Consider the following 144,179-nt stretch of genomic DNA (forward strand, 5'->3'; position numbering starts at 1 on the left):
AATAATAGAGGTGGGGGGTGGGAGCATGGGCAGCATGGAGTGTGCGATGTCCGAAACATAGCTGTGTGCACATACTATCCTTGGCTGAAAACACAATAATGGGTGGCTACAAACCTGCTCATAAAACACAATGTGTAGGGGTAATGTCCTGAATTATGACCCCTGCCTCTGGGTAACCTGTGTGAATCTGTACAGCTGCGAGGTATTGCCACAGCAAGATAAGGCCATAGTGTCACGTCGATGGATGTACAAGTATGGGATCTTCTGCCACCACTGTACCAAGATGCTGAGCCAGCAGCAAGTATCTGCAACTCCCCCTCCAGAATGGCATGAGTTTGCAAGACTATGTATGCATTTCACCACAATACTGGACACAGCTGCATTCATCCTGTGTTCCCCAGGACATCACTGCAAGCAAATATGTCTACCTGACAGTACTTGACATAAAACATCACAGTGTATAACAGTACACATGTCTGAATATCTCTGCTAACACCAGGACCATGTAGCAGAAGCAGCACAGACACAATTACCTACAGAAACCCACAATCCTTTGCCCATTTTGACCCAATATTGTCAACTGATCTACAGATATCCTGCAGAAGCAGTTTGCTTGCTGTAGGTGTAGGACACAAAAATCTGCACTGGAGTACAATCTACCTGGAATGGATTCACACGTTCAGTATAGAAGGTCATACTGGGCATGGTCCCACACTTAGAGAAATGAAGGCAATGCCAGACAACAAAATACCGAAAGGTCATACTGGGCATGCTCACACACAAAGAAATGAAGCCCATATCTGGCAACAACAGTGGACCATACATATTTGACAGTTGCAGATGTTAGTGCATACACTCCTCAGTATGCACCAGTCATGCTTTGCACACACATTGAATAGGAATACATACATATATCCAAGGACAACACTAACTATAATATGCCAAACATACACATACATAGATGTGTGGAAGAGAGTGAGAGAGACAAAAACCATTTCATCATGAGGCTTGTCCCACCCAGCACACAGCCAAATGGCTACAACTACACAATGTGTAAATGTCACTCACCATAGACAATTGCCTGTGGAATCCCTCAGCATTATAGACTCTGTGGTGCTAGTGCTAACTGTGCAACATAACTGTACAAGGCAGTAGTCATCTAGCAGTTGTATACACATACCTGCAGAATATAAACCTGTGTGTGCCTGAGTGTGGTGTGTCTGCCTCTAGATGAATGGGTTATGGCTCATGCACACACACTGCCCTCCCCATTGCCCTACGATGGCAAGCCTGCTGATGTCATTCACTTTGAAATACACCTTTGGGGAAGGAGTAGCCCAGTAATCTCCATGGCACGTCCTATAACTGTGTAATGCTGTAGTGTGATAAACTAGTTAGGTAGGAGTTCTAATCCCAGTTGGGGCAACTGTGTGTGTGTGTGTGTGTGTGTGTGTGTGTGTGTGTGTGTGTGTGTGTGTGTGTGTGTGTGTGTGTGTGTGTCTGTGTGTGTGTGTGTGTGTGTGTGTGTGTCTGTGTAGGGATCAATGCTTTTTAGGCTAGTCACACTCACTACACTTTCAAATGCCCTACTTTGGCATGCCGCCTGATGTCATTCACTTTGAAATACACCTTTGGGAAAGAGTAGCTCAGTAAACTCCATGGTGCACCCTATAACTGTGTAATGCTGTAATGTGATAAACTACTTAGGTAGTAGTTCTATTCCCAGACATGGCAAGTGTGGATGTTTGTATGTGTGTTTGCTTGTCTGTGTAGGGAGCAATGCTTTTGAGGCCATGCACATTCACTTCAACCTCCATTGCCCTAATCTGGCAAGCCTGCTGATGTCATTCATTTTGAAATACACTTGTGGGGAAAGAGTAGTCCAGTGATCTCTGTGGCATGTCCTATAACTGTGTAATGCTGTAGTGTGATAAACTAGTTAGGTAGGAGTTCTAATCCCAGACATAGCAACTGTGTGTGTGTGTGTGTGCATGTGTGTGTGTATGTTTGTATAGGGATCAATGCTTTTTAGGCTAGTCACACTCACTACAATTTCAAATGCCCTACTTTGGCATGCCTGCTGATGACATTCACTTTGAAATACACCTTTGGGGTAGAAGTAGCCCAGTGATCTCTATGGTCCATCCTATAACTGTGTAATGCTGTAGTTTGATAAACTAGTTAGGTAGGAGTTCTATTTCCGGACATGGAAAATGTGTGTGTTTGTTTGTCTATGTAAGGAGCAATTCTTTTGAGGCCATGCACATTCACTACAACCTCCATTGCCCTACTTTAGCAAGCCTGCTGATGTCATTCATTTTGAAATACCCTGTGGGGAAGGAGTAGTTCAGTAATCTCTTTGGTGTATCCTATAACAGCATAGGGTGATATACTAGTTTGGTAGGGGTCCTATTCCCAGACATGGCAAGTGTGGATGTTTGTGTGTGTGCTTGTTTGTCTGTGTAGGGAGCATTCACAGTCAATACAACCTCCATTGCCCTTCTTTGGCAAGCCTGCTGATGTCATTCACCTTGCAATACATCTTTGGGGAAAGAGTAGCCCAGTAATTTCTGTGGTGCGTGCTATAACTGTGTAATGCTGTAGTGTGATGTACTAGTTAGGTAGGAGTTCCAATATCAGACATGGCAACTGTGAGTCTTGGCATGTGTCTGTGTTTGTCATTCATATCCTGTGTGGCTGTGAGTGTGTAACAACTGGACTCATTGTGGAGTGGGTTTGGCAAATTTCTTATATGGTGGGCCTATTATATGTCACAATGTCCATCATACAAGGATAACAGATGTCAATCAGCAGAGAGGCTGGGGTTGCCACTCCATACCCCTACATGTGACATCAAGGCCTAGCAAACAAATTAGATAACCCTTGCATTACCCAGAGAACACTCTCAACCCATGTCTCATGCACAAACACACTCACCGAGGCAACAACCACTTTATTGGTAGTACCCTGCATATTGCCGACAGATAGTAACCATGGTATGATTGCAGCAGACTACAGAGGGCATGACACCCTATCCTATCACTACAATAGGCGCATAATTGCAGACAGTGCGCCTTCACTATGTTCCCCACTGGATGCCTACAACAACTGTAGTGCCATCAAATGTGACCCACAAAGGACATATGCCTTAAACACATGCCCTGTAAGGACAGATGCCACTGACACCAGGGAATACCTGTATCATGCTGTCAGTGTAGGTGCAGGGTCAACCTGGTGTCTGTTGGCAGTTCCCGCCACATGAGGTCAGGACTGGCACATCTGATGATAACAATCTGTGTACACAACATGGCCCAGACACCCGAGGTACAGTTCCACATGTCACAGAACATGCATGTGGGCTGTGTACACATCCCAGACACCGTCCATGTCATGGACTATAGAACACATCCATGGCAAGCATTGCACAGCACTGGCCACACAAAATAGTAACCCAGATGACTGAATGGTGAATACAATACCCACCTCTGTGGGCAAAGCCAGACACTACACCCCTGAGCCACACTGCAGGCCATTGTCATGTGTCCTGATGCCAAGGTATACCCTTCACCTACCCTTGTACAGCCTTCTGGCACAGTCAATCACAATACACCTGTGAAGCAATGTACCCATGCATGTCAGTACTGGCACCCTGTATCTGTGTGTGTGGAGTATAATGATTTCGACCCCATTCACACTCACTACAACCATCATTGGCATACTGAAGTATGCTGTCTGATGTCATACACCTTCACATACCCTTTGCTCATATATCATCCAGATGACCACTGTGGAGCATGTGATACCTGTGTATTACTGTATTGTGGCAAGCTAGCTAGTTAGGAAGTCTATTCCTGACCCTGCCAACTGTGTTAATGGGTATGAGTCCCTGAGAGAGTGTGGCTGTGTCAACATTGACACCTGTTGATGTGGGCAGGCATGTGTACCACACCTACCTTATTGCTGCTATATCACTCTTGCAGATGTCACTCACCATCAGATATACCTTTTGACAGCTCCCCAACATGTAAGCTATGTGGCACATGCAATAACTGCATAGACATGGGATAGCAAAACATAGACAGTCAGTGGTTTAAAACCCTATACTGGTAAGTGTGTGACACAAACATGCTTAGGTTTTACTCTCCCACCCCCTCCCTGACTTACTTTGTCTCTGTCTGTCTCACTCCCTCTCTGGTGGATGTGGAGAAGTACACCTGCTTTGCTTAGGCAGCAACTTCTGTTTTTTAAGTGATGCTCATGATCAGCTGATGGCCTGTGCACAAATTGCAGTTCCTCTCTAGCTGATTGCATGTGGAACAGCTGTGGTAACATTCCCATAGCTGATTGCATGGAAACACACTCCAATATCTAGGAACATCATGTGGGTGCTGGGGCTTTTCATTCACTGTGAGCAGGATCTCATGTTGGTGTTTGGCAAACAGCATCACAGATGGTATTGGATTTACCTTTAACAACATACACTGTGGAGACAGGCCAACAAACAGGAGGGGGATGTGCCAGACATGACTACAGAATGTAAGTGTTGCTCTTCTGCATTTGGAGTAATGTTGGTTTACATGATTTAATACCTGTCATGACAGTGTTATGTGTTTGAGGAAACTCCCATCTGTAGGGTTATCTGCAGACTGGGCAGTGTTTGGAGTTTTATGTTTCTTGTGTTACTCACAGATCACCTCTCTTAGAACTGCAAAAGCATAGTCTGAGGATTGCAGTCAGTGCATGGTGTCAGCCATGAGAGTTACTGACTTCATATCCCTCATAGGACATATGTCACAACAAACCCTGTTATGACAGTAAATGTATGAGAGTATCACAGCTACATGCCAATATTGGTCCAGTGTTTGTGGCTCCAGCCAAAAGTCTGTCAACCTTTGTACTTATGTCATGCAGTAAGAGGTACATATGTTCTGTACACCATTATTTATTGACATCATACCTGATAACAAGCCAGTCAGATATCAGATTGCTAGACATGTTATGTATAGTAGGGGTTATTTCTGAGGACATAACCTGGGCATTCTGTGATTGTGTGTACAGTACTGGGATCTGTGTACTTATGGTGATTGTCGACAGTATGTGTATTGCACATACGTACCTTGGCCTGTGCACAGACTGTGGTAGATGCCATTGTTCTTGGTCCTGTTCTATCTGATGTTACATGCTGCTCCAGTGTATGGTACCTTATCGGCTCACATGTCTGTAGGGCCAAACACACACATGTCCCATACCACAGACAGGCATCGGACCACACTGTGTCGTGACCCAGTTTATGTAGAGTTAGTGTGTGAGTGGCACATATGAGGATGGTGTTTATCAGACAGTCCATATAGTGTCATATTAAGCTTGTGTACCATATGTGGCTGTGGCTGTGTTAACATTGGTCGTGGTTATGCACTTTCTCACAGGTGTCTGTTACTCTGTGCTGTGACATGCATGTAGACCCTGCTATATTTGCAGGTACATGTGTATTCTCCCATACAAAATGTAGTCCAGTGTTGTGGCAGTCTGTCTGGACTTGGCACAGTGCTTTGTTACATGCCTAGAAGCTTAGTGCAATTACCCAATGTGCTGTTATGTCCAAATATTTGCAAGACATACTGGTGCCAGGCCATCATAACTGTTGTGTATTTCTGACAAAGCAGTAGGACTCTGTACAGATGTATGTCACTAACTTCTGGGTAGTATGTGGCCATTTGACCTCTGCACCACCAGGTATTATGTGTCAGGACAGACTGGAGTGTGTGAATGCATAAACTGTGTGGGCATATGTAGTCCAGTATTTACGTGATATACCCAAGTACATGGCTGTTAACATCCACATTGTCATGCTTGGTCCGCATGTCTCACATGAAGGGCATCTATGTGCACCTCTTGTGTGACCACAGAGTGCCAGACTGTCCACATATATTGGTCATATCTCTGCTGTAGTCCACAGGAACATTACTGTGCTATCAGTGGCACTGTACTATGATGTCCTTAGGATGTCTGTCAGTAATCGATGGCGTGGATGTCAACAGCAGATGCGACCTCCCACACACAACATGTCTGTTAAGGCAACCACTGTTACAGTAGCAACAGTCTATATATATACTTGCAAAACATACATGACATCCCCTTGCACTAAGAGGTTGGAACTATTGGTGCTGAGGTAGGACTCCACTCCATGTTCTGGACATATGGTAAACATATAGGTGTGTGCGTGTGCTTGTTTGTGTTTGTGTGTGTGTGTGTGTGTGTGTGTGTGTGTGTGTGTGTATATATATATATATATATATATATATATATATATACACACACACACACACACATATATATATATATATATATATATATATACATATATATATATATATATATATATATATGTATATATATATAATAGATATATAGACATATACATATCTACATATATATATATGGATATATATATATATATATATATATATATATATATATGTGTACACACACACATATATATATATATATATATATATATATATATATATATATATATATATATATACATATACAAACTCAAATATATACATATACACACAGCTATATATGTCTACACATATACAGATACATAGATATATATGCACCTATAGTTATAGATATCTTCATATATATCAACATAAATAGGTATATCTATACATCTATACATATAGGATGTGTGTATATATATATATATATATATATATATATATATATATATATATATATATATATATATATATATATATACACATATATATATATATATATATATATATACACACACACATATATATATATATATATATATATATATATATATATATATATATATATATACAGAGATCTATAAATGGCCATATATATGATGCACTATACAGATGTGTAGAAATACATATATATGAATATATATATATATATATATATATATATATATATATATATATATACACATGTACATGTAGACATATATCTACATATGTATATGTATATATCCATATCCTTGTCATGTGTAAACATTACTATTGTGTATACCTTCCCGGAAGTATCACACTGTATGTATCTGATATGTGTATATTTAGATATAACAACATATGTACTGCAACAATAATATCACTAACAAGTACTACATAATTGTGGAAGTCACATCAATTGTTTAATACTGTTCAATATGTGTGCTGACAGATATATTGGAAAAACAACTGTCATCACATCTGTCATGGTGTAGTGGTTAACTGTTGTGACTATAGTGTACAGAGTCCTGGGTTCAAGACCTGCAAGGATTGTTTACTTTGTTACTAGACAGAGCAAGGACTGTTGTATACACAGTGGTTAAGGAAGTTTTGAGAAGCTTTAAGCACATTTGCACAGGTTTGCGTGAAGCTAAGTGGTGCTAAAGTACAGTTAAACGTAAGGTGCTTACACCATGTAGGCTTTGCTTACAAGTGTGCAAATGTGCTCAGCTGTTATATTGCAGCGATGCTGACACCTGTGAAGCATGGCTCAGCCCTGGTAACCAGTGGTGACATCCCAGTCTTATAACATAACAAGGTAATGACATCTGTAATAAGTGTATTTAATGCCATGTAAAAAACATGTGTCTATGTGCCATCATTACAGTAGCAAGGGGTGTGAGTGTCATGTCGGGGACACTCAACTATATAAGACCTGTACATCACTCTTATCCATGTGAACGTGTTACATACAAGGGTAGTAACCCAGGTTACTTGCCATCACACTGGCATGTAGTGTATCATCAAGACAAAAGAACCTCCTGCACGGTGGCAACTGCACGGCTCAAAAAATTGACTGTCAGGAACAAAAAATGCAGAGCCAGCAGATACAGTGACAAAAATATTTTTATAAGAAATAAATCACAGCATATGGTATTTGCTACAAACCGGTTTCGGCTGGCATAGCACAGCCTTCCTCAGTGTACAAAAAGTAAATACAGAAAACAATGCTGAATATATAATGCTAGCAACAATCCCATTGGTTACTATTCACAAATGTTCATTGAGTCCTGGTGGGAACAATGCACCTAATCTGATTATCCATTTCCTTTCTTTTGCATTAAGAATAGAGTGCCACTGGGATTTATTGGCCCTATTGCCAAAAATCATGTCAATAATAATGAAATTGAACTTGCTGGTTGTATGCACCATAGTATGTTTGTACAAGGCATTATATATCTTTTTTTGTTTGATATTGCTTTGATGTTCAGAAACTCTAATTCTTAGAGGTCGGGATGTTTGTCCAACATAAAAAGCACCGCAACTGCATGAAGCTAAGTAAATTATCCAATCGCTGGAGCAGTTGGAAAAAAATTTTAAATCAAAGACCATGGAACAGTTGCGTGTAGAAAATTGTTTGGACTTATGCATGTATTTGCAATTGTTGCAATGTCCACAAGGAACACAACCCAGTAAGGGCTCCCCTGTCAATGTTGTTTGTATCAATTCCGATGATGGATTGTCTTTGTGTTTGTAATGATTAAAAAAAGCATTTAAATTCTTCCCTTTTCTGTAAGAAAAGAGACAACTATCTGGAATAATGATATTTAACTCCATGTCACATTGTAAAATGTTCCAATGACGCCTTACACTATGAATAAGACGACTGGAATTCCGTGCAAATGTAGTGGTAAATCTGATGGGTTGGCCACTAGAATTGGAACGTGTCTTGTATATTAACAGATCATTTCTGTCCAAACTGCTGACCTTATTGCTAGCCATAGCAATATTACCACTTGTGTACCCACGTGATCTAAATCTGTTAGTAATGTCTGCTTTATGTTTCAGGTAAATATTATCCTCAGAACAGATACGTTTCGCACGTATGAATTGTGACTTGGGTATATTGCGTGCAATGTGAGGTGGGTGGTAACTCGAAGCATGTAAGATTGTATTGTATTCTGGAAACTTTCTGTGTATCTCAGTGGATAGTGTATGATCAGGTGTCCTCTGTATGAGGACGTCCAGAAATGTGATGGTTTCTTTATCATAATTAATGGTGAAGTGCAGACCCCATTTGTTATTGTTAAGATATGTCACAAAGTCTAATAATGAGCCTTCATCACCTCTCCACACCAGCCACACATCATCAAGATACCTTCTCCATATATCGATTCCTTCCAAAAATATGTTCCTCTTATCATCATAAATTAGATGTTTCTCAACAAATGCCATGAAGAGATCAGCGTATATGGGGGCAAAGGATGCCCCCATCGCTGTCCCTTTAGTTTGCCAAAAGCATTGTTCCTTATAATAAAAGACATTGCTTGTCAGGAGATAACGTGCCAAATCCACCAAAAATGTGTTGAAGTCAGAACCGTATAAGTTTGAGACTTCTAGCCAATAGGCCAAGGCAACCAGCCCATCCTTGTGTGAAATGTTGGTATACAAGGCACTTACGTCTAGGGAACATAGAAACCAGTCTGGATCAAGTTGTGTGTTGGAAATAATCTGCAAAAAATTTGTGGTGTCTTGTAGCCGTGATCGGATGTTGGTAAGCAAAGGCTTTAAGTATTTAGTCAAGAATAAGGAGAGGGGTTCCGTAATATAACCCTTACCCAATACAATAGGTCTGCCAGGTGGATGTAAAAGATCCTTATGAACTTTAGGCAGAAAATATATGTATTGGTTGATGGGATCATGAACCATGAGTTGATTCATGATATCATCTGAAATAATGGCCTCATCCTTAGCCTTCCTAAGAAATGCCTCAATTTGTTTTTTAAACATCTGAGTGGGGTCAATCACCATATGTGAGTAATATCTAACATCATTAAGTTGTCTTAATGCTTCCTTATCATAGTCAGACCAGTTTAGTACCACCACCGCCCCACCTTTGTCAGCTGAAATTATCACAATTTCTCTGTTATTTTGAAGTTCAAAAATAGCTTGTCTTTCATCCAATGAAAGATTATTATGTTGTAGTGAAATATCTGAACTCAAAAAGTGCAAATCCTTAAGCACACTGTTCTGAAATTGTAACACCATCGGATGCATGGGTGGACAAAAATTCGATCTATGGTATGTAAACCTGTCATGATCATAATCCACATTACTATCACCAAAAAATAACTTCAAGTTTAACAAACGACAAAAATTCACTACATCCAATGCAAAAGATTCCTCTGACACAGTGAAACCTGGGATGAAAGAGAGACCTTTATTGAGTATGCTTAGTTGAATAGCAGATAATTCAAAGGATGATAAGTTAAGAACATTGTCACATGGATTAGTTATTTCGCCAATGCAAAGTTCAGAAGACCCTGAATGTTTTCTATTTCTACGGTGTTTCCGTCCTCCCCGCCTGGTTTTGGGCCTAAAGGGGCGGACCTAGGGGTCCTTTTGGGGGTCGGTGACTCTGAGACTGATGTAGCTTCATTTTCTGTGCCAGATGAAGTATCTTCACAAGAGGATATAGTCTCACTCTCGTGCCTTTTTAGTATAGATTTTGGTCGTTTCCTTTTGTTGCTAGTTTTAAAAGGAATAGGTGAAAACCTGACATGTTTGGTATTGGAAAGAAAAGGATTCCCCCTCCTATAATCTTCCTGGTCCCTAGAAAACTTCTTAGTCTTTCTGGATTTAAGTTCTGTGTCAAACTTCCGTAAATCGGAAGCCACTTTATTAAGTGAACCCTTAAAGAAAGGTTCTTTCTCATAAGTTACCAATTTGCTGACTAGAATATTGATGTCTTCTAATTACTTATCAATGGCCCTGTTGTGGAACTTGAGTAGTTCCACAACAAAGGCCATTGTAGCTTCCTGCTGTATTTTGTTCCAACTGGAATTAAGTTCCTCATCTGCATTATTAACATGGGGAACAGTACGAACACGTAAACCCCTTGGGGTGATACAAGCAGTTTCATAAGCTTTGAGTAATTTGCTGTGCCAAATATTGGATCTTAAAGATCTAAGATGTTTATTCAAATTACTAAAAAGTGATTCACAATTGGATACAGGATCAACCAAATCAGATCCATTAGTGTTCCCAGTGGATGCCCCAAGTCCAAAGACCTCAAGGTCTTCTCTATCAGAGACCAAACCACGTATAAAACTAGAAAAATCCATTCCACCAACAATAATGGCTTATTGACAACCACGTTGATGAATGTAGTAATATAAATGGACAATAACAGGAAAAATTATACTAAGAACCACCTGCGTCCAATATATTCAAAGTCAGAACACTAAGAGGAATCCTGGTTGGTTAAAAAATATGTCCAAATGTATGGATACCAATCATAAACTAGTCAGCAAACCAAGAGACAAAAAAGCTCAATATTAAATGGCACTGAACTAATCCAAAATAGTGACCAAATTGTAAGTTGTAAAAGTTATAAAAAGGGGATAGCGACCAAAGTGTGGGGTGAGAGATATAAATAAATATCTGTAGCCAGAAAACAAAAGTATCAAATATTATGTTAAGTTGTGATACAATTGTGGAGTTTTAGGAGTGATAACTCAATGTATCGGGTCCAAAAGACAATGCCCTTGCATTAAAGGCCTACTGCAATAATCTCAATAGGGTAACAAAATAGTATACATACAAAAATTGTAATACACCAAGTAACATATATAGCCCTGAATTAAATGAGCATGCAGCCAATACTGCCTAAATCAAAGAATGACAACTTTAACTGCAATAGCCAAAATTGTTGGTGTGTGTTCCATAACAAAATGTGTGTCATAGACCACCTACATAAGGTCTCCATATACTGTCCCTAGTCCAAAAAGAAAATGAGCCCCTCATAACAAATGAAAAATTACATTTGTACAGTCACTAATACCTAACTTAATATTTATAGAGAACACACATGCATAACATCTATTCCCTATACTAATTAAGTAAATAAAATTATTCTAATATAATTGTAAACATATAGGTATAAGAAATATGTTAACCCAATTGTGAGTGACCATACATGGATATGGCACTTAAACACATTTAAGATGTTACCAGTAAGTGTAGAAAAACGACCAAAAACCAAGAAAAAAATCCAAAACAGCCTAGTAGAAGGCAGGAAACACACCAGCAAAGGTTCCACTGTTTAATTCCACCAAGTAAGACACGAACATATAAAAACTGCAGATTAACGCTCTTGACAAAATTGCGTTTTCGTCTCCAATGACAAAGACTTCATCAGATAATGCTGGTAGCCCAAAAGGGATGGAGTAATTGTAAAATACACATTGGCCCAATAGACAGGATCATTGCAGCAGGTCTACGTTTCGCTGTCGTTGCGCTTTATTTTGGAGAACCAAAGAACATCGTAAGGCCTACAGTCCAGCTAGCTAGAACATTTCACACTTGTCATGGATGGAGTTGGTAGGAGTTACTACCGTACCGCGTGTTGATTCTACACCTAGTTAACCGCAGAAAGACAAATAGCTCATTTACTTTACCAAAGCTCGCTCGCGTTCTGACAATGATCGGGCGACAGCATCAACATTTAAGATGTTCAAACAGTATGTCGGCTTAGTGACAGACTAGTGAAAACAATCATGACTGAAAAATATGTTAAAGAAGTCATAATCATGACGATATTATGTATGACCCTTTTGACAATATAATGTATAAGTGCTACAACCACCAATAGATCAAACAAGATGTATAGATCAAATTTGGAAAATGAGCACACATATAAGGAATCAAAGACCATATATACAAACTAAACTTGATGTACAAAACAATATGCACAATACATTAGAATACACCTGATGTAAAAGAGAATAGTTAAGGTCCTTCTCAATTGTCCAATAATTGTTCCAAACCAAACTGTCCCATTCCCAGAAGCGATGCCATGAATAATCCGCACCATACGCTATCGAAGTTTGCAATTAAAATGTAGTAGTGTGGTGCATTCTCCGAGTACCCAATATGTTGTAAAACCAGGGAAAATTGGTTTCAGTTTGTCCCGCAGCTTCAAAAAGCAATGTGAAACACTCCTAACCAAGCGAAAAATGAAGATGTTAAAGTTAGTGTTTCAACAAGCACGCTGTCGGAATATTTTTGTCACTGTATCTGCTGGCTCTGCATTTTTTGTTCATGTAGTGTATCATGCCATTACTGCTGTTGACAGTGCTTTCCCAGGCAAGAGTAGATTACTAAATGTAGTACTGGCAACAAGCACCCCTGCAAGCATAGCTGGACTCTGAGGCCTCACTGCCATGTTCCTGGTGTGTGAGCTGTGTCACAGTATATATCCCCTACTGGATAATGATCTGACATGTGGAAAGTAACTTTAGACCGCTGCCTGTACAGCACATGTCAGTGAGGGCTTCCAACATGTAGTAATGGCATACATATTGGTGTCAGACATCTATCTGTCAAAACATTCATCCTACTGCATAGCTAGTTGCCAGGATGATGTCTGTCAGTCCCCGTACAGATGTGCAGATGGCAGGTATCCAGCTTAGATACATACAGGCAACCTATGCTTGACTGACACTGACATGTCTGCTCAGCTGTATTATAACTGGCACAGACAGGACACAACACCCTGTACACACCACATGGCACAGGTACCTCCACTACACTACCACAGTCAACAGAAAATGCTTGGGTACAGGTCTCCATCACAGACAATAACCATGTGTTGTAATACATGTTGCATACATGTCAACTGGATCACCTCAGTGGCTATTTGCAGGAGGCACCCAGAGGATTGGCTGATGCATGTCACTCTCAGCCTGAGGGTCAACACAGTGGTATATGTTGATAGATTGCCTGCTGGCACATGGCAGATGGCATGATACCACTGTACACACATCCCCTACACTTCCCATCTCTCCAATGACAATAGCCAGGTACACACCTATGACCATCTGCAGCGATGCACCCCAGTACTGACAAATGTGTATGTGTGCATAACTAAGGATATCAGTGTCTGTGTGTTAGTACAGCTGTAATTGGGAATACCATGAGGGCCTTCACACACATCACAAGACCCATTGCCATAGGTAGATGTATCTGCTGCTGTACCAGACATTACATGTTCCCTGTTACTCTCCTCTCCCTAATGGCTACATGAGCCTTGCCATACCAGCACAACCATGTTGTACAAATGGGTTGATAGACATGGGATACCCATTGAATTCTGGCAAGTGTGTGTATGTGTGCATGTCTGTATATCTGTAGGGTACAGCATTCTGAGGCCACATGCACCTATTACAATATTTATTGCCACATAGTATTACAGATAGTGATGTTGCTGCCCATAGGTGAGGCATGACAATGCACCACCCTACTATGCCTGTGTCATGTGCACTAGATGCATATTCCTGTAGTACCACTGTTGGGATGGACAATGGGTTGTATCACAGTAGTGGGCAATGTGTGATGGTGGGTATGTTAGAGTGTCATCATGGGTTCTAGTGTGTACAATATCCACTGTGGGGTGTGGGTGCTGTGTACACTGTCATTACACCATGGTACCCCTGGTACATGTCCCATGTACCACTGGATGGTGACCACTGTCACCATCAACCATATAGGTAACTGATACCACATGCCAGCCCAGTTATGCATGTGCTGTGTGCAGCCTACCTGTAACATATTGGACACACTGACAAGTTAGCAACAATAGGCCCAAGTCTCTCGGATGTGTGTCTGCCTGTTATGTGTCTGTTAGTGTGTATATGATGGTATGTCACACTATATGTTGTCCATGTACAACCATTACATCCCCCATTACCATACTGTACATGTCTGGGGATGTTCTGCATATAACATGTAACCTGGAACACACCTCATCCTAAACATTGTGTGGTGTGTGCAATGAAAGCCACACACATCAGTAGCACTACATACCTAAGTAGGGGACTAGTCCCAGAGTTGCCAAGTAAAAGTGTGTATGTATGTAGATGGATCTACATTAGGTTGCTGATTATACATGTCCCGGCAGGTCACCTGTCCATGTGTCACAGGCAGTAACTGTTATACAGACTTGTGACATGTTTTAAACTGTACCCAGGATATGTCACAGCCATGGTGTCACCATAGTGCCATACCCCTTGTGGAATATGACTGCAGACCATCCTGCTGCTGACAAATGTACACCTACAACACAAATGATAACATTATGGAGACCACAGTCACTCAGTGTTACTAACAGCTATAATGCATCATGGCTGAACAGCTACACTAACTGACATGTATGCATTAAACATTACTGCTGACAACATGTTCCACAGCAGTACATTGGTACACTGTAGTACAGTCACTGTGTGCATCAGAACCATATTAGCCTGTCCTTGCATCAATGTTATGGATGACAGGGATGTGGTACAGATATCATATGCACAGGGTGTATTGTTGGTTTGCCAGAGACCGAGGGTTGGCCATATGTTTGACACCATGTGTGTGGGTGAGGGGTGTAATTAGCTGAAATGGGTGTGATTATGTGGTGTGTGTAGGTATGGGGTTGCCCTAGGTGTGTTTGTATAGAGTGTGGGTATGCATGCACACAGTTCTGCCATGTGGCTGCCCTATACAGGTGTTTCTTGGACAGCTGAAGACCATACCTGGCAGGGTGTGCAGTTCACTGCCTCCGGCCACGGACACATGGACTGTGCCTGCCAGGGGTTCCATGGGCATGTCCAGGTACAGGTCTCAATGTGTTACTCTCTCCAGATGTCCGCTGGAACCAGGTCCCTCCAGGGACTGGCCAGGGCCACGTGCACATGGCCTGCTGTGGTGTGGTGTTGGCAGTACCCCCCCCTGCAGTGCTGGGGCTGGTACTGCCACTACAGGAGTGCCTTGGTGTCATAGCACATCCATGCCAACCACCAGCTGTTGGTGTAGCTGGCCTACATCCACACGGCCATTGCCCCACTCCCACCACATGTTTGAGCATGAACAAACTAGGGTTTATGAGGCCCACCATCTCACCCAACCATCTATCCATAACCTCGGTATAATCATGGCCCCTATGTGTTTGCCTGACACATACCTGGGATGATATGTGGACAGATGTCATTTTTGAATGCCTGATATTTGGTTTACAGATCTTAACATCAGCGGTGTATGTATGACCAATATGATACTAATACACTGACAACCGTCAAACCTTACTGTGGCTATGGGGAGTGTACACACCCTTATTTATATGACGCACTCTTCCTTGATATGCCATGGGACCACATCACTGCATATATTAACATTACATGAGCCTGATATGTGACATATGTCCTGTACATTCACATGCAATGTCTAACAAATGTTTTAGGTGTGCAGATGCTGACTGTGATGCATACACTCCATGGGTGCACTCCCTTAGAATGACGGTTTGTTGCACCTATTGTTATGTGTACTACAGCAGTCGCTATTCCTGGCAGGGGTATACTAGCATGTGCCATCTGAATTTGCCAGTATATGGTCAGTCTGTCCTACACATGTCCCCCAACTCTGCATAATAGCAAGGTCTACTCATGTGCACATCTCTTTGAGTTTACACACTGCCGTCACTATTGCTGTGGAGTCAGGGTTATGTCTGCCACAGTTTCTGAACCTGAATGTGTGCAGATACAGCCATTTATAGCATCCTTAGGATACCTGCTGCACTGCACTGGTGTGTCATGTTGACACACCCTCCCCACCTTCAGCCTTTTTGCAGATGTTTGACAACTATGGCCTATACATGTGTGTCAGTTTGCAGTGACCAAAACACTGAACACCACATGTAACAGCCTAGTCCCAGCTAATGACTGGCAAACATGCAGATGTACACTGGCACCAGTGCAATACAGATAGGGATGGTGGGCCTGAGATGTGGTGAAGCATTGGTTGTGCAGCACCTGTATCTTACATGATACTGTCTATAGGTTTCCAACGTGGTCATGGTACACCAGTACACACTGCAATGCATGACTGTTGGGGACCTCTTCTGTTATGCATACACTACCTGTAGAGAGGCCTGACTGATGTTTCATGTGGTACAACTGTCACATCTGATTACTCTAACCCATAGGCCATGCATTTGCAGAGTCCAGGCAATTGCTGACACAGGTACCGCACAGCCAGCACTTGCTGGACATTCCTGCTACCCCCTCAGTGTTGTGGCATGTTAGTGGGAGGCCACATGACCAGTTTGCTACATGTGACATAATTTGTCTTGGGTGGCCATCTGTTTATTTCCTACATCATTCCTCTCCCATACATCCTTGCCACATACATGACTGTCTGCACTGTTTGCCATGGCATATGCAATGGTGAAGTATGGCTACATGTGCAGCTTATGGGTGCTACCTGTTGGATATGGGGCCCACACCATGTCATGTAAGATGTGTGCAAGCCACGCCTGCCTCTGTTGCAGGTAAGTGTGCACATTTGATGGCCAAACATCTTGGACAGCAGACCAATACATAGTGTGACACTGGGGATGTGTACTTGCTGAAAGGTGCATTTCCATGACAAATGCATCTAGGCAATACCTCAACAGCTGCCTTTACTGTATGATTCTCACTATAAACTTAAACAACAGATATATCGTACTCTTCTCCACTTACTACAAGATGGTGATATTCACCCCAATCCAGGCCCACATCATATTATAACCAACATAGAACAAAACCAAACTAAACCATTATCTCTCTCATACTCGAAACCTTCCAATTCCCTGTACATTGCCCATCTTAATATATGTAGTATCTGTAACAAAATTAGTCAACTCCATGCCCTGCTGGAAACTCAAAAGTTTGACATTTTATGCCTATCCGAAACTTGGTTAAAACCTTCAATTAAAGACATCGAAATTACCCCACTTGGTTATAGCATTATTAGACTTGATCGCACTACCAGGAAAGGAGGTGGAGTAGCCATTCTGCACAAAGCAAAACTAAAACTTATTCCTCTAGACCTGACTCTTACCCAAAATACAAATGCAGAAGTAATTAGCTCCAAAATACAAATCAATACCACTAAATCAATAAACATCATTTGTGCATATCTCCCCCCTGGAAATAACATTAACACCCTTGAAGATATACTCTACCAACTTTCTATCAAACTTCCACAAGAAACACTAGTCCTAGGGGACTTTAACATAGATTGGAATTCCTGTAACAATGCTAACCCTACTTCCCATGTCAACCTCTATGGCTTCAAACAACTTATCAATAGTCCCACTAGAATCAATAAAACAAACAATAAGGTTACCACCCTAGACTGGATTCTCACTAATACCCCCTTGCAAACCTACCAAATAGGTATCCTTCCAGATGACCTTAGTGACCATGCACTAACCTATATCATTAGAAGCAAAACCAACCTAACCTTACCCACCACTTTCAGAACTCTACATTCAAAAAAACAATTTAACCCCGATCAATTTCAAGCTGAACTTTTACAATGTCATTGGGCCCCACTAAAATATCTTCCACTCAACAAAGCAGTAGAACACTTCAACTCTACATTCCTAGCTATTCTCAATCAACACGCCCCAAGTCGCACCATTAGAACCAAAACTAAAACTGCTCCTTGGCTAACCACAAATACTAAGCATAAAATAACCCTCAGAAATAAATCTTGGCATAAATCGCGTACCACCAAACGTCTAACTGACCACCAAAACTTTAGAGAACTTAGAAACAGTACTAAAAAAGCCATTCTATCAGACAAAAAGAACTATTACTTTCAACTTCAAAAAACTACCAAAAAGGAACCAAAAACATTCTGGTCATGTATTAATAATCTGCTGACCCCAGGCAAAATAATTACACCCAACCCTCAGGATTCTGACCCTGATAATCCCACACTAACAGCCAATAACTTTAATTCCTTCTTCACCAATTCTATACAAACTCTAGCCAACCAACTATCTCCTGATACTTCTCAACTACCTCCACATACCTTAATAAACACTATCCCTCCCCTTCACCTACAACCTGTATCTACCTCCTTTATACAATCTCTTATCCAAAAACTAAACCCTACCACCCCTTCCGCAGACAAGCTTCCTGCGGAATTACTGCAACTATCAGCAAAAGCCATTGCTTACCCTGTCTCTATCCTAATAAACAGATCAATAAAAGAAGGTATTTTTCCAACAATCTGGAAGATATCACATATCATACCCCTACATAAAGGAGGCAAATCTTATGATTTCTCCAACTATCGTCCCATAGCACTTTTATCCCCCTTAGCTAAAATCATGGAAAAATGTATACATAAACAACTACTCAACCATCTCCTCTATAATAACTTTCTAGCTGACACTCAACATGGTTTCAGACCTGCTCACAGTACTACCACAGCTCTACTCTCCTTTACCAACACCATAAACTTCAACCGCAACAATAACAAACTTACATCTTCTCTTTTCATAGACCTATCAAAAGCCTTTGATATGGTTAATCATACACTTCTTCTGTACACACTAAAATCTCTGGCCCTGGATCCCTCTTCCTTAACCTGGTTTTCTTCCTATCTTGAAAACCATCAGCAAGCGTACTCTGGAAAAACTCCCTATCTGCTCTCCTCCCTATCTCTTTAGGAGTATCTCAAGAGTCTATCCTAGGCCCACTTCTATTTTCCATCTTTATTAACGACCTCCAATCATCTATCCCTAACACTACCTGCATACAATATGCAGATGATTCCACTATAATTTGCACTGCTTCTTCTCAAACAGAACTCCAGTTTCAAACTCAATCAGCCTTCTCAACTGTAGAACAGTGGTTCTCCAATCGCTGTCTACTCCTTAACCCTAAGAAAACTAAATTATTACTCTTTTCACCTACCCGTAAATCTACTTTGTTAAACTTCTGTATTACTGCAACTGACAACATCATAATTTCTCCTGATTCCACAACTAAACTTCTTGGTGTTATTATCGATAATAATCTTAACTATGATTGTCAAATCAACAACACAATAAAAGCAGTTAATAAAAAAATTGGATCCCTGTACAGAATAAAGCCCTTCCTCACACCTGAAGCTAGGACAACCTTAGCCCAAACACACCTTATCTCTATCCTTCTGTATGCTTCCTCTATTTACACTAATCTATCTAAAAGTAACCTTAAGAAACTTACTACATCTTACCACAATATTGCCCGCATTGCCACCACATCCCAGTTTAGATCTCACCACTGTCTAAACCTAAAACAACTACACTGGCTGGAAATCCCTAACAAGCTCATTTTTCAACAACTCTTAATTGCACATAAAATTCTATACCAACCTTCTAAAACACCAGCTCTTTCTAACCTCTTGACTCCCTATATTAACCTGAAACAACTACGTTCCTCTGATAAACTACTTGTTAATATTACCAAAATTATTAATTCTGCAGGCAACTGTCTTTTTTCTAACTCAGTAGGTAAAATATGGAATAATCTTCCATCTGATATCTCCTCTTTGCCCACTCTTCCACTCTTTAAGAAACAACTTTTAATACATCTTAATAAATTCTGGCTTTGCTCTTGTACCAACCCAGACTAACCTGTTTTCACCTTACTCTATCATAAACCTTTCTTACCCACTTGGATTTCCACATCTACTTCAACTCTTCAACTGACAAATTATCCCTTTTCTTTGTAAATATTACTTTATACACTTTAATATTTCTTACCTTCTTATTTTGTATTGCTAGTAGTTAACCTCTAACTTAATTACTTTCTAATTTAGGATTTTTTGGTTAGTTAAGATCTATAATATATGTAATAACATTTTATTTTTCCCGATGTATAACACATTTGTACCATGTCTTTTGTGTATTTCTAAAATTGATTTAACCTCTGGAGCTTTTCTCCCCGGGCCTCCACTGAAAATGGACATAAATCCAGCTGGACTAGCCCGGTCAACAAATGTAAAATAAAAAATAAAAAATAAATAAAATAAAAAAATTCTCTGGAGTGTGTGCACACATATGCTTCCAGTGTTTGTGAAGGTAAGTATTCCCCATATTTGCTGCCCTAACCTACAATTCTGTATTACACACTCAGTGCTTATGTTGGGACCACATTGCAGGTGTTAAGGGTTTTGGACCACAGTATTATGATATGCCGTAGTGTAGATCTGTAACAGTTGCCATTGTTATACTGGTATATACACTGTTGTAGCACTGTATAAGGGTGATGTTTCACACGTCCCTACTGTAGGCCATGTGTCCCACCATTATGTTCATCCCTGTGGACACATTTTGCAATGACAGGATGTTAGTTATCTTGCAGGTGTCTGACATACCCTTCAGATACCCCATCATGGTCACCATTGTGATGCAGTACAGTTAACAGCAACAATACGTGAACATGTACGGCATACATTATGGATAAGTGTGTTCATGTAATATACCATAGCCATTACATGACCAGTGTATTGGCAAGCATGAACATAAACCATACCCACCAGCTACAGGCTGCTGCCTTGGTGGTATACCAGATGGACCTACATAAGAGTGTGAGAGATGTGATGTCAGTGGCCACAGCTGTGGCATTGGTACAGGGTGGGTGCAGCATTACAGTACATCAACAGTACAAGTCCACAATACTACAGCTTATGCACATCTGTTTATTACTACTATGCAGCAACAGACTCTCTCTCTCTCTCTCTCTCTATATATATATATATATATATATATATATATATATATATATATATATATATACACATATGCATAATCTAGCTATACAGATGCAGATGCATACGCAACATTGGTCTACTGATGTGCCATGTGGCCTTACCTGCAGTCTCCTCAGCCGGTGTGTGGGTAGCACCCACCATCACTATGGTCTCCACCAGTTGCATGTACGGGCGGGCAGGTGCCACGAGGCAGGCGAGGATTTCCTCTGGAGTGTGTGCCGGGGAGATGGATGGCATAACACCCCCCCCATTGTGAGGTGATCCCCCTGGACTGCAGCAACACGCCGATGGGCGTTGCGAAGCAGGTCGCTACAATGATGCCGGATCTGCTCATAACTGTGGTTATGCAGGTCAACATCATTGACCCTGTGGACTAGATCGTTCCACAGGGCGGTCTGCTCCTGCTGCTCATGGGCTATCCTGCTGAAGAGAACCTGGTAGTGCTGTATCAGGTGGTTAAGAATGACATCATTTTCTGCCACTGAATATATTAACCAGCCGTGGGACATCTTGCCTGAAAGACAAAAAGATGGAAAGAGGTCTGAGCAACTCATACGGCAAGGTTACCATAGTTCTTAATACACATCTCTGTCAACCCCCACCATATCTGCAACAACAAACTGTTCACACAACTCAATAGGTATGGCTACAGCTTACCTACCATTGGGACATATATTGTATTGTACCACGCTTTGTGCTATGTGTTTGTAGCCATGTTCCTTGTGGGGACACTATCATTGCTGGCCTATTATGGACTATTGCACCTGCATGCCATTGTCAGGGCCACTATGGTTCCATATATGCATGTGGTATTCTTGCTATGTGATTGTTGCACATCTGTCGTTATGTGTTATTGGGGATATCTATGCATGCTGTTGGACATGTTCTGCGATTGTGCGGACTATTACTACCCACATATGTTCTATAACAGTGACACAATAGCATGTTTAGGGTATAGTTGCCAGCAGAACCACCTCTCCACCTCATCTGGCCATGTTACCAGGCCACATCACTTGTGGGACCCACCCTGGGGCCTCCTCATCTACTGGTCCAGCACTACCTTCAGGTGGAATCACCTCATGGGATGGTGTTCCCCCCTGGAAACACACACAAACATGATCCTGTCACCAGAGGTCAGGTCCAGGGTTTGTTCCATAGGGGGCTCCACAGAGGATACCCACACCTCCAGGTTAGTGGCATTGCACAAGGCAGCAGAGATCATCCATGTGCAAATAACAGTAGGTAAAACTGCTTTTCAGTTTGTAGGCTGCTACAGATCACCCACCCAGACTAAGTACCCCCACTCGGCATTCCTGAAAATATTGGAAAATATGAAGGTCTCACCAAACACCATGATATTGGGGGACTTCAACTACCCAAACATTGACTGGGAAAACTACTCAAGTCCCAACTCTTTTACCCAATGATTCCTTGAGTTTATAAACTCAAATGCCTTGGAACAACTGGTCACCACTCCCACAAGAGGGGAAAACATATTGGACTTGGTCATCACCAACATGGGGGCTATATGTTCCACATTAGAGGTAAGTCCCTCGTTGGTAAGATCAGACCATAAACTAATCACAATGGACATCCACATCCCGATCCCACCCCCAGCCAAGGAAACCACTGTGAAAAATTTCTCAAAAGCAAACTTCACACTTCTCAAGACCGAGGTGGAAAGTTTCAAAGCCCCCGGGCAAATGGAAAATGCTACCCAAACCACAGAATCCTTTACAATTGCACTCTATGAGCACCTACAGGAATGCATGGATCGTGCCATCCCAAGTAAACCCAAGATTCACTCCTCCAAAAACAGGAGACCAGTCTGGTGGACCCCGGCCATAAATAAGCTATACAACAGAAGGAGGAAATTATTACACGAAAAGGCAAAATCCCAAAAAGGGAAGGCATCCCTGATCAGTACTAGCAAGAAACTTCGATCCCTCATAAAATCCTCAAAAGCTAGCTTTGAAAGAAAAATCGCCAAAGACTCTAAAGATAATCACAAGGCGTTCTTTAGCTACATCAAGAATCTGGGTGGCAACCCTCAGATATGCTCTGAGCTGGTGCAAAATGGCACAAAATACACTGAACCCACTGACATTGCCAACATCCTGGTGGACAGGTTCAGTGCAAACTTTACCCCCCCTTCCCCCCAAAAGAGCCAGTGTCTATCCCAGAAGAATGCAATCCCCCAGACATCACAGACACACAGGTGAAAGCACCCCTCTCCAAAGTAAAAAACAAAGCATCAATGGGACCGGATGGCATCCTGAGCTGTGTCTTACACGAGCTCCAAAATGAACTAAGCCCTCACATAAATTCACAGTTCCAATTCAGTCTTACCACAGGTTATGTACCCAAAGAATGGCGTACAGCAACAGTGATCCCTCTTCACAAAGGTGGCGCCACAAGGGATCCTGGGAACTATTGCCCTATAAGCCTGACTAGCCTGGTCTGCAAGGCTATGGAGTGCATCATCATGGATCTCATAAACAAAGACATTGGGAACCTCCAAACACTGGACTCTATTCAATTTGGCTTTGCTAAAGGCAGATCTTGATTCTTAAACCTAGTTGACTTCTTCAAAACAGTTACCAAAGCCATAGATGAGGGAAAGGTAGTCCACACAGCCTACCTGGACCTCACAAAGGCCTTCGACACAATACCCCACTCTGGCATCATAAATAAGCTTACTAGCTTAAATATTAACCCATGCATCACGAGATGAGTTGCAAACTGGCTCAGGGATAGTACTCACATGGTCAGAGTCGCGGGTGCCATGTCCGTCTCTAAACCGGTTACAAGTGGCGTCCCACAGGGCTCAGTCCTGGGACCCCTCTTGTTCGGTATATACTTCTCTGAGGTGCAGGCAAACATGGGAGGACTGTGGCTTACCAAGTTCGCAAATGATTGCAAACTGGGAGCCATAATAGACTCTCCGGCTGACACAAACATCCTCCAGAAGGGCCTTATGGAGACAGAAATCTGGTGTCAGAACCATGGCCTCAAGCTAAATGCCAAAAAGTGCATAGTCATCCCCTTTGGTAAAACAAAGTGGCCATAAACTACCACATAGGAGGTAATCTACTAAGTACCAAAGAAGTAATTAGGGATCTGGGGACCCAAGTAGATAGTAGCCTCTCCTTTGACAATCACATTGCCAAAGTATTTAGAAAAACCTTCTATATAGCTCACCTAATCACAAAAGGGTTCACATCTAGATCAAAAGAGGTCATTGTGCCCCTCTACTCATCACTCATCAGGCCCATAATTGAGTACAATGCACAATTTGGGATGTACCTTACCCGACACCTGCAACAACTGGATAGACCTCAAAAATAACTCACCAAGAGAATCGTGGGCCTCAAACATATGCCCTATGCAGCTCAATTAAAGAAGTTCCAGCTCTACTCAGTTGCTTACCGCCTACTTAGAGGCAACCTCTGCCCGACATTCAAGGCCATGTCTAACCCGGAACTGTTGGACATGCTCCACCTCAAGAAAACCAAATCCATTAGAACTACACGCTCCAGGGATTTAAACCTTAGCACAACAATAAACAGGACATGTTGGATTCATATCCCAAAGCCTTCCCTTGCTCTGGAATAGAATCCCAGTCCATGTTAGGCATAGCCCCTCACTGACCCTCTTCAAGAGAAATCTTGATGAGTGGATGGGTAATCGTAAATTTACTCCTGGGATCACTTCTATGGCCCTGCTGGACAGAGGCTCAGGAATCTAGTCTAAAAGGGAGGGGAAAGCCAACATTCTGGCTAGGTTTATAAATGCCCTAGGGCAGATAGCCTAGTACCTACCTATGAACCTATGAACCTATGAAACTTGTGGGATGTGCTATAGCACCTTGAGGCCCTCAGTACATAATCACAGGGTCCACATGCTCCTCCTGCTCAGCCTCCAGGCCAGGCACTTTCAGGGCTGTGAAGCTGCTGTTATGACTAGCAATGTTCCCATTGTTTCCATATGGGGGCTCATGGGTCTTCCACATCACAGACCACACCCACCACCCAGGGTGTTTACCCACCACATGTGTTATATACCACCCCTGTAGGCTGTCCTCTATACCTACCAACCCAAACCACCTCCACAAATATACCTGCTATCCTTCCCCAAATTCCCATTCCCTACTTCACAGACAAAGGCAATGTGGTCCCAACAAGGGGTTCACATGTGACATAACCGTCCATGTTGCACACACTTACAGCTGTATATATCTGCGTGTATTGCTATGTGTGATGTCCCCTCACACATAGCATGCAGCTATGTGATGGAAATATAGGGGAGATGTATTTATATACGTGTGTGTGTGTGTGTGTGTGTGTTTGTATACACACACACATATTTATATATATATATATATATATATATATATATATATATATATATATATATATATAAATATAAATATAAATATTTAGGGGTCTACTACGGTTGACTGAAAACTCACTTGACTGAAATGAAATTACTAGGGCCACTTCACTGAAAGCTCATTTCACTGAAAACTAATTTCTTTGAAACTCATTTTGTTGAAGGTTATAAATGGCCTTTTCCCCACTGTAGTGCAATCCTGGAGTTAGTATATAAACTAAGGGGGTGTGTGGGGGGCACATCCCCCCATTGGGGGGTGTGGAGGGTGAAGCCCCCCTCATATCTTGGTTATATATACTCTTTTGGAAACAGTTATTTATTGCACTTGTAAGTATCACTGTGTATAGTTTAAAATGTTTATAATATGTGGGGGGGGGGCTATGCTGGCTTATATCTTGTCAGTCAGTGCTGATCTGCACAGTTAACGGGTATGACCCACTACCTACAGGGACAGACTCCATTGTCCATAGCAGTTGTTCAGCTGAACATCATTACAAAAACAACACCTGATGCAGATATAACTCATTCCACATCATCTATCCCATTATTATGGACTAAGTACTACAGTCAATTACATGCATATATAATTCATATGCCTGTTGTGGGAATGAGGTCTGTTTTGGATAGTTTCCTTGCAGGAGTATTTTTTTATCTCCTACTAATATAAATCCCTACATCATGTGGGCGTGGTCCCTTTACCTTTCCTGTATGGTGGAAATTCTTCCTGTGTGTGGGCAGCAGTGTTACAGACAGCAGGTGACAATACCTCTTACAAGAGAACTTGCACACTCACACCAGTGTGATTGTGATGGTTTCAGTTATGCCTTGTTATGTAACAGATACATCCCATTGTGTCAAGTAAAGTCTTTTCCCTCTAGGGATTGTATACAGAGTGTAGTTAGAGGCTGCTGGAATATACATCTGCATTACTTACTGTTGATTGTTTATTATCCTGTGGGCCAGTCTGTCTTTACTGTTGTACTACATGAAGGCCTTGGCCTGGACAGCAACATATGTTATGCTTTCGGATTACTGTATTAAATGATCTGTTTGAGAGTTGCATTAATCTGTTTGTATGTATTTCAAAGTCTAAACAGCTATGTGACATGGCATATATAACTGTAATAGTACACAAATAAAGCTTTCTCATGTATGCAAACATGTGTGTGGTGTTATATCCTTTGACTTCTCTGTGGGTATATGTTTCAGGCAACAATTGTCTTTTGTATGGGTGACTCATACACTGTCCATTTGATAAGGTGACAACTGTAGGAATACTGGTTGTTCCGCATGGTGTGCACCCTCTAAATATGTATCTTCCAATACATATCTCTGTGTGTGTATGTGCAGTTACATATATATCTATATATGTATATATATATATATATATATATATATATATATATATATATATATATGTGTGTGTGTGTATGTGCGTGTGTATAGATATATATATATATATATATATATATATATATATATATATATATATATATATATATATATGTGTGTGTGTGTGTGTGTGTGTGTGTGTTTGTGTGTGTATCTGCATATCTGTGTGTGTGTATATGTATCTTAGAAATGTTTATTGCTTCCACATTGTACATTCCCTAGAGTAGCCAGACTGTACTGCATGATATGTTATTGATACCAACCTGACATTATACAGGTGGGATAGATTACTGTTCATAGGTTCATAGGTAGGTATTAGGCTATCTGCCCAAGGGTATTTATAAGCCTAGCCAGAATGTGTTGCCTTTTGCCTCCCTTTTAGATTAGTTTCCTGAGCCTCTGTCCAGCAGGGCCACTGAAGTGATCCCAGGGGTAAATTTATGATTTCCCATCCACTCATCAAGATTTTTTTTGAAGAGAGTCAGTGAGGGGCTTTGCCTAACATAGATTGGGATTCTATTCCAGAGCGAGGGACGTCTCTGGGACAGGAATCTATCCCTCCAGCATGTCCTATTTTTTATTGTGCTGAGGTTTAAATCCCTAGAGCATGTGACTCTAAGAGATTTGGTTTTCTTGAGGTGGAGCATGTCCATTATTTCCGGGTTAGACATGGCCTTGTACGTCAGGCAGAGATCACCTCTGAGTAGGCAGTAAGCAACCGAGTAGAGCTGGAGTTTCTTTAGTCGAGCTGCGTAGGACATCTATTTGAGGCCCACGATCCTCTTGGTGAGGTACTTCTGTGGTCTTTCCAGCTGTTGCAGGTGTCAAGTAAGGTACATCTCAAATGGGGCATTGTACTCTATTATGGGCCTGATGAGCGATGAGTAGAGGGGCACAATAACCTCTCTTGATCTAGATGTGAACCCTTTTGTGATTAGGTGGGCTACACAGAAGGATTTTCTAACCACTTTGGCAATGTGATTATCAAAGGAGAGGTTGCTATCTACTTGGGTCCCCAGATCCCTAATTACATCTTCCATACTTACTGGATTACCACCTATGTGGTAGTTCGTGGGCACTTTGTTTTTCCCAAAGGGGATGACTATGCACTTTTTGGCATTTAGTTTGAGGCCATGATTCTGACACCAGGTATTCATCAACGTGAGACCCTTCTAGAGAATGTCTGTGTCAGTCAGAGAGTCGATTAAGGCCTCCAGTTTGCAATCATCTGTGAATTTGGTCAGCCATAGTCCTCCCATGCTTGCCTGTACCTCAGAGAAGTATATACCGAACAGGAAGGGTCCCACGACTGAGCCCTGTGGGATGTCACTTGTAACCGGTTTAGAGTCGGACATAGCACTCGCAACTCTGACCATGTGAGTTCTATCCATGAGCCAGTTGGCAACCCATCTCGTGACATAGGGGTTAATGTTCAAGCTGGTAAGCTTATCTATAACGCCAGAGTGAGGAATGGTGTTGAAGGCCTTTGCGAGGTCCAGGTAGGTTGTGTGGACTACCTTTCCCTCATCTATGGCCTTGGTAACTATTTCAAAGAAGTCAACTAGGTTTAGGAGGCAAGATCTGCCTTTAACAAAGCCGAATTGGGTAGGGTCCAGTGTCTGGAGGTTGCCAATGTCTCTGTAATGGGTTCCATGATGATGCTCTCCATAGATTTGCAGACCAAGCTAGTCAGGCTTATAGGGCAATAGTTTCCAGGATCCATTGTGGCACCACCTTTGTGGAGTGGGATAACTGTTGCTGTATGCCATTCTTTGGGTACATAGCCTGTGGTAAGGCTGAGTTTGAACAGTGAATTTAGGTGAGGGGTTAGTTCATTTTGGAGCTAGTGTAAGACGCAGCCTGGATACCATCCGGTTCCATTGATGCTGTGTTTTTGGCTTTGGAAAGGGCTGTTTTCACCTGTGTGTCTGTGATGTCTGTCGCTCTTCATTCTTCTGGGATGGACACAGGCCCTTTTGGGGGTGGGGGGTAAAGTTAGCACTGAACCTGTCAGCCAGGATGTTGGCAATGCCAGTTGGTTCAGTGTATTTTTTGCCATTTTGCACTAGTTCAGAGCAGATCTGAGAGTTGCCACCTATATTCTTGACATAGCTAAAGAAGGCTTTGTGATTATCTTTAGAGTCTTTGGCAATTTTTCTTTCGAAGCTGGCCTTGGATGATTTTATGAGGAGTCATAGTTTCTTGCTGATACTGATCAGGGATGCCTTCCCTTTTTGGGATTTTGCTCTATCATTTAATAGTTTCCTTCTTCTGTTGTATAGCTTATTTATGGCCGCGGTCCACCAGACTGGTTTCCTCTTTTTGGTGGAGTGAGTCTTGGTTTTACTTGGGATGGCTCGATCCATGCATTCCTGTAGGTGCTCATAGAATGCATTTGTAAAGGATTCTGCTGTTTGGGCAGCATTATCCTTTAGCAAGGGGGCTTTGAAACTTTCCACCTCAGTCTTGAGAAGTGTGAAGTTTGCTTTTGAAAAGTTTTTCACAGTGATTTCCTTGACTGGGGGTGAGGTTGGGATGTGGATTTCCTGTGTGATTAGTTTATGGTCTGATCTTACCAGCGACGGGTTTACCTCTGTTGTGGAACATTGGTCCCCCATGTTGTGATGATCAGGTCCAATATGTTGTCACCTCTTGTGGGAGTGGTGACCAGTTGTTCCAGGGCATTTGAGTTTATAAACTCTAGGAATCACTGGGCAAAGGATTTAGTACTTGAGTAGTTTTACCAGTCAATATTTGGGTAGTTGAAATCATCCAATATCATGGTGTTAGGGAGGACCTTCATATTTTCTAGTGTTCTCAGGAATGCTGAGTGGGGATGCTGAGACAGGGTGGGTGATCTGTAACAAGCTACAATCTGAAAAGCAGCTTTGCCCACTGTTAGTTGCACATGGATGGTCTCCGAGGCCTCGTGCTGTGCCACTAACCTGGAGGTGTGGATATCTTTGATGAAAAAGGATACATCCCCGCCTTTTGTATTTCGGTCTGGGTTCTGGGGCCAAAAGGTATGGTATGAGTTATAGCCTGGTAGTGCTGGGGTGCTCTCTGGAGCCTTGAACCAGGTTTCTGTTACTGCACAAATATCGATTCTCTCCATACAGAGGAGTGCCTCGAGAGCGTGTATTTTGAGGTTTAGACTTCTGGCACTGAGTAGCATTAGCCTCAGTTTTTGGTTTCTTGTGTTGTTTATGGAGGTGGGTTTGTCTTTTGAGCCTTGCCTAAAAAAAGGCACTATGGGGGTGGCAAGAGCCTTGGCCAGTATTCGGAAGCCTAAGGGTGACAGGTGCAAGCCGTCTCTGGTGAACCAACGTGGCTTGTCGAGCATGTCATCCCAGGCTGACAAACACTGGATCCCCTTTGAATGACACCAAAAGCTTAGCCAATTGTTAAAATTGATCATTTTATCTTTATACTGTGGCATCATTCTTAGTGAGGGCAACATGTGGCATCATTCTTAGTGAGGGCAAGAAGCTACTCAAGGTCAGGGTCATACCGGCCTGGGCTACATGATCAGGGAGCTCCTCTATGTCTCTTTTCATGTAGTCCAGGGAGGTACATCTCAGGTCATCCACACCAACATGGACAATGACAGAGTCATATTTGTACCTGTTCTGGAGTGACCTGAGTGCTTGTGTTATGTGGTGGATCCTGGCACCTGCCAGGCAGCTTACAGTATCCTTCTCCTTGTTCAGTCTAGTGAGTGGGACGTCAGTGTGCCTGACAATAGAGTTATATATTAGTAGTGTATTGGGTGTGTTATTTAGCCTTAAGGGCAGTGATTGTATGGCACACTGACTTTGTGAAATATGTGATACGTGGTTGTTGTTGGGGGGTGGAGGTTGCTTGGATGTCTACTTTGGAGGTTTCTGCTTCTTAGGCAGATTTTTATTTAGAGCCTCCGAGTATGTTTTTGTGTATTTATGTGTGTTATTTGCTGGTGCTGATATGACTGGTCTATGTGAGACTGGTAGTGTGGTGCAAGTGTTTCCCTTCTCCTCATGACTGACTGTTCCAGTCTTGGGTTGAGAGAGCTTGGCCTCCAGTTTGGCTGTATAGTTGCATCTCTCGCATACATTTGTGTTTGTTGGTAGGAGGAGAGGGCTGTCTGTGTACATGAGGCAATTGTAACATTGCCTCAAGATGCCCAGATTCACCATCTGGACTGGAGAGTACACCTGAAACTGCCCTTTGGACATGCCTGAACAGATAAAGTGTACTGTTTTACTGATTGTCCGGTAGGGACGAATAGAGATCGTTGTACTTCTGTATAGTATAGTGGGGTGTAGTGCTAGCATTTATTAGTGCTTAATAAGAGATTTTAGCAAGTGCTGGACTGTAAAAGGAATGTTTTGAGTGCTTAAAATGAAAGTTTGACTAGTTCCAATGTCTTGTGCTCATGTTGTGTCGGGTCTTGGTTATGGAACTTGCAACAGTTGGTATTGTATTGCAGGGCAGACCTGTTTGGCTGTGGTGGGGGGGGTTTATATCAATGCGTACAAGACGTATTTAGCTTGGGCCCCCTCACCCCCATTAACGGTGCCTGTGTCCATATATGAATTTATGTTCTCTTTTATATTTATAGATATATATATCTGTATATGTATATATATATATATATATATATATATATATATATATATATATATATATAGATATATATATATATATATAGATATATATATTTATAGATGGATGTATGTATATGTATATATAAATATGACTGTGTTGGATGATATGTTTGTGAAAACATCAAGATTGTGTATATCTGACATGGTTTAGTGATAAATCACTTTGGCTATGGTGTGCAGGGTCCTGGGTTTCAGCCTTGGAGAGGCTGTTTATTTTGTTGCTGGGCAGAACAAGGACCGTTGGATACAGAGTGACTAAGACACTTTTAAGCAGTTGTAAACAGGTTTGCATAGAGGTAAGCACTACTAACTTCTGGTTACAGTTTCTTATACTGATTTAGTTTCTCAATTGCATAACCTGTGTAGGCATTGCTTACCCACATGCAAACAGGCTTAAACCCACTTACTGCTGCTTAAAAGTGCTTACTCCCGCTTACCCCGTGCTAATTTCTTTAAAAGAAATGAAAAAGGGTTGCTAGGAAAGTGGTGAAAAAGGGGCACAAAGAGGGAAAGACAGTAGGGAAAATAGCTAGGGATGTGCAGGAAGGGTGTAGGGAAGGTCCATAGCTGCCCATTTCTTCTACGGCAACAGGTGTGCATTTACACTAAATTTGGAGATAGATTTGGACACTCATATCCCTGAGAGAGAGGTGAGGGCAAGAATAATGTGTTGTTAAGCCACTTAGACCAGATTACATATGTCCAGTGGACACGTGTGAAATGGACAGCTATGTATGGGGAAAGATTTTTTAGGGGAACAGATTGCCCTTTTTATTTTTTTTTTCAGGTGAGAGTGGGATTTTGGGGAGGGATATTAGGTATATTTGGGGAGGTAGGTTGGGTAGGTTAACAGACAAGACAAACGAGATGCATACAGAGATGGTATATGACACATGTGGGGGTAAACACCTTGATGGGGAGGGGTGTTTGGAAATCAGAAGCCCATGAGCCCCCTAGTGGAAACAGTGGGACTGAGGTTCCCACCCATGGGCAGTCACCACTGCACCTTCACAGCCTCGAAGGTGGCTGTGCTGAGGGCTGAGTAGGAGAGCGAGTCTGACCCTCTATTTGCAATAAATGGCCCTCAAGCTGGCATAGCAGATCTTCGAACTCCCTGAGGAGCTCACTATGCACCATGACCCAGACCTGGTGAAGGGTAACAGGTTCCTGTCCATGCCCGCGCCTGGGGTGGGTGAGCCCCATCCCCTGAGGCAGTTTCACCCAAAGGTGGTGCAGGACCAATAGATGAGGAGGTCCTGGGTTGGGCCCCAGACATGCTGGTGTCCAGTGCCACGGCCAGCTGAGGTGGGACAGGTGGGTCTGCTGGGACCGGCCTTACCAAACACGCTATGGTGTTTAAATTTTATCAACATATGTGGGTTAGTAATAGTCAACACATTCCAGGATTAGGTATAACAGCATGCATAATATTCCCATTAACCCAAACACCAGATGTGGAACAGTTGCATAGCAAACTGAACAGATGCATATATGGAACCACAGCGGCTATTACAACAGCATGCAGGTACATTGATGGCAGCATGCCACCAATGTGGGAGTATTTCAACATGGCACATGCATAGAAACAAATTTAAATAATTATCAAACAATAGGACATATGTCCCAACAGTAGTTTAATGCAGCACATACCAACTGAGTTGTGTATTTAGTTTATTGTTGCAGATATGGTGTGGGGGGGAGATATCAATTAACAACTAGTATATTCCTGTAGTCTGCTTTACTTTCCTAGTCAGTGCTGTGATCTGTACCTTACAGGTATTAGTACACTACCCTACCACCTTAGTTTGGACACTGGCATGGATGTCGACAACTATATACATGAACTGAGTTTTACCTGCAGTACACGTCTCTTACCTGGTATACCTGTGGAGGTTTATTTGTTAACACTACCTGTTTCTACACATATTCTCAGATTCAAGGTTGATGTTACGCACATATCTGTCCAGCTCTTATTGTACACACTCTGGGCATGTCTTCACCACATGCAGGTGAACTGGGACATATTTCAACTATTGCCCTCTTAAACCTTTAGTGAATTGTACAATGACAGGTTTATTTTCATTGACATTTTCCAAATATATACAGATCTGACAGTCAGTTATATGACATGAAATGCTGCCTACATGTCAGAGGTTAGCACACTGATATGCCAGGGGGATAGGGTAAACAGCCAGCAGATATTGGCCAATTAACTGTACATTCTGGACAATTCTGTACACTTGTGGGGTATGATTCTGCATACAGTTTACTACCACTCCCAGGATTCAAACCATGGCTGTGTCTGCTAAAAATAAAACACTATCCATCACAGTTGAGTGTGGTATATAGATATTGCTGTGTATCTCTTGTCTGATTTCTGTCTATACTTCTCCTGTGGCTTTACATTCTGACCTTGTAATTGCAACTCTCTTATACAGGATGTCCTAGACAGTTGTATTATGTAGTATGGTGTGAGTGACGGTGAGGAGTAATACCTTATTATTCAGAGCAACTGCAACACTAACAATGCCATGCAATACCAGACTAAACAGTACCAGTACAGGATACCAATCTTTTATTTCTTGGCACAGTGTTCATATCTGGCAGACCTGTGGGAGCAATGTTTATTAGCACTACCTGAATGTTGCCACACAAATTATCAGATTCCACATTAGTATTATACACATACGCCTCACTCCGTTACTGTACCCACTCTGGTCACAGCTTGACAACATGAGGGTGGAAATGGGACATACTTGGCTAATTACTCTCATAACATTTTGTGGAGTTGCTAAAGTGACAGGATTGTTCTTATAGATGTCTGACAATCAGCTGTATGTCTTGTTTGCTGCCTAAACATCTGGGCTCATCCCACTAATTTGCCAGGGGGACAGGGTGACAGGCAGCAGATATGGGCAGATTTACTGGACATTCTGGACATATCTGTACAGTTGTGGGGTATGATTCTACATACATCTTACTACCACTCCCAGGATTCGAACCATGGCTGTGTGTGCAAAAAATACAACACTTCACGTTGCAGTTGAGTGTGCTATTTGGATTTTGTTGTCTGTCTTTTCACTGTTTTCTGTCTAAGTCTCTCTCAGTTGTACTATATGACCTCTTGGGATTACAACAATCATATACAAACATTCCTGCACATTTTATTTATGTAGCACAGTGTGGGTAACAGTGCTTAATACAACAGTACTATTAAGTTATTGCAGCTCTACATTACCATATGATACCAGAATAAACACATGCAGTCCAGCAGTTAGATCTTTATTGTCAGGGTATTATGCTTTTATTTGCATACAACCTATATGAGACTCTTCCTGCCCTATTCTCTGGTGTATGCAGTACATGCCTTAATCAATGCAGATTTTATACAGGCAATTAACTTACTACTACTTTTAAATGTATTTCCTATGTCAGTACATGCAAGAGTATTTCCAACCTGCCTCGCATTGCAACCGCTGCAGTCTACAGGCATGGGCTTCCTGGTTCTCAGCCCGCTCACCTGCCACTGTGAAAGATATAAGAGGAATATTTAGCTATACTTATCCATAATATACATGAGCTGGCAATTATTAAACAGGTAGTGGTCTGATATTTACGGCTGGGACATCCCCTGTCCTCCTAGCCTCTTGGATCCACTGATCCAAGAGATCCCCCTTTCTTCACTTCAGGTCAGCATAGTGATACCTGACCTGCTCACCAGTTTAGGGTATGCCTGTGACACTGGTGAGGTCACTGGTGAGATGGCCCCAGGCTTCTGCTTTGTATTGGGAACCTTGGTACTGTCCCTGCAGCACTCTCTGGTCATGGTCTTTCACAAGGAGTTCTGCCATGACTCTGGACTCCTGGATGAACAGCACTGCATCCAAAAGCACACACCCTCTCCCATTCCAGACATGGTGCCTACAGGGGGAAGCTGCATCCAGTTATGAGATGTATTCCCACCTGTTGGGTTTACATAGGGCCGATTTCCTGCACTTTGCCATGATTGGACAGTTTTGAAAATGCAAAGCTATGGGCAAACCTACTTACTTAAGGTTGGCATTGCTTAAAAGGGTATACCAATGGGCAGACTGAGTTAACTGGCCCACACATTGCTTACACCTACTAAGCCGGGATGTGCTATGCTTAGCATCGCTTAATATTTAATTTGCATTATATTTGCTTTTTGGCATTGATTTATTATTCATTACATGTTATATATGTGTTTGGTATCCATGATTCATGTGTATGCACACTGTATGGGGTCCTTGTGTTTATTAAGGGATTTCAACACTTTATTACAATGACACCTCAAGGGTGGCCATGGTGAAGCAGCGGTTAACGTTGCCACCTCACAGCAAGAGGTTCCCTGGTTTGATCCTTGGCTGGGGTGCCTTTTGTGCGGAGTCTGCATGTCCTCCCTGTGGTTGTGTGGGTTTCCTCTGGGTGCTCCAGTTTCCTCCCACATCCTAAAGACATGCTGTAGGTGGATTGGACACTCTAAATTGGCCCTAGGTGTGAGTGTGTGCATTTGTGTGCCTTCTGTGGAAGGTTGGGTGCCAGGCTAGCAACTCGACACCATAAAACTCCACTGCCAGTCATAAGCAGACAGGTGATCCGCTGTGGTGACCCCTCACTGGGGAAAAGCTGAAAGAAGAAGGTGATTACAATGACACCTCACATCTGGGCTTACTGCAGTACTCCAGTTCACATATTTATGTTATGTAGTAGGTTATACAACATAAAACTGTATATAGATTCCTTTCACATGCTCAGTTTGATTTTCCTATAGTGAGGATCTGTTTGGTGATGCCTCAAGTCTTATGTATTGCTGTGATGGTTTAGTGGTTAACTACTGTCACTGTAGTATACAGGGTCCTGGGTTCAAGACCTGCAAAGGCTGTTTATTTTGTTTCTGGCCAGGACAGCGGCTGTTGCATACAGAGTGATTAAGGCACTTTTAAGCAATTGTAAGCGGGTTTGCATGGGTTTGCGTGAGGGTAAGCAATGCTAACCTTCGATTAAATATGCTTACAGAGAGTTAGCTTCAACATTGCTTAACCTGTGTGCACATTGCTTACCCCCACGCAAATGTGTTTAAACTTGCTTACTACTGCTTAAATATGCTTACTTCCGCTTACAGCTGCTTACATATGCTTACTCTTTCTTACTACTGCATACTCCCACTTACCACCTCACTAATTTAGACAGTAATATTAACTGGTTCTTGGGAAGGTGGTGGATTTGGAAACTGTATGGATTTATCATTCATTACACATTTTACCTTCCATTTGTATCCCTAATTCCTGTGTACATATACTGTATGGGGCACTTGTGATTATCTGTGGGCTTTACAACATTATGACAATGACACCTCACATCTGCATTTAATGGAATACTCCAGTTCGCAACTATATGTTATTTAGTAGGTTATGCAACAAAACAAATTAGTCATAAAGTAATTTGACATAGAAAATGGATTGTACTTGGGTGGGACACAAACCATGAATGACTGCTCGTAAGACGAATGCTCTGCTCACTACACTATTGCTGTACTGCTTCATTTGCATATATATTGCTTTTTATCCTCTTGTGCCATTTAAGTTGCATTAATCTTAGCTAAGTGATGGACAAACCTGTGCACCTACAGTTACATTTAATCTGTTTCATAAAAAAAAATTATATTTAATGTTTTAACTATTGCTCTTGTACAGTTGGGGGGATGTTGCTGGGGGTATGCGAACACCTATGAGGGGTCTTGCTCATTCTACTCCTAAACTGCTGTTCTTGATTGCAGGGACATGTATATTCTGAGAGCTCTACTCTCAGACTTGCCCCCTGTACTCGTACATGCTCTGTGTCCATTTAGGAGCTCAGGCAGTGCACCTTTATTGATATGCATGGCATGATGCCATCCTGCTCCTAAATGGCCACTTCCATGCAGGACTAAGCTAGTCCTCCACGGAAAGATAGTGAATCTGGGGGACTATGCCATTGGGTACAAGAATAGCTAAGTAATTATGGCCTGTTTAGTACTCACTGATCAAATCTTCAGTAATATGATCAAAGTCCTATGAGCTGTTGTGTTCTTTGTAGCTTTCACCAAAGAGTTTGATATAATTAGGCTGTTCACTTCCTACTCATAAAACCTTATAAACATTGACATTGCTCTGAAAGCCATTAAATGGTTCAGAGACCACTAAAGAGACATTTGGTTCAGTTTGTGAAGGATCCACCCTATCTCCCTCTCTACCCATTCATGTAGGAGTACTTCTGGTTTCCATCTCTGAACTTCTTTTGTTTCCTTTCTTTATCAGTATCTTACCAAATGTCATAATAGTGTAGCAAAAATTGTCATATGCATATGACCTTGTTTACCGACACATTTCTTCTCTTGCTAATGATATTAAGGAATGCTGAATAAAAAACATTGTTTGCAGTACATGTAAATAAAACTCACTTTTATAAAAAAAAATTCTATTCAGCTCACAAAATATTAAATAAAAGCACATGACTTAAAACATTGTTTGCCACAATTATATCACTGAGGCAGTGTATTTTTAAAGCTGTCTTGACTTAACTGTTTGATTTCTTGTTCTTTATTTTTTTCCCTCTTATTCATTTATTTATTTGCATATGTTGACATCCTTAAGTTTACATGAATCAAGATATAGAAGCATGTTGGAGAATGTTTAAGTTTCTAACTATTCAGATACAGCAAACAAAAAGGTATAAGGCTACCTTACACTGAGTGAAGCCACTCACTCTTTATCAGGTTGCTACTACAAACCTCTATGTCCTTCAGGTATTAAAGAACAAAGCATTTAGATTTATTATACTTTGACTTTTGCTAATTGCAGCATTGCCTTGGTCTCTTCAATGTAAGATGAGTCCTAGTTAGACAATTCACTTAATCATTATTCTCCATTTCGATACTCAGACTTTTTTGTATTAACTAGTGCTGCAGAACTGCCCTAAAGGATTAACTTCAGGCATAAAAGTTAAAATCCATAACTGAGTCAACCAAGGGTATGAAATTTGCACAGAATAAGAAAAAGTCTTTGCACAAGTTACTTCTTTCACAGCTTCTAATCTTATGCTTTGGAAGAAAATACCTGATGTTGCTTAAAGCAACAGCACAGTTAATTCATTTAGATGAGGCCTATTAAAGCTTTTTATTGAAACAGTTCAGTGCAGATGAAGAAAGCAGCCTACATAAATCCACCACAAAATGAGTCACATACCCCTATTATCTGCATGTCTTTACCCCCACCGATAATACATTTTTACTGGCCTAATGTTGACTGTAAACTGACTGCATATTTTACCTTACCCTACAGTAACAGCAGATACATGTATCCCTTTGTTTTATATATTATTGCATTTGTATGTATTTCAATACAGTCTGTAATTGTTAGTTACAGTAAAAGAGGTAACAGATATAGTAAATATAGAAAAGGTATGTGAAACTTATAATTGTTCTTTCAGAGATGATGCAGCTGTGTATACATGAATGCTACTGTTTTCAGAAAAACACACTCCTGTTGAAAAACTGTACATCCCATTTTGGAATATAACTGTGTTCTGAAAAGCTTTATTTTTAAAGGAAAAATGATTTAATAATTTATTTAGATTTAAAAGTACTAAAATGCAGGACATGCAGAACCAGGTCTGCTATGGTTTGTTCTTTGTTTGGACTATTTACTTAATGGGATTTTTAAACAAGTCTATGATCAATAAAGCATCTTTATATGTATGACAGAAGAAAAATAACGCAACCTGGTTTTCCAGAGTAGGTAAACTAAAGCTTTTGTATTTTGTCTGTGTCACTTTCAACTGCCAAATAATTATGCAAATCAGAAGTAGTTCAACTACAGCAATCTCCATTTATGGGTAATAATAGTATAATTTAGTAGTAGTTAGCGTTTTCTCTTCCCATTTAAAACTTTTTATATTAATATTCTTATTTCAGTTTTCAAGCTTATACTTGTTTGTTTATGTTTGAACTGTGTTGCCTAATAAAGTGTTAAGTGTTTCTGTATTATTCATCTGCAAAAGGATTTGGTTTGAGGTTTATTTACTAGTACATAAAGGTATTGGCACAATATTGGTTAGTTTTAACTACTAGCATACACCTATTGAAGGGTGACTATTTTAGATGTAACTACCAAACAGTTATATTATAGCAGCCTCATGTTAAAGGAAGACAATAATTGTGAACTTTATGTGCTTGAGCAGAGCAGTTAGTGGATGATGTTGCCATAAAGACAGGAATGGGGTACTGGATGTAGAAATGCTTATCATTAGCTTCTCCTATGAAACATTTGGGGAAAATTCAATAAACTCTACTTGTCTCACTAAAAATCTGTTTGCATTGTGGTGCTTCGTGCACACAATAGCGTGATGATTTGTATGCAGTGTACAGCCATGCAAACATGGTAAATATCATGGCATGCTAATTACTGCATAAGCAGCTGAACTGTATGCTGATCAACAAATGCAAGCTGCTATAAAGCAATAATGTACACTTAGTGCAGCCTTCTGCCTTGTATTCCAAAACCTATTGGAGCACAGTCTCAGAAACTACTCTACACAGAAAGAATGATAGGGGCTACTGCTCTCCTTCTGCATGTGTATGTGCAACAGGCTCAAGTCTATGGTGCTGCTGCTGCTGCTAGACCTTGGACAAGGATGAGAAGGGTTTTTAGACTCTGTTTAACTTTTCATGGTATGCATGTGGTGGAAATACTACAGTGTTACAGGGTAGATAGAGAGATACACTCTAGGAACTCTGCAACCTCTGTCATCTTCACGTAAGAACAAGAGCAAACAAAGGAAACCAATACCTGTGGAGACCAAGGTATGTGTAGCACTTAGAATATTAGTCACAAGATCATTTCAATGACCCATAGGGGACATGCTGGAGGTGTTACAGGTATCAGCATGCAGATCCTACACCAATTCCTAAATGCTATGCTATAGCATGCTAGAACTATGCAGGAGTTCTACCCCATAGCACACTTTCCTGAAGTCTTGTGTGACATAGACTGCATGCACATTAAGATCAAAGCACCACCTAAGGATCAACAAAGGTTCTATATAAACAGAAAAGGGTTTCACTCCGTTAACTGCCAGGTCATCTGTATGCTAAGGGAATCATCTTGAATGCATGTAATGGCAACCCTGACAGATACTATCACTTCCATATCAGGCACACCTCACAGCACTACCAGAGGTTTTTCAGGTGTAATATCCTATAAGGCCATTTACTGAGGAATACAGGGTATGCATTTGAACCATGGCTGATGACACCCAACAGAAATGTAGAGGAATACTATAATGAGGCACATGCTTAAAAAATAAATATCATAGAGCATGTATAATCATGGTTTCAGTGCCTATATACATTGGTGGGGCTCTGCAGTATGATCCTAGTACTTGTGCCTAAACTATCATGGTCTGTACTATCGTACACAATATCATTCTGCAAAAACAGCTGCAAAACAAGCTGGGAGCAAATGTTCCACCACCACTGGCAAGGTCACCACATCCACACACAGGTGAGGAATAAGAGGGGGAACCCCCAGCTGCTGTGGGTGTAGGTGGACATAGGCGTGCACAGTATGCTCTCACCCTGGCCAAGAGGCAATGAATAGTGCACATGCTGACTACCTAAGGGATAGACTTTTCATCCTATGTACATATATGCAGTAAAACTGATGCCAGGTAAAGTTCACAACCTTTACTTTCCCATGTAATTGCTCTATACTGCTAACATCAAACAGAGTCAGCCCCAAATATCAACGGTTTTGGTAACTGGAAAAATTGGGGGTAGACTCTCCAGTACAATCTTGCAGAACTATCAAGGTAAGTGTTGAAACTTTGACAGAAAAATAAATGTGTAAGACCATGAATGAATGGCAGATACCTGCCTGTTACTTGTAAATGTAGACCACGAATGAATGGCAGATACCTGCCTGTTAATTGTACATGTAGCCATTAGCCAAGTAGAATGTGTGTAAGTTGTCCAGCAATGCCATTGATATCTGACATGACATCTGTAGCATATACTTATGCAGTTTACCAAATGACCTGGCCCATGCAATGGAAATACCCACTATAGAAAAAGCAGTCCAAAAAAGTAAACTTATCCCCACAGTTCGACAAGTGGAACAATAAGTATGACTGAAAACAGTCTCCTCCCCTTCCAGTTCTCTGGCTACACAGTTACCTTTCAGTGTAGATTCAGCCCTCAGAACACAATACAAATGAGGTATGAACTCATTAGAAATGATGACTACCAAACTTCTGACTTTGTGTAGCAAATGGTAACATAGTGTAGCCTCAATGCAATTGTTAGGTTCTAACAGCTTTCAACTGTGAATGATTACTTTGACTGAAGCAAAACACAGTAATGCATAGACACCCCTTCGCTGAAGTGGGTGTGTAGGTGAGGATAAACTTATAAAGTGTGGAACTAACTGAAGTGAGCTTTTACCCCACATTTATATTTCCTTGGCATAATAGCACAGTTTCCTGCCATTACTTAAAACTGTTGTTGACACCCATATATTTGTATCATAACTTGAAAGAAAAACAAGAGGATATGCACTAGAGATTCCATGTCTAATAGTAAAACAGAGATAAGGGAATGATTTCCAGAATGCAAAGAGAAGGCAGAGCTGAAGTTTTGCCAACATATTCATAAATAATGTGTGATCACTCATTCCACTAAAAAATGTTATGTGCACATTTACAATCAACTGATAATGTTCAACTGCATGCACATGAACTGTTTATTGCTGGGTATGAAATGTTAATTGCTGGGTATGAACTGTTTATTGCTGGGTATGAAATGTTAATTGCTTGTATGCACATGATTTGTTTGCTATTGAAAAGCTAATTGCAAAGCTGTGGTTGTAGCAAACAGAGAGAACTTTCTACAGCCGTGTTAAGTGCAGCACTCTGATGGTTCAAATCCAGAACTAATTGTTTGACCTTTGGTTCCCTTTTTTCATCCTTTTTTATTTTCTTTTTTCTTTTTTCCATGTGTGCAGCATGTGGCATAGCACAAGAATGGGTTGCTGCTTAATGAAAATTTAGTTTCAATTGTCTTACAAAATGCAAACACATTTATTGGCATTGCAAAGAGGACAGCAACATGGATGGTAATAACTGCAGAAATTGCACCTGTTGTCTGACTGTCTCTGGGGCACAAGGTTTAAATATGTTGAGCTAAGAAAGAGAACATAGGTGAAGTGGGGTTGGAGTCCCACAATAGCTACTTTTACTGAGGAAGGGTCATAAGGAATTTTACACAAGTAATATATGTTTGCTAGTGCCTTTTACATGTGTGCATTGCCTACCTATTTGCAAATAAGGTTCACTACTTAAAGAAAAACATTGTAAATTTAATTTGGTTCATCTTCCTTTGTGCTAACAGGGTCAGGGGTGATGCACTGCCACCAGCACTCTGGACAATTGTGAGTGTGAAAAATACACCTGCTGCCTACCTTTGCCTGTGGCGTCAGGTGTAAGTGCAGTTAGTTCATGGTTAAAACACTGATGAGACAGGACACTGCACTTTTTTATTATGGGTGACCTACTATAATTTTTTCACAAATATTTGATTATAAAGGTAATATTACATGCCAATAGCTATGTATAGCAGGTTGATTGACAGAAAGGTATTATTACTGCTAGAATGCACATAATTAACTTATAATATGCATTGTGTGTGTAACTGGTTTAGCATGACAATGATGATTATGTAATAAAAAATTCAGTTGCATATCTCTGATGGACACAATAGCTTACTGACAATCATATGCACCCCTCCCATAACCCAAGTATAATTGTAAAACAAAATGTATTGTGAGGTATGTATCATAACTTCAAACTCTATTATTAAAGTCATGCAAGTGTATCCATTTCCAGTATATTGTCAAACAGTAGTCCTATGTCATACCTGGGAATAGGTAAGCACAAACACATACAGGCCTAATTGACATATCACACCAGTTACTTTTTAAGCTGTAAATCTGTAATGACAATAGTTAACAACCACAAATTCTGTGGCAATGAGGAATAATCATCTGTGTGGAAATTTATGCATTCCCTTTTACATAGGTTTGAATCCCCCATTGTACAAATAACTTTTAACACTGTGTAAGTCCCCACAAAATATGTGCCAAGATATCCCACTGATCCCTCCAAAGTCATGGCTTAAAAGCCAGTCATTTAGCAATTCAGTGTTGACCAGTGGACAAAGTACGACAAGCTACAGCAACACACATGCCCTAAATCAATGCCAACTCTGACATCAGCATTGCTGTTTCATATATTCCCTTTCTCTTTGATGGCAATGTTTCTCTTTGCTTACCTTTGTCCAAATGTAGTCAGCATGATTGTGTGTGTTTGGACACTGGCTGTAAAATGCAATACCACATATTGGTGGGAAAACATTTCAACTGTTATTGGCGGATCTTTGCAGACTTGGTGAGAGATGGGAAGGATGGTGCCAAATTCTAGGCACAGATGTGGGATGTGGAGGAGTCAGAAACATTTGTTGCACTCTACATGAAGAGCTACAGCCATTGGCTGCTGCAGGGTGACTGTACTGTATCTCAGTACAAGTCTGAGACAACTTGGAACAGCCTAGCCAAGGCTGTCTCTAGTGTGACTGGCACACCACACCCTGGGGAGCAGTGTAAGCACCACTACAGTGACCTTAAGAGGCACAGACAGGGACAACTCGACCAGTGGCTGGATGAGTTTCAAACTGCTGACACCCTCCACCCTAACAGCTGTAGTAATGTGCCTCCTGAGGACTGTTGACATCGGACAATGCCATGTATATTGTTGCATTACTAAAGCATGTGTTCTTGTACTGCAGTATATCAATATTCTACACAGTTGTCATGCAGCCATCATAGTGACAGATGCAGCATGGCACAGGTGTGCATGTGTGTATGCCTCGCATCTGGAAGGGTTATCTGACATGCAACAATAATATATCATACAGATTACATGGGCACATACACCTTAGTTTCATTTACATGTTATAATGCTGTTAATACAGACAAACATGACAAATTGGGATTCACTTGCAACTTTGGGGAATTCATTATATGCACTATTGTGTTGCTATTCACAAGGATTATACAGGTGTTGCCCAGCGGCATTGTGTGACTGTCAGCATTTGTGTCAGTAACTGTTCTGCATGAGCCACATCCACCTCAGTTGTCATGTGTCCACATATGGTGTCAGGGCTTTCACACTCACATTTCACTGATAAACATATAAGCGTATGATGCACAACTGATATAATGCTTTGAAATAGGTATAGGTACATGACTGTGTTAACAGTTCCACTGTGTCACATGTGATTCAGACCAAATGTTATATCTGGTTACAGCCTGAAGTCTAATTGTAGCATAGGTACAGCTGTAGTGTGACTGTACTGTGTCACAGATGTACCACTACATCACATCAGTTCTGTTTGAACACATATGGATGTATGTCAGGATTTCATGGCAGTATAACATTTTCATTGTCAATGTTAGGGGGACAGTGATTATGTAGCACATTGGTTGAGGTTTGACATGTGCTTACAGAGCGTGCTCCATGTGGGTCTATATCAAATGAACGAAAAATCTGTTCATCGAATACGTAATGATCGAAACATCATGGAAATCTAAATCGGTATTGTGGGGGGCTGCGCCCCCACACTCCCCGCTAAATATATATTCTAACTCCAAGATCACACTACAGTGAAGAAAGGGCAAATACCCTAATCCTCGTTGTACTGAGACCCCACAAAACCATTTTCGATTTCCATGAAGCTTCGATCTTTACATATTCGATGAATGGATTTTTCGTTCATCTGATATAAACCCATCCACATATTGTTTGGTGTGTGTACAATATCACAGTGACAGTTCCTTGCTCATTGACATTAGACTTTTCACTGCTGTACTTTCTGTGCACATGGGCATAGTTGATGAATTGCCATCAGTCTCACATAACTGTTGTACCATTCATTCTGATAGATCACTTCGTAACTCACATATAAATTGCAGATGCTTCAGACAATATCCATTGCTATTACATGTGGCATATGCATGCAATACACAGCTGTGTGCAGGGAATCCACTCATAACGATGTTTTGTTTTAAGTGTTGCTATCCATATGGCTGATACCTATGTCAGCAAGGGATGCTTTAGTTAAGTGTATCACATTTGTCACAGTGAGCTCCCACACATCTTGTCAGCCATACAGAACTATTCGTTGGGATGCATACCCATTAGGATTTGACAGTGCAGACTTCCTTTCAACATGTTCTACGGATGCATGTGTGATACAACTTTCTGTGTTTCAACCAGTAAATACACAGGTCAGTGACAACACTGATGGCATGGGTTTGATTCTTGCAGGTGTGGATTGTGGCTTATGTGTCATGCAGATCTCTCAAATGGGCAGGATTGCCCCCAATTTCAATTCCAGGTTTAACACTGTCCCTCTTAACCCCATCAACACATGGTCATTTTTGGGGAAGAGATGGTGAGTTCCTTATATAAAATGGGACAATCATCACAGTTGTACAGATCTGTTCCTAGAGAACATGTGTAATAATTTACTGACATATGCTCTCAGTGCTGCAGATCAATAATCATAATATTTAGAAAGTGTCCCTGATTGTGTCTGTTTCTGTCTACATTTGTACACGAGTCTGTTGCTATGTGACTGGTTGAGAGGTATGCTGACGTGTCAGTCCTATACAAGCATGTCATTTTGCAGATCTTCACACTATGTACTTACCCCTACTGTATATACCGTCCTTGCTAAATCTCCTTTCCCGTAAGCATCTCAATGATGTTTCCTGCATAAGATATTGACTGATGCACAATCATGTTTGTTAAGTTTCATGATTATCTAACAGTATAGTAAATGAATAAAAAATGTGAAGCATGGTACAGCGTCCTGCTGTACAGCCATTAGCTTCACCGATGCAAATTAACATTTGGCCTATTCCATACATGGTGGGCAGTGAGTAGCACATCCCACTAATACTTTTTCTTTACTTGGAGGTTATGTAAAATGTAGAACATGTGTTCATTTTTTGCAGAGGTGTATTGCTCTTCATCTGCTCATTTATAATTGTTTCCCTCCCCATCCCTGATCCCACACCCCTCATAACCAGGGATTCAAATGCACAGTTTCATGAAGTTTACTCAGTACAAACATACAGGCATGATACTTCAAACCTGAGCCCCTCTCACCTACAGCCCACTGCATTAATCCACCATGCCACAGAGGTCTAAGATTTTATCACCCCAGCTGGAACTGGAGCCCACAATTCTTGGTTTTGGAGGCCAATACCTTATCCATTAGGCCACTGGGGCCTTAATCATTCACTATCACTCACAACCCATACAAACTATATTATAAACAATGTACTTAGCACAGGTTAAACTCTGTTATAGAATCTCACATCTGTTTTCTCCTGCAGCCAGGAGAGCTATTGCCAATAATAGTCTTCTACCTAAACTTGAATATATGGCCTGTCCTTACTTTCAATGCATTCTGCCTACAATAAACATAAGACACTGACTGCTGAATACAAGATCTTCAGATTTGCCTTATTGGCTGACCCCCCCCCCCCCCCCACACACACACACACACACACACCACTGAAACCTCATTAAAGAGCTCACTTAGATTCCAATTGAAAATATGGCATCTTTTCTGATCTGCTGCTGATTTTTTAAAACCCTAAAACTGGGACACTTCCCATCTTTAAGAACAAAACTGCAAATTAGGGAACAAACATACTCTTTAAGAAGTAGCAGGATGGCAATATAGCACTGGTCCAGCCCACCTTTAAAAATAAAATGGATGCATAGTCCTTCTCATGATTTGGAGCTGATACTAGAATCATATTTGTACTTAAATTCAGGTACTTTTGAATTAAGGAATTCAGAGAATTCCTGCACAAGCACCTTAACAATAAATCTAGCAGCAAATTTTTCCTGAACAATAGTAAGCCATTACTGTTGCCTAAAAAAAAAAAAAAAAAAAAAAAAAACATCAGTGCAACTTGTACTGCAATAATGTAAACTACCACAGCCATAGTGTGTTTACTGTACATAATCTTTCTTGTCTAAACATTTTCACAATGGATTGTTAGACAAACTGCCATAACACAGAGGATTATGATCAGGTCTCTGATTTGTAACCATATTATTATGTGATTAAGACATGGATGCCATGAAATTCACATCGATAGCAAAGCAAATATGTAACAGAAAGAGTCAGACAATGTAAGAAGAGTAGAGCTGCTGTAGAAGGAACACAGTAAAGGGGAGAGATATATCTGCTGGCAACATGTATCAGCAGAAAATTGAGGAAAACTGTTGCAGGGACTGATAACTGTAAGAAAGAAATACACGAAAATGGAAGTGAAAATGAAAGGAAGAAAGCATGACACGTTTAAAGGGCTGATAAAAGTAAAATGGAGAGGGTACAAGAGACCAGGGTTAAGAAGCAGAGATTGAGCTTGGATTGGAGATGGTAGTATGGAAGAGTAGAGCAGACAGCCTATGGGAAGGATGCAGCAAACTGAAAGAGTGAAAGAAAGGAACCAGGGAAGAGGAAAACAAGGAGGGGGGGGCGGCTTTTTGCAGAATAAGATGTATGACAGAGTCCAGAAAAGATGAAATGGGGAAGTCAGAGTCATAGCTAGCTCAAAGCTTGCTCAATAGACACCCTGGGAACTTCCATACTAATAATGTACCTTCTGCAATCCAAAGGTGAAGAACAAAAAAGGTCCTTTCAGAAGCTGAGAACCAAAAACAAACAAAAAGTCCTTGGACCTGCAGAAACATGGTGAGAAACTTACCCACTTCCACTAGCTGCTTTCAGAGGACATTCATTTAGGTAGTGTCTACATCAGCTGACACTGCATAAACGAATGCTTGCATTGCATTAGCACTTGACTGGCAGGTCTTCTGACGTCTTGATCACACCCCCTGACAGCTTGTTCCTGATGTGTTTGTGAAGGAATTATGGGTCATAACAGTGAAGGAATGGTAAGCAAACTGGGGATTTCAGTTGAAAAATATTTGGAAACTAGGTCTGTTCAGACTGACTGATGAATAGGGATTCGCAGACATTGAAATAAAGAGATAGATATTACCAAAGGTAGAAGAGTAAAGTGATGTACAGCAAATAGAAAGAATATTGGTAGAAGAAATAAATATACCATAATGCAGAAATTAGCCTGAGAATTTAAAATCAAGCAAGAAGGCGGAAAGAAACCGTCCAAGTGGTAGTTGGCAGGGAGAGGGTACAAATAAAATGGAGCTAGGCCTTGATATTCTGGAAGAGAAGCACCACTGGAGTTTGAAAGAAAGATGCAAGTAGGACAGCAAATTAGGTTAGCAATAGGGGAAATGATTAAAGGGAGGCTGTAGATTAGAGGGTCGCATAAAGGATAAAGAGGGAAAGGTAGGTAGGACTAGTGGTCTTGTACATTAAGAATTAGCTGAGATGCACATCAAGTACACATAACATGATAATGAAATAATGGTTGTAGTTGCCAAATGTTTAGGAAATAAATGCCAGCATTTATTATGTGCATTTGTTAGACTGCATGTGAAAGGAAAACTGTCAAGAAATCTACTTAAAAATAACAAAACACAATAAAGTCACAAGCCTGTACATGACTTGATAAAATCAGGTCAATAATACTGGCAATAGTTTTATACTCCATGGTTACTTTATTTATTTTATTATGGTTAATTTGCACAACTGCTCTTTTCCAGTTCCTGTCTAAAGTGTTGTACATAATTTCAAATGTTTATTTTTCTCAGTCTTTTGCACTAAAGTACTTATACCCTCTGTGATAACAACATGTTTTTTTTAGCAAGGCAAGGCCACTAGACAATTTTAAATATAGGGTTTAGAAAGTAATACAACATATGTATGAGCATGTACACTTTGAAATGTATGACTCTTTCACGGTTTGGTGTTTTCCTCTAAATCTCCCACATAATGCTTTATACCTCGAATCAGGGCTTGTTATTTACTGTGGTTGAACAAATGGTAGTTTGTCATATATGGTGACAAAGTGCAAAGTTTTGTATTCTTATCTGCAGAAAGAAAACATTGAAAAGTGCACTCATCCGCAAATACATCTTTTACGGTGGTTTTACTGAGACTGTTGTGGGACTCATCTCCTAAACTAGTAATTTAAAAGGCAGGATGCAACCGTAAAAGGGTTACTGCAGGACACTACATGTAAACCTCTTTGAACTGTAACATTATTCCTTATGAAATATAGTTTTGTCAAATAAGATAAACTGTCTTGTGTGGTTTGGTAATTTGTTTTTGCAATCAGTTGGATTGCAAATTATTATTACTGCGGAACACAGTGACAGTACTATGTAAATTTATAATTAGTGGTTAAACTTCATATTTGAAGCACTGGATAGTAAAAAAGCATAAAGTGTATGCTTAGTTTTTCACTGGACTCTATGTGAGGCATAACATCTTAAAACATGTTTCTTTAATTTGAAAATATTCAGCACTATGAAGAACACCAAAGCTCACAGAGTGTAACTTGTGAAATTTATAGCAATGCTGCAGAAAAACTCTATCCAATTTTTTATAACTTCCTCTTCTGGGAAAAATGGAAAGATATATAGATGTACTGCTGCAGCAATAAACCACACTTACCACCAAGCCATGACTGAAGCCATTAGTTATGGCAACATAAAATTACGGGAACAAGCAGAAACCCAATAATATGGACAAAGAGCACATTCATTTCAAACATCTGCATTATGTCATACAAAACTACATGAAAATAAGAATCTTAAAGGGACACTGTGAATTATTTAAGACCTCAAAGTATCCAGAGTTTAGAAAAAAAAAACACATTTTATGATTGCTCATACCTTATAAAGACTGCTGTGGCACCTGGGAATTTGGTTCAGTCTCAATTTTCTTAATAAAATTTCTAAAATGAGTTTCCTTCATACTGCTTTTATTATACCAAAATTATGTTTGTTTACAACTTGTGAATGACCTGTCTTAGTCCTTCTGTAGTCAAACATATTTCTAGAATAATCAAACCACTTTTTAAAGAGCCCAAGTGTAGCGAAGTCTGTATTATCTTATCATATTTTATGATTGGGAGGTGTGCAGTAAATATAGTTTAGTTATATTAAACAATGAAAGTTACAATGAATTTTTGCTTTAGTCATATTAAGAAGTGAAGCAAGTCAATCTTTATTTACAATTTAAAGGCACAAAACATTGAAAGTGTCTCCACAGACATTTTGCAAGACAGTCTATAAAGTGTTTTAAAGCCTTTAAGAAAACATATGTCTCAAGCTACATACATTTTGACTGCCAATAAAAAATAACTGTTAAACACATTAAACACACAGAAAATGTTGTCATTTCTTGCTATAAAAACAAAGTAAAGATAAATCACATAAGGAGTAAATAAGTCCAAGAAGGCTGTAACTAACAAACTCTCACAGTAAAAGTGATGATACATTCATGCAAAAAGAAGCTCATACTATTTTCTGAACTGCTGAACTATTACATCTGACTTTGGCAGCCTGCATTGTAAATTGATGAAATCAGAAACCTTAGAGTGTTACTATGTACTTATAATTATGAAATATTAACCAGATGACTTACTTTAGCCAGAGGGTGTGATGTCACAAGTAAGAGTATTGCATTTTACTACATGTACTACTTATAGCCCACTAGACTCATTCAGAATTTGTACACCAGCAATGCTAGTTTCTTGTGTCTGCTTTGCTCTACTGATGTGCTACATAGATAAAGAGACCAGGAATTTAATTCAGCTTAATGTAAGTACAGCTGTGAACAGCCCATAATGCATCATTATAGATTAATAAAGTGAAAAATACCCTTTGCAACAAAGATATTTATTTAATCTGCTAAATAGTCTGTACCTCTCATTTTGTGCTATATTTTTGACATGACCTTCATAACATTTTTGATTTTCTAGTAAATTACTAAGGATTACACTCAGTCACTAAAGCCAGACATTAGAGTTTCACGCTTCTTACTGTTCAGAAAATGCATGTTGATGCAAAATCTGTTGTTCTGTTATATTTTTAAGTGAATTAGAGTAATGTTTAAAAATTGTCCCTGATTTTGGGCCTTTGTCTCCCATTTAATTTTGGCTTTATCCATAATTCTTGAGCAAAGAAGTTGAGAAGTATGCCTTAGTCTCTTATATACCTTAACAGTATTTTATGTGACTGCATACCATAAAACTAACCAGAGATTGCACTAAAGGACATCTGACCAAAAAAAGTTGCCTGAAATTGAATCCTTCCCTCAAGGTCAATTCACATATTTTCAAGGTGTAGTCCCCTAGTTTTGTTGCTATTACCATTTCACCTCATTTTTTAATCACATGTTCAACTTTTCCCACGTTACTTTTGCTCTCTCCAAACTCTGACTAGTTCTGTTAACACACTACTGCATTTTTTGGTTTCCATCCTTTCTCCTGTACAAGCTACTGTATTAGTAAGGATGATGTAAGATTTTGTTGGTTTTGCATTTATCGTCATTGGCTTTTTTGCTAACCTACTGCAGCACGGTAAATATTTTCCAGTAAGAGGAAGGGCAAATCATCTTCCTTAGTAGCTGGTTCCTTGGTATAATGTGATCTGGTATAGTGTCTGAAAAGTCCTAACACTGGTTGACTTTATGTGTGTGGAGGGATGATAAAAATAACCACATTATAATAACTGTTAAATAGAACACTATGAAAACTCTAAGAACTGCTAAGAAGCTTATGCCGTACACTGCATGCCTGAAGCCCTAATTACCTGAGCCAAAGGTTGATGGGACCATGGCACTCACAAAAATGCTGCTGTGAAAACTGAGTGGTTATGGCTTTCTCTTGGCTACCTTTTTAGCTCCTTTACTGAGCCACACATTTCATACCACTAAATCAGGGCTACTGAAAAATCTAATTTGTGCCAGTAGAAGCACCAACTAGTTAGCGTCTTGTCCTTGAAGCAGTGGTATTTCTGCAAATCCATGGAATTGGCTTTAGTCACCATCATTATCCCGTGTAAGAACTATCAGATAGATAAATGCATTTTATCAGTATTATAACACTAATTCCCCTGACAAACTTAGGACTATCCTGGTACAGTTTATGTTGGTCATATTAGCATGGTATATTAGAAATACAGTAAGTATTTCTGCAGTTGTGCTATGCCTGAATCTTAGCGAGAGAACAATGAAAACATCTGTAACTGCAATGTAGCTAGTTTGCCTTTGGTTTACACTGAGAATGTTTACATTAGGGCAGTCAGGTATGTATTTGGTTTAGTGTTAATGTGCATATGTTTAAAACAGTCTTAAGTGCGACTTGCATTTTGTTTGTTTGTATTATCCACATTCTACTGAGTAGTATGACAAACTCTAGGTTTAATGCTGTGGGACTACCTGACATCTAGTCTTGACATTTGTTGTAGAATTCCTTGCCTATTTCTACATAAAATACTACACAAGTGATCACTTGCGTCATTTAACAGTTCCTAAATTGGAATTTGGGCTCTGTTTTATTTTTTAGCATAGCAAGCATCATACATTATTAGACAGCTTAACCTATTCAGAGATCAGAGTTATTCCTAATTGATCCAGCTGTGATGCCATTCAACAAGGTGGTGGAATTTTTTGAAAGTTTTCTTCTTAGCTAAAAAAAATAATTTCTAGGCTACAACTACAAGTGGTCTGTGATACAGAATCCAGCTTAGTGTTCCCTTCTTTAATGCATGATCAGGCCCAATACAACATATTGTGTTGTTTGAGCAATGAGAAAAACTGCTCACAAGAATCTGTTACTGCATTTTGGCTCATCCATTTCCTAGCATGGTGATCTGCATTTTTCTCACCTGTCTCTTTTGGTACCAGAATGTTTTATTTTTATTTTCACTAGGATTTCTCTCTCAGACGTTAACTTTTTGCCCTACAAATGTACTTTTTTTAGACTTCTAAATGGCAAATTACAGTCTTTACTACTACCTATGCAGTGGATACAAAACTGTTAAAGTTCTCCTTCCATTTATTTATGCCTATTTTATTAATTAGGACAGTAACTTTTATCCTGATTCACATTACCTGAACATGCTGAAAAATGATATATACTTACTGGACACTAGTACATACCAGAGATACCTGCCATAATCTTTTCCTTTGGCTTAACACAGAGGTTACTTATACCTTTTGTCATTATGTATGTGAGTTACTGACATTGGTGCATCGTCTTACTCACACACTTTCCTCTCATAAAGCTTGCTGTACAGCCACCTAATCAAGTTCAATGATAACAGTATGGATAGCAATGGTTCTACTTACAAGAGATTAAGTATGTTCTCTCCACCTATACCACCACATACTGAATTTTTTTTAAAGTATGCAAGGAAGAATTATGTAAGGTCTTAAATCAACCAGGTTGTAATAATGTTTTTTACAACTTAACACGCGCAGAGAGAGAAGCCCTTGAATGTCTATGTAATAATACTGATATATATATAAAACCAGCTGATAAAGGAGAGGCAGTTGTTCTGATGAACAGGGTTAATTATGTTAAGGCCATGATTGAACTACTTAATGATGGTGAGACATACTCTAAAGTGAACAAGTCATATGTTAAAATGATCAATGCTAAAATCCATGACTATTTGGATGAATTACTTGCAGGCAGATACATCAATGAGACTGCATGATTTTTTGTATGTAACACATCCTGTAATACCACTTATTAAGGGACTACCAAAAATGCATAAATCCAACACCACACCCCCTATGAGACCTATTGTAATAGGGGGTGGTTGGGTGACTGAGCCACTCTCCATTTTTGTGGAGGGGAGGTTGAGAGAAGTAGTCCCTACTATTAACAACATATTAAAGGACACGATACATTTTTTAAATGACTTAAATGCGCATACTATTAACAATGATGTTTCTACCTGCTTGATGGTGACTATGGATGTTAGAAATTTGTTTACTTGTATACCAAATGATTATGGTATAGAGGCCATCAGGGAAATCTTAACTAGCTTTGGTACTTTTTCTAAAATTGATATTAACATGGCATGTACATTTTTTTAGATTTCATTTTGAGTAATAATATATTTTTATTTGATGAACAGCTGTATTAGCAGAAATGGGGTGTCGCTATGGGCACCAAATGTACAAATTCCTATGCACTTTGGGGAATCTAGATACCTATTTAACAATCAATATACTGAGAGTGAAACTGTATAGACATTTTGTGGATGATGTCTTTATGTTTTGGGAAGGGGATGAATACTCCCTGTCTGAACTCATTAACTTGATGGAATCCACTACACGTTTTCTTAGGTTCACTACCACTAGTTCCTATGTTCAAACTGACTTCTTAGCTGTACCTCTTCTCAGAGATGAGGTTGGGAATATATCTACCACCCTATATAGGAAACCTTGCTGGCATAATGGGTTACTGAGTTATAACAGTATGCACGCCCATGTCTTTCCTAATATTGTCAAAAGTCAATTTTTGAGAGTAAAAAGGGTTTGTGAAGGGAATGACACATTTGATATTGAAATGGATAGGATGAGACAAATGTTTATGAGCAGAGGTTATAAGAAATATGTCCTACAAGAGGTAGAGCAAGGTTTGGGTAACTATTCACAGAGTATGGATAGTGTGGGTGCAGTAAATAATCGAAAATACACCACAAATCCATCTGGTAACAAACACTCTTTTTCATTTGTCACTAAATTTACCAACAGTAATAATGTAGTGAGAGAAGTCATTTGTAAACCTTGGTCCTTACTGACTATTGATAATTCTACAGTAAGGATTGTAGGGGAGACTCCACATTTTGTGTTTAGAAATAATGCTAACTTGGAAAAGCTGTTATGTAATGATAATAAAAAACACATTCCACAGTGATGAATTCAGGCACATACCCATGCAGAAAATGCAGTTTCTGCAAAGTATTAAGCAAGCATCAGGTATTTAATTGTCCCAACACACCTTTGGTTTTTGAACTGAGGTTTCATACATATTGCAATAGTAGTAATTTAATGTACTTAGCTGCATGTGATTTATGTACTTGTTATTATGTAGGTAAGACTACCTAGAAATTGAAAGAACACATCAGTAAACACCTTTACGAGATACGCAAACAGAATGAGAAAAATGCCTTAGATAAACATATTACCATGTGGCCAGAACACCACTTCTCCTTTAGAGTGCTGCAGCCTGTCCATATCAGTACAAGAGGGGGGGTATGAACAATCATTTAGAACAAGTAGAAATGAAGTGGACTCTGAGGCTACAGGCACATAGATACCCAGGAATAAACAGCAATGTCAGTATTAAACTTGTCTTGAAAGCACGTAGATTAAAGAAATCTTAGATACATCTGTACCTTTAACATAATTAAGTAATTTAGTTCTATGGCCTGTTGATTGGTTACTGAAATGTATCTAAATGTTTGATTTGATTTGATTTTTAGAAGACCTGAAGAAGCGTATCTTATATGCGAACACGCTTGTGTTATATATATATATATATATATATATATATATATATATATATATATATATATATACACATATATATTTCTTTGTTTTTATGGTGTATATTTTATTAAAATATTTTACTGTTGTGGCTGTCCTGCTGGTATTTTGTTATTTTGTTGTTTTGCTACTTGGATTTCCAGTTTGGACATTTGTTATACATTGGTGACTTTTTTTCTACAGCCAACTAATCAGGATAGACCAAAATTTCCATTCCTAGTTGCAGATTCTAGCATTCTGAGGTCAACATGTCTTTTGTCTGCTCCATTATCTCACTCCAGTGTGGTGCACCTTGAATAAGTCCAACTGATGATGCCCGTGATCATATTTATGAGATGCCTAACTACTTCAATTAGCACTTCACACTCCAGAAGAGTAGCATTGTACTAAGGCTCACCCAAATCATACTACCATAGCCTGTGACTACAAGTGAGGAATGAGGCATAAACTGAACAGTTAACTGAGAGCTTTATATAAGAACTCAAAACTTGCTTTATCAATGTACAACATTTTGATAACTGCAGAAGTTTAACTGGTGCTCTGGCTTGTGTGTTATTAATTTAATGTTACTCATTGCCATAACTACGGAAGATACAGTTAGATGTGTTTGGGTTGGGAGGGTGGCCTAATGGCTAAAGTGTTTGCCTTACAAACACAAGGTGCAGGGTTTGAGTCTCACAAGAGATAATTGGCTAGGCTTAAAATGGCTTACAAGGACAGTTAGCTTAGTACTAACCTATACGAAGACTCCAGTAAATGAAATAATCAGCTTACTTTTTAATTTCTGTGATATAGCCATGTAGCTTTCCATAGTAGTTTGAGTTAAATGTAATTTGTAAGCTGCCACAGGTTAGTAATTAAGTTATGGTAATATTAGTGATACCTGTATTCCAGTTGTACATAGCAATCAATCCCAAAGATACTTACATCTTGTTTCTCATAATGGATGTCTTCATTTAGATTTGTCCATGTCAGGGTCAGGATAATATTGTATGTCAGTACCATGTTCATTGACTAGTGGCACAAACTGGCTTACTGATAGAATCCACCTAGTCAAAATAGGGGAAGCCACCTCAATCAGTAGACCCGTAATGAGCAGCGTACCACAGGGATCCATCTTGGGGCCTCTGTTATTTCGGATATACTTTTCTAAGGTGCAGGCCAAAACCAGTGAGCTATGGCTGGCCAAGTTTGCAGATGACTGCAAGCTGGGTGTTGTCATCCATTCTCCTAGTGATGTGGAAATCTTCTAAGAGGTTCTCACCCAAACAAATGACCGATGCCAGAAACATGGCCTCAAGCCAAATACCAAAAAATGCATCAGCATCCCCTTTGGGGAGAGTGATGTCTCCACAAATTTTCACATTAATAACAATGTTCTAAACATGCAATCAGTTGTGAGGGATTTGGGCACCCAGGTTGATAACAACTTGACTTTTGACTACCATGTTGTTTCCGTTGTACGGAAAACTTTCTACATGGCCTACCTCATAAGTAAGGGTATCTCATCCAGGGACAAGGGGGTCATAACATCCCTATATGCTTCCCTTATAAGCCCCATTATTGAGTACAATACCATGTTTGGCATGTACCATGCAAAGCACATGTAGCAGCTGGAGAGACCACAGAGGTTCCTCACCAGGAGAATCCAGGGCCTCATAAATCTACCATACACAGATAGGCTAAAAGCCCTATCCCTCCACTCAGTTTCATACAGACTTCTCAGAGCTGACCTCTGTCTGGCATACTAGTCAATCTCGGACTCCACCTTGATGGAACTGCCGCATATCCACAAGTCAAGCTCCATTCGAGTAGCCCAGATGCACAGTCTCAACCTGGTTTGGGACATCAATAGGACTTGTTGCCAGGACAGATATGTGTCTCAGAGATTCCTCCATCTGTGGAATAGACTCCCTGTCCACGTCAAGCAAAGTACCTCTTTACCCCTTTTTAAGTGCAACCTGAATAACTGGATGGAAAATAGAAAATACACCCCTGGGATTCTACCTGTGTCCCTGCTGGACAGGGGCATTAGGTGCTGACTTGTATAAACATGGGCTAAACTCTTGGCTAGGCTGATAAGGGTCTCAGGGCCAAGAGCCTAGTAACTTCCTATGATCCTCTGATCCTATGGTCTTTCAGTGATTGACCACAATCATCCCACGTTAGAATTTGTATATACCCATGAATTATTATGATGCCTTTAAACATAAAGAGTGAATAATACTGTTTTAAGAAGGATGTAGACTTATTTTAAATGTGACAGAGATATTTAGTGATGAACCTCTCCATTTGCTAGTATTGTTATTGGAGGTTTTGAGGTTAATTATATTTGCTCATCTGCTCATTCTAGACACAGAATTCTGAACTGGAGATTTTATATATATATATATATATATATATATATATATATATATATATATATATATATATATATATATATATCAGAATGCAAAATATGGGTTTTTTTTAGGAAATGATAAATCTCTGTACTTTCTGTAATTGAGTTAGAAATTTTCCCAAGAGCTTCTGACTGGGGCTTTACATCCAATGATTGGATGAAGCAGTAGCATACAAAAGGGCACAATTATATCCATACAGTGACTACAAATACTTTGGAGTATCATATGATTCATCAGTGAATGTACAAGCATGGTAGATATCCCTCTTATATTGTAATTCTGTTTATTTGCTCAGATTCTTCCTACCTTTGATCTGTTTTGAAAAATGGCTCAGTGCTTTCGTAAAAGTATCTCAGAAAATGTTGTTATTGTTTTAGTGCCTAGCAAACATATGTACCCCTTGCCCTAGTATTTCAGGTAATGTGACATACAGCTCCAACTAGAACTCACTTTCCTAATTCTTGTCTAACTCCACTGCCGATTACCCTGCTTTTAAGAACTGATATTTAATTCTACTGAAGTTCTTGTTCTACTGGCTATTAATCATATAAAATATATTTATCTATGGGACCACAAGAGCTATCTGAATATTAATTAAGGGAATTAAGTGAATTATTCCTTTTGTGTAGCCTCACTGACTGCATTATTTAATTCTGTTTTTAAACTCTGGTTTTGTCCTAGATATACATAGATGTGCAGGTATTGCACTGGTGTGTGAGGGTGTGGAAAACATATCTCTATTAATTTTACTTTGATAAGTTTCACTTGTATTATTGGCATAGTTTTTCAAAGGATTGTAGTAACTATGGTTAACAAAAAACAAAATGTTTTGGCATTGGTGCAACAGGAACAAGTCATAAGAATAATTCAATTCATTTTTAACACAATAAATAATACTTTGATCTTATATATTTCATTAAATACAGTCTACATACATCTAGATAAAATACTATGTATAGTTCCTCATTTTAGGATTATTGAAAATTATAAAAATATAAGTGTTTATTTTTGTATCTAGGAGGATGCTCTCTGGTTTAGTTACTGATTGCAGGGAATGGCCACAACAACAGACAGAACAGTAAACTTGACAACTAACTCTGTGGAGTCCCATAAGGATCTGAGTTTGCACCAATACTGCATGTTCCTTTTAAGCATACAGATAATATTTAATATAGGCTAACAGACAGATGAGTAGATTAACACTTTAGTAGCACAATAAAAGATAAGCAGGGCTATGTAACGTTCATATACTAATACCACAAGTAAGACAATATTCACTTCAACCTGGTTGAGGATATAACTGTGTATTCTTGGAATAACTTAACTAAATCTGGAGTTTTATGTTATTACTGTGCTTCTCTAGGTTGTAGATAAAGTTTGAGACCTGGGTGTTTTTTTACAAAAGTCTTGAATTTAATTGTAATAGTGTTTTGTATATATATATATATATATATATATATATATATATATATATATATATATATATATATATATTCGTATCACTTCACTGAAAGACCATTTCACTGACACCCATTTCACTGAGACCAAATCAGCTGAAGTTCATTTCACCTAAAACTCATTTCACTGACAAGTAGTACTCTAAGGCATGTCAAATGTATATGTCATTTTACCCACTGTAGTGCAATCCTGGTGTTAGTATTTATAGTTGGGGGGATGCGGGGGGCATAGCCCTCCACCTAGTTCCGTTTTACCAAATAATGTAAAACAAAACCAGACAACAGAAAACCAAATCACTCCTAACTATATATACTAACACCAGGATTGTACTACAGTGGGGAAAAGGACATATAACTTTGACTTGCCTTAGAGTACTACTTGTCACTTCGAAAAAGAGAAGTAGACCGACACTTATGCGAAAGTGCACTTAACCGAAAGTGCAATTCTGTGAAGAACGGTTCAACGAACCGTTAAGGAACAATGAGGCGCCAAAGCACATTACAGTGGGGAAAAGGGAATTTACCTGTTTCCCCACTGTAGTGCGATCTCAGAGTTGGTATATTTAAGTAGGGGGAGGTGTGGGGGGCACAGTTCTGGTGTTCCTGGTCGGTTTGTTGAAATGTTCTTCGCGAAAGTGTACTTTCGGTTAAGTGTACTTTCGTGTAAGTGTGGGTCAACTGTTCTTTTTTGAAGAAGTGTTCTTTTGATGAATTACAGTAGATCCATATATATATATATATATATATATATATATATATATATATATATACCATGATTCTCCTACATATTAGCATTAACAATAATTCTAAGCACTGTTTCCATCTCTGGGTAGTCCTCATTAAATTTCTTGTGTCTGTAACCCTGTAACTAGGAATGGGAAGTCTTCTTTTCTGTGGTAGGAGATTAAAGCCGTTTGGCATATCTAGGCTGTCTTCTTTCCAGGCTTTTGGGCAAGCTGTACGTTCTACATAAAGTAAAACTTCATTGTGATAGTCTAAACATTTTTTATTATCATATCTCGATAATCTGTGCTCTGAGTATTTGTTTTGTGTATCCAAAAATGTCCTTCATGGCACTATTGTTCCGATGTGAGTTTGTTTTCCTGAGTCACTGTTTTCCTCTTTTTGCAGAGCTGTTTGTTTCTGTTTACTTGCCATGGCCAAGACAAAATAAGGGAGGCTTTTTTCTTCATTTAGTCACAGTCGGAGCACTGTGAGTCAATTACTGCTTAAACAGTCTGTGGAATCTGATTTGTGTTTTTTTTTTTCTCTTTTCTTCTGAAAGACTGATTTGTGCCATCTGAAAGCTGCTGTATAAATTGCACTAGTTAACTGGCAATATTTTCTTACTCAGTCAAATCTGTAGTTCTTAAATGACTGCCAGATCTTCCCCCATACCCATTACGAGCAACTCTTTTTGTTTATCTGCATCTGCCAGTTGTCACTTCACAAACCTTTTAAAGTCATGATAAAATTTATTTGTGAAATTGTAAATTTTGTGAGTCCATTTGCATATAATATTGAATGTTATAGTTACAGAGATGTGTGATAAATTCCATATCATTTGTCTGTTCGAAACTCTTTTATACTTCTCTGACCCAAGCAGTCTTATCTACACATATCAATATCCTCATACTGCAACTCTTTCCAGTAGCATTTCTGCAAAAGGTATGGGAAGCCTTCAGTGGTGAACTATATTATATTCTGAGACTGTTGTTGTCTTACTTTCCTATCATGCATATTCACCCACACACATACACACATGCACATACAGACAAACACACGCATGCACATACCTGTACACAAACACACACATTCACATACACTCAAATACACAGCCACACATGCACAATCATACAGATAAACACACACACACACACATTTGCAAATGCACCCACACCCGCACAAATACAGCCACACAAACACAGTCACCCACCATGCATGTACAGACATGAATGTACACACATGTGAGCATGCACACACATGCTCATATGTCCGCAGACACAGGTACATACATACATACATACACACAAGCACATACAGTATATATAAATATGTGACTTTTTTCCCAAGAGAGGGAATGTAGGATTCCTGGATAGACTTATTTATAAGGATGGAAAAGGATAGGTGATGCTACTGGCTGCTATTTTAAGGTACTCACTTGGATGGTCATCAGCTGAGGTAGAACATGGTTTGAGTTTGTTTAAGAGTAATTTATATAGTGTGTGGGCACAAGTCTGAAGGTGAAAATGTATGTGCTGGTACGCGGTATTGGGCAGGGATGGGATTAGATGTTGGGGAATCCCTGGTTAGGGATGCTATAAGAGTTTAATTGTATTTCGGTTTCAAGTTTTGAATTATTGCAAAATAGTTTATGGTTGAATTTTTGGCAAGGGTGCAAGATTTCTTTAATGGCATTCCAGATTTTCTTAAGGTTGTGTTTACTATTCTTCTGAAAGTTATTATAGTATAATTTTTTGTCTTCATTTATTTGCTTCTTAGTACAATTGTGATACATTCTGAATTTGTCAAGATATTGTGGGGTTTTATATTTTTCCGTTCCTTCCATGCTTTTTTCTTTATCCTGTATTGTTTGTTTTAGTTTCTTCTGTCCAGGAGGTGCAAGAATATTTAGGATATTCAGGAAAGTTATACTGAATTCATTTACATCATCATCTAAGGGGGGGTAGGAAGTTCCAGTTAATATATGATATTGATGTTTTCCTGAAAAAAAAATTGTATGTAATCATGAATTCCACAAACTGATATATAATAATAACATTGTGTGTGTGTCTAATACCCAGGGTTGAGATACTTTTATGTGCCCAGTTCACAAATATTCAGAAATAAAGAAATATAACCCATTGTTATTTATAATAGCAAGTGAAGATTATTTTTTAATATCATTATTTTACTTTTTTAACATTCTACTTCGACAAACAACACCCAACCACTTACATGATTAATTATAAACTGCATGTAAGATGTATTTTGAAAGCTGCAAAAATGGAGGACACTTTTAATGCAAGAAATAGACAATAATCATTACTCACTGTCAGATACTGAAAATTTCATTGGTAAGCATTTTTTCTCTTTCAATTAATTGTGAAATATTCACATATACTGCAGAAAACACACTCCATTAGTGTTTCATCTAGCTTTGATAAACAAGCCATGGAATGATTATTACAGTTTAATGTTTACAAAGCGACTTATTTATTTATTTACTTTTTATTTATCCTCAACACTTGAATGTAAAATAACTCGGCTTATGCAATAAACATTTTTTGACATGAAAATGCACATTTTCTTTTCCTACTACTCTTTCAATTACAGCAGAGTATACTTCATAAACAACAGGATTTCATTTTTCTGAGTTTTCAAGAATGTGTTCTATTAAAAAAAAACAATGAACATGTCCGATTTCACTACATATTGAGAAGCACATTTTATCAGCACACTAGCCTTTATAAGGCAGACTGCAAGACTACCCTCCATTTGCTGCTATCGTATATCACAGGCAGGACAGTTACACTTACTGTTGCCTATTATAGTTATAAACAATAACTGTATTTTTTACACAGTGTAAACTCTGCTTTCCACTCAGCACAATCTCCTTTATGGTTATAGTGGGGTGTTCTTAGGGCTGTGTATCAGCTCTGCACTATGTCAACATATTAGTCTGCCCAAGCCTTCAGCTATCAAATCCCTAAATGAAATTAAGTAGTCATAGAACAGCCAGATATTAAAGTATATATTATGGAAGGTCAACTGAGACTGTTAAATAAAGTGTTAAAAGCAGACTGAATTTTCCATTTTTCTTCAGGTGTGTTTTCACATCAGATAGTGCTAACTAAATACCTGCATTAATGACAGCTAATATAATTGTTCATTTGTTTTATAAAACTTGGTGCATAGTGATCACTATGGGTCTGTCAGAGGCAGCCAACTCAAGACAATGTGTATAAAATGTGTTTATATTCTCCAATAAGCAATAAAAAGCACATACTGTTTCTGCATCAGAAATGCTGTAGTTTTTTTCTTTTCCAACCTTTATTGAAATGTCACTTTCCATTACAACCAGTAGGTAATCATTAATATTTGTTCTGCTTCAAGAGCTCATGAAGGGATAGGTAGAAGACATTCTGATTCATTTCTCTTTATCAGAAGCAAGAGGTAAAATGTCCACCATCTCTTCTAGTTATACATTTAAGACCCCTAGCATATACCTTGAGGCTGGCTACTTTTACATGCATGTCTTTTCAATCATCAGTTATATACTTCTTTCTGATTATTTTTTCTTTAAAACCCCAAGGAAGATCTTCCTGCATGTGCTACTCTGTTGAGTAATGTAGATACCCCATCTGGCCATTAATAAGTTTTACCTCCTTGCTGATCAGGTAAGTCCACTGGACAGGAATGTTCCTTTCATGGATAATCCAGAAAGCACTGTTTGGTTAAATGACTTGCTCAAAGACACACAGTAGACAAATGTGTTAACTGTCAGACTTCTGTATTATTTGCCAGACAATTCAGTTTGAATCTGAGCAATACTTATTCCCTAAAAGTCTCATCTTAAGAAATACCCCATGGTAGCTCTAACCAGACTAATTAAGATCTATCCCTACCAATAAGTCAGTCTGGAAACAAATCAAGAATTGTAGGCTTAACCAACAATGACATCAAAGATAAACACTTGAATGTGAGATAATAGTTCTGACAGTAGGAGGTAATATCTGAGATACAGATGGAATATTTTCAGCTTGGATTATGCAAGAGAAAAGGGAAATGCAGAACAGTTGAAGAAAAGGGAGAAAAAGAAGAGCAGAGAAGAAGTGGGGAGAAAGATGTTATAATGTTAAGTTTGACACACAACATTTTTAGCTAGCCATTCTGGTTCTGAATGTATGGAGTCCAAAGTTTGAATGTTGTTAGGGTTTTACATTGTCTAATATGTAGGGGAAGTTTGTTGCTTAAATGGGGGAAGGGGCTGGGTGATGAATTAATCCCCAGATTTAGACTTTTTGATATTTTGTCATAGAAGTAGACCACTGGAATGGTACTATTTAAGGATTTTTTCATTCTGAAGAAAAGAAAGTTGAGAGAAATAGCTTGACAGCTTAGAAAACAAGGGGCAGATCACTTCTCTGGAGTCTACAAGACAGAGAAAATAAGTCAAGAGTTTTTAGTCTATCCAGATGAGAGTGGTTGTTAAAGGCGTGGATTCTTTTGGGATCTTTCTCACTAGAAGAATTATTTAGAACTATACATGTCCGACTGAATATTGCATTCTATCATGGGGTGAATAAGGGCAGAGTAAAGGGAAATTGGGATGGATTAGAATCTGGAGGAAAGCCCACAGAAGATGAGATGAGATGAGAGAAATAGAAAGCATTTCTGACAGTACAGAAGAAATGCTGATTTAAGGACAGCTTTTTTTGTTTATGCAAGTTCCTAAATCCTGTGCCTCAGTGCTATGTTGATGATGATTTCCAGTTATGTGGTATTGTGGAGGAGCAGTAGTTGTGCCAAAGGCGATTATATGACATTTCTTTGCATTTAGGATGAGACTATTAATAGAGCACCAGTTATTAGTTTGATTAAATCATTATTGGAGTATTAATGAATCTTAGGGGGAGCTTAGGATGATTCCTGGCTTCTCTCATCTGTGAATTTAGTTAGCTAAAGGTTATTGCCACTTGCCTTTACTTCAGATAGATTCAGAAGATGAGAGAGATGAGGGCAGACTCCTGTTGGATGTTATTAGTTAATATTTTGTTTTTTGGCAAGGGGACCAAGCCTTCCCCACTAAACTGTCTTTTTTATCCCTTTATATTGTTTGCCCTTAATGCTCCTGGTTAATGTGTTTGTTTGTCCACCTTTTGAAATGAGCAGTTATATTCATATCTAATGGGGCTAAAGAAAAAAAAACATTACTGACAGAAGCATTTAATGCACACATTTCTTTCTCTAAAATAGCCATCTGTTCATTATTTTCATTTGTCATGATGGTCAACATTTCAAGCCCTGTCCTGTTGAACAGGTCAATGATTTTATTGTAGAATTCACTGTTAGGCTGAATGTCAAAGTGCAGTTTAATAATTCGTAATGCTTCAGGAACAATGTTTTTCATGTATGCATTCTTTTAAATAAATATTATACATTTGGAGTGCTCCAAATTTAAATATTTTTTAATTTTTGTAATTGAGCATAAATATGGTCTCTTACTGTATTAATACCATGTTAATTTGGAACTCACGCTGAAATTCCTAAATGAATAGCCATCAGTTTTTGTAGCTTCATTGTTATGGTTGAAATTTGAGATGGACATTGAAACTTGAGTAATATTAATGATGTGGTATTTGGCATGAGCTAGTTTGGGGAGTGGGGCAGGGTATACTTGGGGGAGTGAAATTTGAGCTGAATTTGATAGCCAAGATTTTAACAATGGATTCTGGGTCAGTGTGGGCAGTACCATTTACAATGTGTCCAGAGCATGGTGGGGTATTACAGTGAATTTTACATGCATAGAAAGCAGAGGCCTTATGGTTCTCTTTAGGGTCAGTTGCTATCTAATGCTTCTTGGAAGCCTTGGTATCTCTCATAACATTTTTGAGTTCCTTACTAAAGTGGTTTAAGGTTTGATCTGATGTTGTCCATTTTCATGCCTTCCTCAACTAATAGGATCAGATCGGATCCTCAGATCTGACTCGGCCATTTTACTAGCTTGTAGCCACCAACAAACGCTCGAGCTCCTTCCCGACCCATAATGCACCACCCCTAACATCCCGCAGATCTTGTTTTCTGCTTTAGTGTTTAGATGTGAATGCCTTCAGGACTCAGGTTTTCAGTGAGAGATAAGTTAATTTTTCATACTTTCTCTCCAAAAACTATTTCTTTAATGTTATCTTTGTTTTTTTTATATTAATATGTTTCCTCCATTCTCTTTCTTACATTTTCAGTGTAAAACCTTTCTCCCTAGTTGGTAGATCTAACTCCTTCCCTTTACCATTTTACACAGTGTAAGCTCTGTATTTACCATTGCTTGTACTTCCCTTTATCTACAAGTTTTTTCTTGTAGATCTCAAATCCCATTTCTGGTATTTTTCCTTTTCTTTCCTACCTATTTAAAAAAAGTTTTACTTTAACTCTTCTCTCTTAACTACAAAAAATTCTGAGAAAGGTCCAGCAGGTTTTAAAAACTGTGACAAGTGTGGGCATAAGTTGCCTTTGTCTTATGTCCACAATCTTTGTGTGTATTGTTTAGGACCAGAACACTTACAACAAGACTGCAGTATTTGTCATGGGTTTAACCCCCGAGCTTTAGCTGACAGGAAAAATAAGCTGATTTTAAAGGGATTACATCTTCTTTTGCAGAAGCCATTGTTGGGGTTCAGTCCCCCAAACATAAATCTAAAGACTTAATCTAAAAAGTCTAAATCCTTGGATTCTCCAACCTCTACCTCTTCTGAGCCAAGAAGAAGGAAAGAAAGACTGGATCCAAAGCTACATCTGATCTGACCATCTTCGGATCTGACTACTAATACTTTGGATAAACCACAATAGAAACGAGCAAAACTGTTGAATAAATCCAATGAACCAGGAAACCAGGACATATAGTATAAAGTTTAAAAGGAACATCCGTTTATTATAACAATAAATATGACAGTTTGAGCGCTTTCATCTCAAGATAGAGACTTCATCAGAAACAATTATCTTTGTTTAATTAACTTTATATAACTCTCAAATTAATGACATCATACCTTCACAATTAACATTTAAAAAGACATCTACCTAAAATTGGTTACCAACAATAGTGAGTGTGTTTAGTGCAGAAAACTTGTTATATTTGATGTAAGAATAAAACTTTATAAATGAATAAAAAAATGAATAAAATGGCACAAAAGTATAAAAGTATAAAAGTATTAAATATTGTATATAAATATTTATATACAATATTTAATACTTTTATACTTTTATACTTTTGTGCCATTTTATTCATTTTTTTATTCATTTATAAAGTTTTATTCTTACATCAAATATAACAAGTTTTCTGCACTAAACACACTCACTATTGTTGGTAACCAATTTTAGGTAGATGTCTTTTTAAATGTTAATTGTGAAGGTATGATGTCATTAATTTGAGAGTTATATAAAGTTAATTAAACAAAGATAATTGTTTCTGATGAAGTCTCTATCTTGAGATGAAAGCGCTCAAACTGTCATATTTATTGTTATAATAAACGGATGTTCCTTTTAAACTTTATACTATATGTCCTGGTTTCCTGCTTCATTGGATTTACTAATACTTTGGATCCTAGATATTTGGATTTGACCAAACATATTTCAGATCCTACATCTTCACATTCAAAGCCCTTACCAAGGACTACCTATTCATCAAGCCTGGATCCAGTTCTTTCCAGGGTGCTCTCTCTCCCTTTTTAGAGAGGCATTCAAAATTTCTGCCCCTGGTATCTTGTCATTCCTCCAGCAGTCTCATGGAAGCAGATGTGGAGAGGATGATGATGAAGACATTTTTCATGGAGCAATTCAGAAGGGAGTTCTCACAGTTCCTACCCCTTTGGGTCAGGAAGTCTGTTCATCTACTACTCTACAAATAACAGTTCCTTCAATAATTCAACATGTGGTTTTAGAGTCCTTGGATCCGAGCCCTCCGGGTCCATCTGGCTCGGATCTGAAGAGAACATCATTTTTAGATCTGACTATTGCTCTAAGTGCACCGACTCCAATATCCTTGGAACTGGATGACTCTTGCAGCCGAAGCTTATCTATTGGATCCCAGAGGATGGGGTCGACTTCAGAGTTTCCAAAGCCATATCTTCCTCTCAGAGCTTTGGTACTGGACAGCTTGGCTCTGACTTCTGCCTCAGGTGGATTGCTCTTGGGGTGGAGGGAGGTGATGAGCCAGAAACTTGCTATCTTGGCTTCCTTCCCCCTGGAGTGGTCGGCTTTTGAGGTAGTGAAGAGAGTACTCTCGACTCCAAGTCAGATGGGTTCTTCCCTTTGGATCCACTTTCTACTTCTCAGATGACTTTGCACTGTGATCCTCAACATTCTACTCCAAAAGGACAGGCAGCTTCCAATCTACCCAGTAGAGTATTTTGAACTCTTCTGATACTTCTCCGGACCACCGCATGAAGGAAGTCCCTAGGAAGAGAATGTTCAAAAGGAGGCATTTAGAATCTCTTCAGGAGTCAGTCATTGAGGATAATGATTTCAATGAAGGGGAGAGGTCCCCAAAATCATCACCCAATAGCATCTCATTTGGAGACATTCTTGAAATCCTAAAGCAAAGGGGTGGCTGGTCTTCCCAAGACTCTTCTCCTGAGGAATCAGTATTTCTGGAAGCATTTGGTACTGGTCCGTCTACCTCCTGGGTTGTTCCCAAACTAAAAAAACACTCCATAAAAGGAATTTCATGCAGGGATTAAAAACAAGGAAAAGTAAATGAATGTGCCACCTCCTGAATGCCGTCTTAGTGTAAAAACTAGATAAAAAACACACTCTTTACTTGAAATTAAAACATGAAAGTCAGGACAAGCACTTTCGGTTGTTTAAACCTTCTTCAGTTCCTGTTTTCCTTTTGCTAAGATTCATCCTTTTAAAGTCAGCCTACAACCAGCTGACACTCTCATTTCAATTACATCATTTTAAAGTGGCAATGCTCAGGAAATTATTATCTCTTACATTTAAGACTTTGCACATTTAGAATGGGTTTTAAGAGTACTACTCCATTCAGCCCTGGTGGATGATCTGCTCTCAGACCCATAATCTATCTTGCCTCTTCAGCCTCTGTTCTATTAAATAGATCCCCACCTTGTATAGTCTCTTTAATACACGAAAGTGCCATAAATCTAAATGAATGATTACTAAATTTGAGAACATGTTGATAGAGAGCATTACTTTCTACTTTGTTTCTCATATCAATAGATGGTGAAGGATGTGTTCTTTAAACATCCTGTTGGTTTTACCTATCTAGTAAGCTGTGCACGAAATACATGTTGCAACATATATGATGTTCTTACTGTTGCAATTAACTATTCCATGAAAACAATACTTTAAGCTGAAATCAATTAAATGTGGCAGGTTGAATAGAGATTACAGGGATTTCAGGAATGGTCATTTATTTGAGTGGCCAATGGAGCAGCGGGTGAATATCAATGTAGCGACAATGTGAGAATCAGGATTGGAGCAAAGAACATCTCAGTTACTGCAAGAGAATATGACCGGAACAAGAGCCCTAAAGAAGTCGAATAGAAGAGTGGAAGAAAGCTCACAAGGGGTAGTGGTGCAAGCCGTTGTGCATTCAAGTGCAGTGTGTGATACAACATGAAAGAAACAAATGAATGGCTGTGTGTTTCGAGAAGAAGAAGGAGTAAATGATACTGCTTTAGTATGAACTCTAGAAAAACAAAAGATGATTGTGTAAATGTGTTAGGAGAGGCAACAACAGACCAAAAGTCTGGGGCTAGTAACTTAATAGGAATGGTCCCTAAGAGAGGGTCAGTACATCTACCTCTTTTACAACAACTACCTTTTTTTATTACAGTCAAAACTCCTCAGAGTCCCAGATCTGCAAGCAGAAAGAGGAAGAAAAGAAAAGTGTACTAGAAGGTCATAAGGATTCAGTTGTAGTAAATATTTCTGAAGCCCAATTAACTAAAGAACAGTTTAATATACTTGAGAAAGGGCTGAGTTTTATACCGTCAGTACATTCACCTTTACATGAAGTAGTAACAGATTTAAAATGTTTTGAGTGAAATGTCACCCGGAAATATATTTTTGGAAAAGATGATGAAAATGTAACAGTAAATAGAAGTCAGTATAAGAAACCAAGTAGTTTTGTTCCATTAAGTCATCCTGTAGTGGAAATGTTTACCTGGCTATGTGAGTAAGAGATCTATGAAAATAGACAAGGAAATAGATTCAAACACTACTATGGTCTGACATATGAAGAGTCTAAAGGGTTAAAAGAACTGCAACAATGGAAAGATATTGTGATAAGACCAGCAGACATAGGTGGGGCAATTGTGATAATGGATTCTTCTAAATATGTTCACAGAATGGAAGAAATGTTGAGTAATAGGGAATCAGTAATAAGTAAAAGGGATCTGAACATATTGATAGCAAATGTACAAGATGCATTGTATGAAACGCTAATGAACAGATAAATAACAAAGGAACTGTTTGAATATTTTGAAGTTCTACATCCAACACTACCCGCTATAAGCGGGTTACCAAAAATACACAAAGATTCCCTTGAACCACCCATACATCCGATAGTAGCAGGTAGAGGCTGGGTAACAGAGCCCTTATCTATCTACTTAGAAGATGAATTGAAAAAGTTAATGTGTAAAATGAATACAGTTATAAAAGATTCTGCACAATTTCTGCAACAGCTATATGAAAAGATAAAACACAGGCATTATTTTGAAGGAATACCATTAGTGACTATGGATGTGAATAGCTTGTTTGCCACTATACCAAATGATTATGGCATATAATTGATCTGTAAGTTTGCAAGTGCAGGGTTACCTAATACCGGCCTGATTTGCAGGCTTCTTGATTTAGTACTTGATAATAATGTATTTGTGTACGGGAACACCTACTATTGGCAGAGATGGGGGGGTGGCGATGGGGACCCCCTGTGCCAATAGTTATGCCAATTTGGTACTTGCCCAATGGGAGAAGGAATGGTATGAAGATGTCACAAATGTTTGGAGAGACAAGCTATTACTTTATAACAGGTTTGTGAATGAGACCTTTATTGTATGGGAAGGAAGTGAAACATCGCTCAATGATTTTATTGAGTATCTGTCAACAACCACCTTTTTGAAGTTTGAGGTAAAAAGCTCAAGACATGAAATAGAATTCCTTGACATGAAGCTAGTATTAGATCCTGTGAAATATATTGAAACAATGGTTTACAGGAAACCAATGTGGCGGAGCCACATGCTACACTTTACAAGTATGCACCCTAGGCATATTTTCCACAATATAGTGGACAATTAAGTTGCCTGCATTTCAAAACTTTGCACTGATGAAGATGTGAATTTGGATGAACAAAAAAAACTATTAGTCAATTTCATAGAAAAAGGCTATGAACAGAAAAGGATTTATAAGAGCAATGAGCAAGCATTGACTTTACGAGAACAAAAAGGTCAGCCATACTATTTGAGATGGCAGAAACAAGACATGAAGCAGAATAATGAAGGGTGTTCCAACAGAAATAAATTAAAATGTAAAATTACTTATGGTAGAGATAATGCAGCAGTATGTTAGGTCATTAAAAAATATTGGCCAGTCTTAACATCGGACCATAGAATTAAAGATTTAGTGGGAGAAAGTCCAAGATTTGCTTTTAGGAACAAAAAGAATCTCAAGAGACCTTTATGTCAAAAAGATGGGATGGAAGAAAAAAGGGAAGTGGATAAAAATATTTCCCAATGAATAAATACAGGTACTCATAAATGTGGTTTCTGCAAGACATGTCCATTGATCAATACAAATAATATTTTTGTATATTCAGAAACAAATAGGAAGTATTGTTTTCATGGAATAGTTAATTGCAACAGTAAGAACATCATATATGTTGCAACATGTATTTCATGCATGGCTTACTATATAGGTAAAACCAACAGGATGTTTAAAGAACATATCCTTTGGAATCTTTTGGCTATAAGAAACAAAGTAGAAAGTAATGCTCTCTATCAACATGTTCTCAAATTTAGTAATCATTCATTTAGATTTATGGCACTTTTGTGTATTAAAGAGACTATACGAGGTGGGGATCTATTTAATAGAACAGAGGCTGAAGAGGCAAGATGGATTATGAATCTGAGAGCAGATCATCCACCAGGGCTGAATGGAGTAGTACCCTTAAAACCCATTCTAAATGAGCGAAGTCTTAAATGTAAGAGATAATTTCCTGAGCACTGCCACTTTAAAATGATGTCATTGAAATGGGAGTGTCTGCTGGCTGTAGGCTGACTTTAAAAGGATGGATCTTAGCAAAAGGAAAACAGGATCTGAAGAAGATTTAAACAACTGTAAGTGCTTGTCCTGACTTTCATGTTTTAATTTCAAATAAAGAGTGTGTTTTTTTATCTAGTTTTTACACTAAGATGGCATTCAGGAGGTGGTACGTTCCTGGGTTATTCCAGCCAATGAACTTATTGATTTAATCTCCAAGCGGGCAAGGAAGGAACCTGATACAATTGAACCAGTCCCCAAGAAATCAGACAGGTTTCTGGCTCCACCAGTTGGCCAGGAATATCGGAGTAAAGGGGTTCCAGTAGATGCCATGGTTGTGGCAGTGGCCAGAAAAAAGTAACTTGCTGAACAGAGTTCCACTGTCCATCCTACTAATAGAGAGTCAAGGGTGATAGAGAGATTTGGGAAGCATGTTTATGATTCAGCAACTTTTGCACTTTGATCACTGAACTATTTAGCACATTTTACTAAGCTACAAGAAGTTTGATTAAAGAGTTATCCACATCTTTTCTGGAACTGGAACTGCTGAGGCTCAATCTTCAGTAGTCGCTCAGATGGCTACCTTACAGGCTATATTCAATTCGTCCATGAGGCTTATCTTGCATGCTGTAGAAGGCACCTCAAGGGCTCTGGTATCAGGCATTTCCAGCAGGAGACATGCCTGGATGCTCCTATGTGATTTTGTGGTGCTCTTCAAGTTACCATTCATCAATGCTCCCCTTGATGTCATTTCTTTATTTAGCCTCACAGTAAAGAACACATTTTCCAGGTGTGAGACAGATGGAAAGACACTCTCTGCAGTGGACATGCATTTTTCAACCCCTCAAATGACCTTTTCCAGGAATCAAAAGGGAGGGTGAAAATGTGGTTCAGAAAATCTCTGGGTCCTTTCCAGAACACATGTGGAGTTTGTTCCCCCAGAGGCAGAGGGAAAGTGATAATGGGAGATGATGCTCCCATGGCAGAGGAGGCCTACAAAACTGGGGGTCTAGAGATTCCTGTTCCGACTGACCCTTTCAGAGCTCCTGAATGGAGGTCTGATTGCTTACCTCTGGAGGCAGTCAGGGTTTGCTTATCTCTGCACCAGAAAGCCCAGAGAAGTATAACAAAAGACCATTGGTGCAGAGAATTATTTACAGAGGTTATATAATTCTCTTTTCCCTACCTCCTCCATTATCCAAAAAAATTCCCAATGTTTCACCCAATCAGAGGAAAGCAGCAGTACTAGAAATCCAAAAGCTTCTAGAAAAAAAGTCATCCAAGAGGTCCCAGAAGATCAGACAGAATCTTGAACTTACTCAAGATTCATTTTAGTGCCCAAGAAAACAGGGGACTGTAGACCAATGTTGGTTTTCAATGTACTGAACAAGTCGGTTTGACACACAAAGTTCCAGATAGTCATGGTTTAGTCCATTCTTCCTTTTCTGGGCAAGGATGACTGGATGTGCTGAGATCAATGAAAGTGGCAATAAATTTAGTCCCTTTAACAAGATTCCACATGAGAATTTTTCAATGAATGCTAGCAACACAATAGTCAATGGTTTGTCAGCCCATGTCTCAAAGATAAGAATAACCCAGGTATGCAAACAATGCCTTTCCTGGTGGATGCAGTCAGAACAGCTGTTACCAGGTCATCCTTTCATCTTCCCTCACCCCAAGGCCATAGTAACCATGGATGCCTCCCATATTGGATGGGGGGGGGGCACTTGCTTGAGAAAAGCTTTTCTTCCCAGGCCTCCGCTGGAAATGGACCTGTGTCCAGTTGGACCATCCCAGTTAAATGTAAAATAAAATAAAATAAAATAAATAAGAAAACAGTCCAAGGCATTTGGTCCCTGGTAGATGCCAACCTGCATGTCAATGTTCTGGAGATGAAAGTGGTGCTCTTACCATTGCAGGCATTCCAGGACTCACTACCTATTGAGATTATTGCAATCCAGACAGATAATATGTCAGTAGTCTGGCTTACCAACAAGCAAGGAGGAACCAGGTCTTATCCCCCATGTCAAGAAGCTCTCAGAGTGTGGCAATGGGTGGTATCTTCCAACTGCTTTCTAATAGCAATGCATACTCTGGGGAAATCCAGTGTGATAGAAGAAAAACTGAAAAGATCCATTTTACTACCTCACAAGTGGTCTCTCAACAATAAAGTGATGGAAATTATTTTCAGGTGGTGGGGCCAGCCTTGCTGTGATCTTTTTGCATCTCCTCTAAATAACAAGTGAACCATTTTTTTGCTCTGATTCCCTCCACTGGGGAAATCACTGCGGGATGTTCTGCTCCACAACTGGCCTCCTGGTCTTCCATATGTTTATCATCCAACTCCCCCTAATTCCCAAATTCCTTCAGAAAGTAGCCCAGTTGAAGGGCAAAGTCATCCTCATTGCACTTTACTGGCCTCAGCAAATTTGTCTCCCCTTCCTTTGCCCTCATCTACTATACCTACCTTGGATTCTGGATCCAATTCCATATGGTCTGTTGCACCCAACAAGCAAAGTTCACCTGGATATCTCAAATCTCAGACTAAGAGTATGGTTTCTCCAAGTCCTTTAATAGCCAGGCAACCAATGCTTTCTTCCCTTGTTTGTTCAATACCTTTATCTTCCCATAAACTTTCTCCTAGGAAACTCAACAGCAGTGAATGGTTTGTTTATTAGGCAGAACAGAATCAGATAGACCCCTTCTCAGCACAAATTCATTTTGTTCTAGAATTTTTAGAGTTTGTTTAATGAGGGTGCTAGCTCATCAACTATTAAAGTTCTACTCACAGTAATCAATAACTTTCATATGCAATTTCAAAATTCTTCCCTGGTTTCTTCTAAACCATTAAAAGCATTTTTGAAAGGTACTCTTCTGCTAAGACCTTCCTTTAAAGACTCCATGTCACCATGTGATTTCAATTTGGTACTGCAAGCCTTAGTAGACTCTACTTTTGAACGTCCAGATAAATGTGATCTTAATTTTTTGACCTGGAAAACTTTTTAGTAGCAGTTACATCAGCTAGAAGACTTCCAGAACTTCAAGCATTATCTTAAGCCCCCAGATTTGATTTTTCTTAAGGATAGGGCTACGTTACATACTAATGCTTCCTTCCTTCCTAAGGTGGTGTCAGAATCCAACATAAACCAATCCATGAACTTACCAGTATTTTCCCACATTATACAAATAAAAGGGAATATATGCTGCACTTTCTGGATGTTCATAGACAATTACATTTCTACCTAAACAGAACAAAAGAGGTTAGAAAGACTGATCAATTATTTGTTTCCTTTGCACATTATAAATTTGGTGAATTAGTTACAAAGGTAACTCTAGCTGACAAATTGCATCTCCTTTATCCATAACAAATTGAATCTTGCCAAAACCAGTAAGGGCTCATTCAACCTGATCTATGGCAACTTCTGCTGTGTTCCAGCCTACAGCTTCTATGGGCAATATATGTGCAGCTGCAACTTGGTCAAATCCTCATATATTTATCACTCATTACAAACGAGATTTGATCTTCAGGGGAAGAACAGCCTTTGGCTCAATTGTACTCAGGAATATCTTTCCTTAGAGTCTACCCAGGAATTTAGGTAGCTTGGGACTCTCTCCCATTAGTTGAGGAAGGCATGAAAATGGACAACGTTGGATAAAGAAGTAAGGTACTTACCATAATGTTCCACTTGTGTTGTCCGTTTTCATTCTTCTTCAATTCCCCACCCACCATCCCCCTCCATATTTCATAACTTCTGTAGGAATGAGCTACTTCAGGACACTTGTGTCCTTTATACTGAACTCCAGTTATTCCCCAGGATTCAGGAAGCTCCATGCAAGAATAAGACTATTCTTGCATGGAGTGGTTTGTGTTAATTTAGAATAGCACCATGCCTTGCATATGCGTGAAGGCACTCTGCTGTTTAATCTAAATGGACATGAACCAGGAGCGAGTGCAGGGGGCTTGTGTCAGTTGTGCCTGCACATGTAACATGCCTGTTTCACTCAGAAAGTACCATATGGATCTTTGTGACACAGATGAGTCTCAAGTTATATAATATTAGAGCCTGGCTCTAATATTATATAGTAAACAAGTATCTACAGACACTGAAATGTAAGTAGCTAATATTTCAGTGTCAGCGGACACTGAAAAAAAAACCACAAATACCTAGAAGGCAGCAGCCTTCAAGTACACCCCCCAAATGTATGCACTCTTGCCCTACATGCATGGAAGCAGTAGGGCAAGAGGAAAGCAATAAAAATAAAAAAAAATGTAAGTTATTTTTTTCAGTAAATAAATCTGAAATTTAAGCGGTGTGCAGCTTGTTTGCATGGCTCGCCGCTATGCTTAGCCTGCTGAAATCCTGAAAATGATAGACAAGTGTTACTGTGATAGAGCACATCATCACGCTGCTGTAGCATAGTGGTACTGCCATGGTATAGCATGTAGAACATGCTCAGTTTGAATCCCCTCTCTGCCAAATTATTTAATAAACATTTAAGGAATTTGGATGATAAATATCAATCATATGGCTCACGTATAGCACAGTAGGGGTGGGAATATGTAAAATATGAATGTAAAAATAATTTATAAATTTATTAAAAAATAGATTTAAGCAATGCTTTGTTAGTGTAAGCATTGCTTACCAGCTTTCAGCTCTGCTTACCTGATGTAAGCATTGCTATGTAGATTTGCATCGAGCTAAGCATAGTTAACCATATTAAAACTGGCCAATCAAGAAAAAGTGCGGGGAAAACTGCTCTATTTCAACTGCACAGGCAGGAATACAGCCATAACCATTTGAGATTGCTCACAGCAGGACCAACATGCCTGGTGTCGGTGAAGGTCTTCACTTCCAAGTGCAATGTTAGGGCATCCAGGAGTCCAGGGCCATGGTTGGGCTCCTAGTAAAAAACATGATGGCAGGCTGTTGCAGGGCCAGTATTAGGGCTTGCAGTACAAAGTGGAGGCCTGGGACCAGCTTGTATGCGATCTCACCAGTGCCACTCACATACACCAGACTGGTGAGAAAGTACATCACCACCATAATGACCTGAAGAGGAGGAGAGGTGCACTCTTGGAGCAGTGGATCCAAGAAGCCTGAGTGCAGGATGTCCCACCTGTTTGTAAGTATGCAGTCTTATGTATCTCTAACTAAGTATGGAAAAAGTTCAGCTTGTGACTGTGCAGGTTTGATTAATGTGTGATGTCTCCCCATAAAGCTGCTGCAGAGAGGGCCCAAAATGTTGAGGCTCACTGCCCAGTGACTGGCCTGGCTGTGTTGGCAGTATGGCGAGTACAGAATACCCCCTACTATTAGCAGTAAGAAATCAAAATTATAGTGATGATAGTACCACCTGTATATATAACTGTGCTGCAAAAGTCAGGAATAAAAGCCTGTGTCAGGCTGCCAGTGTTATAATGGAGTATTCCCAGCTACTGCGTAATACAGATGTCAGTAGCAAACAAGGTACAATATGCAGGAGAGGAATATTAGAATATGTATGTGTGTGTCTGAGTGAACCTGCCAAGAAAGTGCCATGTCAGGGCTACTGTAACAATTAGAAATGAAAAGCATTCTCCTGTGCAGATCATGCAGGAATAGTAATTGTGGATTTCTGAGTTGTACACAGATATGTATGTCAAAACTAATAATGGTGATCCAGAACATTGGTGTGTGTCATCTGACTTGTACCTGAAAAATAGAAATGTGTATGTCCTGCAGAATGCATTAACTGAGGTGAACTGAGTTAGCACTGCTTGTCTGCATACTTTAGAATGGGCATGTCAAATAACTGAAAAAAGCAACAGTACATATTGCCATCAGAATGTGTTTTACTTGTTTGTCTGCCAGCAGTGTCTTGTGTTAACCTTTCAATTTCAACTGTATGTAGCTGTGAATATATTGAAAAATATATAAGGCTAACAGGTGCAGACTTAAAACCTACACTGTGTACTCAAGAGTCTAAATAGCAGTATGTAGTTGCAAAACAGTCAAATGTGCAATCCAGCTAATGTGCACGTTTCACAAACAGTATCACCAATGTCTGTTGTATATGCATAATGTGTACTGAAAATGGGAAACAAATAATGCAACATGTCATAATAAAAGTACTATGCACAAAGATATGTACTAGATAGAAACGTCACAAAGAACACACAGCACCTCCCAGTAGCTCAGTCTGATAAGGACGGGGCCTGTAGTTTGATTTTGCACACACACCATGGTTCGAATCCGGGGACTGCCACTAACATCTCACAGTCTGCTTCTACAGTTGTAAACTCCAATCTGAATAGAAAAAGTAATGCACTGCGACACATAACAGTTTCCATATAGGGCACACAGGTAAAGAAATCTGAATAGAAATACTAGTATGATGAGTGTAACTATGAAAAGTGTACAATTGCTGTGTTGATCAGCTCCATTCCTACAAATAGATGCAAGCTAGATATCCACACTCTGCAGTCTGGCCCAGACAAGTCCCTCAAATGTCATGCTGTCACTAATAGTTTCCCCAGTCATCAAGAAACCTGCACACATAGACTGTCACAGTAGATATATGTGAAAGGCACAACACACACTCCAGGGCCTGCAACTAATATGTGAATCTGAAATATGTGTAGAAACAGCAATGTAATGTGCACACAGTTCATCTGCACAGGGTTCACAGGTAAAGAAACTGGTATAGAAACAGGACTGATGTGCATAACTAAAATAAGTGTACAATTGTTCTGTTGATATCTACAGCTGTTGATGTGGTGTAGCAGCCCCATGGCCCAGGCAGAGTGTAAGTGTGGTCAGAATGTAGAGTAGAGAATAGTAGTGTACTGACAAATATACTTGCTAGCAGTTGTCAATTGAATCTGTTCCCTTCCCCCACCATTCAACTGATCCAACCATCACACTGAAACCAACATGGGTATGTTCCTAAACAAACCTCTAATGTTGGGACCATTGTTCCATTTGGTTTATCATTGTTCAAACTGTGTGGATACTAATATTCCCCACTGAATAATCATTTTATTGTCTGCCTGACATACAACTAACTGGCATGCTGTTGCAACCCTGAATGCCATTCCATATATGCATGGGTTCTGTTTGCTATGGCACTGTTATAATTACACTGTATTGGGTATATGCAAACATCCATGCATGCTATTTTGGCTAATGTTGTAATGTGTTGTGCATGACTAACTAATGTTCATTGTTAATTTCCACACCATAGCACATATGGGAAGGCAGATCCCAGCGGATCTGCCTCTACCACCCCACCTGGCAGAGGCACTGGGTCCCGGCACATCTGGGACCCAACCCAGACCTCCCTCATCTGCTGGTCCTGCACCATCCTCAGGTGTAACTGCTACAGGGGATGGGTCTCACCCCACCTGCAAGTGGGCGCTGTGAGGATGTTGTCACCCGGGACGAGGTCTGTGGCATGGTGCACAGTGTCCTCCAGATGGAACTGGATGACCACCTGCACCAGGTGGAGGGCAGGCTGGTGCAGGTAGAGGGGCAGGCGGCCCCTCCAGCCCAGCCCCCAGCACAGCCACCTGTGGGGCTGTGAAGGAGTAGTGGTGACTGCCATTGGGTGTGGACATCAGTGCCACTACTATCTTCTGGGGTGCTCATGAACCTTGGATTCCCAACCACCCTCCCCATCAAGGAGTTTAGCCCCATGTGTCATTCACCACCCCTGTCTGCTGTCTTGTCTGTCTGTAAATGCAACTTCTTCTACCAAACCTCCCTCACCACACTTACCTATAATCCTTCCTTAACATCCCACACTCACCTTAAAAAAAGGGGCATCTATCCCACAAAAAAATTACGTCCCATACATAGCTCTGCATTTCTCCCAGAGACATGTAACCATCACACAATCTAACCCTACCGGTCATCTGTATTGTATGATGCCCACACATCTCCCTGTAGGGTGTGAGGCTCCAAAGTCTAAATTGCCCACATTGAAAGCAGCTGTTGCTGCCAAAGAAATGCAGAGCTATGATCCTTTCCTACACCTGTCCTGCAAATCCCTACCTGATTCTCCTCTTGTTTGTCCCCCTGCTTGCCCCAATTTCACCACTTTCCTAGTCCCCCATTTTTCTTTATTTGAACTTAGTGTGGGTTTAAGCAGCCATAAGCAGATGTAAGCTAAGCTAAGCATCACTTAGCTCTGTGCAAACCTGCGTAAACCCACTTACAACTGCTTTAAAGTGCCTTAATCACTCTATCTCCAACAGCCCCTGTAAGTCTCAAACACAGGACCCTGCACACTATAGCCAAAGTGATTTATCACTAAGCCATTTCAGACATAAATAAATTTGATGTTTTCTCAAACATATCATCCAGCACAGTCATTCAACAGTAGGGGAAATGTATTTATATATGTAGATGTATGTATGTATATATACATATATATGTGTCTATACATATATGTCTCTCTTTCTCTCTAATATATATATATATATATATATATATATATATATATATATCAATATATATATATATATATATATATATCAATATATATATATCTATATATATATATATATCAATATATATATATATATATATCTATCAATATATATCAATATATACATATATATATATCAATATATATATATATATTGATATATATATATATATATATATATATATATATATCAATATATATATATATATATATTGATATATATATATATATATATATATATATCTATGGGTCTACTGCTTTTCATCGAATACGACATATTCGAAAAAGAGCAGTAGACCGCTCAGTTATGCGAAAGTGCACTTATTTGAATGCACTTTTGCAAACTCTACTTCTACGAACGTATCGCACCACAGTGGAGGACATAAGGAAAATGTGCTATGTCCTCCACTGTGGTGCGGTAGTCATGGACCTTAGGGTTAGGGCGTGGGTCATGGTAAGGGGATAGCTAGTAGGACTATCTCCTTACCATGACCCGCGCCCTAACCCTAAGGTCCGTGACTAACGCACCACAGTGGAGGACAGGGTATCCTCCACTGTTGTGCGGCAATCACGGACCTTAGGGTTAGGATTCGGGTCATGGTAAGTCGGATAGCCCTACTAGCTATCCCCTTACCCTGACCCGTGCCCTAACCCTAAGGTCCGTGACTACTGCACTAAATGGCAGTATGTAGCCCGTTCGCTGAAGCGGGTTTTGCGAAAGTCTACTGTGTGAGTTTGAAGAAGTGTATTTTCGAACTTATACAGTAGACCCATACATATATATATATATATATATATATATATATATATGTATATATAAAAAACAAAAAAAATAAATATATATATATTTATAACTGAACCTTTCACTGCAAAATATCTTACCAAAGGCACTGTTAATGGGGGTAAAGGGGCCCAAAATAAGTACCTCTTGTAATTATTGATATCATCCCCTCCTCCAAAGCTGAACAGATCTGCCTTGCAACACAATAACCAACACTTGCAAGTCTCATACCCAGGACCCTACACAACATAGCCACAACAAGTTAACAGTAATCCATTTCAGTTGTACAATGTCAGGATGATATCAATAACATATCATGCAGAACAGTCTGTGTACCATAGGGAATGTATAATGTGGAAACAGTAAACATTCCAATTATACATATACGTATACATTTATACACGCACACACACACATATATATATATATATATATATATATATATGTGTGTGTGTGTGTGTGTGTGTGTGTGTGTGTGTGTGTGTGTAGAGATATATGTATATACACATACATACACGTATACATATATTACTACTTATAGATATGTATAAGAAGATATATATTTTGAGGGTGCACAGCATATCGAACAGCCAGTATTCCTACAGTTGCCACCTTTTAAAATGGCCAGTGTTTCATTCTTTCATATAAAAGATAATTATTGCATGAAACATATACCCACAGATAAATCAAAGGATATGAGGATATGACACCACACATGTTTGCATACATAGAAATGTTTATTTGAGTACTATTTCAGTTGTATATGCCATTTCATATAGCAGTTGGGTGTCTGAAATACATAATAACAGAGTAATGCAACTCTCAAACAAAACATTTGATACAGTAATCTGAAAGCATAACATATGTTGCTGTCCAGGCTAAGTCCTTCAAGCAGTACAACAGTAAAAATAACACTTGGCTTGAAGATAAGAATCAATCAACACTTATTAATTACAGATGTAGTTCAACAGCCTCCATTTACACTCTGTACTCAACCCCTAGGGGGTAAAGAATTAAGTTGTCACAATGAAAATGTATCTGTTACATAACAATGCTTAACTTAAAACATCACTATCACACTGACAAATAGAAATGTCTGTAAGACAGTAAACGCTAGCCTGCCACTATTCCCATGGTAAAATGTATGAAAATGTACAGCCATATACCTTCATATGTCTTACTTCTGATATCCCTCACATGTTGTAACAGCCTAGGTTAAAAATGGTGCACACCCAACCCTCTTAGAATGACTTACAAGGGCATATAACAGTGTTACATACACTGACTGCTGGACTGTACAAGGTCACACACCTTTTGTCCAGCTGTTGCCCTCATATATATGGACCCTACCCCACAATCTGTGTGGGAGTCCACAACATCACTGGAATGATAGCAAGAATGCCAGTACTAAATAATGATAGGCCACTACTTAACAACCTCTTACTGCATGACATATGGACAAAGCCTGGTATATAGGTAGAGGACAGAGGCTGGAACACAGGGCCATAATTGTAATATTGCTGTTATACACTGTGAAAGTTGTTGGTGCTACAGGATTGGATGGAACATACCCTTACTCAGGAATATGAAGTCAGAAACACAAATGGATGTAGCCATATACTGATATCACTTAACAGAGAGAATGCCACTGGTATATCAGAGACATGGCCTGTGTGATGAACAGACAAAACATAACAGCCAATCCTCTGGCCATCATGTGGATAGGTCCAGAGTTGAGAGCTATGCAGATGGACTGCATTTCATGTCAAACTGGCATGTGCACACAAACCCTGTAAAACTAGTGGTATTCAATGCATATAACAACAATACTCACACTGTCTGTAGGTCGGGAACCTTATACAAATATGTAGTTGGCCTGTGTCTGCAAGTCCGCTTGTAAGAAGTATTGCTACCTGCTGTCTGTAACACTGCTGCCCACACACAGGAAGGATATCTTCCATACAGGAAAGGTAAAGGGACAACGCCCACTGATATACTAATTTATAGTAGTGGGTTTGTAATAGGCTTACCTGCAATCTGTCCCTGTATATACCTCCCTAATGTTAGGCTGTGTCCACATGTGACACCATTCTGTTTTGTAGCAAGGCAGAATAGTGCAGCTGTGGAGGAAGGAGATTTAGAGAGTGTGGACCTGATGTATATATATATATATATATATATATATATATATATATATATATATATATAGGATCACTACATAATCTCAGAAGTTTGAAATACTGAATTTCAAACTAATTACCGAAAGACCAGAAGAACAAATTTCAAAATCCCAATCATCGGGAGTTTGACATTCGCGCTTCTGGTGTTGCGGTATGGTGGAAGGTCAGGTAAATATCTATGTTTAAATGTGTTGGTTAGGGTTTTAGTGTGTAAGTGTGCTTTGTGACTGTGATGTGTGTGTGCGAGGGGAATGTAGGTGTGTGGTGGTGTTTCATGTGTTTGTGTATGTGGTGCGATCTTGGAGTTAGAATATTTAAGTATGTGCTCTGGGGGCACAGCCCTCCATCTGAGGGGTGCAGGAGGCTTGCCCCCTGCTTGTCTGTAGTTTAGGTTTGTGTGTTTGTGTTCTGGGGGAAGGTGTGTTCATGTGTGTGGTGTATGTTGAGTGTAGTTTTCAGTAGTTTGAAATTTGCCATTTTGATGTTTTGGTATTTTAGTGTTTTGGGTATATATATATATATATATATATATATATATATATATATATATATATATATATATATAGGATCTCTACATAATTCTAGAAGTTTGAAATACCGAATTTCAAACTAATTACCGAAAGACCAGAAGCGCAAATTTCAAAATCCCAATCATCAGGAGTTTGACATTCGCGCTTCTGGTATTGCGGTATGGTGGAAGGTCAGGTAAATATCTATGTTTAAATGTGTTGGTTAGGGTTTTGGTGTGTAAGTGTGCTTTGTGACTGTGATGTGTGTGTGCGAGGGGAATGTAGGTGTGTGGTGGTGTTTCATGTGTTTGTGTATGTAGTGCGACCTTGGAGTTAGAATATTTAAGTAGGTGCTCTGGGGGCACAGCCCTCCATGTGAGGGGTGCAGGGGTCTGGCCCCCTGCTTGTCTGTAGTTTAGGTTTGTGTGTTTGTGTTCTGGGGGAAGGTGTGTGCATGTGTGTGGTGTATGTTGAGTGTAGTTTTCAGTAGTTTGAATTTTGCCATTTTGATGTTTCGGTATTTTAGTGTTTTGGGTATTTGGTCTCATGATTTTGGGCATTGGTAGTTTGGGTTTTCGGTTTTTAATAGTGGTTCCACACACACACACACACACACACACACACACACACACACACACACACACACACACACATACATACATATATATATATATATATATATATATATATATATATATATATATATATATGTATGTATATATAAATACAGTAGTAAGCGGGTGCGAAATGGACAGTTATGTCTGGTGTGAAATTCATGTTGGGAACACATTGCCCTTGTCTGTGAAGGTGAGATTTGTATGTTGGGGAAGGATAGTAGGTATATTTGGGGAGACAGGTTGGGTTGGAAGACAGACAAGACAGCATACAGGGGCAGTATATGATGCATGTGGTGGGAAAATACCTTGGATGGGGTGTGGTGTTTGGAAAGTGGAAGCCTATGAGCCCCCAAATGAAAACAGTGGGACCAAGGTCCCCACCCATGGGCAGTCACAACTGCACCTTCACGGCCCTGAAGGTGCCTGAGCAGGGGGCTGAGCAGGAGGAGCATGTGGACCCTGTAATTGTGTACCAAGGGCCTCAAGATGTTGTAGCATATCCCCCAAGTCTCTGTGGAGCTCCCTATGCACCAGATCCTGGACCTGACTTCAGGTGGCAGGATCCTGTCTGTCTGTGCTCCCAGCGGGGGTGAACACCATCCCCTGAGGTGGTTCCACCCAAAGGTAGTGCAGGACCTGCAGATGATCAGGTCCTGTGGTGGGTCCCAGATGTGCTGTGGCCTGGTAAAATGGCCAGATGAGGTGGGAGAGGTGGTTGTGCTGGTAACAGACTTCCCAAACATGCTATTGTTTCACAGTTATAGAATATATGTGGGTAATAATAGTCCACACAATCCAAGATTACTTCTAACAGCATGCATAGATATCTCCATTAACACAAAACACCAGATTTGGAGCAGTCACATAGCAAACAGAACACATGCATATATGGAAACATAGTGGCCCTTACAATGGCATGCAGGTGACATTGTTAGCAACAGGCCACCAATGATAGTGTTTCAACATGGAACATGACTAGAAACACATTGCACTTTTTGTCATACAATACGATATATGTCCCAACAGTAGGTTGAGTTGTGTGTTCAGGTTATTGTTGCAGATATGGTGGGGGGAGACAGAGATGTCAATTAACAAATATTATATCCATGCAGTATGAGGTCCTCAGACATTTTTTCCTCTTTATGTCTTTCAGGCACCATGTCTAGAGAACGGCTGCCAGTTTCTTCTCCTCAGGGAAATAATGTGCAACACCACCACACCCTCTTTGGCCGGACAGCCCATGATCTGCAGGAGAAGACTTCTCTGTGGAACAAGCTCATCCACAGGGTAAATGATGGCCTACATAACCACAGTTATGAGCAGGTCCAACATTGGTGCACTGACCTCATCCACCACACCTATCAGCATGCTGCTGCAGTTAGTAGGGACCAGCTAGCCACAGGGGGGTTCATGCCATCCAGCCCCACTGACACATGCTGAGGAGCTCCTCACCAGCCTTATGGCACCTGCTCACCAACAAAGCCAAGACCCAGCTGATAGCATTGTGGAGGTGGGTGCTACCCACACAATGGATAAGGAGCATGAAGATAAGGCCACAGGGCACATCAGTAGACCAATGTTGCTTCTCCATCTGCATCTGTAAAGTTTCATCATGCATATGTGAGATAAAATATATATAGTCTGTTGCTGTAGTGTAGTAATGAACAAATGTGCATAATCTGTAGTATTGTGGGTTTGTACTGTTGATGTACTGAAATGCTGTTCCCTCCCTGTACCAATGCCACAGATGTGGCTACTGACATCACATCTCTCACACAACTATGTAGGGTTCTCTGGTATACCTCTGGGACAGCAACCTATAGCTGGTGAGTATGGTGTTGTTTGTTCAGGATTGCCAATACACCGGCCATGTTATGGCCATGGTACTTGCCATGCACACATTTAACACACCTACCCATAATGCATGCTGTACATGTTCACTTATTGTTACTGTTAACTCCACTGCATCACAGTGATCACCATGGTGGCATATCTGAAAGGTATGTAAGAGTCCTGCAATATAACTAACAACCTCTCATTGCAAGATGTGTGCACAGAGATGAACATAATGGTGGGACAAATGGCCTACAGTAGGAACATGTCTGAAACATCACCCTTATACAGTGCTAGAACAGTGTATATACCACTATTACAATGGCAACTGTTACAGATCTACACAACGGCGTATCACAATACCACATTTCACAACCCTTACAACCTGTAATGTGGTCCTACCATGAGCAATGAATGTGTAATATGGAATCCTATGTTATGACAGCAAATATGGGGAATACATACTTTAACAAACACTGGAAGCATATGTATGCACACACTCCAAATAACATATTGTGGAAGCAGCTTTTGAGGTTCTGACAGCATTCACTCTTCATGAGTATGCACCTTCCATCAAGTACAGGTCCTCAATGTCACACCAAGAAATGGTCTGCTGTCCAAGACGTATGTCCATCACATTTGCCCACTCACCTACAACAGAGGCAGCCATGGCTTGCACACATCTTACAAGCCATGGAATGGATTCCATACCCACCAGGTAGTATGCAGGAGTGGGACATGTAGCCTTACCTCACCATTGCATATACCATGGCAAACAGTGCAGACAGTCATGTATGTGATGAGGAAATATGGGACAACATTAATGTAGAAAATAAACAGATGGCTATCCAAGACAGATGATGACACATGTTGCAAACTGGTCATGGAGGCTCCTTTGAAATATGCTGCAACATTGAGGGATTTGCAGGAATGTCTAGCAAGTACTAGATGTGTAGTACCTGTGTTGACAATCGCCTGGCCTCTGCATAAGTGTGGCCTATGGGTTAGGGTAATCAGATGGGACAGTTGTTCTACAGGAAACATCAGCCAGGGCTTTCTACAGGTAGCATATGCATAACATCAAAAGTCCCCCAAAGGCATGTGTTGCAATGTGTAATGGTGTACCAAGACCAAGTTTAAAACCTACAGACAGTATCAATTAAGATACATGTGCTGGACAAGCAACATCTCTCTCCAACTCAGGCCCACCCTCCCTATCTGTACCTTGCTGGTGCCAGTGTACACCTGTATGTTTGCCATTCATTAGCAGGGACTAGGCTGGTACACATGGTGTTCTGAATTTGGGACACTGCAAAATGACATTCATGTGTGGCCCATAGTTGTCAAGCATCTGCAAAAAGGCTGAGGATGGGGAGGGGTATCATCCTGAAACACAACAGTGAACTGAAACAGATATCCAAAGCTCACTAAGGCTGTATCTGCACACAGTCAAGGTCATGAATTGTGGCAGACATAACCCTGACTCCACAGCAATAGTGAAGGCACTGTGTGACCTCCAAGGGTTGTGCACATGAGTTGATCTTGCAATCTTGCAGAGTTGGGGGACATTTGTAAGGCAGAGTGACCAAATACTTGCAAGTGCAAATGGGCCATGCTAGTATACCCCTTCCAGGAATAGTGACTTCTGTAGTACACTTAACAGTTGATGCAACAAACCATCATGTTAAGGGTGTGCACACTTATGCACCCACCTATTGTATGCATCTCAATCAGCATCTGCACAACTAACACATTTGTTTGATACTGCATTTGTTTCACAGGTCACATGTCACATATCAGGTTTGCGTAGTGTTAACATACGCAGTATTGAGAACCCCATGGCATATCAGGAAAGAGGGTGCCATGTCAATAAGGGTGTGTACACTCCTCATAGCCACAGTAGGCTTTGACGTTTGTCAGTGTAATTGTATTTTATTGCTCATACATGCACCGCTGATGATGAAATCTGCAAATCAGACATCAGGCATTCACTATTGACATCTGTCCACATATCATCCCAGGTATGTATCCGACAAACACATACAGGCTGTGAGCAGCAGAGCAAACATAACTGACACATATATATGCATTCACCAATTTCATGTACACTTGTGAGGTATGGTACACAGTACATGCCAGGGTGCTGAACAGGTGCACAACAATAATGTGTACATGGGTGCAGTGTATTCCAGGGGAAGGGCATCACCTACTAACAACAACTCATGCATCACAGAGATGTATAATGTTGGTAACAGGGATTGACTATAGCTGCAGTGCATGCTGTTGAGTGCCATATGTCATGCATGTTGACAGATGGGTAATGAGAGGTCTGTGCGTAATATCTTTGTGCAACCTCACCTGTAAGTGTGTGTGTGTGTGTGTGTGTGTGTGTGTGTGTGTGTGTGTGTGTATGTGTGTGTGTGTGTGTGTATGTGTGCAGTTAAGCAATGATGTACACGTCTTAAAGTCCGCTTCTTGTTTTCTCCTCACAGTTGGCAAGGTGGGTCACGGTCCCACCTGCAGGCAAACAGATGTTAGTGACCATACAGACTCTGACAATGATAATAGGTGTGGTGAGGCATGGCAGGGTTGTCAAGGGCTGAAGCTGTGCCATCATTTGATATCCCACTGTTATCCACCCCATCCCCACACGCAGTCACATTGCTTATACATATCCCATCACCAGTGGCCATAGATGAGGGACAGTTGGTGGATGGTGGCATGGGACAGGATAGTGTGGTGACTATGGCAAGTGTGTCTGGTCACAGTAGCCATATCTGGATGCCCGGTGAGGTACCACACAGGCAGATGTACAGGGGTGCTAATAGGAGGGCTGCTGATCATCGTGCCTCTGGCAGAAGTGCCACAGCTGGTGTCACCAGATGCATGTTTCAGGTCATCATGGAGGCACAGGCATGTATGTGATGTTATACCAGACAGGGCCTGAGGCTCCAGGCAGCTACTCATTCTGCTATTGACAATATCCATGACCTTGCAGATGGCCACCGTTATTTTGCAGCCATCCTGGATAGACGGTTGGGTGAGATGGTGGGAATCCTCAACCGTGCAATGTCTGTGCTTGAGCATATGGTAGGAGTAGTGTGACAGCCACATGGATGTAGGTCAGCAACACCAACAGGTGGATGTGGATGTAGGTCAGCAACACTAACAGGTGGAGGTCGACATGGACGTGCAACAAGTCAGAGCGGATCCCATAGTGGCAGTACCAGCACCAGCACTGCAGGGAGACACTGTCCACCCCACAACATAGCAGGCCATGTACACGTGGCCCTGTCCAGTCCCAAGAGGTACCCAGATCCAGCGGACATATGTCATCATCAGGGGAGAGTACCATATCTTGGCTTGTACCTGGTAGTGCCCATGGAACCCTTGCAGGCACAGTTCTCATGTCCATGGCCGAAGACGGTGAACTGCACACTATGCCAGGTACGGTCTGCAGCTGTCCAACAAACCCCTGTATAAGGCAGCCACATGGCAGAACTGTGTGCATGCATACTCACACACACACATATTTCTGACACACCTAGGGCAACCCCATACCTACACACACCACATCTGCACAGCCCAATTAATAATGAAACCCCCTAACACATGCACACATTGTCAACCAAACAGCTCAGCCTAGGTCTCTGGAAAACCCACAACACAACCTGTGCATATAATGATATCTGTGCCACATCCCTGTCACCCATAACACCAATGCAGGGCCAGGCTAATATGATTCTGATGCACAGAGTGACTGTACTAAGGTTTACCAATGTAATGCTGTGTAACATGTTACAGCACTAATGTTTAATGCTTTCATGTCAGGATGTGTAGCTGTCCAGCCATGATGCATTATAGCTGTTATTAACACTGAGTGATTGTGGTCTCCATAATGTATTCCGTTTGTGTTGTAGGTGTCTATGTACCAGCAGGATTTTGGCCTGATGTTGTTTCTTACAAGGGATATGGCACTGTGGTGACACCTTCCCTGTGCCATATCCTGGGTACAGCTGAAAACAAGTCACAGGTCTGTATAACAGTTACTGCATGTGCCACACGATTGATAGGTCTGAGGGGTGTACACAACTGAGTGCATGGTGGCTGATGTCAACAGCCCTTCTACAGTGGACAATGGTAAGTGTACTGGGTGATACCCACCACATGTTTGTGTATAACAGACACACACACACACAGACTTTGGTGTTTAATGCAATACGCAGAAAATACTGTACACATGGATGTATGTACTTTTGCAAGGAACCCATTTTAGCCTATGTAATTACACCAAGACAGAATAGGCACAACATCACATTGGGAAATAATCAGTCTGCTAGTTTAATGTCATTGATGATGGTACTGGCAGGGTATATGTCCTCTTCCCCAGTGTAGTGTGATCCTCAACTTGATAAACATAGGTGTGCTGTTGTGGGTGGCACAACCCTACTTTTTGGAGGGTGTGGGGTGGTGTAGAACTGCAGATAGTATGATTGACAACTACTTAACCTGTTAACATAAACTGTACAGTATTACAGCCGACTAAGCAGGAGGATACACACAACAATAACCGCAATGATGTTGGCTGTGTCCACAAGATCCACACCCAGCTATGCATATCAACCCCAATATCACTGTACAGCTATACAGTGGGGAAGAGGGCAATTACACATCTACTACTAGTTTTGATGAAATGAATTTCCACAAGATAATACCTGTGAAATGTTAGCATTTGTCAGTCAGTTCTTGGACAGATGACCACCTGGGATATGTATTTTCTGCAAAATAAAGTAGATCCCTTCACATACACATGCACTTTTACTTGGCAACACTGAGATTAGAACCCCTACCTATGTATTTATTGCTCCTAATGTGTGTGGCCTAAATTACACACACCACACAGCTTTTAGGATGAGATGTGTCCCAGGTTACTTGTTAAGTGAAGAACATCACCAGGCCTTGTACAGTATGGTAATGGGGGATGTACTGGTTGTTTATGAACAATACATAGTGTGACATATTGTCATATACACATTGACAAACACATAGTCATACAGACATCTGAGAGACCTTGGTTTATCAGTGCTAACTACCTTGTCAGTGTGTCCATTCTGTTACTGATAAGTTGCATATAGCACATGCATCATTGGGTTGGATAGTTACCTGTATGATTGATGGTGACAGTGGTTAACCATACAGTGGACCTTGGGACATGCACTGGGGGTACCATGGTGCAAAGAAAGTATACCCAGCATCCACATCCCACATTGGATATTGTACTCACTGAAACCCATGATAATACTCTGACATACCCAGAATCACACATTGACCAGGGCTGCAATACAACCTCTTGTCTATCTCAAGAGTGCTACTACAGGGATATGCATCTATTGCACATGCCACAGGGATAGTAGGGTGATGCTTTGTCATGGCTCTCCTACAGACAACAACATCACTGTCCCTTATACTGTATGGCAAGGTGTATTGTATTAAAAGAATGTGGCCTCAGAATGCTGTATCCTACAAATATACACACTTGCACACATACACACACTTGCCAGGACTCAGAGGGTATCCCATGCCTATCTACCCATTTGTACAACAGTGTTGTGCTGGTTCTGCAAGCTCTATGTAGCCCATAGGGTGAAGAGTGTAACAAGGTACTTGTAATGTCCATTACAGCAGCAGCCCTATCTAACTATGGCAATGGTGGGTGTAGTGGGTGTGAAGGCCTTCAGGGTATTATCAACTACAGGTTTATAAACACACAGACACTGTTATTCTCAATAATGCACACTGACACATTTGTCAGCACTGGGGTCCATAGGTGCAGGTGTTCCTAGGTGTGTATCAGGATATTGTCCATGGAGAAATGAGAAGAGTAAGGGGTTGTGGGTACAGTGGTATCATGCCACTTGCCATTTGTCAGCAGGTCATCTGTCAACTGATGCCATGTGAGTGATCATCAGGGTGAAAGTTAAATGCAACATCCGATCATCTGGTTGCCTCTTGCAGAGGGCCAGGGAGGTGCTCCAACTGACATGTATTCAACATGTACTACATAACATGGTTAGGGCCTGTCTTGGAGACCTGTACACAAGCATGTTCTGTTGACTGTGGTAGTGTAGTTGAGGTATCCATGGCATGTGGTGCATACAGGGTGTGGATTCCTAGCTGTGACATTCATAACACATCTGGGCAGACATGTCAGTGTCAGTCAAGCATATATTGCCTGTAAGCAGCCAAGATGGATACCTGACATCTACACATCTGTACAGAGGACAGACAGACATCAGCTAGCCAACTGCTTATGTATTAGGATGAATTTTTTGACTGATATACATCTGACACTGATAGGTATGCCATTACTACATGACAGCAGCCCTCAATGACATGCCCTATACACACAGTGGTCTACAGTTAATATCCATATGTCAGATCAATATCCAGTAGCAAATACTTAATGATACACAGCTCACACACCAAGAACACGGTAATCAGGACTCAGAGTCCATCTCTGCATGCAGGGCTGTTTGGTTCCAGTACTACAATCTACAATTTACTCTTACTTGGGAAAGCACTGTTAACAGTAGCAACGTAATGATACACTACATTCCAGTGTGACTGCATATAACCTGGGATACTACCCATGTATGAAACACATTCAAATGGAAAAGAGTGCTGTCCAAGCCATATATACTCACGTGTCCCAGACAGTAGACTCACACCCCTTGCTATTGTAATGACCGCATATAGACGCATGTTATGTACATAAAATTAAATACACTTATTAATGATATCATTAAATCCAGGTAGGCACCAAACGAATTCAAATAATTCCTTTATTCAGAACCACAGAATGATAACACACAAGCGCTTGTGTGTTATCATTCTGAGGTTCTGAATAAAGGCTTTTCAAGTGACCTTTTCAAGTCTACCTGGATTTATTGAATCTGCTTTGGTGAACTTACAACGAGCTGTTCCATTTCCTGGCTGTGTGTGCATTTTACTTCCTGGTTTGGTTCTTTGCTGTTTGAATGATATGATTACCTTGATATTTATCAGCCTGGAATGTGATCACTGGTTACCAGGGCTGAGCCATACTTAGCAGGTTTCAGCACTGCTGCAATATAAATGCTAAGCAGATTTGTACACTTGTAAGTGAAGCTGAAATGGTTTAAGCACCTATACATTTAATCATATGTTAGCATTGCTTACCATTGTGCAAACCAGCACAAACCCACTTAAAGCTGCTCAAAACTGCCTTAACCACTCTGTATCCAACAGACCTTGTTCTGCCTAACAACAAAATATACAGCCTATGCAGGTCTTGAACCCAGGAGCCTGTATACTATAGTCAGAGCAGTTAGCCACTAAGCCATCACAGCTATGAAGACATTTGTTTTTTCAAATATATCTGTCAGTACACATAATGAATAGTAGTGAACAACTGCTTTGACTTCTACAATTGTGTAGTACTTGTTAGTGGAAATATTGTTGAATCAGTATGTTGTACTATCTATATAAACATATATCAGATAAATACGCTGAGATACATCTGGGAAGGTAAATACAACACTCGTGTACGCATAACAAGGATATATATATATATATATATATATATATATATATATATATATATATATATATATATATATATATATATACACATATGTAGATATATGTATACATGTACATACACATATATATTTATATATGTATTTATATGGGTGTACTTTTGAAGAACAAAAGTTCACTACTTCGAACTTCAAAAGTACACCCACATTAATGCAAAAGTGCACTTTCACAAAAGTGCACTTTCGCGAACCTGCTAGACTGAACAGGCTAGCAGTCACGGACCTTAGGGTTAGGGCACGGGTTAGGGTAAGGGGATAGTTAGTAGGGCTATCCCCTTACCTTGACCCATGCCCTAACTCTAAGTTCCGTGACTATCGCACCACAGTGGAAGGCATTCCAAATCAGGCTATGTCCTCCACTGTGGTGCGATAGTCATGGACCTAAGGTCCATGACTATCGCACCACAGTGAAGGACATAGCCCATTTTTCCATGTCCTCCATCGTGGTGCGGTAGGTTCGGTCTAGTGAGCTTAAGCGAATCTGCGCTTTCGTTAAAGCACACATTTGCTTAAGTGGAGATGTACTTTCCCATTTCAAAAAAATGAATTTTCATTGTAGGAAAGTACACCCATTAATATATAGCTGTATATTGCGTTACATATATGGTCATAAATAGATCTATCTGTATATATATATATATATATATATATATATATATATATATATATATATATATATATAGGCCCCCGGATACTCTATGCCTTGCACAGCATGCAAGAATGGTGCTGGAGCTCTAGTAGGCAATATATCTGCCGTGCGATCCAGGAACAGCCTGCAGGGGTGTTCATGAGTGCTCCTGCACTAGTCCTGCATGGACTAAGCCCCTGTATGCAAATCACCCCATTTGCAGGAGAAATCCATGAAAATTAGGTGATTTTGTGACCCAGGAAGCTTGCAACCGGCCGTGCAGGACTAGTGCAATCTGCAGAAATGTACTCTGTTAGTAACCGAGTACATTTCTGAAAACTCCAAAACATAGCTGTAAAAGCTCCAAATAAAGGCTGCATATCATGTAGTAAGCATGCCAATGGCCAGGTATAAGGCCATTGGCACTGCAAACAGTGAAAAAATAGACAAAACTCAACTTTTATTTTTTTTACCTGATCTCGGCTGATTAAGCGTAGGGCAGCGGCATGTAAACAGGATCGGGGGAAAATAACAAAATAAACCTAAATTAAGCATTATAACTAAAATCAGTATTCTGCCATGCAAGTTAAAGGCAGGCAGAAGACAACTTGGCCAGTGAGTAGTGGTTGCTAAGGGGGAGGTTCAGTGTGAGACATGTAACTATGCATTAGCAGGCAATCCTATACAAATGAGGGGAATGATAGTGAATCCCAGTTTTTCCCAGCATGTGAGTCAGATCCCAACAGTGTAAGAGTAGGAATAGCTTGGTGCAAGCCAATGAGTTAGGTGACATAATGGGGGTGTGTGTCAGGCATACTGTTAGTGGACTGGAGCCCTGTGGCTCAGGTTTGCTCATCTAGGGGTTGTGTCTGAATCTGCCTAGCACTCTTTACATTGCCTAAGCAGGTGTATGCGACATGCACCGGGTTTTAAAGGAAGAAAAAAAAGTTAAACTAGGAAATAGCAGCACTGTGCATAATTGAGCACTCTGTTTGTGCAGCACCCCCCCCCCCCCAGGCTTAAACAGGAAGGCAATGGGAAGGAAAAACAGCAGTAGGAAGGTAATCAAAGAAAACTAACATAGCTGGCAGGTGAAATGTATCAGAATCAGCCAAATATACAGGCAGCAGACCAGCCCAGCCCAGAACACTACTATAAACTATGCAAGCACCTTCCCTTCTGGTTTTTCCCACATTCTACAACACCAATGTAAACAAGTGTGGAACTTTTAACGCTCACAACAGCAAAATGTTAGGGGCTGCAATAGCTATCATACAACTTGTGGAAGAGGCTGAGGGTGGTGAGGATGTGAATGCTGTCCTCCATCCCACAGTGAGGAGATGGAGAAGAGTGTACAGACCCAGGGTAACCTACCAGGGGCTACAGGAGCTGGAGATAGTGGAGCACTATAGGCTAGACAGGGACCTCCTACAGCAAATTGTTGAGCTGTGCTGGCCATGCCTGATTCACAGAACTAATAGAGGGTACCCCATCTCAGTGGATGCCAAGGTATGAGTAGGCCTAAGAATATTAGCTACAGGTGCCTTCCAAAGGCCAACTGGGGATATGATGGGGATCTCACAGGCATCAGCATCCATGGTACTCCACCAGTTCCTGGATGCCATGTCAGCACATGTCGGTGAGCACATATATTTCCCCAACACCCATGAGGTGTTGGCCAGCAATATACAGCTGTTCTACCAAATAGCAGAATACCCTGAGGTAGTGGTTGCTATAGACTGAATGCACATATGCATCAAAGCACCACCCAGTGAGTGGGGTAGGGTCTACATCAACCGCAAGAGATTCCGTTCCATCAACTGTCAGGTCATGTACGATGACCAGGGCATAATAATGAATGTGTGTGCTGGCTGCCCTGGAAGCTATCACTATTCCCACATCTGGCATCTGATGCAGCTGTACCAGAGATTTGCCAATGGGGACATCCCTGACAGTCACCTAGTGGGGGATGCCGGATATGCACTGGAGCTGTGGCTGATGAAACACATTAGAAATGCACAGACACCCAAACAAGAACTCCATAACGAGGCACACGCACATACCAGAATTATAGTAGAGCATGTGTTTGGGATGGTGAAGTCATGGTTCCAGTGCCTGGACACATCCGGTGGATCCTTACAGTACTCACCATGTATATATACCCAAATTGTCCTCGTATGTGCCGTGCTGCACAGTATGATCCTGTGGAAACAGCTGCAGCAGGAACAGCATGGGGCAGGGCCACACAGCCCCTCACCATTGCCAAGGCCTGCACAGGCACAGAGTGACTCGGAGGAAGAACAACCTGAGCCTGTCCCACTAGGCAGAAGGAGGTGTGCGTAGTATGCCCTGGCCTTGGCAAAGAGGCAATGCATAGCACATACACTGACACAGGAGGGACCCAGGGAAAAACACCACTCTCTGACTCTCACATAAGTAAAAGGGACGCCAAACATTATACTACCTGTGCTCAACCATGTGTAGGGAGTGTACTATGTGTATCCAACATAGGCAGCCCTGCAGCACCACCCTCAATACTGGGACACCTCCAAGGTAAGTGACTCACACATGCCAGTCAGGGGGGTTCACATAGCCAACAACAGTCTCAGCCAGCAGGACAGGTGTAGACAAATGCAAACAAAGGCTGTGCTATGGCCTCTGAATGATGCCTATGGGTAACCCCCCCAGGCCTAGACAGACAGACTACAGCAGGTCAGGCAGTGAGATGTCAGTTCTGAAGGGAGGAAAGTCTGAAACTAATGTAGGTAAATAAAAGCTAAGATCTGTAGTACACTGGTATGCCTCTAGGCAGCATGATAGGTAAGACTACAGAATGAAATGGAGTACCTGACATACCAGTACAGTCATAGAAAATGTGTACAAGTGGCAGGTGTGCCCCCGTCCTACATAGAAATGTAGTAACAGTCAGGTGTCCCCCCCCAAACCTTTGTAGAAATGTAGAAATAGTCAGGTGTGCCTCTCCATCCTACGCAGACATGTAGTAACAGTCAGGTGTGCCCCCCACAATTCCTGTGTAAAAATGTAGAAATAGTCAGGTGTGCTTCCATCCTACATAGAAATGTAGTAACAGTCCGGTGTGCCCCCCCAATTCTGTGTAGAAGTAGAAATAGTCAGGTGTGCCCCCCATCCTATCTAGAAATGTAGTAACAGTCAATGACAAGTGATCGACGAATACCCTGCAGAAACAGTATACTACCTGTAGGTGTACAACACATAGGTCAGCACTGCAGTAAAGACTACCTGTACTTGATCCACACATTCAATACAGATGGGTATACTGGGCATGCTCACACACTTAGAGAAATGAAAGCAATGTCAGTCAACAACACACTGAAAGGTCATACTGGGCATGCTCACACCTAAATCCATGAAAGCCATGTCTGCAAACACCAGTGGACCAGACATATCTGGCAGTCATAGATGTTAGTGCAGACACTCCTCAGTATGCACCACACATGCTTTGCACACACAGTGGACAGGAATACAGACATATATCTAAGGACAACACACTATACGAAGCTGAACGTAGACTTACGTAGATGTGTGGAAAAGGGTAACTGTGACAAGGAGCCATCCAGGCCTGTCCCACCCAGCACACAGCCAAAGGGCCACAACCACAAGAGGTCCAGCTGTCACTCACTGTAGATATTAGCCACTGGTATCTGTCAGCAGTACAGACTATGTGGTGCATGTGCTAACTGTGCAATATGACTGTACAAGGAAGTAGTCATCTAGCATCTGTATACATGTACCTGTGAAATATGACCCTGTGTGTGGCTGAATGTGGTGTGTCAACCTCTAGATGAATGGGTCATGGCCCATGCACACACACTGCCCTCCCCATAGCCCTACTATGACAAGGGTGCTGAGGTAATCTACTGTGAAATACACCTTTGGGAGACTTGTAGCCCAGTAATCTCTGCAGCACATCCTATAACTGCATACTGCTGTAGTGTGATAAATTAGTTAGGTAGGAGTTCTAATCCCAGTCTTGGCAACTGTGTGTGTGTGTGTGTGTGTGTGTGTGTGTGTGTGTGTGTGTGTGTGTGTGTGTGTGTGTGTGTGTGTCTGTCTGTCTGTGTAGACAACAATGCTTTTTAGGGTAGCACACTCCCTACACTTCAAATGCTCAACTTTGGCAAGGCTGCTGATGTCATCTACCTAGAAATACACCTCTGGGAAAGTTGTAGCCCAGTAATCTCTGTAGTGCATCATATAACTGCATACTGTTGTAATATGATATATTAGTTAGGTAGGAGTTCTAATCCCAGACTTGGCAAGTGTGTGTGTGTCTGTCTGTGCAGGGAGCAATGCATTTTAGCCTAGCCACACTCCCTACAATTCAAATGCCCTACTTTGGCAATCCTGCTGATATCACTCATTGTGAAATACACCTTTGGGGAATGAGTTTTCCAGTAATCCCAGTGGTGTGTCCTATAACAGCTCCATGCTGTAGTGTGATATAGACCTCTGTTGGGGGTTCTATACCCACACATGTTGGTTGTGGATGTTTTGTGTGTGTTTCAATGTCTGTGTAGGGAGCAATGCATTGTAGCCTAGCTAACTCCTTACAATTCAACTGCCCTACTTTGGCAACCCTGCTGATGTCATCCAATGTGAAATACACCTTTGGGGAAGGTGTACTCCAGTAATCTCCATGGCGTGTACTATAACTTCGTAGTCCTGTAGTGTAATAAACTAGTTAGGTGGGAGTGCTAATCCCAACATGACAGGTGTGTTTGTGTGTGTGTGTGTGTGTGTGTGTGTGTGTGTGTGTGTGTGTGTTTGTAACTCAGAAATCCAAAAAACGGAGGTGAAACAAAACTGTAAATCCAAAAATGAAGGAAAGGAAATGCCACGGAAGCTCCAAGTTCAAATTGTATAGTTTTTAATTCACGCCAGCCAAAAACAGTAAATCCAAAACACAGAAACACAGCAACGGAAAGGCACCAACATAAACGCTATTCAGTCCAAATGCGTTTTCGTTTGTGTTTGTAACTCATCCTGTGTGGAGGTGGCTGTGAGTGTGTAACAAATGGGCCTAATGTGGAGCAGGTTTTGCAAATTTCTTATATGGTGGCCCTAGTATATATCACAATGTCCACCATATAGGGATAACAGATGTGAAATAGCTGAGAGGCTGGGGTGCAGGTCCATACCCATACATTTGATATCAAGGCCAGGCAAACACAGTTAGCAACAATTCCCCAGAGAACACTCTCAACCCACGTCTCATACACGCACGCACACACACACACACACACACACACACACACACACACACACACACACACACACACACACACACACACACACACACACACACACCTGCCTAGGTAACAGCCAATATGTTGGTAGTATACTGCATATTGCCCACTGATAGTAACTCTGGAGTGATTGCATTGGGCTACAGGGGGCATGGCACCCTGTCCATCTGTCCAATAGGCATGTAAATGCAGACAGTGCACCTTCCCCATGTTCCACACAGGACACCTGCGACACCTGTGGTGCTATCAAATGTGACCCACAAAGGACATACCATGCCTGAAAACATGCCCTGTATGGACAGATGCCACTGACACCAGGCATTAGCATGCTATCAATGTAGGTGCAGGTTAACCTGCTGTCCATTACCTGTTTCCACCACAGGAGGCCAAGACTGGCACATCTGATGATAATCTGTGTACACAACATGGGCCAGATACCCCAGGTACAGTTCCGCATGTCACTGTACATGCATATGGGAGGTGTGCACATCCCAGACACTGTCCATGTCATAGACTAAGGAACACATACATGGAAAGCAATGCACAGCATTGGCCACATACAATAGTCACCCAGGTGACTGGATGGTGGATACAATAATCACCTGTGTGGGCAAATCCAGAAACTACACCCCTTTGCCACAATGCAGATGATTGTTATGTGGCCTGATGCCAAGGTATACCCATCACCTAGCCTTGTATAGCCATCTGGCACAGTCGACCACCACACACCCTTTGAAGAAATGCACCTATGCATGTCAGTACTGGCACTGTGTGTGTGTGTGTGTGTGTGTGTGTGTGTGTGTGTGTGTGTGTGTGTGTGTGTGTGTGTGTTGTATGATGCGTATAACATTCACACTAATTACAACTCCCATTGGCATAATGAAGCATGCTGTCGGATGTCAGACACCTCCCCATACCCTTTGCCCATATAACCTCTGCATGACTCATGTGGTGCATGTGATACCTGCAGAGTAATATGTTGTGGCAATCTCACTAGTGATGAGTTGTATTCCTGGCTCTGCCAGGTGTGTCAATGTGTGTGCATCCCTGTGAGAGTGTGGTTGTGTTATCGCTGGCAACTGTTCATGCAGACAGACATGTGTACTATACCTACCATATAGCTACCAAATCCCTGTTGCAGATGTCACTCACCATCACATATATGTTCTGAGGGCTCCTCACCATGTACCCTATGTGGTGCAGCCAATAACTGCATGGAAACGTGATAGCGCTACATAGTCATCAGGGGTTTGATACCCTGTGCTTACATGCTTATGTTTTACTCTCCCACCCCTCCCTGACTTGTCTTTGACTCTGTCTGTCTCTCCCACTCCCTCTCTGGTGGATGTGGAGACCTACACCACCTTTGCTTAGGCAGCAGCATGTGTATTTTAAGTGATGCTCATGATCAGCTGATGGCCTCAGCACGAATTGCAGTCCTCCTATAGCTGATTGCATGTGGAACAGCTGTAGTAACATTCACATAGCCAATTGCATGGAAACACACTCCAAAATCTAGGAACATCATATTGATGCTGGGCCTTTCCATTCTCTGTGAGCAGGAACTCGATCTGTTGTTTGGCAAACAGCATCTCAGATGGATTGGGGATGTACCTCTAACAACATACACTGTGGAAACAGGGCAACACACAGGAGGGGGATGTGCCTGATGTGACTACAGACTAAGTGCTGCTATACTGCATTTGTAGTAATGTTGGTTTAACAGGGTGTTTGTGGATATGGCTGTCCTACATGTTGTAATACCTGCCATGTCAGTCCTCTGTGTATGAGGAATCCCCATCTGTAGGGTCATCTGCAGACTGGGCAGTGTGTGGTGCCTTTGGTTTCATGTATTACCACAGAGCATCTATCTGTGAACTGCAGAAGATAGTGTGAGGATTGCAGAGTGTAGATGGTGGAACCATGACAGTTTCTGACTTCATATCCCTCATAGGACATATGCTGGAACAAACCCTGTTACAACAGTAAATATATGAGGTTATTACAGCAGCATGTCAATATTGGCCCTGTGTATGCGCTTCCAGCCACACCTCTTCAACCTTTGTACATATGTCAAGCATTAAGAGGTGCATATGTGCTGTACACCATTAGTGACATCATATCTGATAACAAGCCAGTGAGACATCAGACCGCTACACATGTTATATACAGTAGGGGTTATATTTGATGACATAATCTGGACATTCTGTGGATGTGTGTACAGTACTGAAGTCTGTGTGCTTATGGTGAATGTCAACAGTGTGTGTAATGCTAATATGTACTTTGGCCTCTGTACAAACTATGGTAGATGTCATTGTTCTTGGTCCCATCCTATCTAATGTTACATGCTGCTGCACTGTATGTTACCATATCGGCTTATATGTTTGTAGGGCCATATACACACGTGTCCCATACCACAGACAGGCATCGGATCACACTGTGTAGTGGCCCAGTATATGTAGGGTTTGTGTGTGAGTGGCACATATGAGGATGATGTTGAACAGATAGTCCATATACTGTAATAATATGCTAGTGTACCATATGTGGCTGTGGCTGTGTTCACACCCTGTGCTGTGATATGTCTGTAGAGCCTGCTATATATGCAGGTACATGTGCATTCCCCCATAGGAAATGTAGGCCAGTGTTGAGCCATTCTGCCTGTAGCCTGCACAGTGTTTTATTACATGGCTAGCAGCTTAGTGTACTTACCCAGTGAGATGTAATTTCCAGATACTTGCCAGATGTACTGCTGCCGAGACTCCCTTAACAGTCATGTATGCCAGACAGAGCAGCGGGATGCTGTACAGATGTATGTCAATATCTAGTGGGTAGTATGTGGCCATGGCAATTCTGTACCAGCAGTTAGTATGTGTCAAGACAGACAGGGGTGTGTGAATGCATAACCTATGAGGGCATATGTATACCAGTCATTACATGTTATACCCATCTACATGACTGTTAACATCCACATTGTCAGGCTTGGTCCACAGCTTTTGCACTAAGAGGTTCTGTGTATACCTCTGGACTGTCCAGAATGTGTCAGAATGTCCACATATATTGGCCAATATCTCCACTGTAGTCCACAGTAGCATTATGTGCTAGCAGCAGTACTGTACTATGATGTCCTTAGGATGTATGTCATTAGCCAATAGCGCACATGTGAAAAGCAGATGTGACCTTCAACACACACCATGTCTATGAAAACAATCACTATTACAGTTGCAATAGTCTACTGATATACCTGCTAGACATACCTGACATCACCTTGCACTACATAATTGGGACTATAGGGGCTGAGGTAGGCCTACACTCCATGTTCAGGGCATATGGTGGAAATATATGTATATATAATTATCCAGATATCTATATAGATATATACAGATATACATATCGACATATATAGATGGGTATGTATATGTACATAAATATACATATACACACCTAGATATATACATATACAGAGCAATATATGGCTATACCTATACAGATTGTGATACATATGCACATATATGTATATCACACTGCCCTCCCTGCCAGCAGTCCACTGCTATTGTATCTCCCAAACATACGGTGGGGATGGGGCCATGTATTTGTGGGCTTCACCTACACCATGCATGTGTGCCCATATGCACTCCAGAGGCCAGCGTATGCAACAGTGGTATATGGGCTTGTATTACTGAGTCTAAAGGGGGATTCACCATAAATAACCTAGGCTGTTACAATATGTGGGGATATCAGATGTGAGCTGCCTTAAGGTATCTGGATATACAGTAGCATAGAATTCACCTATATTGACATTACTTACATAAATTGGGTTAATGCAGGCCTACTACCTCCTGCCAGACAGAGTGTTTTGTTTGTCAATGTGCTTGTGATGGTGTCAGTTATGCCTTGTTATGTAACAGTTGCATCCCATTTGGTTACATGATGTCTTTACCTCCTAGTGATTGTGTACAGAGTGTAGATAGAGGCTGCTAAACTATACACCTGCATTACTTACTGTTGATTGTTTGGTATCCTGTGGCCTAGTCTGTCTTTACTATTGTACTATTTGAAGGGCTTGGCCTGGACAGGAATAGTTGTGAACCTTTCCAGACTACTGTATTAGTATAACTGTTTCACAGTTGCATTACTCTGTTTATATGGATGTCAGTGTCTGAACAGCTATATGACATGGCATATAACTCTGTACTAGTACATAAATAATGGTTTTCTATTTCTGCAGACATGTGTGTGTGGTGTTTTATCCTAGGACCTCTCTGTGGGTATATGTTGCAGGCAACAACTGTCATTTGTATGGGTGGTTCATCCATTGTCCCATCGTTAAGGTGTTAACTGTAGGCATAGTGGCTGTTCCATATTATGTGCATCTACTACATAAGTATCTTACTGTACATATCTATGTGTGTGTATGTGTAGTCACATGTATATCTATATATATGTATATCTGTATCTGCATATATGTGTCTGTGTATATCTATCCTGGGGATGTTGATAGCTTCCACTATTTACATTTCCTCTGGAAGACAGACTGTTCTGCATGATATGTTACCAGTACCAGCCTGACATCATACAGGTGGGATGTAGTACTGTTAACATCTTGCGCCCATGTTGTGTCAGGTCCTGGCTATGGAATCTGCAACAATTGGTAGTGTATTGCAGGTCGGATGTGTTTGGCTGTGGGGGGCTGGGTATACCTATTCGTACAAGAAGTATATTGTTTGGGGCCTCTCAACCTCATTAATGGTGCATGTGGACATATATGTTTTAGTTAATCTCCCATTGATATCTATGCATGTATGTCCATATATACCTATATATATATATATATATATATATATATATATATATATATATATATATATACATATATATATGCTTACATATATATATATATATATATATAGCTATGTCTGTATATACCTACATAGATATATATCTGCTTACATATATGTAGCTTGCTTGTATATGTTGACATATAGGTGTAGATATATGTATGTGTTGACGTAACCATTTGCATTTATATATGTTCAGATATATTTATATATGTATGTATGTATATATATATATATATATATATATATATATATATATATATATATATATAATATGTTGTATCTGTTTAGATATTAATATATTTACAATACACAAACATAATGGTGGAATACATTCTCTGTACTGTTTAATGTCTGGGCTGGATGATATGTTTGTGAAAACATCAGGGTTATGTGCATCTGGCAGGGCTTAGTGGTAAATCACTTTGTCTATGGTATGCAGGGTCTTGGGTTCAAGCCTTGCAGAGGCTGTTTATTTTGTTGCTGGGCAGAATACAGGCCATTGGATACAGAGTGATTAAGGCACTTTAAATCAGTTGTAAGCGGGTTTGCGTGGGTTTGCACGGAGGTAACCACTGCTAACTTCCAGTTACAGTTTCTTATACTCAGTTAGCTTTTGTATTGCTTAACCTGTGTAGGTATTGCTTACTCCCATGCAAATGAGCTTAAACCCGCTTACTGCTGCTTAAAAGTGCTTACTCCCGCTTACCCCGTGCTAATTTCTTTAAAAGAAAAGAAAAGAGGGTTGATAGAAAAGTGGTGAAAAAGGGGCACAAAGAGAGAAAGACAGTAGGGAAAATAGCTAGGGATGTGCAGGAAGGGTGTAGGGAAAGTCCATAGCTGCCCATTTCTTCTACAGCAACAGCTGTGCATATACACTGAATTTTGAGGTAGGTTTGGAGACTCAAACCCTTGGGAAAGTGGTGAGGACAACAATAATAAGTTGTGATGCCAATTAGACTGGATTACATGTGTCCAGTGGACACTTGTGCAAAATGGACAGCTATGTATGGGGCGAGCTTTTTTTGTGGGAACAGATTGCACTTTTTTTTTTTCAGGTGAGAGTGGGATGTTGAGGAGGGGTAGTAGGTATATTTGGGGAGGTAGGTTGGGTAGGTTAACAGACAAGACAAACAAGACACATACAGGGATGGTATATGACAAATGTGGGGGGTAAGCACCTTGATGGGGAGGGTTGGGATATCGGAAGCCCACAAGCCTCCTAGTGGTAACAGTGGGACTGAGGTCCCCACCCATGGGTAGTCACCACTGCACCTTCACAGCCCCGAAGGTGGCTGTGATGTGGGCTGAGTCACAGAGCCAGGCTGACTCTCTAATCATAACAAAATGCCCTTGAGCTGGCATAGAAGATCACCAAACTGCTCATTGATCGCTCTACGCACCATGACCCCAACCTGGCGACGGGTGACAGGTGCCTGTTCATGCCCCCATCCCCTGAGGCAGTTCTACCTGAAGGCGGTGCAGGAACAACAGACAGGGAGGTCCCAGGTTGGGCCCCAGACATGCTGGTGCCCGGTGCCATGGCCAGCTGAGGTGGGACAGGTGGGTCTGCTGGGACCGGCCTTCCCAAGCATGCTATAGTGTTTACATTTCATCATCATTTGCGGGTTAGTAATAGTCAATACATTCCAAGGTTAGGTATAATAGCATGCATAGATATTCCCATTAACCCAGACACCAGATACGGAATAGTTGCAAAGCAAACAGAACTCATGCATATATGGGACCACAGTGGTAATAAGAACAACATGCAGGTACACTGATGGCACCATGCCACCAGTGTTGGAATAATTCAATATAGCACACGCATGGGAACCATTAACATTTTATAAAACAATTGGACATTATCAGAACATAGGTGCCATTACATACTGGTTGGGGTGAGTATGTTGATTATTGCTGGAGATATGGTGGGGGGAGAGAAAGATGTCAATTAGCAACTAGTATATTCCTGTAGTCCACATTACTTTCCTAGTCAGTGCTGTTATCTGTACCTTACAAGTCTTACTACACTACCCTATAGCCTTAGTTTGGACAGTGATATGGCTGTCATCATCGTTACACATGAACTGGTTTTACCTGCAGTATACACCTCTTACCTGGTATACCTGTGGAGGGAATGTTTGTTAACACTAACTGTAAACATACTCCCGGACTCCGGGTTGATGTTTTGCACTATGCTATCCTGCACAGACTCTGGCTATGTGTTGACCACATGCTGGTGTGCCTGGGCATATCTAGAATATTGCCCTCTTCCACTTTTAGTGACCTGACACACACATATACATGCTTTCCTACACAGTTATATTATGTAGCACAGTGTGGATGACAGTGACCAGAGATACTGTATTATTCAGAGAAACTGCAACACTCACAATTTCCTAAAATACCAGAGTGAACAGTACCAGTACAGGTTATAATGGTCTATATTTCACAGCACAGTGTTCGTATCCAACATACTTGTGGGAGCAATGTTTGTTAGCACTACCTGACTGTTGCCACACAAAGTTCCAGATTACACATTAGTATCATGCACATACATCTCACTCTGTTACTGTACACACTCTGGTCACAGCGTGACAACATGGGAGTGTAGATAGGACATACTTGACATATTACTCTCCTAACAGTTTTGGGGGTTGCTACAGTGACAGCTGTGTTCTCATAGATGTTTTCCAATCACTTGTATTCCCTGTTTGCTGGCTAAACATCTGGGATCATCCCACAGATTTACCAGGGGGACAGGGGGACAGGCAGCAGATATGGGCACATATACTGGACATTCTGGCCTCATCTGTACAGTTGTGGTGTATGAATCTGTATGCAGCCTAATTCCACTCCCAGGATTCAGGCCAAGGCTGTGTCTGCTGCAACTTAAACACTGTCCATCACAGTTGTGTCTGCTATATAGATATTACTGTATATCTCCTATCTGTTTTCTGTCTTATTAATCCCCTGTGCTTTTGCATTCTGACCTTGTATTACAACACTCTTATACAGATGTCCTAGACAGTTTTGTGTTGTAGGACAGTGTGGGTGACACTGATGTGTAATACCTCATTATTCAGAACAACTGGATATCATTGTATTTCTGGGCATAGTGTTGGTATCTGACAGACCTGTGGGAGGAATGTTTATTAGCGCTACCTGAATGTTCTCACACACAGTACCAAATTCCACATTACTATTATGCACATACACCTCACTCTGTTACTGTACGCACTCTGACCACAGCTTGACAAGTTGGGGTGTAAATGGGAAATACATGGCTTCTTAGTCACATAAGGTATTGGGGAGTTGCTAGTGTGCCACCTTTGTTCTCATAGCTGTGTGTCAATCAGTTGTATTTCTTTGTTTGCTGCTTATACTTTGAGGATCATCTCACTGATTTCCCAGGGGGACAGGTTGAGAGGCAACATATATGGGCCACTTTAATAAACATTCTGGACATATCTGTACAGGTGTGGGGAATGATTCTGTATGCAGACTACTACCACTAGCCAGATTCAAACTGTGGCTGTGTGTGCTAAAAAAACAGCAGTTCACAGCCCAGTTGCATGTGCTATTCGGCTTTTGTTGTCTGCATTTTCCCTGTTTACTGTTTATGTGTCTCTCAGTTGTACTAAATGGCCTCTGGGGATTACATCTGTCATATACAGGCATTCCTACACATTCAATTTATGGTGCACAGTCTGCTTTACAGTGCTTACTAGCTTAGTACTATTACATGATTGCATATCTACATTACCGTATGATACCAGGATATACACATGCAGTCCAGCAGTTAGACCTGTTTTGTCAGGTTATTACACTTTTATTGACTTACAAGCAGTATGAGACTCTTACTGCCATATTCTGTAGTGTATGCAGTGCTTGCCTTGAACAATACAGGTTTTATACTAGCAATTAATTTACTACTACTTTTATTTTTATTTCCTGTGACAGTAAATGCATGCGTATTACTGACCTGCCTCGCATTGCAACCTTGCCAGGCTACTGATGTGGGCCTCATGTTTGGTGGGTCACTCCACTGCAGCTGTGGGTGACATAAGAGGAATATTTGGCCGTACCTATCCATGATATAAGTGAGCTGGCAATTATTACACGCATACTGGAGTGATTCTTACACACATCTGGAGCATCACCTGATGCTCTATCCTCTTGGAGCCACTCCTCCAAGATGTCTCCCTTATGCCGCTTCAGGTCAGCATAGTGGTGCCTGACCTGTTCACCAGTTCAGGGTATACCAGTGGCACTGGTGAGATCATGGGCGAGAAAGTCCCAGGCATCCGCCTTATAGATTCATAGGTTCATAGGTAGGTACTAGGCTATCTGCCCGAGGGCATTTATAAGCCTAGCCAGAGTGTGTCAGCTTTCACTGCCCCATTGATTAATTATAGGTTCATAGGTAGGTACTAGACTATCTGCCTGAGGACATTTATAAGCCTAGCCAGAGTGTGTCAGTTATATTGGTAGCCCTGGTACTGGCCCAGCAGCAGTCTCTGAGCATGGTCTTTAACTAGGAGTCCTGCCATGACCTTGGACTCCTGGATGCACCAGAGCTGCTCACCTTCTCCCCTTGCTGCCATAGTGCCTAAAAGGGGCAGCTACAACCAGATATGAGATATATTTCCGACTCTTGGGCTTAAGTAGGGCCGATTTCCTGCACTTTTCCATTATTGGCCAGTTCTGAAAAGGCTAAGCTATGGGAAAACCTGTTTACCTAGGGTTGGCATTGTTTAAAGGGGTATACCACTGGGCACATTAAGTTAGCTGGTCTGCACATTGCTTACACCTCCCAAGCTGGTCTGTGCAATGCTTAGCGTTGCTTACATTAGACTTTGCATTATATTTCCTTTTGGTCATTGATTTCTTATTCATTGCATCTTATATATCTGCCAGGTATCCATGATTAATGTGTACGTACACTCTATGGGGTCCTTGTGTTTTATTGGGGACCTCAACACTCTATTACAATTACACCTCACTTCTGGGCTTACTGCTGTACTCCATTTCACATATTTTTGTTATGTAGTGGGTTATGGAACATATAACTGTATACTGGTTCCTTTCACAGGTTCAGTTTGGTTTTACTATGGTGAGTACTTGTTTGCTGATACCTCATTTTTCTGTACTTCTGTGATGGCTTGGTGGTTAACTATGGTGTATGGGGTCTTGGGTCTGAGATGGATACAGAGTGATTAAGGCAATTTTGAGCAGCAATTAGTTTTAGAATTGCTTAGCCAGTGTAGGTATTGCTTACCATCGCAAATGAGCTTACACCTGCTAATTAGTGCTTAAATATACTTATACTGCTTATTTCTGATTAAACCTGCTTACTACTGCCTTATTCATTATGACACTGACACCTCACATGTGCATTTACTGCAGTACTCCAGTTCATAAAAATATGTTATTTACTGGATTATGCAACATAATTATTACTCATAATGTGCTTTGCCATGGAAAATGGAATCTGCTGCAGTGGGACTTGAACCATGAATGCTTGCTTGTAAGACTAATGCTCTGCCCACTACACTATTGCTATGCTACTTCACTTGCATATATCTTCCTTGTTATCCTCTTCAGCCATTTAAGCTACATTAACCATAACAAAGTGATGGGCACACCCACGCATCTACGGTTAGATTTAATCAGATTTAAAAAAAATAAATAAAAGGGTTTCTTCATTTTATTTATACGTACTGTTGCTGTTGTACACATGGGGCACTGTTGGTGGGTATATGTGGACACCTATGAGCGGTCTCACTCATTTCTTCCACCTTTCTGCTGTTCTGCATTGCGGGGGTGTGTATATTCTGAGGCCTCTGCTCTCAGACACGCCCCCTGTACTCTTACACTCTCCATGTAAGATTAGGAGCTCAGGCAGCACGTCTCATTATTATGTATGGTGCGCTGCCATCCTGCTCCTAAATGGTCGCTTTCATGCAGGACTAAGCTAGTCCTGCATGGAAGATTAGTAAATCCGGGGGAGGGTCTATATTACATCAAACTCGCAGGAGTTCGAACTTTGTAATTTCAAATCATGATGTTCGAAACCCAAGAATTACAAAAACACAGAAGAGTGATTTTTTCCCAGGGAAAAATAACGCTGTTCCGGTAAAAAAAAAAAAACCACTTACACTTTAAACTTAAACTAATGTGGGGGGCTTTGCCCCCAACACCCCACACCACCCTACTTAAATATACCAACTCTGAGATCACACCACAGTAGAGGAAATAGCAAAGTCCCGCAAACGACTCACCAGTTTTCTTCATTGGGAAAAAAAATTGCTGTGCCATGGCTTCACTATTTTCGTATTTCTAACATTTGGGTTTGATACTACAATGTTCGGACTCCTGTAAGTTTGACGTAATATAGACCCATATATATATATATATATATATATATATATACGTAATCATATATATATGTCTATATGTATATATATATATATATATATATATATATATATATATATATGTATATATATATATATATACATGTATGTGTATGTGGTGTGTGTGTATGTATATGTATTATATGTATATATATATATATATATATATATATATATATATATATGTGTGTGTGTGTGTGTGTGTGTGTATTTATATATATATATATATATATATATATATATATATATATATATATATATATATCAACACCATCTTCATATGTGCCACTCACACACTAAACCTACATATACTGGGCCAATGCACAGTGTATTCCATTGCCTGACTGTGGTATGGGACATGTGTCGGTCTGGCCCTTCAAACATGTATGCCGATATACCATACACTGGAGCAGCATGCAACATCAGTTAGAACAAGACAAAGAACAATGGCATCTACCACAGTCTGTACACAGGGCAAGGTACATATTCACAATACACACTCTGTCAACAATCACCATAAGTACACTGTGCACACTACAACAGAATGTCCAGGTTTTGTCCTCAAATATAAGGCCTACTATACATAACATGCCTAACAATCTGATACCTCATTGGCTTGTTATCATAGGTTCACATGTAGATACTAGGCTATCGGCCCTAGGTCCTATACAAGCCTAGCCATACCAATTCCCTGGCTATTGCTTCCCACAAATATTTACTTTCCTGGACCCCTGTCTAGCAGGGTTACTGATGTGATCCCTGGGGTGAATTTCCTATCTCACATCCAAATGGCAAGGTTACTCTTGAAGAGGGCCATTGAGACACTCTGCTTGACGTGTATGGGTAGCCTATTCCAGAGTATGGGGAGTCTCTGCATCAGGAACCTATCCCTCCAGCATGTTCTATTCATCATGATGACAAGGTTAAGATTCCTGGAGCATGTGGCTTAGAGGGATTGGGATTTCTTTAAGTAGAGCATGTCCTTGTATGTTAGGCCTCTGAGTAGGCGATATGCGGCAGAGTATAGCTGGAGTTTCTTTAGATGGTCTACCTAAGACATCTGCTTTAGGCCTGTGATTCTTTTTGTGAGGTATTTCTGCGGCCTTTCTAGTTGTTGCAGATGTCTTGTCAGGTACATACCAAACGTGGGCATTGCATTCTATAATGGGTCTAATGAGGGATGAGTACAGAGGGACAATGACCTCCTGCATCAGGTATGATGTCAGTAAACAATGGTATACTGAACATATGCACCTCTTACTGCATGACATATATACAAGGGTTGACCGAGTTGTGGCAGAGGCACAAACACAGGCCCATTATTGACATGTTGCTGTGATAAATCCATACATTTACTGGTATAACAGGGATTGTTGTGACATATGTCTTCTGAGAGATATGAGCGCATTTCTAAAGATAGGAAATGTGTGAGTAACACAACACATGTAAGACTCCAAACACTAGCCAGTCTGCAGATAGCCCTACAGGTGAGAGTTTCCTCAACCACATACCACTGTCATGATGACTGATATTAAATCATGTAAAACAGTCATATACACACAAACTCTGTTAAACCATTATTTCAACTGTAGAACAACAATACTTACCATCTGTCCCCATGTCTGGAATATCCCCCTCCTGTTTGTTGACCTATCCCCACAGTGTATATTGTAAGAGATATATCCAACTACCCTCTGTGATGCTGTTTGTCAAACACCCACAAGAAGTCCTGCTCGCAGTGAAGGAAAAGGGCCAACACCCACATGAAGTACTTAGTTATAGGAGTGTGTTTCCAAGCAATTGGCTATAGGAATAATACCATAGCTGTTCCATATGCAATTAGCTATTGGGGGACTGCAGTTCGTGCACAGGCCATCAGCTGATCATGAGCCACAGAGCTTACATGTTGGAGAGCTGTCCAAAGGTATCTTTGAAGGTGAGAGATATCAGCAACAGTGATAAAGAAGGGATAAGGGAAGTGTAGTACATGTGATTGTCCAGAAAAGCAGGTGTCAAGGAAAACACAACCACACTGTCTCAGTGAATCACACACAATATCCCAGTTGGCAGAGTCTGGATTAGAACTCCTACCTAACTAATTTGCTACACTGTAGTATTACACAGTTATCACACGTGCCACAGAGCTTATTAGGCATCTTGTTCGGCATCTACTTTTCTGAAGTACAAGCAAACACAGGAGGGTTATGGCTGACAAAGTTTGCAGATGACTGCAAACTGGGCGCCATAGTCGAAAACACATCTGACACAGATATCCTCCAGAAGGGCCTCACAGAAACGGATAACTGGTGCCAGAGCCATGGCCTCAAGTTAAACACCAAAAAATGCATAGTCATGCCCTTCGGGAAAAACAAGGTTACCCCTAGCTACCATATAGGTGGCAATCCACTGAGCACAGAAAAAGTCATCAGGGATCTGGGGACCCAGGTTACAGTAGCCTTTCGTTTGACACTCATGTTGCTAAAGTAGTTAGGAAAACCTTCTATATCGCCCACCTGATCATGAAGGGATTCACATCTAGATCAAGGGAGGTCATCGCCCCCTGTACTCATCACTCATTAGACCTATGATTGAGTACAATGCCCCGTTCGGAATGTATCTGACCAGACACCTGCTGCAGCTTGAAAGGCCCGAAAAGTTCCTCACCAAAAGGATAAAGGGTCTCAAAATATGTCTTATGCTGCCCGACTGAAAGAACTCCAGCTCTATTCAGTCTCATACCGCTTGCTCAGAGGTGACCTGTGCCTGACACATAAGGTCATGTCAAACCCAGATTTGATGAATATGCTTCACCTCAAAAAATCTAGATCCCTCAGAACCACAAGGGCGGGAGACTTAAACCTTGACACGGTTATAAATAGAGCGTGCTGGAGGGACAGATTCATCACCCAGAGACTCCCTATGCTGTGGAACAAAATCCCAGTACATGTGAGGCAGAGCACCTCGCTGGCCTTGTTCAAGAGGAATCTTGACCAATGGATGGGAGATCGCAGATATACCCCAGGGATTACTTCAGTGTCACTGCTTGACAGAGGCACAGAAAAATGATAGGCATAGTTTTTATTCAAACTAAAGGGGTGGCGAAAGCCACATAACTATGGGCTAGGCTTATAAATGCCCTTGGGCAGATAGCCTAGTATGAACCTATGAACCTATGAACCTAAAACTCAAGCTGCTGCCTAAGCAAAGCAGGTGTACTTTTCCACATCCACCATGAGGGAGTGAGAGAGACAGAGACAAATTAAGAAAGGAAAGAGTAGGAGAGTAAGAGCCAAGCATGTTTGTGCATGATCCATATGAGGAGAGTGGTATCTGGGCATTATGACTGTTGCCTATATTGTGTACTAATCCAAACTGTCACATGGTAATTGCCCATGGCTGTACACATTTATGGCTGAGGATTGTAGACAATAATCTCTACAATGTTTGGAAAATGTTGGCCTTGTAATGCTGTCAATGAGACATGTAGCTCCTCAATATAATGATGTGGCAAAACCTGCACTACAATGGACACTGTTATTATACAATCACCCCAACAGGACAATGATAATACACACATAAACACACACTTACCAGTACTGAGTTTTAAACCCTACCTGACTATGTATTGCTATTACATTGTTATGTAGTTATTGCATGCGCCACAGAGCTTACATGTTGGAGAGCTGTCCAAAGGTATCTTTGAAGGTGAGAGATATCAGCAACAGTGATAAAGAAGGGATAAGGGAAGTGTAGTACATGTGATTGTCCAGAAAAGCAGGTGTCAAGGAAAACACAACCACACTGTCTCAGTGAATCACACACAATATCACAGTTGTCAGAGTCTGGATTAGAACTCCTACCTAACTAATTTGCTACACTGTAGTATTACACAGTTATCACACGTGCCACAGAGCTTATTAGGCTAATATATGGCCAGTAGGGCAATGGGAGGTGTAATGAGTGCGAATGGCTTCAAAATCATGAATCTAGACACACACACACGCACACAATTGCCATTACTGACATGCATGGGTTTATTGCTTCACAGGTATGTAGTAGTTGACTGTGCCAGAAGGATGTACAAGGCTAGGCAAAGGGAATAACTTGTCATCAGGCCACATGACAATGGTTTCCAGTGTGGCTCAGAGTGTAGTCCCTGGATTGGCCAGCATAGGTGGGTATTGTATTCACCATCCACTCATCTGGGTTACTACTGTGGTTGGCCAGTGCTGTGCAATGCTTGCCATGTATTTGATCTATATTCCATAACATGGATAGTGTCTGGGTTGTGTGCATGTCCCACATGTATGTTCTGTGACATGTGGAGGTGTACTTGGGGTCTCTGGGGCATGTTGTGTGGACAGATTGTTATCATCTGATGTGGCATTCCTGACCTCATGTGGTGAGACCTGGCTATGGAAGTGAGGTGATGCCTGCATTTACATTGACAGAATGATAGAGGTATTCAGTGTAGTAAGTGGCATCTGTCCATACAGGGCATGTGTGTAAGGCATGGTATTCCCTTTGTGGGTTACATTTGCAGATTCTCCAGTTGTTGCAGTTGGCCAGTGGGGAACATAGCAAAGGACCACTGTAAGCATTTATTTGCCTATTGTAGGGATGGAACAGGGTGCCATGTCCTTTTACTTGCTGGATAACACCCAGTTCACTGCAATCACACTGTGGTTGCTATCTGTGGGCAATATGCAGGGAACTACCAATATAGTGGCTGTCGCCTAGCCAAGTGTGGTTGTGTATGAGACATGGGTGGACAGTGTTCTCTGAGTAATACAAGGGTTGCCCGTATTGTTCACTGATCCATAATGTCACATAATGTCACATATAGGGGTATGGATTGTCAATACCAGCCTCTCTACTGTTTGACATCTGTTGTCCTTGTAAGGTGGACATTGCGACATATAGTAGGTCCTCAATATAATAATTTAGCAAAACCCACCCCACAATGCATCCTGTCATTACACAATCACAGCAACCTCCACACAGGATACTGATGACAGACACACACACACACACACACACACACACACACACACACACACACACACACACACACACACACACACACACACACACACACTTGCCAGTACTGAGATTCAAACCCCTACCTAACTATGTATTGCTACTACAGTGTACAGCATTTATCGCACATGTCATGGAGCTTATTGGATGGTTGTTGTCCAAAGGTACTTTTAAGGTGAGGAACATCACTAGCCCTTGTAAATACTGGCATTGAGTGATGTAGTAGGTGAGAGATGCCAAAATTAATTTTACCCTAATTACACATTTACATTTCCCAGGGGTGAGGTTCAAACCTCTATCTAACAACCTTTACAGACTATTAGGTTACATATTTACCACATGCACCACTGACCTGACATTGTTTAGGTTTCACAATAGATACTTGTAAGGTGGATGATATCTGCAGGACTGCTAATGTCAGGCTCTGAGATGTGTACTGGCTGTAACTGGGAACAAAATATTTGAGGTACACACATAAACACTTGCCAGAGATGATATTCAAACCCATAGTATGTGAAGTTACTGCTACTACATTGTTCCACATTTATAGCTTACAGGGCTAAGCCTTCTTCAATGGTGTATCTCAAGGTAGTGGTGTAGTGACTGTGAATGGCCTCAGAAGCATTACTCTCCACACCCACACAGGTGTGCACGCACACACTTGTCATGTCTAAGATTAGAACTCCTACCTAACTAGTATATCACAATACTGCATGACACAGTTATTACATGTGCCATGGAGCTTACAAGGCTGAACTTTGTCCAAGGAGGTATTTCAAGGTGACTGACATCAGCAGGCTTGCTAAAGTAGGGCAATGGGAGGTGTAGTGACTGTGAATGGCTTCAAAATCATTGGTCCCTACACACACAGAGGTTCACAATTCCCATGTCTAGTGTTAGAACTCCTATCTAACTAGTATGCTACACTATAGCATTGTTCAGTTATCCCATGTGCCATGGAGCTTATAGGACTAGCCCTTGTCCAAAGGGGTATTTCAAGGTGAATGACATCAGCAGGCTTGCTAAAGTAGGGTAATAGGAGGTGTAGTGTCTGTGAATGGCCTCAGAATCATTGATTCCTACACACACACAACCACACACAGAGTTTCACAGTTGTCATGTCTGGGATTAGGACTCCTACCTAATTAGTATTTTTCACTATAGCATTACGCAATTATCGCACATGCCACAAAGTTTGTTCAAGGAGAATGACATCAGCAGGCTTGCTAAGGTAGGGCAATGGGAGGTGTAGTTACTGTGAATGGCCTTAGAATCATTGATCCCTACGCACACAAACACACACACGGAGTTTCACAGTTGACATGTCTAGGATAAGAACTTCTGCCTAACTAGTACATCATACTATAATATTACACAATTATTGCATGTACCACTGAGCTTACAGACCTGAATTTTGTCCAAGGATGTATTCCAAGTTGACTGCCATCAGCAGGCTTGCTAAAGTAGGGCAATGGGAGGTGTAGTGACTGTGAATGGCTTCAAAATCATTGGTCCCTACACACACAGAGGTTCACAATTCCCATGTCTAGTGTTAGAACTCCTATCTAACTAGTATGCTACACTATAGCATTGTTCAGTTATCCCATGTGCCATGGAGCTTATAGGACTAGCCCTTTTCCAAAGGGGTATTTCAAGGTGAATGACATCAGCAGGCTTGCTAAAGTAGGGTAATAGGAGGTGTAGTGTCTGTGAATGGCCTCAGAATCATTGATTCCTACACACACAACCACACACAGAGTTTCACAGTTGTCATGTCTGGGATTAGGACTCCTACCTAATTAGTATTTTTCACTATAGCATTACGCAATTATCGCACATGCCGCAAAGTTTGTTCAAGGAGAATGACATCAGCAGGCTTGCTAAGGTAGGGCAATGGGAGGTGTAGTTTCTGTGAATGGCCTTAGAAGCATTGATCCCTACACACACAAACACACACACACACAGTTTCCCTGTCTGGAATTAGATCTCCTACCTAACTAGTATGTCACGCTATAGCATAGCATATGCATAGCATAGCAGTTATTGCATGCAACACAGCGATCATAGGGATGATCCTTGTCCAAAGGGGTATTTCAAGGTGACTGACATCAGCATGCTAGCTAAAGTAGGACAATTGTGAGTGCAGTGTGTGTGAATGAGCCATAAACCATTCCGCTGGAAACACACACAACACTCAGTCACACACAACTTTACATTTGACAGGACTGTGTATATGACTGCTAGATGAATAATAACTTATACTGTCATGTTACACAGTTATCACAAGCACTACAGACACTCTAGTGCTGAGAGCTACCAGAAGCAAATGTCTAAAGTGATAGACATTGGCACATCATGTGATATTGGCCAATTGGATGAGTGGTTGGTAGGACAAGCCTCATGATGGGAAGATCTTTGTCACTGTCTGTCTCTCTCTTCCCCACATCTCTGTTTGTGAATGCTTGACCTATTATAGTGTGTTGTCCTTGGATATATGTGTGTATTCCTATCCGATGTGTGTGCGAAGCATGACTATTGTGCAATGTGGTGTGTGTGCACAGAAACTTGCAACTGACAGATATGTATAGTCCACTGTTGTCAGACATGAGCTTCATTTCTGTAGCATGACCAGTATCACCCTTCTGTATTAAATGTGTGAATCCATTCCAGGTAGTTTGTACTCCAGTGCAGGCATTTGTGTTCTACACCTACAGTTAGCAACCTGTTTCTGCAGGATATCTGTAGATAGGTTGACAATATGTAGTCACAATGGGCAAAGGATAGTGAGATACTATAACTAATCATGTTTGTGCTACTTGTGCTACATGGTTTTGGTGTTAGCAGACATATTCAGACATAAGTACTGTTTTACACTGTGATGTATTATGTCATCAACTACTGACAGATATACTTATTTGCTCACAGTAATTTCCTGGGGAATACAAGATGAATGAAGCTGTGTCTGGTATTGTGGTCTGCAGCCTACATATTCTTGCACACTCATGCTATTCTGGAGAGGGAGCAGCAGACACTTGCTGATGGATCTCTGTAAATGATCCAGCACCTTGGTAGTGTGGTGGCTGAGGATCCTCTGTTTGTACATCTACTGACATAACAGAATGGCCGTATTCTGCTGTGATCATACTTCTCAGCTGTACAGATTCACACAGGTTACCCAGAGGCATGGCTCATATATCTGGTCAGTTCCCCTTCACATTGTGGTGTATGAGCAGGTTTGTAGCCACTCATTCCTGGGTTTGCAGGCAGGAATAGTATGGACACACATCAGAGTTTCAGACTTCACACACTTCATGGCGTCCATGCTTCTACCCCCCCCTGTTATTTTATCCTCTTCCTAACATTATGCAGGCGATATCTGATAAGTATCCCTATAGTTATCCCTTCATCCCAGTGATATTTAGGGGTTGGTCCACAGTTCATGCAGTAGGACATGGTGGGCATGCTATTGGGATTTGTTGACATGGCCTTGCATTTGTGTTCTGTGGACTGTGTTATGTCGTTATTTGGGACTCCATGAGATAGCATACATTGGCACTACGGGTGAGGCACAGGCCTTTGACAGAGGACTGTATGGCATTTTTTAGTGATGCAGGCCATCTGTAGCAGGCCAGTGCATTCTGTCACTCCTGCAGTCCCAGGCTGTGAGACACTGGATTCCCCTAGGGTGACAGGGTAGGTGTGCAAGGTGTTAATGGCAATAGTTTCTGTCCTTATTAATCCATTGGTGTGGATACTGGCAGGGTGCTGCTTAAAGCTAGGGACATACCTGCATGGGACACCTCTTCAGCATGCTGCATTCTGTGTGTATTCCCATACAGAAGTGGGGGTCATACTGTATTCATTCCCAACAGCAGGGATATGACCTGTGATGAACCTGTGGCTGATGGTGGGGTGAGCTGAGATCATATGTGCTATGGAAGCTTCTAGCAGCTTACTCAAATATACGTGGGGCATTTCCATTATACTGGCTTGTGCGGGGACATCAGCAGTTTCTCAGTACTTCTTAACTGTGCCTTTCATGGTCTGCCAGTGTTTGGCCAGACTACATCAGTATTCCATACTACACAGGCAACTAATATGCTGCTAACCTGTATGTACAATTCCAAAGGGGTGTCCATTTGACAGTTACATTTTATATACACTGTCTAGGGTTCTTCCACCTGTGTACTGTGTGTATGTCTGGGCCCACATTCATGCCATGTCCATCTTTTAGATTGTGACAGATATTACATCCAAAGAATAATATGGATTACTGCTGGACTGGGTCTTGCTGGGATGCGTTGTGTTTGGCACTTTAGTTGTCAGAACTTGGCCCTGTCATCAACAGTACTGGCCACAGGCCACCGGGACACAACCCTCCATGCATACATGCTGACCACGTCCACACAATATACAACACACAACAACTTAACACATAGAGCCCTGCATATTGTACACATGCAAGAATCTAGCCTGCTAATTTGGGCAGCTCAAGTAATCTGTGCTCAACTGTTATACCCACACGTACATGTTACTACACTTCTACTTAAGATTGTGGGGGGGCACACCTGACAACTGTAAACATTTGCTATGACTGTACTGGTATTTCAGGTACTCTGTTGGCTTCCATTTCATTCTGTATTCTGACCTATCATGCAGACTAGAGGCACATCAGTGGAGAACAAATCTTAGGTTTTATTGACCTACATTTCAGTTTCAGACTTCTTACCCTTCATCCACCTGTTGTAGTCTGTCTGTGTAGATCTGGAGGGGGGCTGTTCTCCATTGGCATCAATCAGTGGCTTTAGCACAGATTTTCTTTGTAGTTATTTACACCTGTCCTGCTGGCTGAGACTGTTGTTGGGTATGTGAGCCTCACTGACATGCATGTGTGTGTGTCCTATGGACACACATTTGGCCTGCCACATGTCCTGCAGTGGTAGTTGTCACCTTATCTAGTACTGTCTACTATGTTGACACTAGTATTTGTTATGGATTTCCTTCTGCCCATATAGGTGTCTACTATCTGCTGCCATCCCATTCAGCCACACAATTCCCTTGCATGCTCACATCCATACCATAGATACAAGTAGCATAACATACTACTCCATTTAGCAATTGATAGGGAGAGTGACTTACTTGTGGCTGTGCCAGTATTGAGGATGGTGCTGGGGGCCTGACTATGTTGGGTGCACATAGTACACTCCTATACATGGTTAAGCACAAGTAGTGTTATGTTTGAGATCACGTTTACTGTATGTGCGAGTCAGAGAGAGGTGTCATTCTCTGGGTTCCTACCTTATCAGTGTATGTGCTATGCGTTGCCTCTTTGCCAAAGCCTGGACATACTGGGCTTGCCTCCTTCTGCCTACAGGGACAGGCTCAGGTTGCTCCTCCTCCGAGTCAGTCTGTACCTGTGATGGCCTTTGCAATGGAGGGGGGCTGTGTGGCCCTGCCCTGTGCTGTTCCTGCTGCAGCTGTTTCCACAGGATTATATTGTCTAGCATGGCATGTACAATGAAAATTTGGGTACATGTAGCTGGAGAGTACTGCAAGGCTCCACCAGATATGTCTGGGCACCAGAACTGTGACTTGAGCATCCCGAACACACAGTCTATTAATATTTCTGGTTTGTGCGTGTGCCTCATTATGGAGTTTTTGTTAGGTGTGTGTGCATTTCTGATGGGTGTCATCAGCCATGGCTCTAGTGTGTAATCAGCATTCCCCACTAGGTGGCCATATGGGATTTCCCCACTGGCACATCTCTGGTACAGCTGCGTCATATACCAGATGTGGGTGTTTGTGATAGCTTCCAGGGCTGCCAGCACACACATTCATTATTATGCTCTGGGCATCGCACATGACCTGGCAGTTGATGGAGGGGAAGCCCTTGCAGTTGATGTAGACCTTACCCCACTCACAAGGTGGTGCTTTGATGTGTATGTGCTTACAGACTATAGCACCCACTACCTCAGGGTATTCTGCTATTTGGTGGAAGAGATGCGTATTGCTGGTCAACACCTCACGGTTGTTGTGGAAATATATGTGCTCACTGGCATGTGCTGACATGGCATCCAGGAACTGGTGGAGTACCCTGGATGCTGATGCCTGTGAGATCCCCATGATATCCCCAGTTGGCCTTTGGAAGGTACCTATGGGTAGTATTCTTAAGCCTATACATATCTTGGTATCCACTGGGATGGGTTCCTCTCTGTTGGTTCTGTGTGTGAGGTGTGGCCGGCACAGCTCAACAATTTGCTGTAGGAGGTTCCTGTCCACCCTATAGTGCTCCACTATCTCCAGCTCATGTAGCCTCTGGTAGGTTACCCTTTTTCTATACAGTCTTCTCCTCACTGTGGGTTGGTCATCAGCATTCTCATCCTCATGACCCTTAGCCTCTTCCACATATTGATTTATGAGAGCGACAGCAGCCCCTATCATTTTGTTGGTTTTGTTAGGTAAAATTTCCCCATTTGTATACACCAGTGGTGTAGAGTTTGTGGGAAAAGTCAGAGTGAAAGGTGTTTGCATAGTGTATAGTAGTGTGCCATGCTGGGCTGGGCTGCTGCCTGTGTAATTGGCTGATTCTGATCTATTTCAACTGCCAGCTATGGTAGTTCTTCTTGATTACCTTCCTACTGCTACGCCGCACAAACCTAGTGCTCAGATGTGAATGGAGATGCTTTTTTTTTGTTTAAAACCTGGTGTGTGGTGCTCACAGCTGTTTAGGAAATGTAAATACTGCTAGGCAGCTTCAGACACACCCCCTTCCTTAGCTGTGCTTAGCTAAGGGCAAACACGAGCCACTGTGCTCCAATAAGCTTACAGCAGTCATGACACTCCCTCTCATGAGGTCTTCTATCTCTTAGGCTTAGACCATGGTGTTATTGCACCTACATGGTTGGGTGCAAGCTAGCACTGAGGGGAAATCTTTGATTCAGTATCATTCCTGTCATTTGCATAGAACTGACTGCTATTGCATGGTTACAAAACTGACACTCAGCCTTCCCCCTTAGCAACCACTATTCCATGGTCTTGTTGTGTTATGCATGCCATTGACTATTATGGCAAAATGATGACTTTGGTTTAAAAGCTTATTTCCAGCTTTTATTCTTATTTTTGGGCCAATTCCATTTGCGCACTGCTGCCCTATAATTAAACAGCCAAAATCGGCCAAAATGAAAGGGGTTTTTTTATAATTTTGGAACTAGTTTTCATGCCTTTGGCCTATATTTGGTCATTGGCATGCCTAACCCTTATAATACATACTTTTTTATGAGCTGTCATGCTTCCGTTTTGTTTTTTTGCAGGAATGTATTCAGCTACTGGCTCAATACATTTCTGCAGTCTACACTATTCCTGCACGGATGCCTGCCTGCTTCCTGGATCGCTAATTCACCTCATTTGCATGTTTTTCACCATGAAATGAGGTAATTAGCATACAGGGGCTGTGTCTGTGCAGGAATAGTCCAGGAGTACTCGTGCATGTCCCGGGAGCTCATTCCTGGATCGTACGTCGGCTATATTGCCTGCAGCAGCTCTTGCACTATTCCTGCACACCATGCAGAGCTTGCTTAATTCTCGGGATTGTCTTTCTTTTATAGGCTTCCCATTAAGATGCAAAGAAGATCTGAGGGATGTTGGGGTGGTGCATTATCGGTAGGGAAGGAGCTTGAGAGTTTCTTGGTGGCCATGAGCTAGTAAAACAGCTGAGTCAAATCCAATCCCATTAGTTGAAAAAGAATGAAAAATGGACAACACAGTTGGAATAATGTGGTAAGTACATAACTTCTTTTTTTTATGAACTGGAAAATGGCAAGCCATATATAAGGTTCGAGCTTCCTTTTCTTGGTATATAACTTGATGGATCTATTGTCTCACCTGACTAGACATTTGGTGAATTTGTTGATCTGCTTATGAATCCACGGTAAAGTTTTCTCTATACAAGGATTTAATAGATCAACATGATGCTCAGTCATCAGTTCTAAGTATAAAAAAAAAAGTCTTTTGGCTCTTCCCAGTTAGCGGTCACCACAGCAGAACTCTGGTCTGCTAATGATTGGCAGTGGATTTTTACAGTGCCAAGTTGCCAGCCCAACACCCAACCTTCAAAGAAAGCACACCCATTCACCCACGCACCTACCTGCATGTCTTTAGACATCATTCGACCACAGGAAGGACATGCAGACTCCACACAGAAGGTGCTCCAGCCAATAATCAAACAGGAAAAACACTTGCTGTGAGGCGACAACGCTAACTACTGCACCACAGCAGCCCATACCAGTTCTAAGTATAGTTTTAATTAAAAAAACTGTTATGCATTAGTGCAGATCTGTTATTACCCACAACAAATCTTACCACTAGAGTCCTGAATAATACTTGAGATGACTACATGACCTGCTTTTTTTGGATCTGTGTTGAGACTGTAGTTGCTGAGTTCTCATGGTGAGAGGAGTAACAGTAGCCATCTTGTCCTGGTCATTTCTGCTCCAGGCCATTCCTGTGTATGTCTACTGAATGGCTAATTCCTGCTTTGATAGGAAACGTCTTGCCACAAGTACTACTATATATTCTGCCAAACTAGTGATTACTAAGCAGCCCAATGCAACACGGAGAGACAGAGAGAGTATGAGAGAGGAGAAAACCTCTGTCAAGTAGTTTTACAAGCTGAGACCTGAATGCACTTTGGGCAGTGTTCTGCAGTAAACTAGTATGACTTCTTCCACATATAAGTTCACCCTCTTCCCTAATAGGAACTGAATCTGCTAACTCTCACAGTGTTTCTACTGCACATAGTCAAGGCTGTGTTTCTCCAAATCCTCCTGTTGGAAGGTAAATGCACCTTACTGAGTACCATCTTGTATTTATATCAGACTCGCTGGTGTTAGTATCTATAGTAATTTGTCCCTGAATTATTGCGTTTTCCCAGGCATTACTCTGCACAAAGGTTTCTTTCCGTGCTTGAACTTTTCCCGTTGTTAGTGACATCATAGCATTGTTGTTAGCTAGCTGTTCTTTACTTTCATTGCTTTCCTCCTTGATCACTGTTCGCCATGAGTTATTGCTGTTAATTATTCTCTCTATCTTCTGCTTGTGCTGTCTCCAGCTGGGCTGTCCTCATAGCCCTGACCTTTCCAGGGCACTACTGATTGCGACTATCATTATGCCTTTTTGTTTTACTCCTAGTTATTGTAAATCAGGAGTTCTTCTTGTCCAAAACTGTCCCTGTAAATATTATTCATGCCTTTGTACTTTGCCTTGCTAAGGCTCTTATGTCACTCTTACCTTTCCAAGGATCTATTACCCCTATTGGCTGTAATGTTCCTTTGAACTGAATTTTTAATTCATTTAACTTAATGCAATCTATTTAATCCAGAGGCCTGTTACTCTACTTGGCTTTTCTACTATCTCCAATGGCTGTTATCTCTCTTTTAAATCAAATTTCAGTTAAATTAAATTAACTTAGTCAAATGTATTACACATAATTTTCCCTATGCTTGCACTTCATAACAAATTGTAGCAATATTTTGTCTTACCATAGCAGCTCTCAACAGTTCTAACCTCTCTAGTGTGTCATTGTGGTGTGTGGGCTATTACCCCCCCCCCCCATTAAAAACAACTTGCCCTAACAGCCTATTTTGTTTGCCACTCCAGTCAGTTGGAGATAACCTGCTTCACCTAACACTCTACCCTTAATCTCATTCAATCCATCCAGTGTCACTTCATCCATCATCTGCTTCTGTATCCAGTAATTCCATCTGATGTAACTGCATCCCTCACTTGTCTCTATATCCATTCAATCCATCTGGTGTCACTGCATCCCTCAACTGTCTCTGTATCCATTCAATCCATCTGGAGTCAATGCATCTCTCTCTTGTCTCCAGCCATTCAGTCCATCTGGTGTCACTGCATCCCTCACCTGTCTCTGTATCCATTCAATCCATCTGGAGTCACTGCATGCCTCTCTTGTCTCTGTATCCATTCAATCCATCTGGTGTCACTGCATCCATCTCTTGTCTCTGTATACATTCAATCCATCTGGTGTCACTGCTTCCCTCACTTGTGTCTGCATCCATTCAATCCATCTGGTGTCACTGCATCCCTCTCCTGTCTCTGCATTCATTCAATCCATCTGGTGTCACTGCATCCCTCTCTTATGCCCCTCTCTTGTCTCTATATCCATTCAATCCATATGGGGTCACTGCATCCCTAATTTGTGTTTGCATCCATTCAATCCATCTGGTGTCACTGTGTCCCTCACCTGTCTCTGTATCCATTCAATTTATCTGGTGTCACTGCATCTCTCACCTGTCTCTGTATCCATTCAATCCATGTGGTGTCACTGAATCCCTCTCTTGTCTCTGCATCCCTTTCAATCCATCTGGTGTCACTGCATCCCTCAACTGTCTCTGTATCCATTCAATCCATCTGGAGTCACTGCATCCTTATCTTGTATCTGCAGCCATTCAGTCCATCTGGTGTCACTGCATCCCCTCACCTGTCTCTGTATCCATTCAATCCATCTGGAGTCACTGCATGCCTCTCTTGTCTCTGTATCCAATCAATCCATCTGGTGTCACTGCATCCGTCTCTTGTCTCTGTATACATTCAATCCATCTGGTGTCACTGCTTCCCTCACTTGTGTCTGTATCCATTCAATCCATCTGGTGTTGCTGCATCCCTCTCATGTCTTTGCGTTCATTCAATCCATCTGGTGTCACTGCATCCCTCTCTTGTGTCCTCTCTTGTCTCTATATCCATTCAATCCATATGGGGTCACTGCATTCCTAATTTGTGTTTGTATTCATTCAATCCATCTGGTGTCACTGGGTCCCTCTCCTGTCTCTGTATCCATTCAATCCATCTGGTCTCACTGCATCCCTCTCCTGTCTCTGTATCCATCCAATCCATCTGGTGTCACTGCGTCCCTCACCTGTCTCTTTATCCATTCACTCCATCTGGTGTCACTGCTTCCCTCACTTGTGTCTGTATTCAATCCATCTGGTGTCATTGCATCCCTCTCCTGTCTTTGTATCAAGGTTTCACAGTCTGTCCTAGCTCTAGCTCCTTCTGTGGCCAGCATACATGCACTTAGCATGTTGAAGCAGTGCAGCATCTGTCTCATGTTCAGTTGTTTCTCTTGAGCACTGGGCACCCACAGACACTTATCCTGCAACTAAAAAGACTAAATACTAATTAATCCAAAACATCCTTCAGGTCAAGCAGGTCTCTGCCCCCCATATCAAGCAGTAGAAATTTCAGTTGTTTCTCTTGAGCACTGGGCACCCACAGACACTTGTCCTGCAACTAAAAAGACTAAATACTAATTAACCCAAAACATCCTTCAGGTCAAGCAGGTCTCTGCCCCCCATATCAAGCAGTAGAAATTTCAGTTGTTTCTCTTGAGCACTGGGCACCCACAGACACTTGTCCTGCAACTAAAAAGACTAAATACTAATTAATCCAAACCATCCTTCAGGTCAAGCAGGTCTCTGCCCCCCATATCAAGCAGTAGAAATTTCAGTTGTTTCTCTTGAGCACTGGGCACCCACAGACACTTGTCCTGCAACTAAAGAGACTAAAGACTAATGTAGGTGCTTAACTTCCAAGTGTCTAGACAGTAAAATACCTTACTTGCATTAACTTAAACAAATGTTAGTGAGTGTATTAGTACATTTCTGCTGTATAGTTCCTTAGTCAAACCTCTGTACTGATGAGTACATCACCAGGACTAAACAGTTGTATATTGCTCTCCAGTTAGTGCCCCCCCCAACTAAAGTCAAGTTTATTTTGAGAAATACTCAAATCTATAAAAGAGCATTTCATTTCCTCTCCTGTTTCATCTGTAACTAACCCCAGCTTTAATTCTATATCCTTTTAAGAATTGTCAGGGTAAATTGGATAATGTCGACATTTGCCTTGATTTTATAGTATAAAGTAGAGTGACTGTGCACAGTAGCATACCTTTTCTTAAGGTTCAATGAGTGGATGTTCGTCGTCTCCCATTGCTGCAGTCCTGACTAGTGGGTACTCCGCTGCCCTCCATCGGCCCGAATACCAAAGGGCTAGATATGGCGTCGGTCATGGCGCTCGAGACTGACGTGGTGTCAGTATAAATGCGCATGACCGACACCATAACTTTAGTCTTTCTTGCCGCATGGTCCTGAGCAGAAGCAGAATTTGCAAGTGCCGTTCGGCGTTCTGGAATTGTCGGTTTTCGAATTTCAGACCGGAGACCAAGTTGGGCTAAGTACCCCATTGGGGACATTTTATTTTTTGTCTTTTTCTTGTCTCAGTATTGTCGGATGTCAGAAAAAGTTAATAACTGTATTTCTTGTGGGAAACAGATTCCTCATAGGGATTACCATTCACTCTGCATTCCTTGTTTGGGGCCTGAGCACGACGTTGTTGGGTGTCGCTTTTGTGCTACTTTTAATAAGCGTACTATTAAACGTCGGTTGGACTGTGCTAGGCTGGTGTTTGGTAACCGTTGTAATTACAACATGCCGTCGGATTCTCCGACGACTGGCTCTTCTAAGAAGCGCAGAGAAAAGTCTTTATGTCCAAGCAGGATGAGGCGTCGCCCGGACGTCAGTCCTGTAGAACCACTGGCTGCTTCAGTGGCTCTTTCTGACAGTGTGCCTGAGTGTCAAGGGGAGCCTTTGTTGCTACAGGGGGTGGCTTCTCCTTTGTTAGGCCAGGTTGAGGGTGCTCCTCTGTTGTCTGTGGCTCCCTCCCCTCGTAGGGTGGTTAAGCCTCCTCCTTCTCTAGGCAGAGGCCAGTCTAAGTCTAAATCTGCCCCTCGGTGCTTTTCCCAGGGTCCAGCTCCTAGGAAGCACATGTTGAAGATGGCTGAGGATTTGATTACTTTAATTAGGGGTTCCATGCCTCCCCCTCAGAAGAGGCCCAGGGTAGAGACGGAGTTGGAGGGTTTGGTTCAGTCTTCCATTGAGTCAGATTCCTCTGTGGAAGACCTTCGATTTCCCTCCTATTCTGATTCGAAGCTGAGGATGCTTCTCCTCTCGTCCCCTCCAGAAGCTTTTCCTTTCTCTGAAACTTTGCATTCCATGGGGGGACATTTCAAAAGGGAGGGCCAGGGTTATTCTGATTCTCGTAAAAGGCTGAGAGAATTTTGTTTTGCCTCAGCACAGGCCCTTGGCTATTCCTCCTGTACTGGATGTTGTTCAGGATGTGTTTTCTGAGGCTGCCCTTAACCCAGATTCTCTGCCTCCTGCCCTGTTAAACCAGATAGATACTACAGGGTTCGGAAGCTCACAAGTACTTGTTTAAGAGCCCTAGAGCTGATCCTGAAACTATTTCTCAAGGCCCCAAGGGTTAAGGCCTCTGTGGTTAAGAATCCAGTTCCTCTGGACAAAGATGCTAGGGCCCTGGATAGGTGGGGTAAAAAACTGTATACCTCTTCTACTTTGGCTATGAGGGCTTTGAATTGTCAGTTTCATATGCTCAAGTATCAGAATTTTTGTTAAGTCAATTGAAATGTAAAGTGGATGCTTTAGCTGAAGGTATTGACTGTAAGGAGCTTCAGGATTTAGTGCATGCTTCAGACCAGGTTGGGAAGCATTCTCTGCAGTGTGGTTTTGATGCTTTACAAGCTTCTTCCAGGGTGGCTGCTACTAGTTCTGTTGTTCGCAGACATGCCTGGCTTAAAGGTCAGTCCTTATCGGAGCATGTTAAAGCTCGTATTATGGATGCTCCTTTGCAGTCTGATGTTCTTTTTGGCCCTCCTGTGGAATTAGTTTTGAAAAATGGAGGAAAAAGCTAAATCTATGCAGACAGTTAAGGACTTTTGCAGGTTCAGCCTAAGTTCAATAGGAATTGGCCTGCTAAGGGATGGTCGTTTCCCTCTTCGGATTTTCATTCTAGAGGCAAGTCGAGGCATGGTAGAGGTAGGGCTTCCTTTCAGGGCCCTGTTACTTCTAGGTCTTTCAGTTCCTCTACCCCTTCTGCTGGGAGGGCAAGGGTCAGTCCTTTCGAAGCAGACCCAATGACCTGTGTCTTCGGCTGCGGACTCTGCTTTGCTGGCAGCTCCTCTGGGTGGAAAACTGGGACTTTTCACCGGGAATTGGCATTTGGTTACCCAGGACAAATGGGTGTTGGACATTGTAACTCGAGGCTACAAATTTTATTTTCACACTTTCCGCCTTTCAACGGTATGCGGATGTGCCTCATCAGCAAAAATTGGAAGCACAGGCACAGGTTTCTTCTCTGCTCCAGTTGGGAGCAATACAGGAAGTTCCTTCTGCGGAAAGGGGCACAGGGTTTTATTCCCGTCTTTTCTTAGTGCCAAAGAAGGGCAATACTTGGAGGCCCATTCTGGATTTATCCATTCTAAACACCTTTCTAGAAATTCCGAAATTCAAGATGTTAACACTGCAACAGCTGTTGCCTATGCTGGGCAGGGATCACTGGATGGTGACTTTGGATCTCAAGGAGGCCTAACTCCACATTCCTATCAGGCCCAGTTGCAGGAAATTCCTGAGGTTTCGGACTGGGAATTTGCATTATCAGTTCTCTGCATTGCCCTTTGGCTTGTCTACTGCCCAGGGTATTCACGAAAGTCCTGGCTCCAGTAATAGCTTTTCTCAGACTACGGGGAATTCAGATTTATCCTTATCTGGACGATTGTTTGATACTGGCTCAAGACAAGCACGCATACTTCGACATCTGCAGTGTGTGATGACAGTTTTCAGATGCCTGGGGTATTCTGTGAACGAAATAAAGTCCAGTCTAGTACCCTCACGAGAGATGTGTTTTCTGGGTGTGAGTCTGAATACAGCGACTCAGATGACATTTCTTACCCCGGACAAACAAAGAAATCTTCACCTGTACTTCCTACAGCTATCAGTCCTGTCCAGGCTGACTGCAAGGACAGTCCTTCAAGCCTTGGGGTTCATGGCATCTTGCATTCTAGTACTTCCCAATGCCAAACTGCATATGAGGAAGCTACAATGGTATCTCAAAAGCGTTTGGACTCAACACAGCCACGATTTGGACACTGTCATTCAGATTCTTCCTTGCATCCAGAAGGAATTTGTGTGGTGGGCTCAGGAATGTCACCTAAACAAGGGACTCTCTGTGACCCAACCAGAGGCAAGTCAGATATTAACGACAGACGCCTCGGAGTCAGCTTGGGGTGCTCATTTCAAAGGAAAATGGATTCAAGACCTTTGGCCCCCGGAGTTGCTTCACTTGCATATCAATATGAAGGAGATGCTGGCAGTTCAATTTGCCTTAAAAGCATTCAAGGATCTGCTTCGCCGGGACTAGTGTTGATTCGAACAGACAACACAACTGTCATGTGGTACATCAACAAGCAGGGGGGAACTCATTCTTACCCTCTTTGCAGACAAGCAATGCTGTTATGGGAAACTGCTTTGGATCTGCACATCACTCTTCGAGCACAGTTTCTGCCAGGGGAACAAAATTCGTTAGCAGATGTTCTGAGCAGACAAATGGTGGATCCTCACGAATGGAAGTTGGATCCTCAGGTGTTTCGTCCAGTTGACCATGGCTTGGGGAACTCCAGACATAGATCTGTTCGCTTCTCCTCTGAATTTCCAACTACCTCTGTTTTGCACAAGGCTGTTTCATCCAAACGCCTGGAAAATAGATGCACTATCCTTCAGTTGGAGCAACCTTCACGTGTATGCCTTTCCTCCTCTGCCTCTTCTTCCAAAAGTCCTGTTGAAAGTCAGGAGGGACAAACCGTGCATGATCCTTATAGCACCGGATTGGCCTCGTCAGCATTGGTACCCTCTGTTGAGGAGTTTAATTCAGGGGCCCTTGGCCATTACCACGGATTCCTCACTTATTGTCTCAAGAAAACAATCATTTTCTCAATGTCAGGGTGCGATCCCTGCACCTGACAGCCTGGCACATTCAGTTTTAGAGAATGAGGGCCTTCAGCTCCCTCAACAAGTTTTGGATGTTCTTTTTGGAAGCCAGGCGTCCTAGTACTCGAAAAGTTTATGCTGATAAATGGAAGAGATTTTTTCTTTGGAGTTCAGCTAAAGGCTTTGATGTCACATTGCCTGATTTGAGTTGTACATTGCAATATTTGACTATGTTATTGGACAAGGGTTTGTCTTTCTTCTATTAAAGTGCATGCTGCAGCTATTTCTGCTCACTATAATGGTGACCCTCCTTTATTTTCGCATCCATTGCTTAAACAGTTTCTTAGAGGGGCGAAGAATATAAGACCCCCACGGAGGGCTCCTACTCCTACTTGGGATCTTAATTTTGTTTTGGAGAAGCTGACTCTGCCTCCTTTTGAACCTGCAGCTACGGCTGACTTGAAGTTGTTGTCTTGGAAGACTGCTTTTTTGTTGGCTGTTACTTCTGCTAGAAGGGTATCTGAATTACAGGCTCTCATGGCAGTGGAACCTTTTCTGATTTTTCACAGGGACAGAGTTTCCTTAGTGCTAATCCTACTTTTCTGCCTAAAGTGGTTTCTAATGTGGCATTGAACCAGTCTATACATTTGCCTACTTTTTATGCTAACCCCCAAACTGAAGGGGAAAAAGTTTTGCATTCTTTGGATGTACATAGGCAGTTACGATATTATTTGTTCAGAACCAAAGAGTTCAGAAGTTCTCATCAGTTGTTTGTTTCGTTTGCTGTGACTTCCCGTGGTAAAGCTGTCTCGAAACAAACTATTTCCAAGTGGATTGGCCATTGTATTGCTTTTTGTTATTCTCATCATGGTGAAGAAGTTCTAGTTGGGATCAGGCCTCATTCTACTAGGGCTACGGCCACATCTACTGCTTTTTTAAGAGGGGTAGCTACTAAAGACATTCTAGAGGCAGCTACCTGGAGTTCTGTACATACCTTTACAAAGCATTATCATTTGCCTCTTTATTCTAAGTCTAGGGCTGGGTTTGCCACTGCAGTCTTACAGGGCATGTCTGCAGCTCCTCAGGATATTTAGTTGTCCGACCTCCCTTTTTGTTTTTTCCGTTGCTCTGGGATTCTACCCACTAGTCAGGACTGCAGCAATGGGAGACGACGAACATAGTACAGTTTTGTACCTACCATAAATGTAGATGTCCGAGGATCTCCATTGCTGCAGTCCAATTTTCCCTCCCTCCTTCCCCCTTTTTCTTTTTAGATTGGGGTTTTTGGGTGGTGTTCTTTTTTTTCTGACATCTGAGGCAAGAAAGACTAAAGTTATGGTGTCGGTCATGTGCATTTATACTGACACCACGTCAGTCTCGAGCGCCATGACCGACGCCATATCTAGCCCTTTGGTATTCGGGCCGATGGAGGGCAGCGGAGTACCCACTAGTCAGGACTGCAGCAATGGAGATCCTCGAACATCTACATTTATGGTAGGTACAAAACTGTACTTTTCTATTCCTTTTGCACTTCACAGTGAGTGTCTGCAGAGTTCATTTAACCATTGGCTAGCCTTCTCCTTCCCTGTAGTCTTTACCCCTCCCTCCTCCAGCTCTTGTTCTGTATTGGATAACCTGAGGTAATTTAAACCCAGGGTGCCATTTTGTTTTTTTGTTTCAAATCCAACAGCAGCTGTTTGTCTCCCTTGGTGTGTAATCATCCTAATGTAAGGTTTTGCATTTAAGGTATGCTGTATATTGTGGTTTAATTCATAATGCTTTTGTACAACAGCTTATACTATATGTTTCTGTTATGTTTAACACTGCAGGATGCCTTTAGATAATTATGCTTACTGAACTGCTGTCACATATGCACCTAGATATGTTCTATTTTCCTTGTTTACTGTTATAGAGCCAGAAGGGCTATTTCACATGCTGCATTTCACTGCTCTGTCTAACTGCATTGACTAGTTTTTAAATACATTGAAAGTGTATCGTGCTTAATTTAGTAGAGGACTGCTTTCTATATTTACATTTTATATTTGTATGTTGCCATAAGAAAATATTTTATGTTATCAGGTGCTGAAGCAGGAATAACCATTGCCTGATGTTTTTGTTATTGACTATTGCTAAACAAAAATCCAATCTGACTGGTCACACAGTATGTGCTGCCTTAACCTAATGCTCTCTTACCTTTTTCTTCTATTTTTCTTTCAGTAATCCAAACCATCCTTCAGGTCAAGCAGGTCTCTGCCCCCCATATCAAGCAGTAGAAATTTCAGTTGTTTCTCTTGAGCACTGGGCACCCACAGACACTTGTCCTGCAACTAAAAAGACTAAATACTAATGTAGGTGCTTAACTTCCAAGTGTCCAGACAGTAAAATACCTTACTTGCATTAACTTAAACAAATGTTAGTGAGTGTATTAGTACATTTCTGCTGTATAGTTCCTTAGTCAAACCTCTGTACTGATGAGTACATCACCAGGACTAAACAGTTGTATATTGCTCTCCAGTTAGTGCCCCAACTAAAGTCAAGTTTCTTTTGAGAAATACTCAAATCTATAAAAGAGCATTTCATTTCCTCTCCTGTTTCATCTGTAACTAACCCCAGCTTTAATTCTATATCCTTTTAAGAATTGTCAGGGTAAATTGGATAATGTCGACATTTGCCTTGATTTTATAGTATAAAGTAGAGTGACTGTGCACAGTAGCATACCTTTTCTTAAGGTTCAATGAGTGGTTTCTATTCCTTTTGCACTTCACAGTGAGTGTCTGCAGAGTTCATTTAACCATTGGCTAGCCTTCTCCTTCCCTCTAGTCTTTACCCCTCCCTCCTCCAGCTCTTGTTCTGTATTGGATAACCTGAGGTAATTTAAACCCAGGGTGCCATTTTGTTTTTTTGTTTCAAATCCAACAGCAGCTGTTTGTCTCCCTTGGTGTGTAATCATCCTACTGTAAGGTTTTGCATTTAAGGTATGCTGTCTATTGTGGTTTAATTCATAATGCTTTTGTACAACAGCTTATACTATATGTTTCTGTTATGTTTAACACTGCAGGATGCCTTTAGATAATTATGCTTACTGAACTGCTGTCACATATGCACCTAGATATGTTCTATTTTCCTTGTTTACTGTTATAGAGCCAGAAGGGCTATTTCACATGCTGCATTTCACTGCTCTGTCTAACTGCATTGACTAGTTTTTAAATACATTGAAAGTGTATCTTGCTTAATTTAGTAGAGGACTGCTTTCTATATTTACATTTTATATTTGTATGTTGCCATAAGAAAATATTTTATGTTATCAGGTGCTGAAGCAGGAATAACCATTGCCTGATGTTTTTGTTATTGACTATTGCTAAACAAAAATCCAATCTGACGGTCACACAGTATGTGCTGCCTTAACCTAATGCTCTCTTACCTTTTTCTTCTATTTTTCTTTCAGTAATCCAAACCATCCTTCAGGTCAAGCAGGTCTCTGCCCCCCATATCAAGCAGTAGAAATTTCAGTTGTTTCTCTTGAGCACTGGGCACCCACAGACACTTGTCCTGCAACTAAAAAGACTAAATACTAATGTAGGTGCTTAACTTCCAAGTGTCCAGACAGTAAAATACCTTACTTGCATTAACTTAAACAAATGTTAGTGAGTGTATTAGTACATTTCTGCTGTATAGTTCCTTAGTCAAACCTCTGTACTGATGAGTACATCACCAGGACTAAACAGTTGTATATTGCTCTCCAGTTAGTGCCCCCCCCAACTAAAGTCAAGTTTCTTTTGAGAAATACTCAAATCTATAAAAGAGCATTTCATTTCCTCTCCTGTTTCATCTGTAACTAACCCCAGCTTTAATTCTATATCCTTTTAAGAATTGTCAGGGTAAATTGGATAATGTCGACATTTGCCTTGATTTTATAGTATAAAGTAGAGTGACTGTGCACAGTAGCATACCTTTTCTTAAGGTTCAATGAGTGGTTTCTATTCCTTTTGCACTTCACAGTGAGTGTCTGCAGAGTTCATTTAACCATTGGCTAGCCTTCTCCTTCCCTCTAGTCTTTACCCCTCCCTCCTCCAGCTCTTGTTCTGTATTGGATAACCTGAGGTAATTTAAACCCAGGGTGCCATTTTGTTTTTTTGTTTCAAATCCAACAGCAGCTGTTTGTCTCCCTTGGTGTGTAATCATCCTACTGTAAGGATGTTCGTCGTCTCCCATTGCTGCAGTCCTGACTAATGGGGTACTCCGCTGCCCTCCATCGGCCCGAATACCAAAGGGCTAGATCTGGCGTCGGTCATGGCGCCCGAGACTGACGTGGTGTCAGTATAAATGCGCATGACCGACGCCATAACTCCAGTCTTTCTTGCCGCATTGTCCTGAGCAGAAGCAGAATTTGCAAGTGCCGTTCGGCGTTCTGGAATTGTCGGTTTTCGAGTTTCAGACCGGAGACCAAGTTGGGCTAAGTACCCCATTGGGGACATTTTATTTGTTTGTCTTTTTCTTGTCTCATTCTTGTCGGATGTCAGAAAAAGTTAATAACTGTATTTCTTGTGGGAAACAGATTCCTCATAGGGATTACCATTCACTCTGCATTCCTTGTTTAGGGCCTGAGCACGTTGTTGGGTGTCGCTTTTGTGCTACTTTTAATAAGCGTACTATTAAACGTCGGTTGGACTGTGCTAGGCTGGTGTTTGGTAACCGTTGTAATTACAACATGCCGCCGGATTCTCCGACGACTGGCTCTTCTAGGAAGCGCAAAGAAAAGTCTTTGCGGTCCAAGCAGGATGGGGCGTCCGCTCCGGACGTCGGTCCTGTTGAGCCACTGGCTGCTTCAGTGGCTCTTTCTGACGGTGTGCCTGAGTGTCAAGGGAGCCTTTGTTACTACAGGGGTGGCTTCTCCTTTGTTAGGCCAGGTTGAGGGTGCTCCTCTGTTGTCTGTGGCTCCCTCCTCGTAGGGTGGTTAAGCCTCCTCCTTCTCTAGGCAAAGGCCATTCTAAGTCCAAATCTGCCCCTCTGGTGCTTTTCCCCAGGGTCCAGCTCCTAGGAAGCACATGCTGAAGATGGCTGAAGATTTGATTTCTTTAATTAGGGTTCCATGCCTCCCCTCAGAAGAGGCCCAGGGAAGAGACAGAGTTGGTGGGTTTGGTTCTGTCTTCCATTGCGTCTGTTTCCTCTGTGGAAAGCCTTCAGGATTTCCTCCCTATTCTGATTCGGGGCTGAGGATGCTTCTCCCTCGTCCCCTCCAGAAGATTTTTCTTTCTCTGAAACTTTGCATTCCATGAGGGAACATTTCAAATGGGAGGGCCAGGATTATTCTGATTCTCGTAAAAGGCTGAGAGAATTTTGTTTTGCCTCAGCACAGGCCCTTGGCTATTCCTCCTGTACTGGATGTTGTTCAGGATGTGTTTTCTGAGGCTGCCCTTAACCCGGATTCTCTGCCTCCTGGCCCTGTTAAACCAGATAGATACTACAGGGTTCCGGAAGCTCACAAGTACTTGTTTAAGAGCCCTAGGGCTGATCCTGAAACTATTTCTCAAGGCCCCAAGGGCGTTAAGGCCTCTGTGGTTAAGAATCCAGTTCCTCTGGACAAAGATGCTAGGGCCCTGGATAGGTGGGGTAAAAAACTGTATACGTCTTCTACTTTGGCTATGAGGGCTTTGAATTGTCAGTTTCATATGCTCAAGTATCAGAATTTTTTGTTAAGTCAATTGAAATGTAAAGTGGATGCTTTAGCTGAAGGTATTGACTGTAAGGAGCTTCAGGATTTAGTGCATGCTTCAGACCAGGTTGGGAAGCATTCTCTGCAGTGTGGTTTTGATGCTTTACAAGCTTCTTCCAGGGTGGCTGCTACTAGTTCTGTTGTTCGCAGACATGCCTGGCTTAAAGATCAGTCCTTGTCGGAGCATGTTAAAGCTCAAGTTAAGGATGCACGTTTGCAGTCTGATGTTTTTTGGCCCTCCTGTGGAATTAGTTTTGAAAAAATGGAGGAAAAAGCTAAATCTATGCAGACAGTGAAGGAATTTTTACAGGTTCAGCCTCCTAAATTCAATAGGAATTGGCCTGCTAAGGGATGGTCTTTTCCCTCTCGGATTTTCGCTCTAGAGGCAAGTCGAGGCGTAGTAGAGGTAGGGCTTCCTTTCAGGGCCCTGTTACTTCTAGGTCTTTGAGTTCCTCTACCCCTTCTGCTGGGAGGGCAAGGGTCAGTCCTTTCGAAGCAGACCCAATGACCTGTGTCTTCGGCTGCCGGACTCTGCTTTGCTGGCAGCTCCTCTGGGCGGAAAACTGGGACTTTTCAACGGAAATTGGCATTTGGTTACCCAGGACAAATGGGTGTTGGACATTGTAACTCGAGGCTACAAATTTTATTTTCACACTTTCCCCCTTTCTGTATGCCGGATGTGCCTCATCAGCAAAAATTGGAAGCACAGGCACAGATTTCTTCTCTGCTCCGGTTGGGAGCAATACAGGAAGTTCCTTCATGAAAAGGGGCACAGGGTTTTATTCCCGTCTTTTCTTAGTGCCAAAGAAAGGAAATACTTGGAGACCCATTCTGGATTTATCCATTCTAAACACCTTTCTAGAAATTCCGAAATTCAAGATGTTAACACTGCAACAGCTGTTGCCTATGCTGGGCAGGGATCACTGGATGGTGACTTTGGATCTCAAGGAGGCCTATCTTCACATTCCTATCAGGCCCAGTTGCAGGAAATTCCTGAGGTTTCGGACTGGGAATTTGCATTATCAGTTCTCTGCATTGCCCTTTGGCTTATCTACTGCGCCCAGGGTATTCACGAAAGTCCTGGCTCCAGTAATAGCTTTTCTCAGACTACGGGGAATTCAGATTTATCCCTATCTGGACGATTGTTTGATACTGGCTCGAGACAAGCACGACCTACTTCGACATCTGCAGTGTGTGATGACAGTTTTCAGATGCCTGGGGTATTCTGTGAACGAAATAAAGTCCAGTCTAGTACCCTCACGAGATGTGTTTTCTGGGTGTGAGTCTGAATACAGCGACTCAGATGGCATTTCTTACCCCGGACAAACAAAGAAATCTTCACCAGTACTTCCTACAGCTTTCAGTCCTGTCCAGGCTGACTGCAAGGACAGTCCTTCAAGCCTTGGGGTTCATGGCATCTTGCATTCTAGTACTTCCCAATGCCAAACTGCATATGCGGAAGCTACAATGGTATCTCAAAAGCGTTTGGACTCAACACAGCCACGATTTGGACACTGTCATTCGGATTCTTCCTTGCATCCAGAAGGAATTTGTGTGGTGGGCTCAGGAATGTCACCTAAACAAGGGACTCTCTGTGACCCAACCAGAGGCAAGTCAGATATTAACGACAGACGCCTCGGAGTCAGCCTGGGGTGCTCATTTCAAAGGAAAATGGATTCAAGACCTTTGGCCCCCGGAGTTGCTTCACTTGCATATCAATATGAAGGAGATGCTGGCAGTTCAATTTGCCTTAAAAGCATTCAAGGATCTGCTTCCGGGACTGGTGTTGGTTCGAACAGACAACACAACTGTCATGTGGTACATCAACAAGCAGGGGGGAACTCATTCTTACCCTCTTTGCAGACAAGCAATGCTGTTATGGGAAACTGCTTTGGATCTGCACATCACTCTTCGAGCACAGTTTCTGCCAGGGGAACAAAATTCGTTAGCAGATGTTCTGAGCAGACAAATGGTGGATCCTCACGAATGGAAGTTGGATCCTCAGGTGTTTCGTCAGTTGACCATGGCTTGGGGAACTCCAGACATAGATCTGTTCGCTTCTCCTCTGAATTTCCAACTACCTCTGTTTTGCACAAGGCTGTTTCATCCGAAAGCCTGGAAAATAGATGCACTATCCTTCAGTTGGAGCAACCTTCACGTGTATGCCTTTATGCCTTTCCTCCTCTGCCTCTTCTTCCAAAAGTCCTGTTGAAAGTCAGGAGGGACAAACCGTGCATGATCCTTATAGCACCGGATTGGCCTCGTCAGCATTGGTACCCTCTGTTGAGGAGTTTAATTCGGGAGGCCCCTTGGCCATTACCACGGATTCCTCACTTATTGTCTCAAGAAAACAATCATTTTCTCAATGTCCGGGTGCGATCCCTGCACCTGACAGCCTGGCACATTCAGTTTTAGAGAATGAGGGCCTTCAGCTCCCTCAACAAGTTTTGGATGTTCTTTTGGAAGCCAGGCGTCCTAGTACTCGAAAAGTTTATGCTGATAAATGGAAGAGATTTTTCTTTGGAGTTCAGCTAAAGGCTTTGAGGTCACATTGCCTGATTTGAGTTGTACATTGCAATATTTGACTATGTTATTGGACAAGGGTTTGTCTTTCTCTTCTATTAAAGTGCATGCTGCAGCTATTTCTGCTCACTATGCTGGTGACCCTCCTTTATTTTCACATCCATTGCTTAAACAATTTCTGAGAGGGGCAAAGAATATAAGACCCCCACGGAGGGCTCCTATTCCTGCTTGGGATCTTAATTTTGTTTTGGAGAAGCTGACTCTGCCTCCTTTTGAACCTGCAGCTACGACTGACTTGAAGTTGTTGTCTTGGAAGACTGCTTTTTTGTTGGCTGTTACTTCTGCTAGAAGGGTATCTGAATTACAGGCTCTCATGGCAGTGGAACCTTTTCTGATTTTTCACAGGGACAGAGTTTCCTACGTACTAATCCTACTTTTCTGCCTAAAGTGGTTTCTAATGTGGCATTGAACCAGTCTATACATTTGCCTACTTTTTATGCTGACCCCAAACTGAAGGGGAAAAAGTTTTGCATTCTTTGGATGTACATAGGCAGTTACGATATTATTTGTTCAGAACCAAAGAGTTCAGAAGTTCTCATCAGTTGTTTGTTTCTTTGCTGTGACTTCCGTGGAAAGGCTGTCTCGAAACAAACTATTTCAAGTGGATTGGCCATTGTATTGCTTTTTGTTATTCTCATCATGGTAAAGAGGTTCCAGTTGGGATCAGGCCTCATTCTACTAGGGCTACGGCCACATCTACTGCTTTTTTAAGAGGGGTAGCTACTAAAGACATTCTAGAGGCAGCTACCTGGAGTTCTGTACATACCTTTACGAAGCATTATCATTTGCCTCTTTATTCTACGTCTAGGGCTGGGTTTGCCACTGCAGTCTTACAGGGCATGTCTGCAGCTCCTCAGGCTATTTAGTTGTCCGACCCCCTTTTTGTTTTTTCCGTGGCTCTGGGATTCTACCCATTAGTCAGGACTGCAGCAATGGGAGACAGAACATAGTACAGTTTTGTACCTACCATAAATGTAGATGTTCGAGGATCTCCATTGCTGCAGTCCAATTTTCCTCCCTCCTTCCCCTTTTCTTTTTAGATTGGGGTTTTGGGTGGTGTTTTATTTTTGCATTCTGACATCTGAGGCAAGAAAGACTAAAGTTATGGCGTCGGTCATGCGCATTTATACTGACACCACGTCAGTCTCGGGCGCCATGACCGACGCCAGATCTAGCCCTTTGGTATTCGGGCCGATGGAGGGCAGCGGAGTACCCCATTAGTCAGGACTGCAGCAATGGAGATCCTCGAACATCTACATTTATGGTAGGTACAAAACTGTACTTTTTGCATTTAAGGTATGCTGTCTATTGTGGTTTAATTCATAATGCTTTTGTACAACAGCTTATACTATATGTTTCTGTTATGTTTAACACTGCAGGATGCCTTTAGATAATTATGCTTACTGAACTGCTGTCACATATGCACCTAGATATGTTCTATTTTCCTTGTTTACTGTTATAGAGCCAGAAGGGCTATTTCACATGCTGCATTTCACTGCTCTGTCTAACTGCATTGACTAGTTTTTAAATACATTGAAAGTGTATCTTGCTTAATTTAGTAGAGGACTGCTTTCTATATTTACATTTTATATTTGTATGTTGCCATAAGAAAATATTTTATGTTATCAGGTGCTGAAGCAGGAATAACCATTGCCTGATGTTTTTGTTATTGACTATTGCTAAACAAAAATCCAATCTGACTGGTCACACAGTATGTGCTGCCTTAACCTAATGCTCTCTTACCTTTTTCTTCTATTTTTCTTTCAGTAATCCAAACCATCCTTCAGGTCAAGCAGGTCTCTGCCCCCCATATCAAGCAGTAGAAATTTCAGTTGTTTCTCTTGAGCACTGGGCACCCACAGACACTTGTCCTGCAACTAAAAAGACTAAATACTAATGTAGGTGCTTAACTTCCAAGTGTCCAGACAGTAAAATACCTTACTTGCATTAACTTAAACAAATGTTAGTGAGTGTATTAGTACATTTCTGCTGTATAGTTCCTTAGTCAAACCTCTGTACTGATGAGTACATCACCAGGACTAAACAGTTGTATATTGCTCTCCAGTTAGTGCCCCAACTAAAGTCAAGTTTCTTTTGAGAAATACTCAAATCTATAAAAGAGCATTTCATTTCCTCTCCTGTTTCATCTGTAACTAACCCCAGCTTTAATTCTATATCCTTTTAAGAATGTCAGAAAATTATACTGTGTGCCCATAACATAGCCTATAACTTCGTGCAAACATATTAAATTACAGTTAAAATTTCA

Source organism: Protopterus annectens, chromosome 1.part2 (assembly GCF_019279795.1).
Source record: "Protopterus annectens isolate FY-2018-M chromosome 1.part2, PAN1.0, whole genome shotgun sequence".
NCBI lineage: Eukaryota > Metazoa > Chordata > Ceratodontiformes > Protopteridae > Protopterus > Protopterus annectens.